Consider the following 141,577-nt stretch of genomic DNA (forward strand, 5'->3'; position numbering starts at 1 on the left):
AATAAAGTAAAATATATATATATATATATATATATATTTATAGAAAACACAAAATTCATTACTTAAAAATAAATAAATAAAACTTGCCCTTTGTTTGTGTGGTAAACAATTATATAAAAAAGAAAATGAAATTCTCTTATGAGAAAACGTTTTGTTACAGATTATTAATCTTAATATATAATTTTATAAATTTTTTTAAAATAAATTATATATTACATTTCATTTCAAAATAATCAAATATTCCCGCGCCATGCGCAGGGTTGTGACTAGTAAGATAATACATAAGAGTAGTGTAGCCACAAAGGAGTTTAACAAAAACAACTACTACACATTTTGACGTAAAACAAATAAAGTGCCAAATCATTTTAGTTAAACATCTAAAAACAAATTGCAAATCATCCAGAAATAATATAAAAATGGTATAGCCACAAAAGAAGTTTAACGTAAACGACTGCTATTCATTTTGACTTAGAAAGCTAATTCCATAATAACAAACTAAACCTCGTTATAGAGCTTTGTTGAATCTTATCTATCTTATGCTGAGTAAAGTATGTTAGCTATTTAAAGCTCATCACCGATCATGATTGCACAAGGTCCTAGAAGAATTTACGAATTGTAAGTGCATTCTATTTTGTAATTTAATACCATAAGTAGAAAAAAAAATTATACTAACTAGTGTATTATCCATATAGAAAAAAGATTTGGCTTACCTCCAATACTTTTTTAACTGGACATCTCTTGTTATTTTAAATATACAATGACAAGTGGTAGTGGATTTTAATTTCCACATTTTATTTAGTTAGTAGATGATGTAACAGTTTCTCATTAAAACAAAAGAAAATTTCAGTTAAAAAAGTACTGAAAGTAAGCCAAACCCATAGAAAAACTCACCGATATTTGTGGTTTTTTAGAATGTACATATTAAGAAGTTTCTATCCTTTACCGAATGAATATGTGCATCAATGGGAATGGAGGAATTCTCATGCTGGCAATTACATAATAAGAAGATATCTTGCTACTCAACAAAAGGGAATTGGAAAGACAAGACATTGTGTTCCAAAAGAAAATAAGAGGGTATAAATATCACAAGGTTCATAGCAAAATAAAAAATTCTAAACAAAAAAGAAATTGCAAAATAAAGAACACAAATACAATATGACATCAACCATTCTTTACAATAATAATAATAATAATAATAACAACATTTGAAAGTATAGCCATAGATCATGACAATCACAAAACATTATTATGAGTTAAGGTTTGTATCATCCATCAATAGGCTCTCTGTGAAACATCCCTAGCTGTTAGTTAAGGGTATTTGACAAAAAAAGTATATATCCTTGAGTGTTCAATGTGACTTATTACAAAGTGTTATCCCTTCCTCAACTATAATCGATTACTCGTGTACTTTTTTTTGTTCATAATAAAACCAATGTTCTCCTTCTTAAATTGCTTAAGACAAATCTTTAACCATCCTAAAAAAATAACTTTCATCTGAAGGAAGGACTAAGAAGTAAGAGCATTAATTAGCACCTTATAAGATGAACTAATTTTCAACATTATAAATTATTGAAAAAGTTGGTAGCATAGTTTCTTGATTGTCTTTGTTTTGTTTTTATATAGATTTTTTTGGGGGGGGGGGGGGGGGTGGGGGTTTTGTGGTGTGGGGGTGGGGCTGGAGTTGTGTTAGGATTTCAAATTGAGTTCCACCTTTAACTCATTGGTATGGGATGAGAAGGATGTCTAATGTCTATAAGGAAATACTTCCCATGCCTATAGGCTACAACTATTGCCGCCCTCAAGTATAGTAAGTATAAGTTGTTGTCTTTGATTTTCCTAATGTTCCTCTTTATTTTTCCTACCGATGTTGGTCTTTTGCTTCTACTTCATACAATTGTGTAATAAAATATACTAACTCATTCTCAACTCACAAGAGATTAAGAGAGGGAAAATAAATGAAATGGAGTTAACAAAACAGTACAACTAAGCATAATTACTTTATTGGGAGTAAAAAAAATTTACACAAATCATGCAAAGGAAAGATAACAAAATGGTTCCAGAAGAGGAGTATAAACAGGTCATTTCAATCTTAATCACCCAAAGCAAGCAATACTTACTAGTGAGTTGCTTTTTCAATTAACATTTGCTTTATAAAAATGTACAAGAAGAATTTTAGCATAAACATATCAAAGTTGATAGAATGAGAAACTTATTAGATGAATAATACAACGAAAACATTTAGTATAAGCGTGAAAGCATGAACTTAAACAATCAACTATCACCATAAAATTGCCAGCAAAGAAAAAGTTGATCACTTCTACGTATACATGGTAGATCAAAAGTGGTAGGAAACATGAACTTAATTTCTTTTAATAAACAAGCTTGCTCAAGTTTGATGGCCAACATTAACCACTTATTTTATGTAAGTAATAAATGATTAATTTAAGAAAATTTGAAATGTGGACAATGAATTTAAGTATAAATGATATGTACTCAACTATCTTAAGCTATTTATCCTAAAGATAAAACCACTTAATTAAGGTAATCCATCAGCAATAAGAATAATCAATAGAATAGTGCAACATCGAATTGTATATATTCATAACTAATGTATGATATGATCAGTGCTAAGTACATGTATAGAACAAAATGAAAATCCATAAAATAAATAAAAGGTAGGAAATGCATATTACGTATTTAATTTCTTCAGTATGTAACTACCCTATTGGCGGCTTTGTCGAGCAAAACTAGACTCTCCACATAAGGATCAACAAACGTATTCTTATTTCCAATAATTCTAAGATCTTTAATCTCTTCACTTTCAGGATCCTGCGAGACGAGTTTTCCTCCATCCAATTTTAATACAACCTCGCCATTCCTGCGAAAACCTATTACCCTTGGTATGTCCTCTGAATCGAAGATATAACTTTGATTGGAAATGGTTAAACTTAAAACTTTAGTCCATGAGGACACAACACCATACTTTTTCATCACCCAGATATGGAGGAAACCATTATAATCCTTTTGAATCAAGGCAATGGAATCCTTATATACGGAAACAAAAGCAGACATCATTCCCGTGTGACCTATAGGTTCTGGTGGCAGTATCTCACGGAAGACCTCATCACCCAAATCAAAGACCAGAATAAAATAAAGAGATTTGTTATCAGTAACCCTAGAAGCAACCCAATGCAGAGCCCCATTGATAAATGCATGTGGCTCATGATGACATAAAGCGCATATGGGAGCCAAACCAACCCTAAGCATTCTCCACTCACCAGTGGAGAGTGAGTAAATTCGAAGATGATGAAGTCTATCCATTAAATTAACTACTATCACCACTTTATAATCATTAGTTCTTGGATCAAATCCAAACCCAATACACGCGTCAGAACTGAAATTGGTTAAAGGAAGATTAACTAACTTTCTAACAGAAGGGTTCCACAGGCATAATCTGCTGGTTCCCTCGGTTAAATTGTTGGAGAGGCAGAGAAGCAGGCCATTACAAGTACCCACCACACGGAATATTGCATCAGGGTCTGGAACAAGGAAAGGGTAATCAAAGCTGGTGTGTTGAGTGAAATCAGGTTCATCATCTTCGTTATGCAATGCGTAGAATTCTTTCTGATTCTCTGAGCAGAGGTTGAAGAAGAGCAAGTTTTTGTTGTGGGAGTAGCGGAGATGGGTGGAAATGAAAGTGGGGTTTTGAATTAGAGACTTCCAGGCTTTTGAGACACACGTACAGATAATTATGGATTTGATAGGTAAGCGAACCAAAATATTGGTAACAATCTCAGAAGGTAACAATTCCCATTGAATTAACTCGTTGTTGTCTGACATTGCCGCTGAGACTGAGAGACTAGAGTTTAGAGAATAATAGGTGATTACGACAAGAAATAAACAAAGACAAAAGCTATCGTGCATGAATTTATCTTTTGGTTGCTTTCATTTCCAGCTACCTGGATGCACTTTGGCTGGTCTCTATTGGTAGATCTTTGCCACTACTAGTGTAGCACGTTGCTTTTACTTTAAGCAAAGAATATAGTTACGTGGATAAGCAGATTAGAATCCAGTGAGTTTACCATCCCTACGGGGTAAACAACAAATACCTATATAAGATATAACTTCGCTAAGCAAGCTTAGGTATAGGGTGAATCGCGAAATACCTAGTTCTATTTGGATTGAGGGGAGTATAGTAGAATTAGCTCAAAATTAATCTATTTAGCCTATTCTACTTTACTCCTCCTCCCTCCCCTCAATGGCAAAGTCAGAATTTTAATTTAGAGAGGCAAGATCAAAAGACAATAATAATAATAACTAAAAATATTAATTAATATTACTAATAAAATTATAAATAATGGTAATTGTTATAAAGAATATATTAAAATTTAAACAACCGTAAAATAAATGAACAATTGTAAAACAACTAATTCATAGTTACTAACAATTAAAATAAGAGATTAATCTATATACACAAATTTTAGACATCTAATTTGATTCTATGTAATAATTTGGGAAAATAAATTTCCACCTTTCATTCTCTATTTTTCTAATTATTTAAATTTTAGATTTATGGTAAAAACTCAGAATTTGAAACTATGAAAAAATAAGCAATAGAAGTGAAAAAAATAATGGATGCTTTACTGCTTTAGTACCATACAAGACATTATATTATTATTATTATTATTATTATGTGTAAAGTTTGAATTCCCAGGTTGTACTTGAGGTTAAAAAAAAAAAAAAAAAAAAAAAACCTTGAATATTGGTCAAAAGTGCACACAGCCTTTAACTTACAAATAAAGGTAATAGTTGGTGGCCATTTATTTCAATGTCAGGCTAATTGATAAAAGTGGGAGTAGTTCTTTCAATAACACCACAAAATTTTTACAATAAATTAAGGAGTTAGCATATTGTAGGTCAAAATAAAATATAATAAATTAATCTAAGATCCATTCCAACTAAAAACACAAGTATTGTAAAAATATTGTGAAATTTTGTTGTATTTCTAGACTTTCTTAGACAAAAAATGTGTTTATTTATTTATTTTTGCATGCTATGGTACAATCTATGTACAGGGAAAATATTTCTTTGTTTTACTATTTTAGTGTCAGAGGGGCAAAGAACTACTCTAATAGAACAATATAATTTTTTTTTTTTAAATGAACTATATAAAAGATTTTTGGGGTGGGGTCAGGGGGCAGGTGCTCCGCCCCCCTTGCCCCCTCTGGTTTCGCCCCTACTCCTCCCTCAATCCAAACAGACCCTTAGCTAGGAGTTGAACCCGAGACTACTAGATTTACAGTTAGATTAGTCATGTTGGGCAAGGCTTGATTACATTTTTCAATTTTTTTAATTCAAGGTTGAGAATAAAAATTGTTTTTTTTTTTTTTAACTCTTACTGTGTTTGCAGACTTAATTTTATTTGCCATGCTTGCATTGCATTGTAATGAAAATGTTCAGTAATATTTTGGGGACAAGGATATGCTGCCCAAGTTTTTTTTTTTTAATAATAAAATGAAAACCTTTAATGGAAAACACACAAAGAAACAGTAGAACAAAAATAAAATACACCAAACTACCTAAGAAAGCAATCTACAAGAGGGGGAAAAAAAGACAAACAGGAGAAAACCAACACTACAAAACAGGAGAAACAATGTAATGATTTGCTCCTATGTTCTGTTGAATCTTTCTTAATTTGCCCAGTGTTAGTTATTTTTGTTAAACTCCTTTTGTGGCTACAAACTTCCACACCCATATAAGTGAGCTCATCAAGTGTGTACCATCACACACCAGTACACCACCTTTGTAAGCTATGAGTTCATTATAAGATTACTTATCCTTCTCACTATGACAATTTGCATTATCTACACCCTAGGGAGGGACTTTGAGATAATTCATTATTGAATCTTTCATGACTTGTTTGTTCCCATCGAACCTAATTCATGGATCTCCGATCACATAGGTTGGGTTACCATCGTAGGTGATTCACATATACTTTTCCTCAATCCCATCCCCTGCAATGGATCATGGACATATTTTCTAGATAGTCCTGTAGGTAGAGGTTTTGCTTCTTTCTTTTTTTTTCTACTGTACAAACTCCAAAAGCCATCACACCATTGTGTTTATTAGTTGTATTATGCCTTAATCACAGGTGCCTTTGTTTCCCTTTGTACAGTTCACTTTTTGTCACCCCTTTTATAAAATAAAGAAATAAGTTAACTTTTCCTTTTTTGAATTTTCATTTCGCTTAGCAAATAAGCTACCACAAAAGCAAAGTACACGAAACTCATATTCATTTTGGCGTACTTCGTTATCGTCTTTACGCTTCAGCTTGGTTGCCTGCTTTTTATATCTTTTTACGTGGATCAAGTTTGCTCATTATGCATCAAAAAAAAATTTTGTTAATTATATGGTTTAATGGTTGAAAAATAGATTTGGGTTCAATCTTCACCTTGTTGGGGAGATAAAAATCTTGGGAAGTTTCCTTGAATAATTAATATAACACATAGAGACACACTTTAACCCAAAAGGCCTAAGCCCAATGGGTATGTGCTCAATTATGTTATATTAACTACTCATTCTTCTCATCTTTATTCAATGTGGGACTTCACTCACACGTGTAACCCAACAATCTCCCCCTCACGTGTGAGTCTGTCTCTCTATGGGTTTCAAGACCTCTTTATGGGCCATGAACAAGTCCTTCTCACTCCCCCTTGCCTAATGGACCTTTCACTTCATCAACGCGTCATCCATAGATCTCTCGTATGTCATCCATGGGAACCACGTGTCAACCCTGCACGCACATCCATGGGAACCCCGCACGTCCATATCCATGGGAACCTCGCATCACACCATTATTTAGCACCATTAGCAATATTCATTTGTTGGGCTTTTTTTCCTTTTTTTTTTTTTCTCCAGGATCTTTGTGTGTGGGCCATCTAGGCTTTCTTTGTCCCCGCTGGGTAGGGACCATAAACACCTCACCACCTTCGCTGCACACCACCATGAGCTCTGATACCACTTGTTGGGGAGATAAAAACCTTGGGAAGTTTCCTTGAATAATTAATATAACACATAGAGACACACTTTAACCCAAAAGGCCTAAGCCCAATGGGTATGTGCTCAATTATGTTATATTAACCACTCATTCTTCTCATCTTTATTCAATGTGGGACTTCACTCACACGTGTAACCCAACAATCTCCCCCTCACGTGTGAGTCTGTCTCTCTATGGGTTTCAAGATTGTTGGGTTACACGTGTGAGAGAAATTCTAATTAACCTAGTAAGGAGCCGCATGAGAGGAAATAGAGAAAAGAGAGGCAGTCAGCTTCTATTCTTATTTTTTCTGTGAGAGAGTGCTAGGATGTAATTGGAATTTCTCTCACACGTGTAACCCAACAATCTTGAAACCCATAGAGAGACAGACTCACACGTGAGGGGGAGATTGTTGGGTTACACATGTGAGTGAAGTCCCACATTGAATAAAGATGAGAAGAATGAGTGGTTAATATAACATAATTGAGCACATACCCATTGGGCTTAAACCTTTTGGGTTAAAGTGTGTCTCTATGTGTTATATTAATTATTCAAGGAAACTTCCCAAAGTTTTTATCTCCCCAACAAGTGGTATCAGAGCTCATGGTGGTGTGCAACGAAGGTGGTGAGGTGTTTATGGTGTGTTTTCTCTATTTGTTTTGTTTCTCACAGGTTGGGATTATTTTGGTTAAATTCCCTACACACCTACACCAAAAATCAATTGATATTTTGATTTGATAATAATGAGCACAATCAATAGAAGTAAACTTCATAGGTTGAAACTATATCAAAAACAAAAAAGGTTTGCTCATTATGCTTTCAAAAATTAGAACATAAAAATTCACTCTTCATGAGACAGCATAATTTGAAAATATAAGTCACTTGCTTTCTTTTTTCCATGATCTCTTGTACTCCTTAGTGTTGTGTTCCTTTATACCACCTTGCATGCCATCATGGACAACTTTTTCTTCCACATGGTCTTTAGCTCTTCGCCTTTCTTAGGAGATGCCCTTTTTTATCATGAGTCTCGTGCTTTTGACAATGGGGGCACTCATGTCCCTTGTTTAACTTGACTCCTGAAGTACTGGAACTCCACCAAGAAGAGCTCATTATCGTTAAGCAAAATTGGATGGATCTTCTCAATTGTGTTATTCGCTTTAATCCACCTCCTCGACAATTGTGTTGGGTTAAATCTCTTATCCTAGGATGATGGCCTTGTTGTCTCCGAATTTTAAAAGAATGCAGCTTTACAACAGAAGAAAGAAGACATGAAATATGGTTGCTTAGCCTTTCTGATTGGATTCAGAAGAGGTTTTGGGTTGAAAAAGAAAATGCATGGAGGTTGAAAGAGTGGCAAATGCCCCCTTCTACTTCTCTGGATTCTGATGTCTCCCCTTTGGATCTCGACACAGATGTATGCAAGAAGAGGATTGGAGTGTTTCATGAGCTTCTTCACTTTACCGCATAATTGAAAAATGAGTGTATGAATGTGAGCAACCTCCATAAGCCTTTGGCCCTGCCCCAGAAGTTTGCTTAAGTGTTTGAATGACAATCTGCTATATTTAGCATCTCTAAGAACGACACTCAAGACAGTTTTTTAAGGGAAGCCTACGACCATCAGAAACTCTTGCAGAGATATATACCCCTTGTAGAAATCAGGGAAATATATGCAAGCCATGTTGGGCAAGGGGTACTGGATAGGAGTAGGGGTTTGTCCAGGAAAAGTGCAGGCGCTGGTCTAGAAAAGGATTAATTAAATTATTTTTATGATGATGAAATCAGTGATAATCAATGTTATATTTGAAGAGGAGTCAAACTGTAATTTGCTTTTTGAATATGATTTAGATGACCCTATAAATGATCCTTGCTGAGTTCTGCCATTACATTTAGTGCCAACGAATTGTAAGGGGATTTTGAAATTATGTAAAGAACCAAGTGACCACACATCTTGTCCAGATACTGTGTAAAATCATCAATGGAATCTCTGAGCAATTTCTTTTTCCCATGTAGCACTTCATTAAAGATAATAATTATCAGTAATCTTATTATTCCAAATCTAATTGAAATCTCTGTAGTCCGTACCAAGTTGGGTGTTATACACATATTATCTGTCTATTCTCTTGATTATCATGATAATTATCATGACCTTTGTTGAGTTTTTGCCAGTACATTTAGTGCCAACGAATTATTAGGAGATTTTGAAATTATGTAAAGCACCAAGTAAGTGACCACATATATTGTCAGTGTATGAAATTGTCAATGCAATCTGTGAGCAATTATCTGCTCCCATGCAGCACCTCGTTAAAGATGATAATTATCATTAATCCTATTATTTGAAATCTAATTGAATTCTGTGTACCATGTTGAGAGTTATATGCATATTCTCTTGAATCTTGACTCTTTTGGGGCAGGGAGGGGGCATATAGAAGATGAATGTCTCGTTTGGTTGTTAAAGTAAAAAAGGATTGCTCTGAAATATTGGATGTTGAGCCACTCATGTCTGACCTGGGATGATTAGAAATAGAAATCTACTCTGAGTATTATTGTTTCACAGAAATCTTGTATGATCCACAGAAGCCATTGGCATGAACTTGACATTGGGAAACTTCTGTTAGAGGACCAGTAGCATAAAGAAAAATCGTCATGTCAAATAATTGTTCACACAAGTTAATCAAAATTTGGAGTTTCAAATCATCTTCATAATCAGCTTGCATATTTTAAGGAATTTTGACATAAGACATTACATTGCAGTATCCAGCAGCATAAATCATAGCAAATACCACTAATTTGCAGACATCTAATCTAAGCATAGCAAAAATACCAGTAATTTTCAGAAATCTAACATATTTTTGGGTAACTAATGAGTCTGGTCATTGTGAAGCACACTGCACCTTGAGTAGAAATCTAGAGGTCCAAATTGGCATCTCCCTCCTCTTATATATTGTAATTTTTGGAGCATGTTATCATTCTAAACTTGATTCTCGTTTGTGTTATTGAATATTACAGTAACATTCTTGGTTTTCTTCTTCCGATGTTGTTGAGCTGATTATTTGTCTGATTATTTGTACTTGGTTTCAAAGATGTTTGTTCACTTTACTACATATTGGAGCATAAATATAGTAAGTTTGGATAGCTGCCCTAATGCGCTCTCTAGCTTTGCTTTCCTCTGTTTCATCTAGTTATTTACTTTTCTGCCTGTCAATTGCTTATTTTTTTTAAAAAAAATATATCTTCTCTTCGTTGTTTTCTGCTCTCTCAGTTAGTGATTCTCAAACCAGTGCTACATACCCAATAAATACACTTTTGAGATTTTTAGCCCCCCATTTTTTTTATGAATGTGTCTCGTATAATCACTCATGATAATAACAACAGCCATTACTTTCACCGAAAAAAAAAAACAACAGCCATTACTTTTTCAACATGGTAAGACTAAAACGTATTGATTGGTAGGAAACAAAGGTCTTTTGAGTGTCCTCTATCAATCAAGATTAGCTATCAGAGGATGCAAAATTGCAGCGAAAGTAACTTTATTTGTGTGCATGTGTCCCCATTTATATATCTACTTTGAAAATAACAAGAATACCGATTAAAATGTGAAGCCTCTAAGCCAATAATTGGCATGCACCTTCTCTCACCTTGCAAGTACTAGGTGGGGGGTCAGGTCCTGGGTTCATGACGAAGGGGGTGCTGGGTGCATGTGTACAATTTCTCCTATTTGTCTTATTCTTATCTACTATGCAGATACTTCACTTGATTGCTTGGGAAGATTAATCATTATTACATAACAGCCCCTACCCCCTTTGCTCTTTTTATCAATGGTTAATAAAGTTCTAAGACATTGCAATGTGATGGTTATTGACGTACCTGAAAGCATGTATGAGATACTTGATACTATCTTTTCAGTCTCTGCTAACCATATAAACACCATAAAGCTTTATATCCCTACTATGCGGGATTGACTTACACCAATCCTATTTCATCGTTCAGCTTTAGACTTTAGTTGAATCATAAGCTCTTCTTTTTTTATAACCGAAATGACCTATGCTTGTTTTGGCTTGCTGTAGTTCCTTCCACTTGAATTGTACAGCTCCTTGGCTACACTTTACCAGAAAATCTCAAAGGCCTTTGTATTTTGTGTTTCCTTTTTCCTTTTGAGTGGTATGTGGTGTTTATTTCATGTATCATGCTAAACAAATTGTGATTCAGAATTTCAGACATTGACACTTGTACTTGTGTTCTTTTTTTCAAAGGATGATCCACAAACACTTTATGCTGAATGGGGCAATATTAAGTCCCATGGTTTCAGATTTTACTTGCATGATTTACAACCATAGGTTATTTGGCACAAATCAGATAATACCATGCTAATCAGTTTGTGATAAGGTGCATCAGAATACCCAAAAAAAAAAGTGATTTTACAATATTAAGATAATGGCCTATCTTTCTAGTTCATCTTAGTTGCTCTCGATTCAGAGAGTTGGTAAAGATGTTGCTAGTCATTTGAACAAAATTTAAACCATATAAAGTCTTGATTATATTTTTATTCCTAAAATATACATAATGTTACACACACTGACAAAAAATATAACTTAAATAGATAGATGAGGGACAATAAAATTTTCAAGAATGGAAATACATCCAAGCCTTTGTCCCTCAATTTTTTTTTTTAGGTCAGTTATAAATCCTTAACAAATTATTTAAGATTTGTCACAAGAACAAAAATAGAACCTTTTAAACTTTGAGTACAAAAGTAGAATATAGATAATATTTCAAAACCAAAAAGCATATTTTTGTCAAAATTATCTATTAACCATGGGTTTAAATCCTCTCCATTCATATTTTTTTTCATAGCTAGAATTAGACAAGTAAATAAATATTTTTTCATATTTTGTCAAAATTTTGTTTTTATTATATTTTGCATTTTTTTAAGATGGATTGTAATCCTTTGTAAATAAATAAAAGGTCTCTCTTAGACTCTTTACTCACTCGCTTTCACCATCATCTCTCTCTCACAACAGCAAAAAAATCCGGCGACTTTAGCACCAACTCATATCTACTTCTATTCTTTGTGTTCTTTCAGTGTTCCTACAAACCAAGGATATTTTTGCAAAATAACACTTGTAAGGACAGGTTTTGGGTCCTAGGTGCAAAAGGTAAAATTGATCTAGACCCAAAGAGCTCAATACAATGAATTTGTAAGGAGTGGACCAGAAAACTTAGTTCTAATGAGTTAGGCAACAATTATAGTGGATCCAAATGACAATAGAGTAAAGACAGACTGGTTTTTCTAAATAAAATCGTCTTCGGCACAATCCAAGGAGATCAGTCCTTATATATATATATATATATATATATATATATCTCTTGAACTTGATTTATAAGCACAGTTCTTGTTGTTACAGTGTTTTACTCTTAATTCTCTAATCTCTTTCCCTCAGGGTCTCCTTTCTTTTTATACTCTCTTCTTATTTCATCTTCACCCTCCATGTGTAGATCAGGTTACTGGTGTTGATCTTTGTCCCATCAGCACCTTCCTAAAGTCTTTGGGAATAGTTGTAAGACTGAAAATTAATACTCAGGTATCACTTCCTCATTAATACGGCCAGAGAGTTAGCTACAGAGTATTAAATGTGGTGGTAGCAGCTTTCTCTTAGATATTTCGTAGTTCTCCTTTATCCTGTACCTTCATGATGTGTATCCTTATCAAGAGAACCTCCTAGAACGCTGCCCTAGATGGCAGACCACACCTTCGAACCTCTGCTTTGCTCAACCGAGGTAATCCTGCTCGGACCACCTTCTTGGACTCTTATGACTAAACCCCATCTCTTCATTCACTAATGCGGACTTCCATAACAGCTTTTACCCGTCTTCGAACTACTAGGCGTCCTCAGACCGGGCCCTCGGCCCAATATATACAACTGGGCCTATCATCCCTACAACACTAATTTTCAAACAATTTTGTTAATTAGCAATGTTTCCAAGCTATTTAGCAAACTAATATCTCGAGTCTCTTCGACTCAAATTCACAAAAGCAACTTAAGCCTAACAGACTCGAATTTCACATTTTGGTAGTGGAAATCGAGTCTCATAAACTCAAGTTCCTTAAAAGAAACCTAGAAAATTATTTGTAAGAACCAAGTACAAGAATTCTGGGCCTTAGATCACTTGGGCTCACAATTTATTTGTAGTGGGTTTAAGGATTTCCTACAATGGGTCGTTCTCGGCAGAGAGACTCAAAGCAACACTCAGTTGATACTCTCTCCTTGACTATTTTCTCTCAATTTTTCTGAACCCCTTCTTCTCCCAACTTTCTTCTATTTATAGCCAAGGTTAGTGGGGAGATCATGATTACAGTCACCGTTAGTGCTATTGAAGGTCCAGTATTATTTGGTTAAAGTGGTTGTTTAGGTGAAAGGGCGGTGCAGCATTTATGATCTTGGAACTTGGCTCCATTTTCACCGATTATGTTCGGCAACTCACGTTCCCGTGCATATCATGACCTTCCCGGATATGACTCATGCGCTCTACCGGGAAAGATTAACCGGTCAACCCCGGGAACTTAATACCCAAAACTTGTTTTTGCTCTAAGGCAGTTTCAAGAAGGGCATAAGGTAACTGGAACTCTCTGCTGGGCCCGCGCCCAAGGCCGATATGGGCTTGGGCCCGGGGCCTTGATGGGTCTGGGCCCAAGGCCAGTATGGGCTTTGGGAGCTCGGTGCCGTACAATAGCCCCCCCTTGATTCATACTCGGTCGCCGAGGAGAATCAAGGAGCTGCCTGGGCCTTTTGACCTCGGGAACCTTCTAGTCTGGGACTTCTGGCTGTCACTTCTCATTAATAGTCATCTCAAAAGACGCACCGTTTCGCGGCGCCAGGCGCAGTCGTCATTATTGCCTGACGGTTCGTGAACCGAAGCGGCGCGCAAATCGGTTACGCTTGGCATTGGTTGGGTCGCTCTAGGCTGTGCCCATTTATTGCTTGATTAAGCGTTTCTTCTTTCCCCATTTCTTCTGGCTCTATAAATAGTCCTTCTCCAAACATCATTCCATTTTTCCTTCGCCTCTGATCTTTAGTGCCTACTCTCTGCCGACCACATTTTTGTGCGCTTGCTTGCTCAGCGTTCTTTTCCTCCTTAGAACCCAAAGTAAGTCTTTCTTCCCCTTCCTGTTCCTTCAGCTTTGTTTCTTTGAGTTCATTCTTGTAGTTTTAGGCTTTATAGATGGGTTATTCTTACCTTCTAGATACCCCGACTGCTTTGGCCACCTTTAGGAGTAAATTTAGTATTCCCAATGACGTGGACGTGGCTTACTGCCATGAGAGTGATATGGAACTCCACCGAGGGCAGGGTACAGCCTTCTTTCCTTTGATGTCCATTTTAGAAGGTGGGGTTAGGTTCCTGGTAGATCCCCTCCTGATAAGCACACTCACCTACTATGGGCTGTGCCCCGACCAGCTTCCCCCCAATTTTTACCGGGTAGTTAGTTATGTCGGCCAGTTAAACCATACCTTTGACTTACAATTAGACCACCATGATATTAACCAAATGTACAGCCTCTGTGGGAGCAAATCCACAAATTATTACTTAAAGACGAGGGATGCTCGGGTACGGCTGATATCGTGCCTACCCGATTCGAACAGGAACTCCGCCGGGGAGTTCGTCAGGGTGCGCGGCAATTGGTTTGCCGGGGAGATCCCTTGCCCCCTCACACGGCGTGAAGTGGGTTCGTACCATCCCCTTCTTATAATTGTTTGAGTAAAAGAAATTTTTTATTGTTAAAAGCTAATGCGTTATCTGTTCTTTTGCAGACGGCAAAGTGTTTGTTCAGGACCTCAGAGCCGTCCACATCAGGGACTTAAACTTCGTCCTCCGTTCCGAGATCTACGTGCATTGGGACGGGCAACTCCGGGCCTCACACCTGATTCTTGGCGTGGAACCGGTTTACTCTACTTGGCAGCCTTTCAAGCAGGCGTTGATAGTTGACAGCCCCCTGCTATCGTACATAGACGTCCGGTACGTGAATTTCTTGCCGCCGAAGCTTACAACCGGGGAAGCGAGGGAATTTGGTCGGCGGTTCACTGCCGCGGATGAACTAATTCCCCTGCGAGACGATTCCGCGGAACAGGTATCTCGGCGCCTTAGAGAGAGAGCTCACAAAGCCATACAACAAGGGGACCAAGCCCAAGAGCAGCCCCATCCCGAGGATCCACCCACCGAGCATCAACAACAAGTGACAGACGCGGCTAACTTGCTAGCTGAAGCGATCCAGCCCGGTGCAAGAATGGTGGCAAGGAGAGTAATGACCCTTGACAGGTTCGTGCCTGGTGCCCGGCCGACCAACCAGCCCCCGCCTACTCAGGGTCGGGGTCCAGTTTCTCAACCTCCTCCCCCCTCGCAGTCCGGACGTGCCCGGAAGAAACAGAAAGTAACCGAGCAACATTCCACGGGCCCGGGGGATGCCGCTGTCCAGACTCCTCCCCGACCAACAGGGGGAATTGTTATCCGCGAGCCGCCAACCGAAGCCGGCACGGGGGGCACGTCCTCCTCCCAAGTGGCTCCAGCGTGGGAGCCAAAGTTTCTTCTAGACGGCAAGCCATTGCCATCGACGGCCTCTATTCGGATGTGGGATAAGGGCGAGGGCAGCCGTATTGCCCAAACCTTGGCCGGTGCTCTCCAACTTCCCGAGGATGTGCACGCCTTTGATGATGGGTCCGAGGAGTCCGTGGGGCGCCGGTTAGAGTGGCACGCCATTGCGGTAATTCTTTTGTCTATTTGCTCCATGTAGATTTCCTTTTGTCACTTTTCTAACCTTCGTGCTTGCTAGGCCGCTCAACTGGCTCACATTGTGGCTGCCCGGGTACGGGAGCTTGATGAGGAAAATGAGCGCGAGAAGGGGGCGCGGGAGTCAGCAGTAAAAACGGCTAAGGAAAAGGCAAAGATTGCTGAGGCTGCCGAGAAGAAGGCTGCTGCCGTGGAGAAGTTCCGAGCATCGGCTGAAAAGAGGTGTGCAGACCTCCTGGCCAGGCAAAATGAGACGGAACTCAAACTAGCCAAAGCCCTCAGCCTCAACACTTCCCATTCCGACGAGATAGCTGATCTCAGGGCAGGCTTGGCGGCCGCGGAGCAAAAGTGGCATGACATAGGCTTTGCCGACGCCGAGAACTCCGCAGAGCCGGTGGTGGCTCGGGCTCGGCATATGGGTTTCGAGGCCGGGTGGTTTGCTGCTCTTCAGGCAATGGGCGTTCCTGAAGACTCGCCGCTGAGAGACCCCGGCCAGATTCCATTTCCGAACCCTGTACCTGCCGTCCAGAACGCCCCGGCTGCTTTTGATGAGGAGGAGATGGCCAGTATGAGGGAGTTGGTCGAGCCAATCGACTCTCATGCCGAGCCCGAGGATATGGAGGCCACAAGCATACCTACCGTGCAGGAGCTTCTTAGTGAGGGCCAGCCTTTTCCTCTGACCGTCCAGCAGGAAGTGCCAACACCGACTCAACCTCCCAGCTGATTTTATTTTTACTTGTTAGCTTATTTTTATTTTGTTTTTATTTGCCTATGTCACCGGGATGTGGTGATTGAACAATTGCTTTAGTTTGTCGGTTTTATTTGCCCATGTCACCGGGATGTGGTGATTGAACAATTGCTTTTACCTGTTTAATTAGTAGTCCATTTTCTGCTTCCGTTCCAATTTGTTGAATGAAATTATCTTTGTTTTGTGTTTTGCTTGAATTATACCAGTGCTATGGCCGCTTAATAGAATGGTACCCCCGAAAACCTGTTGTGCGGCGCTGTGGGAAATTTGAGAGCGCTATTGGACTTAGTTTTTGCAAAAAAGGGTTAGGTTTTTATCAGGATTTGGTTTAACCGAGGATTGTGCTTTCGTCCTTATAGATTTGATTGTAAGGTTCTCACCTGTTCGGCGATATTGATCGAGCCAAGGATCAGTTTTCTTTCCTTAAGATTTACTCGTAAGGTTTTCACCTGCTCGGTGACATTGATCGAGCCGAGGGTCAGGTTTCTGTCCTTAGATTTTATTCGTAAGGTTTTCACCTGCTCGGCGATGTTGATCGAACCGAGGGTTAGGTTTCTGTCCTTAGGATTTATTCGTAAGGTTTTCACCTGCTCGGCGATGTTGATCGAGCCGAGGGTCAGGTTTCTGTCCTTAGGATTTATTCGTAAGGTTTTCACCTGCTCGGCGATGTTGATCGAGCCGAGGGTCAGGTTTCTGTCCTTAGGATTTATTTGTTAGGTTTTCACCTGCTCGGCGATATTGATCAAGCCGAGGGTCAGGTTTCTGTCCTTAGGATTTATTCGTAAGGTTTTCACCTGCTCGGCGATGTTGATCGAGCCGAGGGTCAGGTTTCTGTCCTTAGGATTTATTTGTAAGGTTTTCACCTGCTCAGCGATATTGATCGAGCCGAGGGTCAGGTTTCTGTCCTTAGGATTTATTCGTAAGGTTTTCACCTGCTCGGCGATGTTGATCGAGCCGAGGGTCAGGTTTCTGTCCTTAGGATTTATTCGTAAGGTTTTCACCTGCTCGGCGATGTTGATCGAGCCGAGGGTCAGGTTTCTGTCCTTAGGCTTTATTGGCGATTCTCTTGGTGTGGTTACAGGGTCAAAAAACAGCACAGACAAAAAAAGTTCATCATGCTCTTAATCTTAATAGAATACAAGTTTTGGCTTACATCGATGGTTACGCGTAGAATTTCTTCAGGTTGTTGGCGTTCCATGGTCGGGGGAGCGGCCTCTCGTCCAGGTCCTCCAAGTGGTAGGCCCCTGCACCTGCGACGGCTGTGACTCTGTATGGTCCCTCCCAACTCTGAGCAAGCTTCCCTGCAGCCATGTCCCGCATGTGCCCCACTACCCTTCTTAACACTAATTCCCCGGCACTGAATTCCCTGGTCTTTACATTTCGGTTGTACCTTTGCGCCAGCTTCTGCTGATACTCGGCAAGACGTACGGTCGCGGCCTCCCTGCACTCTTCTAGCCAATCCAAATGCTCCATCATAAGGTCGGCGTTCTGTACGGGGTCAAACCCGGCGACCCGTGCACTGCATAAGCTCACCTCGGTTGGTATCACTGCTTCTGCTCCGTATGCCAGAGAAAATGGGGTTTCCCCCGTGGATCTCCTGGGGGTCGTGCGGTAGGCCCATAAAACACTGGGTAGTTCTTCTGCCCATCTTCCTTTCGCTCCATCCAACCTTCTCTTGAGCCCGTTCAAAATAGTCTTGTTTACTGCTTCAGCTTGGCCGTTGCTCTGGGGGTATGCCGGGGTTGAATACTTGTTCTTGATGCCGAGCTCGCTACAAAAAGTCCGAAAAGCGTTGCTGTCGAATTGTAGCCCGTTGTCTGTCACTAGTGAATTCGGCACCCCAAACCTTGTAAGTATGTTTTTCCACACAAATTTTTTCACGTCAGTATCCCGGATATTGGCCAAGGCTTCAGCTTCAGCCCACTTTGTGAAGTAATCCACAGCCACCAGTACAAAACGGCGGTTCCCCGTTGCTTGGGGGAACGGCCCGAGGATGTCAAGCCCCCATTGTGCAAATGGCCACGGGCTGCTGATAGGATTTAGATGTCTTGCCGGCTGATAGATCATTGGGGCGTGCTTTTGACATTGCTCGCAACTCCGAACGTATTCGGCGGCGTCCTTCTGCATCTGTGGCCACCAAAACCCCTGCGTCATTGCTCTGTGTGCTAAAGATCGTCCCCCAGCATGACCGCCGCATACTCCTTCATGCAGCTCGGTTAGAAGCTCCTTGACTCTTTCAGGATGCAGGCACAAGAGGTAAGGGCCCGCGAAGGACCTTCTGTACAACTTTCGGTCCGAAAACAACCAGTACCTGGGAGCCATTCGTCGAATCTTGTTGGCCTCGGCCTCATCCTCTGGAACTTTATCTTCGGAAAGAAAGTCTATGATCGGGTTCATCCAGCATGATCCGACCACCGCCACCTGCGCGACCTCTACTCCGGCCTGGTCGAGAGCAGTCTTCACACAGATGCTTGGCTCCCTTACAAGTTCAATCGTGATAAGCCTCGGGGTGTCCTCGGTAGCAGATGAGGCTAACGTGGCAAGAGAGTCAGCATGCCTGTTTTGTGACCGGGCTACCTGGGATATCTTCACCGTTCCAAACTGACCGATAATTTGCTTTGCCGTACTTAGATAAGCTTTCATTCGGGGATCCCAAGCCTCGAAGTCCCCAGTGATCTAAAAAACAACCAGCCGAGAGTCCGAGTAGATTTCCACGTCCTTGGCGCCCAGATGCAATACTGCCCTCAGTCCGGCCAGCAGGGCTTCATATTCGGCTTCGTTGTTCGAGGCTTTGAACCCCAATCTGAAGGAGTGTTCCAGTCGCATACCTTCAGGGGTGACTATGACAATACCAGCCCCAGCCCCCATAGCATTTGATGCGCCGTCCACAAATAACCTCCATGGGCGAATCTCCGCACTACAGATTACCTTGCCTTCACTCTTAGGTGTAAATTCTGCGATGAAATCAGCGAGAACCTGCCCTTTCACCGAGCTTCTAGGTCGGTATCTTATGTCAAACGATCCCAACCGAGTCCCCCATTTAGCAATCCGTCCTGTGAAATCGGATCTTTTCAACAGTGATTGCAATGGATACTCGGTGAGGACGAACACTGTGTGTGCCTGGAAGTAGTGTGGTAACTTCCTCGTGGCGTGTACCAAGGCCAAAACCAACTTTTCAAGAGGCAGGTACCTTGTCTCGGCATCGACCAAGGTCTTGCTCACGTAATACACCGGCATTTGCACTCCCCGGTCCCTTAGTAACACAGCACTTACGGCATGATTGGTGACTGCAAAGTACATAAACAGATCCTCCCCAGGCTCCGGGGCCGTCAACCTCGGCGCCTTTGCCAAATATTCCTTTAGTTCTCGAAAAGCTTTATCGCAGCTCTCGTCCCACTGAAACCCCTTCCACTTCTTCAGAAGTTGATAGAATGGCCGGCAGCGATCGGCAAACTTGGAGATGAATCGGTTCAGGGCGGCCAACATCCCGGTGAGCACTTGCACCTTCTTAGGATTGCTCGGTGGTTTGAGGCGATTGACGGCCTCTATTTGGTCGAGGTTAGCCTCTATTCCCCGAGTGGAGATCAGATAACCCAGGAACTTGCCAGCCCCCACTCCGAAAGTGCACTTTTCGGCATTGAGGCGCAGCCTGTGTCGCCGTAGTATCTCGAATACTCCCCGAAGGTCTTCAGTATGCAGCGACTCTTTTCTGCTTTTTACTACCATGTCGTCGATATAAACTTCAACCGTGCACCCAATTTTTTCCCGAAACATCCTTGTCATCATACGCTGGTAGGTGGCCCCGGCATTCTTCAATCCAAACGGCATTACCTCGTAGTGATAGTTTGCGTTCGGGGATATAAATGCTGTCTTCTCTCGGTCCTCGGGCGCCAAGGCAATCTGGTGGTAGCCTTGGAAAGCGTCGAGGAAACTCATTCTCGGGTGCCCGTACGTGGCATCCACTAGCTGATCAATCTTGGGCATCGGGAATGGATCCTTGGGACACGCTCTGTTTAGATCGGTGAAGTCCACGCAAACTCTCCATTTCCCGCTCTTCTTCTTCACTACGACAGTGTTTGCTAGCCATCTCGGGAAGAATATTTCTTTTATGACCCCGGCTTCCTTCAGTCGCTGGACCTCCAGGTTTACTGCATCGACGTGTTCCTTTGATGCTCTTCTCGGCTTCTGCTTTTTCGGGGGAAACGATGGGTCCACATTGAGTTTGTGAACAATGAACTCAGGGTCTACGCCGGGCACTTCATACGGGTTCCACGCGAAAACATCTATGTTCTGTAACAGGAACAACAACATCTCTACCCTTTCCCGGTCATTCATGCTTGTACCTATCTGGAAGTATTTGTCACTATCTGGGAGAATTCTTACCTTCAGCATCTCCTCGGCAACGTCCGCCCCATTTTCCTAGGGTATCTGTAATTGCTATGCAGTCTCTTTCTCGGCGTGCTCAGCTTGGCCGAGCTGTTCCTTTTCCCACTGGACCGCGGCTACGAGGCATTGCTTCGCCACCTGCTGATTCCCCCTTACCTCTACAACTCCGTTCTCAGTAGGAAATTTTACTTTCACGTGAAGGGTGGACGGAACAGCCCCCATGGCGTGAATCCACGGCCTCCCCAGGATTGCGGTGTAAGGTGCGAATGATCGGACTACTATGAACGTAACTACAACTTCCTTGCCCTCCATGTCCACTGGGAGAGAGATTTGCCCCTCGGGAATCACAATTCTCCCGTCAAACGAGACCAATGGCGTGTTATACTTCGCCAAATCCTGGGTTTTTAACCCGAGCCCTTCGAAGAGGTCCGGGTACATGACGTCAGCCCCGCTACCCTGATCAATCATCACCCTCTTCACTAGGAATCCGCCTATCCGGGCTGTCACCACCAAAGCGTCGTCGTGAGGTTGGATGGTTCCTTCGAAATCATCTTCTCCGAACGAGATGTCTAGCCATCCAACTCTCTTTTGCTTCTTGGATGATTCTCCCTCCGCGCAAGCCACTGTCATCACCATCCTTGCCGCTGCTGCCCCTCTCGGTGCGGCATGAATGACGTTGATTACCCCCCGGGGTGGTGGAAGGGGATTCCTTTTCTGTTGGGCGCCCTGCTCGGTCTCCCGGTCAGTGGAATCTGCTACAAACTCTTTCAGGTGCCCTGCCTTCACTAACTGCCCGAGATGATCTTTCAACACCCTACACTGCTCGGTGGTGTGCCCCTTGTCTCTGTGATAAGTGCAGTATAGGCTTTGGTTCCTCCGAGATGGGTCGCCCCCCATTTTGTTCGGCCATCTGAAGAATGGCTCGTTCCTTATCTGTTCCAGTATCTTGTGCACAGGCTCTTTAAACAACACATTAACCCCTTCGATCTGCACCTCTGGTTCCTGCATTCTGAAGTCCCTTTTCGGCTTTGGCGGTAAGATGCTTTGCCGAGATCTCCCCGTAAAAGGGGCTTTCCCCCTGCTTTGCAGCCGGTCATCCTCCAGGCATTTGTACTCCTCTATGCGTCTCATCAGTTGCCTCATATCCTCCGGGGGTCTTCTTGTCAGCGACTCCCGCAGTTCAGAATCCTCGGGGAGCCCCATCCTGAAGGTGCTAGCCGCAATTTTCTCGTTTCCCCCACCAATCTCATTGTAGAGTTCCCAGTATCGGCTGGCATAACTCCAAAGGGTTTCCCCGACCCTCATTTTCATGGAAAGCAACGCGTCGACCGGTTGTTGCACTCGGCTGCATGTTATGAACCTGCTACCGAACTCCTGAATCAGCTCGGCGAAGCTGTGTATAGAACCTTTCCGCAACCCATTGAACCATCTCAGTGCGGTAGAGCCGAGACTAGAGGGGAATACTTTACACATCAATGCATCGTTGTGCGCATGCAACGACATCATGTGGATGTAATGACTGACATGCTCCACGGGGTCTGTCCTCCCCTCATAGGAATTGAATGGTGGACGCGTGAATCTGCTCGGCATGGGCGCCCGTTCAATCTCATCAGAGAATGGAGACCGGGCTGCCATCCGCAAGGCCCTGCTCATAGCGTCCATCGCGGCGTTGTGGTGCCGCCGCTCCTCTGGCGACTCTGACCCTTGGTTATCATATCCATGCGACCGGGAACGGTCCCGTCTACGACGCGTCTCCCGGGAGTGACGACGTGACTCTTGAGAACGTGATCGGTCTCGGTGTTGTTGTGTAACAGATCGGCTGGAACCTTCCTCGCCACGGTTCCTCCTGGGTTGGGGGTTGTGGTTCCTTTCGTGGCGCCGACCCCTTGCTTCCAGCTCCAAGTCCATTACCAATCTGCGCAACCGCTCCAGCTCCCGGTCTCTATCATCATGTTGCCGATGTGCTGAGACGTTTGAAATCGTCCGGTGTGTCTGGGCCGATCCTTCTCCCAATCCGGACCTTTCCTCTCCTCTTGGATGCTCCCTATCCTCCAGCCGCTTCTGCCTTCTCTCCCTCCACGTCGATCCCCGAGAAGATCCTGCGGAATTGCTCGGAACGTGCCCTCCTGAACGCTCCTCAGACATCTTCTTTGCTTGAGTCTCACTCGAACCACAGCTTCGTAGGAGAGCCCCACGGTGGGCGCCAATTGTAAGAACCAAGTACAAGAATTCTGGGCCTTAGATCACTTGGGCTCACAATTTATTTGTAGTGGGTTTAAGGATTTCCTACAATGGGTCGTTCTCGGCAGAGAGACTCAAAGCAACACTCAGTTGATACTCTCTCCTTGACTATTTTCTCTCAATTTTTCTGAACCCCTTCTTCTCCCAACTTTCTTCTATTTATAGCCAAGGTTAGTGGGGAGATCATGATTACAGTCACCGTTAGTGCTATTGAAGGTCCAGTATTATCTGGTTAAAGTGGTTGTTTAGGTGAAAGGGCGGTGCAGCATTTATGATCTTGGAACTTGGCTCCATTTTCACCGATTATGTTCGGCAACTCACGTTCCCGTGCATATCATGACCTTCCCGGATATGACTCATGCGCTCTACCGGGAAAGATTAACCGGTCAACCCCGGGAACTTAATACCCAAAACTTGTTTTTGCTCTAAGGCAGTTTCAAGAAGGGCATAAGGTAACTGGAACTCTCTGCTGGGCCCGCGCCCAAGGCCGATATGGGCTTGGGCCCGGGGCCTAGATAGGTCTGGGCCCAAGGCCAGTATGGGCTTTGGGAGCTCGGTGCCGTACATTATTATATATAAAAAAAATAAAAAATAAAAAATAAAAAAACTTTGACCTATTTCTTTCTTCTTTTCGATTTCTTCTCTTTGGTTTTTTCTCTATATCAAAGCCCAAATTAGGCCTCTAAGGCCGAAGCTCATCACCAAGGTTTCTGTCTTGTTCATATCTCTTGTTCCCCATCGGAGCTCACCTCCAATCAAGATTAATAGCGTTTGTTGGGTTTAGGTTTGCAGGTTCCAATCAGGATGAGGTGGTGGCATGATTGTTGGGTTTGGATTTGCAGGCGGGGCTGTAAATGAACCAAGCCATTCATAAACAGCTTAGGCTTGACTTGATAAAAAGTTCGTTCATGTTTGTTTGTTTATAAATAAGTCAAGTTTAAGCTTTAGTTCTAGGCTAGTTTAATAAACGAGCCAAGCCCAAGTAAAAAATATTGTTCATGAACAAGCTCGTGAACACCAAGGCTTGATACAAAAGTAACAAAACAAGTTGAGTCTAGGCTTATTTATGAGTTTGGAAATAAAATTGATATAAGCTTGACAAGTAAACTCATATCTTTCTAAAACTTTAATTAATTATAAGTTGAGACCACTCATCCAAACCAAATAAGCTAGATAATAAACTTGATATAGGCTTGATAATATACTTATGTTGGATCTCAAGCTCAAAAGTATGGCATCGAGCTTGAGTTTGGGCTTGATATTGAGCTCGAGTTCGACCAAGCCGAGCCAAGCTCAAGCTTAAGCTTTTATACTTTATAACGAGCTCAATCTTGAACATTATTTGTAGGCTCGTATCAAGCTCAAGCCAAGCTTAAACATTCTACTTTTGCTGTCGAGCCGAGCTTGAACATTCACTACTCAACAAAGCTCGGCTCGTTTACAGCCCTATTTGCAGGTTACGATCAGGATGAGGTAGTGGTGCAATTGTTGGGTTTGAGTTTGCAAGCTCCGATCAAGATGAGGTGGTGGCGCGATTGGCTTTATGTATTTTGTTGGGTTTGGTTTTGCTGGTGAGATGTTTGTAAGGACCTGTAAGGAAGGTTTTGATCGGATCGGTATGAAGTGGTGGAGATTTTGCTTGGATCAGATCCAATATGTGAAGAAGATCAGACATGTGAGCAGATTTGCGAGAAAGATCGAACTAGTGATGAAGGTTTTGATGGGGTTGGTTATGTAGGAATTGAAGGTTGAAGAAGGAACTAAGTTGTAAGAAACTCAAATCTCATAAGCTCGAGCTCCTCATAGAACTCGAGGTCTTTTATGCTCAATTTGCTACAATGAACTCAAGTCTAAGAAGCTCAAGATGTTAATTTGCTAAATAGTTTAGAAACATTGTTAACTAACAAAATTGTTTGAAAATGGAGGGTTATTTTGCACCAAAAAAAAAAAAAAAAAAACCCACAACATAAACACTTGTTGGGTACCGTAACTAGCTCAGTTAAATCAGTCCAGTACCGTGAACAAAAACATTTCCTTTTTACTCTCTCAACGGCTTCACCACTCCTTCCTACAGCTCTTTAAACCCTTGTCTCTCTCTTTGGGGAAGCGGCAATGTCAGACAACACAACCACCAACTTAATAATAATTCCATGGGGATCCTTACCCGATGAGATTCTTACCAATATTTTCGTATTCCTACCCATCAAATCCATAATCATCTGTACCTCAGTTTCAAAAGCATGGAAATCACTAATCAAAAACCCAACTTTCATTTCCACCCATCTCCACCACTCCCTCAACAAAAACCAAAACCTCCTCTTCTTTCGCCTCCGCTCACAGAATCAGAAAGAATTTTACGCATTGCATAACGAAGATGATGCTGATTTCACTCAACACGCCAGGTTTGATTTCCATGCTCCTGACCTTTATCCCCATAACAGACACTGCAGAGTGGTGGGTACCTGTAACGGCCTGCTCTTCCTTTCCAGTGTTTTCCACGCTGACAATAGCTTATGTCTTTGGAACCCATGTGTTGGAAAGTTACTGAAACTTCCTTCACCCAATTTCACCGACGCTACGCATGGTAGGTTCCACGCCTCTAATGGGTTTGGATTTGATCCCAAAACTAAAGATTATAAAGTGATCAGGGTTGTAACTTTGCTGGAAAGTCTTGGCCTTGAAAAGAATCGACCCCAGGTTGAGATTTACACACTCTCCACTGGTCAATGGAGAATGCTTAGGACTGATTTGGCTCCCATATGCGCTTTATTTCAGCATGACCCACAGACATTTATCAACGGGGCTCTGCATTGGGTTGCATTTAGAGTTAGAAATAATTACTTTCATAATTTTGTTCTGGTTTTCGATTTGGGTGAGGAGGCTTTCCATGAGATACTCCTGCCAGAATTTCCAGGTCATATGGGTCTGATGCCCGGTTCTGTTTCTGTATATAGGAATTCCATTGCCTTCTTTCGAAAGGATAATGACTTTCTCCATATCTGGGCGATGAAAGAGTATGGTGTTGTGTCCTCGTGGACTAAAGTTTTTAGTTTACCTCTATTTAATCTAGATTTCTTTGGTGCAAGTGATAGCATACAGAGGGCACTAGGTTTTCGAAGGAATGGTGAGGTTATATTAAAATTGGATGGAGGACGCCTCATTTCGCTGGATCTTGAGACTCGAGAGATTAAGGATCTTAGGATTATGGGATATGAGAAAACTATTGTTGATTTTTATGTGGAGAGTCTAGTTTTGCTCGACAAAGCCACCAACAGTGAAGATACATAGTGAGGAAATAGGTAAAATGCATTTCATGCCTCTTCTTTTTTCCTGGTTTTTACTTTTGTTATTTATATATACTTGGCATTGATCATATCATACATTAGATAAGAATATATACTTTTCAATATGACACTTCTATTAATTCTTCTTATGGATGATTGATTACCTTAATTAAGTGGCTTTATCTTTAGGATAAATAGCTTATAAAGGATAATTGAGTACATAGCATGTATACTTAAATTCATTGTCCACATTTCAAATTTTCTTTAAAATTAATAACTTATTACTTATATAAATAAAAAATAAAAAAAGTGGTTAGTGTTGGTTATCAACTTTGAGCAAGCCTGTTTATCAAGAGAATTTCATGTTTCCTGCCACTTTTGATTTACAATATATACATAGAAGTACTCAAATTTTCTTTGCTGGCAATTTTATTGTTACAGGTGATCCCTTTTAACTTCATGTTTTCAAACTCATACTAAATGTTCTTGTTTATTATTCATCTAATAAATTTCTCTTCTGCATTTAAAGAGCAACGTTAATTGAGAAAGCTGTTCACCTGCAAGCACTGCTTGCTTTTGGTGATTAAGAATTGAAATGACCTGTTTATACTCCTGTTCTGGAATCTTTTTTTTTTCTTTCTTTCTTTCTTTCCTTCCTGAGCATGATTTGCATTAATTTTCCCAATAAAGTAGTTATGCTTAGATGTATTTTTTTGTTGACTCCATTTCATTTCTTTTCCCTCTCTTAGTCTCTTGTGAGTTGTGAATGAGTTAGTATTTTCTATTACACAATTGTATGAAGTAGAAGCAAAATACCAAGAAAAAATAGAGGAAAACTAGGCAAATAGAAGACAGCAACTTATAACTACTATATTTGCGGGCAGCAATAGGCTGTAGGAATGGGAAGCATTTCCTTATAGACATTAGACATGCAAGTTACAGGTGGAACTCAACCCGAAATCCTAAAACTAGTCCCAAAAAATAACGACCAAGAAACTAGGCTAACAACTCTTTCATTGATTTATAATGCTGAAACCTATTTCATCTTTTAAGGTGCTAATGTTTTTACTTTATTCTTTAGGTTAAAGAAATTTAAGAAAGAAGATATTGGTGTTAAAGATTTAAGGATGGTTAAAGAGTATCTTTTTGAGAATGGTTAAAGATTTGCCTTAAGCAATTTAAGAAAGAAGATATTGGTGTTATGAATAAAAATAGTACATGAGTGATCAATTATTGTTGAGGAAGGGATAGTACCCTACAAATAAGTAACATTGAACACTCAAGAATATATGCTTTTTCTCAAGTATTACTTAGATCGTGTTGATGGATGATACAAGCCTTAACTCATAATAGTTTTTTGTGGTTGTCTCTGGCTACACTTTCAAATGTTTTGTTTTGGTTGTAAAGAACAAATGAAGTCACTTTCAAGTGTGACTCTTTGTGCACATTTGTTTGTGCTATCACTTCCAATCTTTTTTTTTGATAAGTAAATAAGCTTCATTGATAGAAAAAGAGGACAGTACAAAACAAAAACCAAAGCACATAGGACATGTATTGAGGAAAACGAGAGAACAAACAGAAAATAAAAAGTACAAAAGCTACAACTATCAAGCAAATCAGTCAAGGAAGTAAAAAAGGAAATGCTGGATGCATTTGTCCACCCAAGAAAAGTCTGTAAGAAGGTCATCTTCAGCTCATGAATTGCTCTTTCGGTGCCTTCAAAAATCTGGGCATTCCTCTCCCTCCAAATGCCCCACATCAAACAGTGAGGAACCAAGTTCCAAATAACCCCATTTCTATGTTTTCTGAATTTTCCTGGCCAGCTAGCAGTAAGCTCCACAACATCCTTGGGCATAACCCAAGATACCCCAAAGAGTGTGAGCACCATACTCCCCAACTCTCTGGCTATTGGGCAATGCAAGAGTAGATGATTAATAGTCTCCCCTGCACTTCCAATCTTCATCTTACAGCTTTTTATTAAATAGACTGCTTGATTTTTTTTTTAATTTTATATATATATATATATATATATATATTTAAAAACTCACTATCTCTGTGGAGGCCAAACTTTGCAGTGAGGAGTAAGACTTTCTGTTCACTATGTCATTGTTCTTATTCACACTTTATTCTTTCAATGATAGACTTAGCTGGGACCTCATTTTGGTTGTTCTGGAAAATTTTAATTTTAGTCCTCATTAGATCAATTTGATTTAGCAGTGCATCTGTTTGGTTTCTTATTGGATTCTAATGAATGGATACCCAGTTAAAATACTTTTCCCTCAATGTGGCATAAGGTATCCACTTTCACCTTAATCCCTTGTCTCTGGCCTCATTGGAGGGACAGTTTCAGGGTATTATTAAAGGAGTAAGGATTGCAACTCTAGTTCTCATCTCATGTTTCAGATGATTGCATTATTTTTGTTCAAGGTACTAATGATATGCAAGATAGTGTTTTGAAAATTTTGAAGTTTTATTGTGGCCTTTCTGGACAGATTGTAATTTTGACAAATCTGAGGGGTTTTTCAGTCCTAACACTCCTGAACAGGATATAAACCCCGTTAGCTCTTCTTAAGGTAAAAAAAGAGGATGGACCTAGTAAGTATTTGGGTCTAACTTAGATATGGATCAGAAAAAGACAGCTTTTTAGAACCGTAGTTGAAAAGATATCTCAAAAACCACAATGATGTAGAGAAATGGATCCTCTGAATAAGGCTTTGGTAGCAAAGCAATTCTGGGGAGTTATTTCTATTTTAAATTGTTTTTTGTCAAGGTTAAGCCTTCTAACTCTTAGGGTTGGAAAGGTATACTTTCTTGTTAGCTGAACCTAATGGCGAGATCATGGGTTGCCAATGACCTCTAGCTCAACCGACACTTCCTCCCCTTAAAACTATTAGATGGATTGGAGGGCGAGTTTATAGTTAAGACTCATCGGGTGCCTATGTAATTAACCAATAAAATAAATAAATAAATGGTGTATTGGGGATGGTACTTTATTTTGACTGAATCATCCTTGGTTTAAGATGAAGGACAAGGTAGATTGTGAGATAAGAGTTTCTGTGCAAACTGTTGCAGGTCTAATTGATCGTGACAGATTTTGTCTTAAGTATCCTCTCATTAGGAAACTTTTAAGTACCACATTTTTCAGTGGAAAATAATTAATAATCTTTTCCTATGAAGTCTGAACTAAGTAGAAGAAAAGTTGTATTTTCTGATTCACATGTGATGTGTGGTAAATATGAGGAAACTGTGGAACCTTTGTTTTTCTCCTGTCCAAATATGGTTTGCTTCAATGTGTGGTATTAGAATGAATTCTTAGCAAACCCAATCAGAAAGGTTGTGATTAGTATGATGGTTTTATGTTCTCTCTGAAAATAAATTTTATAACGCAGCTATTGTGGCTGTGATAGTGGGTGTTTTATGGTTTATATATGGTTTTTAGGGGCAAAGGTTTTTTTTTTTTTGAATTCTGGACGGTTTAAGTTCAACCTAAAGTCATGGTAGAGTTTAGCTGAAAGTGAATGCTTAACTGCATGGAAGTACTAGAATTTTGATGATGAATTTCAGAGTTCAATAAAATGCAGTGATTAGTGAAAGAGATTTTTACAATTTTGGTAACTATGTAGGATGGCATGTAGTTTTGTTTTCTGGCAGGTGTCTATTCTAATAGGAAAAAGTTTGGTGAATGTGCTTTAGAGTGCAGGGACAGATCAGGGAATAAGCGGATTATGGATTGCTACAGCAGAACTCTGTCATCTAAAAGTGAGGCAACTTTCATTTCACTTAGAGAACTGATGAAGGAAATCTAGAGAAAGGGACTTCATAATGCCATTGTGGTGATGCAGAATAAAAACTTCTTGCAAAAGCTCCTTGAAGATGATTGCATAAACTGGAGATTGGGACATGTTTTCGAAGTTATAGCGGTATTAAGGAGTGAGTTTGGTAATGTACTTAATTATGTAGATAGAGAATATTGGAATGGGTTTTTAAATTAGTTTATTGCTGTTTCTGATTATATTAATATAACCTGGGAGGGGCATAGTTTGCTGGTGATGTTTATGTTGTTCTTGGACTTTGTATTTGTGCTTTACTTGTATCCAAAAGTAAATAAACTACTTTTTGTATGAACTTTATGCATAAAAATATTGTTGTTAGCTTACTCTTCATTTTCAATAATGCCAAGAGCCCAGGTGGTTTTCTGTTGATATTTATTTTTGTGTTATATTCTTGATCCTAAAGGAGATTCAAGGGTAAAAGATTGTGTGTTTTTCATGTGCTACACAACAGTCTCATTGGGCAATTCTATGTTTTTAGGCCTACATGAGTTGGCCTTTTGCCCAATCTCCAAATCTCTAAAGGATTAGGATTGGGATTGAAGCTCACTGCAATACAAAACGGGCTCGAAACCCAAAATCCATTACCGCACAAGGTAGGCATGAGAGCCCAAATTTCCTTACTACACAGAATGGACTTAACAGCCCAAAAGGTTATTACTTCACGTATTGAGCCCAAGAGCCCACATTCTTTCATCTCATGGGTCTGGCTTGAAGCCTATGATGCTCTTCCTCAAAACCCAAGGCCCTAATCTACACTAAGCAAACTGGTAGGCAAAAATCTTACTAAAAAAATCAAATGGGCCATTTAGGCCTTTAGGGTTGAAAAGCCCTTCACTGATTTAAGAAGAGGCCCAAAGAGACCCAAGTCCGTTGAATAAAAAAGGTGAAAAGATAAAGTAGAAAGGGTAGGGCCAGCTAGAAGCAAATGAGATAAAGTGATAAACCCTTCCGAGAAAGAATAACAATTTGTAAGAACATTCACGTTAGCCTCTCTAAAAAAGGTTGAGAGGTAGAATTTAGAAATTGAATTCCAAAAGAAGTAACGAACCTTCGTATTGGCTTCCTTACTCATTTCCTAAAATAATTTACACATCCCTAAAATAACAATTTGTTACAGCATTTTTAACATATTGAAGTAAGTATTGTACATTTCTAAAACATTTATTTTATTCCTTTTTTTAAAAGTGGGAGAAATAACAAAAAGTAATTTTAAAAATCTAATATTTTAATAAAAAATGGAAATGTGAGTGTTTTAAAAAGGAGTTGGCTAAAATAAATAAAGTCAATTCTTATAATAAAATAAGAAGAAATTTTAGGAATGTCAACATATAAATGCTCTGGCAAATTCAAAATTCCACTTCCTCGTAGAACTCAAGTTCTTTATGCTCAATTTGTTCTAATGAACTTGAATTTAAGAAATTTGAAATGTTAGTTTGCTAAATAATTTAGGTACGTTGTTAATTAACGAAATTGTTGGAAAACGAGAGTATTCAAATAAATAAATAAAATCCCACTAACCAGACATAAACACTTGTTGGGTACCATAACTAGCTCAGTTAAATCAGTCCAGTACCGTGTAACAAAAACACTTCCTCTTTACTCTCTCAACCTTGACCCCCCCTCTGTGCGATCATGGCCGTTCTTCCCTAAAACGGCTTCGCCACTCCTTCCTACAGCTCTTTAAACCCTTGTCTCTCTCTTTGGGGAAGCGGCAATGTCAGACAACACAACCACCAACTTAATAATAATTCCATGGGAATCCTTACCTGATGAGATTCTTACCAATATTTTCGTTTTCCTACCCATCAAATCCATAATCATCTGTACCTCAGTTTCAAAAGCATGGAAATCACTAATCAAAAACCCAACTTTCATTTCCACCCATCTCCACCACTCCCTCAACAAAAACCAAAACCTCCTCTTCATCAGCCTCCGCTCAGAGAATCAGAAAGAATTTTACGCATTGCATAACGAAGATGATGCTGATTTGACCCAACACGCCAGGTTTGATTACCCTTTCCATGCTCCTGATCCCCATAACAAAAAATGCATAGTGGTGGGTTCTTGTAACGGCCTGCTTTTCCTTTCCAATTTTTTCCGCGCTGCCCCTAACAATGGCTTCTATCTTTGGAACCCGTGTGTTGGAAAGTTACTGAAACTTCCTTCACCCAATGTCACCTACGCTACGCATGGTGCGTTCCGCGGCTCTAGTGGGTTTGGATTTGATCCCAAAACTAAAGATTATAAAGTGGTCAGCGTTGTGACTTTGCTGGAAAATTTTGACCTCGGAAAGACTCGACCCCAGGTTGAGATTTACACACTGTCCACTGGTCAATGGAGAATGCTTAGGACTGGTTTGGCTCCCATATGCGTTTTACTTCGGAGTGGCCCACAGACATTTATCAACGGGGCTCTGCATTGGGTTGCATTTAGAGTTAGTGATAATAACCTTCATAATTTTGTTCTGGTTTTCGATTTGGGTGAGGAGGATTTCCATGAGATACTCCTGCCAGAATTTCCAGGTCATGTGGGTCTGAATCGTCTGATGTCCGGTTCTGTTTCTGTATATAGGAATTCCATTGCCTTCTTTCGACAGGATAATGACTTTCTCCATATGTGGGCGATGAAAGAGTATGGTGTTGTGTCCTCGTGGACTAAAGTTTTTAGATTACCTCTATCTAATCTAGATTTCTTTGGTGCAAGTGATAGCATACAGAGGGCACTAGGTTTTCGAAGGAATGGTGAGGTTATATTAAAATTGGATGGAGGACGCCTCATTTCGCTGGATCTTGAGACTGGAGAGTTTAAGGATCTAAGGATTATGGGATATAAGAAAACTATTGTTGACTATCATGTGGAGAGTCTAGTTTTGCTCGACAAAGCCGCCAACAGTGAAGATACATACTGAGGAAATAGGTAAAATGCATTTCATGCTTCTTCTTTTTTGTTGGTTTTTACTTTTGTTATTTATATATACTTGGCATTGATCATATCATACATTAGATAAGAATATATACTTTTCAATATGACACTTCTATTAATTCTTCTTATTGACGATTGATTACCTTAATTAAGTGGCTTTATCTTTAGGATAAATAGCTTATAAAGGATAATTGAGTACATAGCATGTATACTTAAAATTCATTGTCCACATTTCAAATTTTCTTTAAAATTAATCGTTATTACTTATATAAAAATTTTAAAAAAAAATATTTAAAAAAGTGGTTAGTGTCGGTTATTAACTTTGAGCAAGCTTGTTTATCAAGAGAATTTCATGTTTCCTGCCACTCTTGATTTACAATGTATACATGGAAGTGCTCAATTTTTCTTTGCTGGCAATTTTATGGTGACAGGTGATCCCTTTTTACTTCATGTTTTCAAACTCATACTAAATGTTCTTGTTTATTATTCATCTAATAAGTTTCTTATTCAGTCTAGTTTGATCTGTTTATGCTAAAAATTTTCTTCTGCATTTATAGAGCAACGTTAATTGAGAAAGCAGTTCACCAGCAAGCATTGCTTGCTTTTGGTGATTAAGAATTGAAATGACCCCCATCAATAAAAAATAAAAAAAAATAAAAAGAAATGACCTGTTTATACTCCTCTTCTGGAATCCTTTTTTTTTTTTTTTTTTTTTAAATCTTTCCCTCCTTAGCATGATTTGCATTAATTTTTTTTAGTTCCAATAAAGTAGTTATGCTTAGATTTTTTTTTTTTTTTTTTTTTTGTTGACTACATTTCATTTATTTTCCCTCTTAATCTCTTGTAAGTTGTGAATGAGTTAGTATTTTCAATTACACAATTGTATGAAGTAGAAGCAAAAGTCCAACATCGGTGGAAAAAATAAAAAGGAAAACTAGGTAAATAGAAGACAGCAACTTATAACTACTATACTTGTGGGTAGGAATGGGAAGCATTTCCTTATAGACATTAGACGTGCAAGTTAAAGGTGGAACTCAACCCAAAATCCTAAAACTAGTCCCAAAAAATAACGACCAAGAAACTAAGCTATCAACTCTTTCATTGATTTATAATGCTGAAAACAATTTCATTTATAAGGTGCTAATGTTTTTACTTAATTCTTTAGGTCAAAGAAATTTAAGAAAGAGGATATTGGTGTTAAAGATTTGAGGATGGTTAAAGAGTATCTTTTTGAGAAGGGTTAAAGATTTGCCTTAAGCAATTTAAGAAAGAAGATATTGGTGTTATGAATAAAAACAGTACATGAGTGATCAATTATTGTTGAGGAAGGGATAGTACCCTACAAATAAGTAACATTGAACGCTCAAGGATGTATACTTTTTCTCAAATACTAACAGCTAGTGATGTATTACTGTGAGCAGGTTGATGGATGATACAAGCCTTAACTCATAATAGTTTTTTGTCATTGTCTTTGGCTACACTTTCAAATGTTTTGTTTTGGTTGTAAAGAACAACTGACGTCAATTTCAAGTGTGACTCTTTGTGCACATTTGTTTGTGCTATCGCTTCCAATCTTTTTTTTTTTAATTACTAAATAAGCTTCATTGATAGAAAAAGAGGACAGTACAAAACAAAAACCAAAGCACATAGGACGTGTATTAAGGAAAATGAGAGAACAAATAGAAACTAAAAAGTACAAAGGCCACAGCTATCAAGCAAATCAGTCAAGGAAGTAAAAAAGGAAACGCTGGATGCATTTGTCCACCCAAGAAAAGTCTGTAAGAAGGTCATCTTCAGCTCATGAATTGCTCTTTCGGTGCCTTCAAAAATCTGAGCATTGCTTTCCCTCCAAATGCCCCACATCAAACAATGAGGAACCAAGTTCCAAATAACCCCATTTCTATGTTTTCTGAATTTTCCTGGCCAGCCAGCAGTAAGCTCCACAACATCCTTGGGCATAACCCAAGATACCCCAAAGAGTGTGAACACCATACTCCCCAACACTCTGGCTATCGGGCAATGCAAGAGTAGATGATTAATAGTCTCCCCTGCACTTCCAATCTTCATCTTACAGCTTTTTATTAAATAGACTGCTTGATTTTTTTTTAAATTATATATATATATATATATATATTTTAAATCACTCTCTCTGTGGAGGCCAAACTTTGCAGTGAGGAGTAAGACTTTCTGTTCAATATGTCATTGTTCTTCTTCACACATATTCTTTCAATGATAGACTTAGCTGGGACCTTATTTTGGTTGTGCTGGAAAATTTTAATTTTAGTCCTCATTAGATCAATTTGATTTAGCAGTGCATCTGTTCGGTTTCTTATCGAATTCTAATGAATGGTTACCCAGGTAAAATTCTTTTCCCTCAATGTGGCATAAGGTATCAACTTTCACCTTAATCCCTTGTCTCTGGCCTTAATGGAGGGACAGTTTCAGGGTATTATTAAAGGAGTAAGGATTGCAACTCTAGTTCTCATCTCATGTTTACAGATGATAGTATTATTTTTGCTCAAGGTACTAATGATATGCAAGATAGTGTTTTGAAAATTTTGAAGTGTTATTGTGACCTTTCTGGACAAATTGTAATTTTGACAAATTTGAGGTGTTTTTCAGTCCTAACACTCCTGGACAGGATATAAACCCCATTAGCTCTTCTTAAGGTTAAAAAAAAGATGATGGACCTAGTAAGTATTTGGGTCTAACTTAGATATGGATCAGAAAAAGACAGAGCTTCTTAGAACTGTAGTTGAAAAGATATCTCAAAGACCACAGTGATGGAAGGAAAATTTGTGGTCTCAGGTAGGTAGATTAACTTTAATCAAAACTGTTTTGAGTTTATTGCCTGTTTACCCTTTTTCAAACTTTAAAGTGCATCATGCAATTTGTAAAGATATTGATAGAAGGATTTGGATTTTTTTCCTGAGGTCATAATGAAGGGATCAGGAAAATTATTTATTAAACTGGAATTTTAGCTTTTCATCTAAGAAAGATTGTGTTTTTGTGGGGGGGGGGGGGGGGGGGGGGGGGGGGGGGGTTGTGGTTAGGGTGTTAGAAAGTAGAGAAATGGATCCTCTGAATAAGGCTTTGGTAGCAAAGCAATTCTGGGGAGTTATTTCTATTTTAAATTGTTTGTTGTCTAAGGTGTTGCCAAGGTTAAGCCTTCTAACTCTTTGGGTTGGAAAGGTATACTTTCTTGTTGGCCGAACCTAATGGCGAGATCGTGGGTTGCCAATGATCTCTAGCTCAACTGACACTTCCTCCCCTTAAAACTGTTAGATAGATTGGAGGGCAAGTTTATGGGTAAGACTTATCGGGTACCTATGTAATTAACCAATAAAATAAATAAATAAATAAATGGTGTATTGGGGATGGTACTTCATTTTGACTGAATCATCCTTGGTTTATGATGAAGGACAAGGTAGATTGTGAGATGAGAGTTTTTGTGCAAACTGTTACAGGTCTAATTGATCGTGACAGATTTTGTCTTAAGTATCCTCTCATTAGGAAACTTTTAAGTGCCACATTTTTCTGTGGAAAATAATTAATAATCTTTTCCTCTGAAGTCTGAACTAAGTAGAAGAAAAGTTGTATTTTCTGTTGTGTGTGATGTGTGGTAAATATGAGGAAACTGTGGAACCTTTGTTTTTCTCTTGTCCAAATTTGGTTTGCTTCAGTGTGTGGTATTAGAATGGATTCTTAGCAAACCCAATCAGAAAGGTTGAGATTAGTATGATGGTTGTATGTTCTCTCTGAAAATAAATTTTATAATGCAGCTATTGTGGCTGTGATAGTGGGTGTTTTATGGTTTATATATGGCTTAGGGGCAAAGTTTTTTTTTTTTTTGAATTCTGGATGGTTTAAGTTCAACCTAAAGTCATGGTAGAGTTTAGCTAAAAGTGAATGCTTAACTGCGTGGAAGTACTAGAATTTTGATGATGAATTGCAGAGTTCAATAAAAAGCAATGATTAGTGAAAGAGATTTTTACAATTTTGGTCACTGTGTAGGATGGCAAGTAGTTTTGTTTTCTGGCAGGTGTCTAATAGGAAAAAGTTTGGTGAATGTGCTTTTGAGTGCAGGGATAGATCAGGGAATAAGCAAATTATGGATTGCTAACTATTTCACGTAAAAGTGAAGCAACTTTCATTTCACTTAGAGAATCGATGATGGCAATCTAGAGAAAGGGACTTCGTAGTGCCATTGTGGTGATGCAGAATAAAAACTTCTTGCAAAAGCTCCTTGAAGATGGTTGCATAAACTGGAGATTGGAACCTGTTTTCAAAGTTATAAGGTTATTAAGGAGTGAGGTTGGGAATGTACTTAATTATGTAGATAGAGAATATTGGAATGGGTTGTTGAATTAGTTTAATGCTGTTTCAGACCATATTAACATAACCTAGTAGGGGCATAGTTTGCTGGTGATGTTTATGTTCTCAGACTTTGTATTTGTGCTTTACTTGTATCCAAAAATAAATAAATTACTTTTCTAATATACTTCTTTATGCATAAAAATAGTGTTTTGTTACCTTACTCTTCATTCTTCAATAATGCCAAGAGCCCAGGTGTTATTCTGTTGATATTTATTTTTGTATTATATTCTTAATCCTAAAGGAGATTCAAGAGTAAAAGATTGTGTGTTTTTCATGTGCTACACAACAGTCTCATTGGGCAATTCTGTGTTATTAGGCCTACATGAGTCGGCCTTTTGCCCAATCTCCAAATCTCTAAAGGATTGGGCCTGAAGCTCACTGCAATACAAAATGGGCTTGAAACCCAAAATCCTTTACAGTAACGTTTGGATACAGCTTATCAGCTGCACATCCAGCGTTTCATGTTGTTTTCTTCTTCTTCTTCTTCTTCCTTTTTTTTTTTTTTTTTCTTTTTTTTTTTTAAAAAAAGCATTTCAGCTTTTCTTGTGGATCCCGTGTACTGTTCACGAGACCCACAAACCTCTTTTTTCATCAAAACTTTCATTAAACATAGATCCTACAGTACTATTCACACATTTAAAAATTATTTTGCTACAGTGTTTTCTGTTTTCTGTTTTTAGCAAAATAAGTGATATCCAAATAAATCCTACAGCACAACGTGGGCATGAGAGCCCAAATTTCCTTACCACACTGAATGGACTTTACAGCCCAAAAATTTATTGCTTCACGCATTGAGCCCAAGAGCCCACATTCTTTCATCTTATGGGTCGGGCTTGAAGCCCATGATGCTCTTCCTCAAAACCCAAGGCCCTAATCTACACCAAGCAAACCCTGGTAGGCAAAAATCTTACTAAAAAAAAATCAAATGGGCCATTTAGGCCTTTAGGGTTGAAAAGCCCTTCACTGATTTAGGAAGAGGCCCAAAATCCGTTGAATAAAAAAAGGAAAAAGATAAAGTAGAGAGGGCAGGGCCAGCTTGAAGCTAATGAGTTAAAAGTGGTAAACCATTCCGAGAAAGAATAACAATTTGTAAAAACATTTATAAGACCATTCACATTAGCCTCCCTAAAAATGGTTAAGAGATAGAATTTTGGAAATGGATTCCAAAAGAAGTAACAAACCTTTAGATTGGCTTCCTTACTCATTTCCTAAAATAATTTACACATCCCTAAAATAACAATTTGTTACAGCATATTTTACATATTGAAGGAAGTATTGAACATTTCCGAAACATTTATTTTATTCCTTTTTGTGTTTTAAAAAGGGGGAGAAATAACAAAAAGTAATTTAAAAAATATAATATTTTAATAGAAAAATGAAATGTGAGTGTTTTAAAAAGGAGTTAGCTAAAATAGAAAAAGTCAATTATTATCCTAAAATAAGAAGAAATTTTTCTTCTAGGAACGCCAACATATAAATGCTTTAACGAATTCAAAATTCCACTTTTCCTCGTAGAACTTGAGTTCTTTTATGCTCGATTTGTTACAGTGAACTCAAGTCTAAGAAACTCAAGATATTAGTTTGCTAAATAATTTAGGAACGCTGTTAACTAAGGAAATTGTTTGAAAATGGGTGTTATTTTGCCCCAAAAAAAAAAAAAAAATCCCACAAAACAGACATAAACACTTGTTGGGTACCATAACAAGCTCAATTAAATCAGTCGAGTACCGTGTAAAAGCAATCATAGCAATGAAGCTAAATGGTTATATAGCTATTTTAGTTTCATCAAAACACAAAAAATGCTCTGCCTCAATTAGGGGTGTCCAGGAGACCCGGTGACCCGCTCAACCTGGCCAACCCACCCGAGTTCGACCCGCCACCACCCAATCCGACGATTCCGACGGTCGGACGCGGGTTCCGAACTGTCAAACCCAACCCCCGACGGGTCGGTTGGTGGTTTTGCATTTCAAAACTTGTGAAACTCAACCCGAACCGATACCTTTAACGTTTCTGGCGAAATATTGCGCAACCCAAACCAATCTCCGATACCTTTAAACGTTTTCGGTGAAATATTAAGCAACCCAGACCAAATCTCCAATACCTTTAACGTTTCCGGCGAAATATTCAGCATACTAGATCAAATACGGCGAGATCTCGACATTATCCAACGAAATTTAGGCCAAATCTCGTCGGATTTGGCCAAATTTCGACCAAATCTCACTGGATCCAGCCAAAATCGGCCTCGGCGATGAAACCCGAAACCGACCCGATACAACCCGAAACCGACAAGACCCGAACTGAAAAATCCGGCTAGTCGTCTGGGTCGGTTTCGGGTCATATTTTAATCCACCTGATTAAGTCGGGTAGGTTCCAAGTTGGGCACAAATCCGACCCGGCCCGACCCGTGGACACCCCTAGCCTCAATGTATGTAAAGCTGAAAAAATTTAGCTTTAAGCTTCCGTACGAAGCTACTTTTGGCTTCGTATGAAAGGTAAAACTAAAACTTTAAAATATTTTTTCAATTCCTACACATATTAAAATAATACTTCTTTAATTATTTTTTTATTCTTTATTTCTTTTCTCTTTTTGGCCGTCGCTATCTCTCTCTCTCTCTCTCCTCAAATCAGCTCTCAAGCTCAAACGCTCATCGGCCTCATTTTTTTGTCTTTTCTCGTTTCTGCCATTTCTCCGAAGCCTACCATCTCCAAAGCTCAGCCGTTGACCCATCTCCACAAAGCAAAAACTCTCACTGACCGGCCCACTCACTAACCCAACTTTGTTCACTTCTCACCGCCTGATCCACTCTTTGCCGAAGCCTTCCACTCTCCGTTCACTCCTTTCTGTGGGAATTTTTCTGATTTCGAATTGTTGGGTTTGTGATCGTAGCTCTATTGGTTTTATTTTTGTGGTTGTGGGTTGATTTTCTTGGGTAGTTGTGGGTTGATTTTGTTGGTTGTGGTGGCGGTAGAGTAGACTGTGGGCAGGGTGGTGGTGTTGGGATGTATTATTTTATTGTAATTGATATATTATTTTATTGTGATGTTTACATTATTTTATTGTATTAAAAGCTAAAATAGATCCACTGCTGCTAGATGTTTTGTAAAGTGAGTAAATAAAATAAATAAAGTAGTTTTTTGTGGTGCTAAATAGCTAAAAAAATTGAGACCAACTCCCCTCCCATTAAAAAGCCTCCCATTATCTCTCGTTTTTACACTAATGAGAAACACATGGCTAATAAAAAACCTAAGGGTCAAAAGGAAGCCACATCGAAACATGATTTTTCTTGCTTCTTCTCAAACCCAAATCCTTCTCCACAGTCCTTGCTAAACCTGGAAATCACCGCCCATTCAACAACACCCTTGGCAACAGACGGCAAGAATCCATCAAAATGGTGTCGAAGCTATCAAATTGGCCACCGAATGATACCGAGAAACTAAGGAAAATGTAATCTAATTCCAGCATTTTCCTTGGTTTAGTTTTTAAAAAATTGAGATTTAAAAGAAAAAAATTAGGTAGATGAATTTTACAAAACATGGCTACTCCTATTCGATGCTCCATCTGGGTTTTAAGTAAACATATAATAAAAATAAAAATAAAAAATACCCCAAATAAAAATTAATTTCCATTTTAGGATAAAAGCTTCAAGATTTCAATTTTTCAATCTTTTCTTACCCTTTCTCAAAAGACTAGACAGTGCAAAGTGTGGAATTTGGAATAGAAACAAAGAATTAAAATTACCAAGTGAACTTTCTAATGAGATTAAGATCCGTGAGATAAAAGAGGGTTTTTTTTTATAAATAAAAAAATTAAACAAAAAAAAAAAAACTTTAATGTTAGAATTAGAACTTTTAGCCGGAACTTGTGTACTTTTAATTCATGAGCTTCGTACCTAAAGCAATTTTTCCAAGTGAGAAAATCCTAGCGACTTCGATAGATAATGATGAGAAAATCCCTCAATTCTAGATCTAGATTTTCTTATAACATCTAGTTCTAATACCAAAGTTTCAAATGTTTTAGCAGAAGATCTAGTATTGTGATTCAGCGGTTTGTTACAGAATAAACGATGGTGTATGGGTGACTGACAGCGCCATCAGCACTTCTCATACTTTGGTGGTGTCTCCGACACCTTTCTTATGGCTCCTTGCCGTCCATGGCCAAGGGTGGTGGTGTATGTGTGGTGGATTTGGCAGAGAGGCTGCTGAAGGGTTTGGGTTTGGACCGTTTAGTAAAGAGAGAGAAATTATATTTTGAGTTGGTTTGATTTGGACCTTCTGATATTTTATTAGCCACGTGTTCCACATCAGTGTAAAAAAGGGAGATAATGGGAGGCTTTTTAACGGGAGGGGAGCTATGGATGCTCTGACAAAAACATCCTCTTTAGTCTTTACCCTCTCAATCTTGACACGCTCTCTGCGATCAATATCATGGCTGTTCTTCCCTAAAACGGCTTCGCCACTCCTTCCTACAGCTCTTTAAACCCTTGTCTCTCTCTCTCTTTGGGGAAGCGGCAATGTCAAACAACAAAACCAGCAACAAAATAATTCCATGGGGATCCTTACCCGATGAGATTCTTACCAATATTTTCGTTTTCCTACCCATCAAATCAATAATCATCTGTACCTCAGTTTCAAAAGCATGGAAATCACTAATCAAAAGCCCAACTTTCATTTCCACCCATCTCCACCACTCCCTCAAGAAAAACCAAAACCTCCTCTTCATCGGCCCCTGCTCAGAGAATCAGAAAGACTTTTGCGCATTGCATAACGAAGATGATGCTTATTTCACTCAACACGCCAGGTTTGATTACCCTTATAACAGAAAATACTGTGTGGTGGGTACTTGTAACGGCCTGCTCCTCCTTTCCGATGTTGGTAACAATAGCTTCTGTCTTTGGAACCCGTGTGTTGGAAAGTTACTGAAACTTCCTTCACCCAATGTCACCTACGCTACGCATGGTAAGTTCCACGCCTCTATTGGGTTTGGATTTGATCCCAAAACTAAAGATTATAAAGTGATCAGGGTTGTGACTTTGCTGGAAAGTCTTGGCCTTGAAAAGACTCGAACCCAGGTTGAGATTTACACACTCTCCACTGGTCAATGGAGAATGCTTAGGACTGATTTGGCTCCCATATGCGGTTTATATTGGACTGACCCACAGACATTTATCAACGGGGCTCTGCATTGGGTTGCATTTAGAGTTTGTGATAATAACCTTCATAATTTTGTTCTGGTTTTCGATTTGGGTGACGAGGTTTTCCATGAGATACTCCTGCCAGAATTTCCACGTCTGATGTACGATTCTGTTTCTGTATATAGGAATTCCATTGCCTTGTTTGAAAGGGATAATGACTTTCTCCATATCTGGGCGATGAAAGAGTATGGTGTTGTGTCCTCGTGGACTAAAGTTTTAAGTTTACCTAGTTCTAGTCAAGGTTTCTTAGGTTCAAGGGATGATATACGGAGGGCACTAGGTTTTCGAAGGAATGGTGAGGTTATATTAAAATTGGATGGAGGACGCCTCATTTCGCTGGATCTTGAGACTCGAGAGATTAAGGATCTTAGGATTATTGGATATGAGAAAGCTATTGTTGATTATTATGTGGAGAGTCTAGTTTTACTCGACAAAGCTGCCAACAGTGCAGATACATACTGAGGAAATAGGTAAAATGCATTTCATGCTTCTTCTTTTTTCCCTGGTTTTTACTTTTGTTCTTTATATATACTTGGCATTGATCATATAATACATTAGATAAGAATATATACTATTCAATATGACACTTCTATTAATTCTTCTTATTGATGATTGATTACCTTAATTAAGTGGCTTTATCTTTTAGGATAAATAGCTTATAAAGGATAATTGAGTACATAGCATGTATACTTAAATTCATTGTCCACATTTCAAATTTTCTTTAAAATTAATCATTTATTACTTATGTATAAAAAAATAAAAAATAAAATTGGTTAGTGTTGGTTATCAACTTTGAGCAAGCTTGTTTATCAAGAGAATTTCATGTTTCCTGCCACTTTTGATTTACAATGTATACATAGAAGTGCTCAAATTTTCTTTGCTGGCAATTTTATTGTGACAGGTGATCCCTTTTAGCTTCATGTTTTCAAACTCATACTAAATGTTCTTGTTAATTATTCATCTAGTAAGTTTCTTATCTGGTCAAGTTTGATCTGTTTATGCTAAAAATTTTCTTCTGCATTTACAGAGCAACGTTAATTGAGCAAGCAGTTCACCAGCAAACATTGCTTGCTTTTGGTGATTAAGAATTGAATTGACCTGTTTATACTCCTCTTTTGAAATCTTTTTTTTTTTTTTTTTTTTCCCTTCCTGAGCATGATTTGCATTAATTTTCCCAATAAAGTAGTTATGCTTTAGATGTATTTTTTTGTTGACTCCATTTCATTTCTTTTCCCTCTCTTAATCTCTTGTAAGTTGTGAATGAGTTAGTATTTTCTACTTCACAATTGTATGAAGTAGAAGCAAAATACCAACATCAGTGGAAAAAATAAAGAGGAAAACTAGGCAAATAGAAGACAGCAACTTATAACTACTATACTTGCGGGCAGCAATAGGCTGTAGGAATGGGAAGCATTTCCTTATAGACATTAAACATGCAAGTTAAAGGTGGAACTCCACCCGAAATCCTAAAACTAGTCCCAAAAAATAATGACCAAGAAACTAAACTAACAACTCTTTCATTGATTTATAATGCTGAAAACTATTTCATCTTTTAAGGTGCTAATGTTTTTACTTTATTATTTAGGCTAAAGAAATTTAAGAAAGAAGATATTGGTGTTATGAATAAAAACAGTACATGAGTGATCAATTATGGATAGTACCCTACAAATAAGTAACATTGAACACTCAAGGATATATAATTTTTCTCAAATACCATTAACTAACAGCTAGGGATGTATTACTTTCTGGGAAGCACGGACGCAGCGCTAGAGGAGCTGCACCCGCATCCGATGGGGCAACACGCGAGGGACGCCGCTGCCCGCGCATCGGTGCCGTGTCGGGCTGCATCCTGCCACGTGTTTCTTTTTTTTTTCCACGACTCGCACTGATGCGGCTCAGACTCGGGCCGATTCACGCTGAATCGGGCTGATTCGCGCTGACTCAAGCCGTATCGGCCATATTGGGCGAAACTGCTGAAATGGCCGATTCAGGCCGAAATTCAAAAAAAAAAAGGTGCAAAACACACCGTTTGAACTTAATAACAAACCCTAAAGGGCTCTCACGCATTCTCACTTCATCCAAACACCAAACTTTAGCTCTCTCACTCCGTCACTCGTCTCTTTGTGCTCTCTGCGGTGTGCTCACTTTGGCTTTTCTTTGCCTTCACTCTCTGCCTCACTGTCTCTGCACTCCGTCTCCCCTGTGAGACACTCAACCACTCAGTCGCTTCATTCAAACTTCAGCTCTCTCTCACGCATTCTCAACTCAGGTAATGTATTGATATAAAGCTTTCAATCTTAGTTTGATTTGTGATTTGTGAATCTGTGAATCTGTGATTTGTGAATCTTAGTTTTCTTTTCTTTGCCTTCACTCTCTGTTCTAATTTCCGAACATCATGGAATGTTTTAGTTTCAATCTTGTGGGTTGTATTTAATTTATGAACATCATGTTTTAGTTATTATCTACTATTGCTCTTAAATTTGGTATATGTTTATATAATGTGAAAAAGTATGCTTAGCAATATATTAAAAATATAAATAAAAATATTTTTAATAATTTTTTAATCGCCGAGTCCCGCCGCATCCACACCCACCCTTTTTAAAAATTGCCGAGTCTCGCACCCGCACCCGAGTCCCGAAACGCACCCGTGCTTCATAGATTACTGTGAGCATGTTGATGGATGATACAAGCCTTAACTCATAAGAGTTTTTTGTCGTTGTCTTTGGCTACACTTTCAAATGTTTTGTTTTGGTTGTAAAGAACAACTGAAGTCAATTTCAAGTGTGACTCTTTGTGCACATTTGTTTGTGCTATCACTTCCCATCTTTTTTTTTGATAAGTAAATAAGCTTCATTGATAGAAAAAGAGAACAGTACAAAACAAAAACCAAAGCACATAGGACGTGTTTTGAGGAAAACGAGAGAACAAACAGAAACTAAAAAGTACAAAAGCTACAACTATCAAGCAAATCAGTCAAGGAAGTAAAAAAGGAAATGCTGGATGCATTTGTCCATCCAAGAAAAGTCTGTAAGAAGGTCATCTTCAGCTCATGATTGCTCTTTCGGTGCCTTCAAAAATCTGGGCATTCCTCTCCCTCCAAATGCCCCACATCAAACAGTGAGGAACCAAGTTCCAAATAACCCCATTTCTATGTTTTCTGAATTTTCCTGGCCAGCTAGCAGTAAGCTCCACAACATCCTTGGGCATAACCCAAGATACCTCAAAGAGTGTGAAAACCATGCTCCCCAACTCTCTGGCTATCAGGCAATGCAAGAGTAGATGATTAATAGTCTCCCCTGCACTTCCGATCTTCCTCTTAGAGCTTTTTATTAAATAGACTGCTTGTTTTATTTAATTATAATTTTTTTTTTTTAAACTCACTCTCTCTGTGGAGGCCAAACTTTGCAGTGAGGAGTAAGACTTTCTGTTCACTATGTCATTGTTCTTATTCACACATATTCTTTCAATGATAGACTTAGCTGGGACTTCATTTTGGTTGTGCTGGAAATTTATAATTTTAGTCCTCATTAGATCAATTTGATTTAGCAGTGCATCTGTTCGGTTTCTTATCAGATTCTAATGAATGGTTACCCAGGTAAAATTCTTTTCCCTCAATGTGGCATAAGGTATCCACTTTCACCTTAATACCTTGTCTCTGGCATTATTGGAGGGACAGTTTCAGGGTATTATTAAAGGAGTAAGGATTGCAACTCTAGTTCTCATCTCATGTTCGTAGATGATTGCATTATTTTTGTTCAAGGTACTAATGATATGCAAGATGGCGTTTTGAAAATTTTGAAGTGTTATTGTGACCTTTTTGGACAAAATGTAATTTTGACAAATCTGAGGTGTTTTTCAGTCCTAACACTCCTGAATAGGATATAAACCCCGTTAGCTCTTCTTAAGGTAAAAAAAGATGATGGACCTAGTAAATATTTGGGTCTAACTTAGATATGGATCAGAAAAAGACAGCTTTTTAGAACTGTAGTTGAAAAGATATCTCAAAAACCACAGTGATGGAAGGAAGATTTGTGGTCTCAGGCAGATAGATTAACTTTAATCAAAACTGTTTTGAGTTCATTGCCTGTTTACCCTTTTTCAAACTTTAAAGTGCATCATGCAATTTGTAAAGATATTGATAGAAGGATTTGGAATTTCTTTTCTGAAGTCATAATGAAGGGATCAGGAAAATTATTTATTAAACTGGAATTTTAGCTTTTCATCTAAGAAAGATTGGGGGTTTTTTTTTTTTTTTTGGGGGGGGGGGGGGGGGGGTGTTGTTGGAGGGGGAATGGATCCTCTGAATAAGGCTTTGGTAGCAAAGCAATTCTGGGGAGTTATTTCTATTTTAAATTGTTTGTTGTCTAAGGTGTTGTCAAGGTTAAGCCTTCTAACTCTTAGGGTTGGAAAGGTATACTTTCTTGTTGGCTGAATCTAATGGCGAGATCGTGGGTTGCCAATGATCTTTAGCTCAACTGACACTTCCTTCCCTTAAAACTGTTAGATGGATTGGAGGGCGAGTTTATAGGTAAGACTCATCTGGTACCTGTGTAATTAACCAATAACATAAATAAATAAATGGTGTATTGGGGATGGTTCTTCATTTTGACTGAATCATCCTTGGTTTATGATGAAGGACAAGGTAGATTGTGAGATGAGAGTTTCTGTGCAAACTGTTGCAGGTCTAATTAATCATGACAGATTTTTTCTTAAGTATTCTCTCATTAGGAAACTTTTGAGTGCCACATTTTCAGTGGAATATAATTAATAATCTTTTCCTGTGAAGTTTGAACTAAGTAGAAGAAAAGTTGTATTTTCTGATTCATGTGTGATCTGTGGTAAATATGAGGAAACTGTGGAACCTTTGTTTTTCTCGTCCAAATTTGGTTTGCTTCAGTGTGTGGTATTAGAATGGATTCTTAGCAAACCCAATCAGAAAGGTTGTGATTAGTATGATGGTTGTATGTTCTCTCTGAAAATAAATCTTATAATGCAACTATTGTGGCTGTGATAGTGGGTGTTTTATGGTTTATATATGGTTTTTAGGGGTTAAGTTTTTTTTTTTTTTTTTTTTTTTTTTAATTCTGGAAGGTTTAAGTTCAACCTAAAGTCATGGTAGAGTTTAGCTGAAAGTAAATGCTTAACTGCATGGAAGTACTAGAATTTTGATGATGAATTGCAGAGTTCAATAAAAAGCAGTGATTAGTGAAAGAGATTTTTACAATTTTGGTCACTGTGTAGGATGGCAAGTAGTTTTGTTTTCTGGCAGGGGTCTATTCTAACAGGAAAAAGTTTGGTGAATGTGCTTTTGAGTGCAGGGACAGATCAGGGAATAAGCGGATTATGGATTGCTACAGCAGAATTGTGTCATCTAAAAGTGAAGCAACTTTCATTTCAGTTAGAGAACCGATGATGGCAATCTAGAGAAAGGGACTTCATAGTGCCATTGTGCTGATGCAGAATAAAAACTTCTTGCAAAAGCTCCTTGACGATGATTGCATAAACTGGAGATTGGAACCTGTTTGCAAAGTCATAAGGGTATTAAGGAGTGAGCTTGGTAATGTACTTAATTATGTAGATAGAGAATATTGGAATGGGTTGTTGAATTAGTTTAATGTTGTTTCAGATTATATTAATATAACCTGGGAGGGGCATAGTTTGCTGGTGATGTTTATGTTGTTCTCAGACTTTGTATTTGTGCTTTACTTGTATCCAAAAATAAATAAATTACTTTTCTAATGAACTTCTTTATGCATAAAAATAGTGTTGTTACCTTACTCTTCAATAATGCCAAGAGCCCAGGTGCTTTTCTGTTGATATTTATTTTTGTGTTATATTCTTAATCTTAAATGAGATTCAAGGGTAAAAGATAGTGTGTTTTTCATGTGCCACACAACAGCCTCCTTGGGCTTGAAGCTCACTGCAATTTAAAACGGGCTCGAAACCCAAAATCCATTACAGCACAAGGTAGGCACGAGAGCCCAAATTTCCTTACCACACAGAATGGACTTAACGGCCCAAAAATCTATTACTTCATGTTTTTAGCCCAAGAGCCCACATTCTTTCATCTCATGGGTTGGGCTTGAAGCCCATGATGCTCTCCCTCAAAACCCAAGGCCCTAATCTACACCAAGCAAACCTTGGTAGGCAAAAATCTTGGCGATTTTGGCCCATTAGCATTTATTTTTAAAATATTTAGGCCCGAAACACTGTTTGGAAAATATATAGCAATATACCACTTTTTTAGGTACTCGAGCTTGGCAAGCTCGAGTACCATGTTTTTTTAATACACTATCGCCCCGTATTCAAGGAACCCTATAGTGGCGTTTTTAATCCCTATAGTGACGTTTTCGGGCCAAAAAACGCCACTATAGGGCCCCTTAACCTGTTATGGGGACTTATAAAAAAATTTTGCAGGAAAACGCCGCTATAGGGACCAAAAACGTCACTATAGGATTTAAAAACGCCACTATAGGGCCCCTTGAACCTGTTATGGGGACTTATAAAAAAATTTTGCAGGAAAACGCCGCTATAGGGCCCGAAAACGTCACTATAGGGCTTAAAAACGCCACTATAGGGCCCCTTGAACCTGTTATGGGGACTTATAAAAAAAATTTTGCCGGAAAACGCCGCTATAGGGCCCGAAAACGTCACTATAGGGCTTAAAAACGCCACTATAGGGCCCCTTGAATATGGGGCGATAGTGGATTAAAAAAAACATGGTACTCGAGCTTGCCAAGCTCGAGTACCTAAAAAAGTGGTATGTTGCTATATATTTCCCAAACAGTGTTTCGAGCCTAAATATTTTAAAAATCAATGCTAATGGGCCAAAATCGCCCAAAAATCTTACTAAAAAAAATCAAATGGGCCATTTAGTCCTTTAGGGTTGAAAAGCCCTTCACTTATTTAAGAAGAGGCCCAAAGAGGCCCAAAATCCGTTGAATAAAAAAAAGGAAAAAGATAAAGTAGAGAAGGCAGGGCAACTAGAAGCTAATGAGTTAAAAGTGATAAATCATTATGAGAAAGAATAACAATTTGTAAGAACATTTATATGACCATTCACATTTGCCTCCCTAAAAATGGTTAAGAGATAGAATTTAGCAAATGAATTCCAAAAGAAATAACGAACCTTCATATTGGCTTCCTTACTCATTTCCTGAAATAATTTACACATCCCTAAAATAACAATTTGTTACAGTATTTTTTACATATTGAATGAAGTATTGAACATTTCCAAAACATTTATTTTATTCCTTTTTGTGTTTTAAAAAGGGGGAGAAATAACAAAAAGTAATTTAAAAAATCTAATATTTTAATAGAAAAAGGAAATGTAAGTGTTTTAAAAAGGAGTTAGCTAAAATAGAAAAAAGTCAATTCTTATCCTAAAATAAGAAGAAATTTTAGGAATGCCAACTTATAAATGCTTTAACGGATTCAAAATTCCACTTTTCCTCGTAGAACTCGAATTCTTTTATGCTCGATTTGTTACAGTGAACTCGAGTCTAAGAAACTCAAGATGTTGGTTTGCTAAATAATTTAGGAACGTTGTTAACTAACGAATTGTTTGAAAATGGCTGTTATTTTGCCAAAAAACAAAAATCCCACAAACCAGACATAAACACTTGTTGTGTACCATAACAAGCTTAGTTAAATTAGTCGAATACCATGTAAGAGCATTCATCGCAATGAAGCTAAATAGCTATTTTAGATTCACCAAAACACAAAAAAATGCTCTGCATCAATGTATGTAAAGCTAAAAAATTTTAGCTTCAAGCTTCTGTACGAAACTACTTTTGGCTTTGTATGGAAGGTAAAGCTAAAACTTTAAGATATTTTTTTAATTCCTACACATATTAAAATAATACTTCTTTACATATTTATTTTTTTTTTAATTTCTTTTTGAATGCTCGAAAATGTGTGAAAACACAAGAGCTGTTTAGACCCCCAAATTAAAAAAAACGGCTAGATTGCTTTTACTCTAATTTATCTAAGTGTAGAACAAGAGTAAATGAGGTGCAATAAACCGATAACTACTCTAGTGCATAAACATGAATAACAAACAATAAATATAAATCACAAGAGTAAGAGAAGAGATAATGCAAACACAAGATAACACGTCGATGTGTTATCGAAGAGGAAACCGAAGAACTCAGCGAAAAACCTCTTCGCCGCCCTCCAAGCGGTAATCGATCCACTAGATAATCAGTTGGGATACATAGGTTAGCAAGAAACCCTCCAAACCTAATCTAACCGATGTACCTAAGCCTTCCAAGCTCCTACTCCAATAAGGCTTCTCAGAACCGTGTCTTGTCTAGCTCTCCAGATCCCGCAATACGCCCGATTGCATCCGTCAAGCCTCACCGGCTTCTTTTGGCAATTCCCTAAAACTTCCCAAGCTCCAAAATACTCTCTACACTCTGAAAAGGTGTTGGTTGTGTTTGGGTACAAATCTCCTCTCAAGATATGACAATGGGAGAGGGATGGAGAAGAGGCTACAATGATTTCTCACTACGGATGAGTAGCTCTCTCTCAAAAAGATGGGTGTGTGTGTTGTAGAAAACCTATCTAGAGTTTTTCTCTCTGAATGGTCTCCTCTACATTTGTGGGTAATGAGGGTATATATAGTATAGGTAAAGGGTAAGAAAGTCACACATAAAAATCTTCCAAGCAGAATGTTTCGTGACTACCTCGCGGGAAGGCTTTACCCACGAGACACTTGCAAAAACGACGGCTTGGCATGACTCTTCAGCTTCTAGCATGTGCTTCTCACATGGCTATTTCGCGGGTTAGCTTTTCACGAGCTTCTCACGAAATCCACTGATTTTTCATTTTAGCTTGAGTTTTCACCAACTTAATACTAAACCCAATACAATAAAATCCCACAAAATACAAGGAACAACATTAAAGCAATTACAACACTTTTTATCATGGAATAAAGTCAACATAAAATATAGTTGTAAATCACAACTTTACACTTTTCTCTCTCTGCCCATCGCTCTCATTCTCTCTCTCTCTCTCTCCTCAAATCAGCTCTCAAGCTCAGACTCTCGCTGGCCTTTCCCTCATTTTTTTGCCTTTTCTTGTTTCTGCCATTTCTCCGAAGCTCACCATCTTCGAAGCTCCACCGCTAACCCATCTCCACAAAGCAAAAACTCTCACCGACCGCCCACTCATTGACCCAACTCCGTTCACTGCTCACCGGCCGATCCATTCTCTACCGAAGCCTTCCACTCTCCGTTCACTCCTTTCTGCGGGAATTTTTTTGGGTTCATGGAATATTTCTGGTTTCAAATTGTTGTGTTTGTGATCGTAGCTTTGTGGGTTTTATTGTTGTGGTTGTGGGTTGATTTTCTTAGGTAGTTGTGGGCTGATTTTGGTGGTTGTGGTGGCGGTAGGAGTAGACTATGGGCAGGGTGGTGGTGATGGTGGTGGGCTATATAAAGTGGTGGTGGCGATGATGGGATGTATTATCTTATTATAGTAGACATATTATTTTATTGTGATGTTTATATTATTTTATTATGCTAAAAGCTAAAATAAATCCACTGTTGTTGAATGTTTTGTAAAATAAGTAGATAAAATAGATAAAGTAGCTTTTTGTAGTACTAAATAGCTAAAAAAATTGGGACTAGCTCCCCTCTCGTTAAAAAGCCTCCCATTATCTCCCGTTTTTACACTGATGAGAAACATGTGGCTAATAAAAAATCTAAGGGTTAAAAGGAAGCCACATCAAAACATAAATTTTCTCTCTTCTTCTCAAACCCAAATCCTTCATAGTCCTTGCTAAACCTGGAAATCTCTGCCCATTCAACAACACCCTTAGCAGCAGATGGCAAGAATCCATCAGAATGGTGTCGAAGATGTCAAGTTGGCCACCGATTGATACCGAGAAACTGAGGAAAATGTAATCTAATTCCAGCATTTCCTTGGTTTAGTTTTTAAAATTTGAGATTTAAAAGAAAAAAATTAGGTAGATGAATTTTACAAAACATGGCTATTCCTATTCGATGCTCCATCTGGGTTTTAAGTAAACATATGAAAAAAAAAAAAAACAAAAACTACCCAGATAAAAATTAGGGATAATTACAATTAACCCACCTGTGGTATGGCCCATTTTCACTTTATTTACCCGTGATTTAAAACTTTATACTTTGCCCACCTGAGGCTACTTCTGTTAAGGCTCTGTTACCCACATTTGACTTTTCCATTAGAAAACAACTTTTACAACCAAAATATAACATAACACAAATCAAAAAGTTAGGGTTTGAATTTTTTTGAAAGAACTTGGATTATGGGGTTTTGTGTCTCTATACAAGGACAAAGACAGCAACGCATGTTTCAAGAGTTGAGTTCAAGGGTTTGGTTCTATTTAATGATCTATTTCTTTAACAATTAACATTAATCTTTCTCGTAAAATATTTAGCATCGAAAGAAAACAAAATCATGCAATAAAATTATAATTAATAAAGATATCCTTTGAAGTTAGCACTGTACTAGTTGAAAGCAAAAAAAATTACTAAATTTATTTCTCTGTTGTGAAATAAATTCTAAATTTCTTTCCCCCCCCCCCCCCCAAACACCTTAATGCCCAAACCAAAATAAAAAAAAGAGGTATGAACACTCTTCACTCTTCAAACAAAGTAGTGGGAGCAACAGAGAAGGTAAGGCCAAAGCCATGGCAGTCGACCAGATCTCTCAGGTCGTTTAGTCCTTTTTTTGTTTTGTGCACCGTGTGATGGCAGCAGCAAGCAGCGAGCAATGGCTCAAACAAAGAAGGCTCAAACAGCAGCAACGACCTAACACCAATGGCCAAACAACGGCGACCCAAACAACAACAACCCAACACCAACGGCCAATTGGACCACTGCGTGATGGCAACAGCGAGCAACAACTCAAACAGAGAAGGCTCAAGATATATGGCTCTGGGGTTTGGGCGAAGAAATCTATTGCTAATCCACCTTTCTCTCTCTTCAATCTTATCCAAGGAACCCATGGCCAAAGCTAGAACTTGCACCGCCGCAATATTCGTTTGTCATTGCTCTATTCACCACCACCATTGACGACCATGGTTCTTTCTCCGGCCTTTGTTGGAACTTATTTGAAACCCTTTGATTCTCTCCTGCTACTTTCAATCTGAGAATGAGATTAGGTTTTATGTTGGGTTTGGTTTTGGGGGTTTGTTAATGGTGGGTTTGGGTGAATTTTCCAGAGGGTTTTCTTGTGTTGGATTGTGAATTAAGTTTTGGTTTGATAAAGGAGTTTGATTGAAAGATTGCGATATAAAAAATCTGAAATGGGTTGTGGGAAGAAAGGATGAGTGAGACAGAGAGAAAAATCAGAGATTGAGAGAGAGATACGAGTGAGATAGAGAAATGATGAACCAAATGTGTTGGCCTGTCCATTTGATCTTGTTTTGATACACATCTTTTTTCTCTACAAAACCCCCTCTTTGATCTTGTTTGTTTGAATTTTTTCTGTTATTTTTTGTTTTTAGCGTTGGTTTGGATCCACGTTCACGTTCACGTTCACGTTTCCTTGTGTTTGTGCGTTTTCAGCCTTTTTTTTTTTTAAGACTAGCGCCTGGTGCACTATTCATGGTACATGGACAGTGCACCAAGGCATATGACCAGTAAAAAAAAAGAGTGAACAATAATTTTTCACCAATTTAAAAATTATTTTGCTACAGTGTTTTCAGTTTTCAGCAAAATAAGTTGTATCCAAACAGACCCTTAGAGGAGAGAGACATAAAAGTGAAGATAAAATACATTTTTACCCCTGATTTTAATAGAGGTGAGTAACGGATGGGTAACGGATTAAAGTTTAGGCGGGTAAAGTGTAAAGTTTTAAATTACGGATAGACAAAGTGAAAATGGGCCATACCATAGTTGGTTTTACTATATTTATCCCTAAAAATTAACTTCCATTTTAGGATAAAAGCTTCAAGGTTTCAATTTTTCAATCTTTTCTTACACTTTCTCAAAAGACTAGACAGTGCAAAGTGTGGAATTTGGAATGGAAACAAAGAATTAAAATTACCAAGTGAACTTTCTAATGAGATGAAGATTTGTGAGATAAAAGAGGGTTTTAAAAAAAAATAAAAAAATTTCGATGTTAGAACTTTTAGCTGAAACTTGTGTACTTTTAATTCATGAGCTTCGTACCTGAAGCAATTTTTCCAAGTGAGAAAATCCTAACGACTTCGATAGATAATGATGAGAAAATCCCTCAATTCTAGATCTAGATTTTCTTATAACATCTAGTTCTAATATCAAAGTTTCAAATGTTTTAGCAAAAGATCTAGTATTGTGATTCAACGATTTGTTACAAAATACATTAGTGTATGGGTGACTGACAGTGCCATCAGCACCTCTCATACTTTGGTGGTGTCTCCGACACCTTTCTTATGGCTCCTTGCCGTCCATGGCCAAGGGTGGTGGTGTATGTGTGGTGGGTTTGGTGGGGAGGCTGTTGAAGGGTTTGGGTTTGGACCGTTTGGTAAAGAGAGAGAAATTATATTTTGAGTTGGTTTGATTTGGACCTTCTGATATTTTATTAGCCACGTGTTCCACATCAGTGTAAAAAGGCATTAGTGTAAAAAGGGAAGATAATGGGAGGCTTTTTAACGGGAGGGGAGCTGTGGATGCTCTAACAAAAACACTTCCTCTTTACTCTCTCAACCTTGACACCCTCTCTGCGATCAATATCATGGCTGTTCTTCCCTAAAACGGTTTCGCCACTCCTTACTACAGTGTTTTCAATTTTTAGCAAAATAAGTGGTATCCAAACAAATCCTACAACACAAGGTAGGCATGAGAGCCCAAATTTCCTTACCACACAGAATGGACTTTACAGCCCAAAAATATATTGCTTCACACATTGAGCCCAAGAGCCCACATTCTTTCATCTCATGGGTCGGGCTTAAAGCCCATGATGCTCTTCCTCAAAACCCAATGCCCTAATCTACACCAGGCAAACCCTGGTAGGCAAAAATCTTACTAAAAAAAATCAAATGGGCCATTTAGGCCTTTAGGGTTGAAAAGCCCTTCACTGATTTAAAAAGAGGCCTAAAATCCATTGAATAAAAAAAGGAAAAAGATAAAGTAGAGAGGGCAGGGCCAGCTTGAAGCTAATGAGTTAAAAGTGGTAAACCATTTCGAGAAAGAATAGCAATTTGTAAGAACATTTATAAGACCATTCACATTAGCCTACCTAAAAATGGTTAAGAGATAGAATTTAGGAAATGAATTCCAAAAGAAGTAACAAACCTTCTATAATGGGCCTTTTGTGGTTAAAGTGGGCTGGGCTGCCTCCTGCGGTACTAGGCCCAAGTATTCTGAGTAAGGGAGTTGAGACCGGTCCAACTGCAACTCAATTTGGTCCGGCTTGTGTGCAAACTATGCCTCGTCTGCCAGGAGCACGCTTACGGCAGGCAGAATTGTTTCAGACAGATTGCGGTAGGTAGATATGATAATAACAAGATAAAATATAAAGTATTTTGACATTTTTATTAAGGTAAACAGATAATCCCTACTTAAGAAAAAGATAATCACAGTTTAACCACAATTATTTTATAAGAAAAGTAAGGGAAACAGGGGGTAGTATATGAGTTGATTGAGAGAGGAAATAAATCATATCAAGTCTGACCTGTAGGACCAAAACCAAAGAGGGAAGAACACATCTTCTCAAAGTGAATAATCTCTCAAGGAGATCCTGCCGTGGAAATTAATCACTTTGAGAGAAGTGAACCTAAATGGTTGGTACCCAAGAACACTCTTTGTTTCCGACAGAGAGCAAGATTTTGAGAGGGAGAGAGGGAATCAACCTATTGGTGCATGCCTGCCGTTCTAACTCTCTATTTTTTCTTTCCTTCTTTTCTAATATTCCCCTTTCTTATCTTTTTTCTTTCTACTTCTTTTTCTTAATACTTTTTTTTCTATTTCCCGGTTTTCAAGTTTCCAATACTGTGGTGCTTCTCCCCCCTCTTTCCTGCACATGGCAAGGGCCTCTTTATAGTGTCTGCCGTGATCGGATTTTACTATTTTAGCCCTTAACCACCTTTGTCTGGTATGGGTGTACCTGCCAACTACCACTAGTCCGTCTGTGTGCCACTCCCCATCGCCAGACAAAAGAAAGCTATTTTGTTTGTTTGTCTGCCATGGCACCCTTTCCTGCTACAGTGTGGGTGTCTTCTCTCTCCCTATCCCTCATGGCATGCACCTAGTGGTTCCAACTCAGCTTTACCCCTTTGGGTGGTATGTCATCCCAACAGGACACTTCCCCTAAAAGAGCCCTAGTAGAAACCTTAAAATAGGTTTTCCCCTCCCCACCGCCAAACCATGCCCTCTTACCTCTAACCCATAACCTCACCGTGTCCTGTATTGGCTGGGTACAAGCTGGTGAGGTCTGGGCCTTGCGCGTGCCTCTCTTCCATGTATGTCCAAAATCTACCTGCTACTCATGCGTCTGCCGTGGTTGGCCTGCACAGTCTGCCGTTCGTTCTTAACCATTTTCTGGTTTCCCTTTCCTTTTATGGCTTGCCCTATTCGGGATTGGGCCTTGCTTGACGGTGGGCTTTACTTTTTCTTCAGCCCACCTTTTTTCCTACTACCATCTCCTATCATACCATTCTATCATTCCTACTGTGAAGTTGTTTTGCCTCAATCTCACTGGGCCTCTTTGGGCCTGCCGTTTATTCTTCTCCTGATGGCCCAGCAAGGTCATTGGTTCTTTTGTTACATCACTGGCGAGCTCTTGTGTCCCATTTGTTTTCCCTTGGGCATCTTGGGCCCGTTTGCTTCCCTTGGGCTTCCTCGGCCCTTTTCTTAAATTTGAATTACCGTGGGTTTTTACTGAATTCTTTGGGCTTCCCTGGCCTAATTACATTATTCATCATCCTTTGGGTTTATGGGCTTGCCATCAATCCCTTACTTTTTTTGTTTTCATTACTTTGGAACTGCCATGGCCCATTCTCACTTTTCCACATCATATACTGCCCATGGTTTGCTTTTTCTCTCTTTCTAGGCTCCTTTAAGCCCATTTACCTCCTCAAGACCCATTTGTTCATCTCATGGGCCTGTGATCCATTATTATTGCCGCTTGGGCTTAATGGATTTTCTATCTATTTGCCAACTCTTTTCTGTCCGTGTTGCTGGGCCTCTCCCTTCCACTTGGGCTTCCGAAATGGCCATCAACACCTTCAGATTGGCTTCCTTACTCATTTCCTAAAATAATTTACACATCCCTAAAATAACAACTTGTTACAACATTTTTTACATATTGAAGGAAGTATTGAACATTTCCGAAACATTTATTTTATTCCTTTTTGTGTTTTAAAAAGGGGGAGAAATAACAAAAAGTAATTTTAAAAATCTAATATTTTAATAGAAAAATGAAATGTGAGTGTTTTAAAAAGGAGTTAGCTAAAATAGAAAAAGTCAATTATTATCCTAAAATAAGAAGAAATTTTAGGAACGCCAACATATAAATGCTTTAACGGATTCAAAATTCCACTTTTCCTCATAGAACTTGAGTTCTTTTACGCTCGATTTGTTACAGTGAACTCGAGTCTAAGAAACTTGAGATGTTAGTTTGCTAAATAATTTAGGAATGTTGTTAACTAACAAAATTGTTTGAAAATGGGTGTTATTTTGCCCCCAAAAAAAAATCCCACAAACCAAACATAAACACTTGTTGGGTACCATAACAAGCTCAGTTAAATCAGTCCAGTACCGTGTAGGAGCATTCATAGCAATGAAGCTAAATAGTTATATAGCTATTTTAGTTTCACCAAAACACAAAAAATGCTCTGCCTCAATGTATGTAAAGCTAAAAAATTTTGGCTTCAAGCTTCCATACGAAGCTACTTTTGGCTTCGTACGGAAGGTAAAACTAAAACTTTAAAATATTTTTTTAATTCTTACACATATTAAAATAATACTTTTTTACTTATTTTTTTATTCTTTATTTCTTTTCTCTTTTTGCCCGTCGCTCTCTCTCTCTCTCTCTCTCAAGCTCCGACTCTCGCCGGCCTCATTTTTTTGCCTTTTCTCGTTTCTGCCATTTCTCTAAAGCTTACCATCTCCGAAGCTCCGCCATTGACCCATCTCCACAAAGCAAAAACTCTCACTGACCGACCCACTTGCTGACCAATTCTGTTCACTCCTCACCGCCTGATCCACTCTCTGCCGAAGCCTTCCACTCTTCGTTCACTCTTTTCTGCGGGAATTTTTCTAAGTTCATGGAATTTTTCTGGTTTCGAATTGTTGGGTTTGTGATCGTAGCTCTGTGGGTTTTATTTTTGTGGTTGTGGATTGATTTTCTTGGGTAGTTGTGGGCTGATTTTGGTGGTTGTGGTGGCGGTAGGAGTAGACCGTGGGCAGGGTGGTGGTGGTGGGCTGTATGAAGTGGTGGTGGCGATGGTGGAATGTATTATTTTATTGTAGTAGATATATTATTTTATTGTGATGTTTACATTATTTTATTGTGTTAAAAGCTAAAATAGATCCACTGCTGCTAGATGTTTTGTAAAGTAAGTAAATAAAATAAATAAAGTAGTTTTTTGTGGTGCTAAATAGTTTAAAAAAATTGAAACCAACTCCCCTCCCGTTAAAAAGTCTCCCATTATCTCTCGTTTTTACACTAATGAGAAACACATGGCTAATAAAAAACCTAAGGGTCAAAAGGAAGCCACATCAAAACATGATTTTTCTCTCTTCTTCTCAAACCCAAATCCTTCTCCACAGTCCTTGCTAAACCTGGATATCACCACCCATTCAACAACATCCTTGGCAACAAACGGCGAGAATCCATCAGAATGGTGTCGAAGCTGTCAAATTGGCCACCGATTGATACCGAGAAACTGAGGAAAATGTAATCTAATTCCAGCATTTTCCTTGGTTTAGTTTTTAAAATTTGAGATTTAAAAGAAAAAAATTAGGTAGATGAATTTTACAAAACATGGCTATTCCTATTCGATGCTTCATCTGGGTTTTAAGTAAACATATAATAAAAATAATAATAAAAAATACCCCAGATAAAAATTAACTTCCATTTTAAGATAAAAGCTTCAAGATTTCAATTTTTCAATCTTTTCTTACACTTTCTCAAAAGACTAGACAGTGCAAAGTGTGGAATTTGGAATAGAAACAAAGAATTAAAATTACCAAGTGTAGGGGCCTTTTTTGCGTATTATGTGTTGAGCTGGGCTGCCTCCTGCGGTAATGGGCCCGAATGTTTCTGAGTAAAGGAGTTGAGACCGGTCCAACTGTAACTTAACTTGGGTCGGTTTGTGCACAAACTATGCCTCGTCTGCCAGGAGTAGGCTTACGGCAAGTAGAACCGTTTCAGATGAGTTACGGCAGGCAAATATAATAATAATAACAAAAAAACAGAGTACTTTAACTATTTAAATAAAATGGCCAAATAATCCCTACTTATAAAACATGATTACAGTCGTGATAATGTCATTTACAGAGAAAGTAAAGGAGAAAGAAAATAATATGAACTAATCAAGAATGGGCATAGAGTCAAATTTTAAGTTTGGTCCGCCGAAGCAAAACCAAAGAGGGGAGAACGCCTCTTCTCAACGCAAATAATCTCCCAGGAAAAGATCCTGCCATGGGGATTAATGGTTTTGAGGGAGTCGAACCTGAATGGTTAATGCCCAAAAGGAATCCTTGCTATGTTTTGGAAGAGAGCAAGATTTGAAGGGGGAGAGAGGGAAATCGACCTACTGGTGCATACCCATTATATTATCTCTCCTTTTTTTCCTTAATTTTCTCTCTTCTTTCCTCTGTTTTCTCTCTTCTCCTTTTTCCTTTCTTTTTCTTGTTTTCTTTTACTCTGTTTCTTTTTACTCCGTGAATACACTCTGTTTTCTTTTTACTCCGTGAATACACTCTGTTTTCTATCTTCCCTTCAGGGCACAGCAAGGGTCCTTTTATAGTGCCTGCCGTGGCCAATTTTTTACCACTTTGCCCCTTAACCGCCTTTGTCTGATCTGGGCGTACTTGCCGACCACCAAGTCTGTGTGACACTCACCCTTGCTAGACAAAGGCAAGTTTGTTTCATTCGTCAATTCACCATAGCACTTTTACCTGCCACGGTATAAATGTTTTCTCTCTCTTTCCCTCAAGGCATGCACCTAACAGTTCCCCCCTCAACCTTGCCTCTTTTGGGTGGTCTGTCATCCCAGCAGGACGTACCTCCCAAAAGGGCTTGGGTGGAAGCCACAAAATAGGTCTTTTCCCCTCTCCCCACCACCAAACCATACCCCCTTTACCTCTTACCTCTGGCCCATGGCCCCACCATGTCCCATATTAGCTGGGTACAGGTTGGTGGTGCCTGGGCCTTGCGCGTGCTTTCCTTTCAGATATGTCCAAAAATTTGCCTGCTACTCATGCGTTTGCCGTGATCTGGAAGCTCGCCGTCCGTGTTTTTTGACCTCTTATGTGGGCTTTTCTTTGCTTTCCCGCTCCATTCAAGAGCTGGATTTTGTCTGATGATGGGTCTTACATTTCTTTGGCCCACTCTTGGTTTTCTTTATTTCTTGCAATGTTGTATTATTATTCCTGCTGTAATAACTTAATCCTGCTGGGCCTCTTTTGAGCCAGCTGTTTATTCCTTCTCTTAGTGGCTAGTCATGGCCACTGTTTTGCTTTTACTTATGGGCTCCTATGTCCCTTTGGACTTTCCTTTAGGCATCCACGGCCCGTTTTTTTTCTTTGGGCTTCCTCGGCCCATTTGCTAATTCCACACTCCCATGGGCTTCTTACTAACTTCATTGGACTTTCCTGGCCCAATAACCTTATTCTCATCCTTGGGGTTCATGGGCCTGCCATAAACCCCTTACTCTCTTAGTTTGCGTTGCCTTGGGCCTGCGGCGACCCTTTCTCGCTTTTCTTTCTCATACACTGCCCATGGGATGCTATTTCTCTCTTTTCGAGCTTCTTTGAACCCACTTGCTTCTTCAAGACCCATTTGTTTATTTCTTGGGCCTGTGATCTATTATTCCTGCCGCTTGGGCCTAATGGTTTTTTGCTATCTATTTTGTCAATTCCTTGTTGCCCTTATTATTGGGCTTTCTTTCTGTCTGCCTGGGCTCTCACAAATGGCCCTCAACACTAAGTGAACTTTTTAATGAGATTAAGATCCGTGAGATAAAAGAGGGTTTTTTTATAAATAAAAAAAATAAAAAAATAAAAAACTTTGATGTTAGAATTAGAACTTTTAGCGGAAACTTGTGTACTTTTAATTCATGAGCTTCAAACCTGAAGCAATTTTTCCAAGTGAGAAAATCCTAGTGACTTCGATAGATAATGATGAGAAAATCCCTCAATTCTAGATCTAGATTTTCTTATAACATCTAGTTCTAATATCAAAGTTTCAAATGTTTTAGCAGAAAATCTAGTATTGTGATTCAGCGGTTTGTTACAAAATAAACGTTGGTGTATGGGTGACTGACAGCGCCATCAGCACTTCTCATACTTTGGTGTTGTCTCCGACACCTTTCTTATGGCTCCTTGCCGTCCATGGCCAAGGGTGGTGGTGTATATGTGGTGGGTTTGGCAGGGAGGCTGCTGAAGGGTTTGGGTTTGGACCGTTTGGTAAAGAGAGAAATTATATTTTGAGTTGGTTTGATTTGGACCTTCCGATATTTTATTAGCCACGTGTTCCACATCAGTGTAAAAAGGGGATATAATGGGAGGCTTTTTAACGGAAGGGGAGCTGTGGATGCTCTGACAAAAACACTTCCTCTTTACTCTATCAATATCATGGCTGTTCGTCCCTAAAACGGCTTCGCCTACAGCTCTTTAAACCCTTGTCTCTCTCTCTCTTTGGGGAAGCGGCAATGTCAGACAACAAAACCACCAACAAAATAATTCCATGGGGATCCTTAACCGATGAGATTCTTACCAATATTTTCGTTTTCCTACCCATCAAATCAATAATCATCTGTACCACAGTTTCAAAAGCATGGAAATCACTAATCAAAAGCCCAACTTTCATTTCCACCCATCTCTACCACTCCCTCAACAAAACCAAAACCTCCTCTTCATCAGCCTCTGCTCAGAGAATCAGAAAGAATTTTACGCATTGCATAACGAAGATAATGCTTATTTCACTCAACACGCCAAGTTTGATTACCCTTATAACAGAAAATACAGTGTGGTGGGTACTTGTCACGGCCTGCTCCTCCTTTCCGATGTTAGTAACAATAGCTTCTGTCTTTGGAACCCGTGTGTTGGAAAGTTACTGAAACTTCCTTCACCCAATATCACCTACGCTACGCATGGTGCGTTCCGCGGCTCTAGTGGGTTTGGATTTAGCAGAAAAAGTTGTATTCAAACGAATCCTACAACACAAGGTAGGCATGAGAGCCCAAATTTCCTTACCACACAGATTGGACTTTACAGCCCAAAAATATATTGCTTCACGCATTGGGCCCAAGAGCCCACATTCTTTCATCTCATGGGTCGGGCTTGAAGCCCATGATGCTCTTCCTCAAAACCCTAGGCCCTAATCTACACCAGGCAAACCCTAGTAGGCAAAAATCTTACTAAAAAAAATCAAATGGGCCATTTAGGCCTTTAGGGTTGAAACAGCCTTCACTGATTTAAGAAGAGGTCCAAAATCCTTTGAATAAAGAAAGGAAAAAGATAAAGTAGAGAGGGCAGGGCCAGCTTGAAGCTAATGAGTTAAAAGTGGTAAACCATTCCGAGAAAGAATAACAATTTGTAAGAACATTTATAAGACCATTCACATTAGCCTCCCTAAAAATGGTTAAGAGATAGAATTTAGGAAATGGATTCCAAAAGAAGTAACGAACCTTCAGATTGGCTTCCTTACTCATTTCCTAAAATAATTTACACGTCCCTAAAATAACAATTTGTTACAGCATTTTTTACATAATGAAGGAAGTATTGAACATTTCCGAAACATTTATTTTATTCCTTTTTGTGTTTTAAAAAGGGGGAGAAATAACAAAAAGTAATTTTAAAAATCTAATATTTTAATAGAAAAATGAAATGTAAGTGTTTTAAAAAGGAGTTAGCTAAAATAGAAAAAGTCAATTATTATCCTAAAATAAGAAGAAATTTTAGGAACGCCAACATATAAATGCTTTAACGGATTCAAAATTCCACTTTTCCTCATAGAACTTGAGTTCTTTTATGCTCGATTTGTTACAGTGAACTCGAGTTTAAGAAACTCGAGATGTTAGTTTGCTAAATAATTTAGGAACGTTTTTAACTAACAGAATTGTTTGAAAATGGGTGTTATTTTGCCCCCAAAAAAAAATCCCACAAACCAAACATAAACACTTGTTGGGTACCATAACAAGCTCAGTTAAATCAGTCAAGTACTGTGTAAGAGCATTCATAGCAATGAAGCTAAATAGTTATATAGCTATTTTAGTTTCACCAAAACACAAAAAATGCTTTGCCTCAATGTATGTAAAGTTAAAAAAATTTAGCTTCTAGCTTCCGTATGAAGCTACTTTTGGCTTCATACGAAAGGTAAAACTAAAACTTTAAAATATTTTTTTAATTCCTATACATATTAAAATAATACTTCTTTACTTATTTTTTTTTATTCTTTATTTCTTTTCTCTTTCTGCTCGTCGCTATCATTCTCTCTCTCTCCTCAAATCAGCTCTCAAGCTCAAACTCTTGTCGGCCTCGTTTTTTTGCCTTTTCTCGTTTTTGCCATTTCTCCAAAGCTTACCATCTTCGAAGCTCCACCGTTGACCCATCTCCACAAAGCAAAAACTCTCACCGGTCGACCCATTCGCTAACCCAACTCTGTTCACTCCTCACCGCCTGATCCACTCTTTGTCGAAGCCTTCCACTCTCCGTTCACTCCTTTCTGTGGGAATTTTTCTGGGTTCATGGAATTTTTTTTGGTTTTGGATTGTTGGGTTTGTGATTGTAGCTCTGTTGGTTTTATTTTTGTGGTTATGGGTTGATTTTCTTGGGTAGTTATGGGCTGATTTTGGTGGTTGTGGTGGCGGTGGTGGTGGTGGGCTGTATGAAGTGGTGGTGGTGGTGGCGGTGGTGGGATGTATTATTTTATTGTGATGTTTACATTATTTTATTGTGTTAAAAGCTAAAATAGATCCACTGCTGCTAGATATTTTGTAAAGTGAGCAACATATTTTGTAAAGTGAGTAGATAAAATAAATAAAGTAGTTTTTTGTAGTGCAAAATAGCTGAAAAAATTGAGACCAACTCCCCTCCCGTTAAAAGGCCTCCCATTATCTCCCGTTTTTACACTGATGAGAAACACATGGCTAATAAAAAACCTAAGGGTCAAAAGGAAGCCACATCAAAACATGATTTTTCTCTCTTCTTCTCAAACCCAAATCCTTCTCCATAGTCCTTGCTAAACCTAGAAATCACCGCCCATTCAACAACACCCTTGGCAACAGACGGCGAGAATCCATCAAAATGGTGTCGAAGCTGTCAAATTAGCCACCGATTGATACTGAGAAACTGAGGAAAATGTAATCTAATTTCAACATTTTCCTTGGTTTAGTTTTTAAAATTTGAGATTTAAAAGAAAAAAATTAGGTAGATGAATTTTACAAAACATGGCTATTCCTATTCGATGCTCCATCTGGGTTTTAAGTAAACATATAATAAAAAAAAAAAAAAACCCCAGATAAAAATTAACTTCCATTTTAGGATAAAAGCTTCAAGATTTCAATTTTTCAATTTTTTCTTACACTTTCTCAAAAGACTAGACCGTGCAAAGTGTGGAATTTGGAATAGAAACAAAGAATTAAAATTACCAAGTGAACTTTCTAATGAGATTAAGATCCGTGAGATAAAAGAGGGTTTTTTTGATAAATAAAAATAAATAAATAAATAAATAAAACTTTGATGTTAGAATTAGAACTTTTAGCCGAAACTTGTGTACTTTTAATTCATGAGCTTCGTACCTGAAGCAATTTTCCCAAGTGAGAAATCCTAGCGACTTCAATGGATAATGATGAGAAAATCCCTCAATTCTACATCTATATTTTCTTATAACATCTAGTTCTAATATCAAAGTTTCAAATGTTTTAGCAAAAGATCTAATATTGTGATTCAGCGGTTTGTTATAGAATAAACGATGGTGTATAGGTGACTGACAACGCCATCAGCACTTCTCATACTTTGGTGGTGTCTCCGACACCTTTCTTATGGCTCCTTGCCGTCCATGGCCAAGGGTGGTGGTGTATGTGTGGTGGATTTGGCAGAGAGGCTGCTGAAGGGTTTGGGTTTGGACCGTTTAGTAAAGAGAGAGAAATTATATTTTGAGTTGGTTTGATTTGGACCTTCTGATATTTTATTAGCCACGTGTTCCACATCAGTGTAAAAAAGGGAGATAATGGGAGGCTTTTTAACGGGAGGGGAGCTATGGATGCTCTGACAAAAACATCCTCTTTAGTCTTTACCCTCTCAATCTTGACACGCTCTCTGCGATCAATATCATGGCTGTTCTTCCCTAAAACGGCTTCGCCACTCCTTCCTACAGCTCTTTAAACCCTTGTCTCTCTCTCTCTTTGGGGAAGCGGCAATGTCAAACAACAAAACCAGCAACAAAATAATTCCATGGGGATCCTTACCCGATGAGATTCTTACCAATATTTTCGTTTTCCTACCCATCAAATCAATAATCATCTGTACCTCAGTTTCAAAAGCATGGAAATCACTAATCAAAAGCCCAACTTTCATTTCCACCCATCTCCACCACTCCCTCAAGAAAAACCAAAACCTCCTCTTCATCGGCCCCCTCTTCATCGGCCTCTACACAGAGAATCAGAAAGAATTTTGCGCATTGCATAACGAAGATGATGCTTATTTCACTCAACACGCCAGGTTTGATTACCCTTATAACAGAAAATACTGTGTGGTGGGTACTTGTAACGGCCTGCTCCTCCTTTCCGATGTTGGTAACAATAGCTTCTGTCTTTGGAACCCGTGTGTTGGAAAGTTACTGAAACTTCCTTCACCCAATGTCACCTACGCTACGCATGGTAAGTTCCACGCCTCTATTGGGTTTGGATTTGATCCCAAAACTAAAGATTATAAAGTGATCAGGGTTGTGACTTTGCTGGAAAGTCTTGGCCTTGAAAAGACTCGAACCCAGGTTGAGATTTACACACTCTCCACTGGTCAATGGAGAATGTTTAGGACTGATTTGGCTCCCATATGCGGTGTATATTGGACTGACCCACAGATATTTATCAACGGGGCTCTGCATTGGGTTGCATTTAGAGTTTGTGATAATAACCTTCATAATTTTGTTCTGGTTTTCGATTTGGGTGACGAGGTTTTCCATGAGATACTCCTGCCAGAATTTCCACGTCTGATGTACGATTCTGTTTCTGTATATAGGAATTCCATTGCCTTGTTTGAAAAGGATAATGGCTTTCTCCATATCTGGGCGATGAAAGAGTATGGTGTTGTGTCCTCGTGGACTAAAGTTTTAAGTTTACCTAGTTCTAGTCAAGGTTTCTTTGGTTCAAGGGATGATATACCGAGGGCACTAGGTTTTCGAAGGAATGGTGAGGTTATATTAAAAGTGGATGGAGGACGCCTCATTTCGCTGGATCTTGAGACTCGAGAGATTAAGGATCTTAGGATTATTGGATGTAAGAAAACTATTGTTGATTATTATGTGGAGAGTCTAGTTTTGCTCGACAAAGCTGCCAACAGTGAAGATACATACTGAGGAAATAGGTAAAATGCATTTCATGCTTCTTCTTTTTCCCTGGTTTTTACTTTTGTTCTTTATATATACTTGCCATTCATCATATCATACATTAGATAAGAATATATACTTTTCGATATGACGCTTCTATTAATTCTTCTTATTGATGATTGATTACCTTAATTAAGTGGCTTTATCTCTAGGATAAATAGCTTATAAAGGATAATTGAGTACATAGCATGTATACTTAAAATTCATTGTCCACATTTCAAATTTCTTTAAAATTAATCATTTATTACTTATATAAAATAAAATAAAAAAGTGGTTAGTGTTGGTTATCAACTTTGAGCAAGCCTGTTTATCAAGAGAATTTCATGTTTCCTGCCACTTTTGATTTACAATATATACATAGAAGTGCTCAAATTTTCTTTGCTGGAAATTTTATGGTGACAGTTGATACCTTTTTACTTCATGTTTTCAAACTCATACTCTTGTTTATTATTCATCTAATAAATTTCTCTTCTGCTTTTAAAGAGCAACGTTAATTGAGAAAGCAGTTCACCTGCAAGCACTGCTTGCTTTTGGTGATTAAGAATTGAAATGACCTGATTATACTCCTGTTCTGGAATCTTTCTCTTTTTTCTTTCTTTCTTTCTTTCCTTCCTGAGCATGATTTGCGTTAATTTTCCCAATAAAGTAGTTATGCTTAGATGTATTTTTTTTGTAGACTCCATTTCATTTCTTTTCCCTCTCTTAATCTCTTGTAAGTTGTGAATGAGTTAGTATTTTCTACTTCACAATTGTATGAATTAGAAGCAAAATACCAGCATCGGTAGAAAAAATAAAGAGGAAAACTAGGCATATAGAAGACAGCAACTTATAACTACTATACTTGTGGGCAGCAATAGGCTGTAGGAATGGGAAGCATTTCCTTATAGACATTAGACATGCAAGTTAAAGGTGGAACTCAACCTGAAATCCTAAAACTAGTCCCAAAAAATAATGACCAAGAAACTAAGCTAACAACTCTTTCATTGATTTATAATGCTGAAAACTATTTCTTCTTTTAAGGTGCTAATGTTTTTACTTTATTCTTTAGGTTAAAGAAATTTAGGAAAGAAGATATTGGTGTTAAAGATTTAAGGATGGTTAAAGAGTATCTTTTTGAAAATGGTTAAAGATTTGCCTTAAGCAATTTAAGAAAGAAGATATTGGTGTTATGAATAAAAACAGTACATGAGTGATCAATTATTGTTGAGGAAGGGATAGTACCCTACAAATAAGTAACATTGAACACTCAACGATATATACTTTTTCTCAAATACCATTAACTAACATCTAGGGATGTATTACTGTGAGCATGTTGATGGATGATACAAGCCTTAACTCATAATAGTTTTTTTGTGGTTGTCTTTGTCTACACTTTCAAATGTTTTGTTTTGGTTGTAATGAACAACTGAAGTCAATTTCAAGTGTGACTCTTTGTGCACATTTGTTTGTGCTATCACTTCCAATCTTATTTTTGATAAGTAAATAAGCTTCATTGATAGAAAAAGAGGACAGTACAAAACAAAAACCAAAGCACATAGGACGTGTATTGAGGAAAATGAGAGAACAAATAGAAACTAAAAAGTACAAAAGCTACAACTATCAAGCAAATCAGTCAAGGAAGTAAAAAAGGAAACGCTGGATGCATTTGTCCACCCAAGAAAAGTCTGTAAGGTCATCTTTAGCTCATGAATTGCTCTTTCACTGCCTTCAAATATCTGGGCATTGCTCTCCCCCAAAATGCCCCACATCAAACAGTGAGGAACCAAGTTCCAAATAATCCCATTTCTATGTTTTCTGAATTTTCCTGGCCAGCTAGCAAGTAAGCTCCACAACATCCTTGGGCATAACCCAAGATAGCCCAATGAGTGTGAACACCATACTCCCCAACACTCTGGCTATTTGGTAATGCAAGAGTATATGATTAATAGTCTCCCCTGCACTTCCAATCTTCACCTTACAGCTTTTTATTAAATAGACTGCTTGATTTTTTTTAAAATTTTATATATATATATATATATATATATATATATTTAAAAATCACTCTCTCTGTGGAGGCCAAACTTTGCAGTGAGGTGTAAGATTTTCTGTTCACTATGTCATTGTTCTTATTCACACATATTCTTTCAATGATAGACTTAGCTGGGACCTCATTTTGGTTGTGCTGGAAGATTTTAATTTTAGTCCTCATTAGATCAATTTGATTTAGCAATGCATCTTTTCGGTTTCTTATCGGATTCTAATGAATGGTTACCCAGGTAAAATTCTTTTCCCTCAATGTGGCATATGGTATCCACTTTCACCTTAATCCCTTGTCTCTGGCCTTAATGGAGGGACAGTTTCAGGGTATTATTGAAGGAGTAAGGATTGCAACTCTAGTTCTCATCTCATGTTTGCAGATGATAGCATTATTTTTGTTCAAGGTACTAATGATATGCAAGATAGCGTTTTGAAAATTTTGAAGTGTTATTGTGACCTTTTTGGACAAAATGTAATTTTGACAAATCTGAGGTGTTTTTTAGTTCTAACACTCCTGAACAAGATATAAACCCCGTTAGCTCTTCTTAGGGTAAAAAAAGATGATGGACCTAGTAAGTATTTGGGTCTAACTTAGATATGGATCCGAAAAAGACAGAGCTTTTTAGAACTGTAGTTGAAAAGATATCTCAAAAACTTAACTTTGTGGTCTTAGGCAGGTAGATTAACTTTAATCAAAACTGTTTTGAGTTCATTGCCTGTTTACCCTTTTTCAAACTTTAAAGTGCATCAGGCAATTTGTAAAGATATTGATAGAAGGATTTGGAATTTTTTTTCTGAGGTCATAATGAAGGGATCAGGAAAATTATTTATTGAACTGGAATTTTAGCTTTTCATCTAAGAAAGATTTTTTTTTTGGTGGTGGGGGGGGTATTAGAATGTAGAGAAATGGATCCTCTGAATAAGGCTTTGGTAGCAAAGCAATTCTGGGGAGTTATTTCTATTTTAAATTGTTTGTTGTCTAAGGTGTTGTCAAGGTTAAGCCTTCTAACTCTTAGGGTTGGAAAGGTATACTTTCTTGTTGGCTGAACCTAATGGCGAGATCGTGGGTTGCCAATGATCTCTAGCTCACTGACACTTTCTTCGCTTAAAACTGTTAGATAGATTGGAGGGCGAGTTTATAGGTAAGACTCATTGGGTACCTTTGTAATTAACCAATAAAATAAATAAATAAATGGTGTATTGGGGATGATACTTCATTTTGACTGAATCCTTGGTTTATGGTGAAGGACAAGGTAGATTGTGAGATGAGAGTTTCTGTGCAAACTGTTGCAGGTCTAATTGATCGTGACCGATTTTTTCTTAAGTATCCTCTCATTAGGAAACTTTTAAGTGCCACATTTTTCTGTGGAAAATAATTAATAATCTTTTCCTGTTAAGTCTGAACTAAGTAGAAGAAAAGTTGTATTTTCTGATTCACGTGTGATGTGTGGTAAATATGAGGAAACTGTGGAACCTTTGTTTTTCTCTTGTCCAAATTTGTTTTGCTTCAGTGTGTGGTATTAGAATGGATTCTTAGCAAACCCAATCAGAAAGGTTGTGATTAGTATGATGGTTGTATGTTCTCTCCGAAAATAAATTTTATAATGCAACTATTGTGGCTGTGATAGTGGGTGTTTTATGGTTTATATACGGTTTTTAGGGGCTTTTTTTTTTTTTTTTTTTTTTTTTTTTTTTGAATTCTGGTAGTTTTAAGTTCAACCTAAAGTTATGGTAGAGTTTTGCTGAAAGTGAATGCTTAACTGCATGGAAGTACTAGAATTTTGATGATGATTGCAGAGTTCAATAAAAAGCAGTGATTAGTGAAAGTGATTTTTACAATTTTGGTCACAGTAGGATGGCAAGTAGTTTTGTTTTCTGGCAGGGTCTATTTTAACTGGAAAAAGTTTGGTGAATGTGCTTTTGAGTGCAGGGACAGATCAGGGAATAAGCGGATTATGGATTGCTACAACAAAACTGTGTCATCTAAAAGTGAAGCAACTTTCATTTCACTTAGAGAACCGATGATGGCAATCTAGAGAAAGGGACTCCATAGTGCCATTGTGCTGATGCAGAATAAAAACTTCTTGCAAAAGCTCCTTGAAGATGATTGCATAAACTGGAGATTGGAACCTGTTTTCAAAGTCATAAGGGTTTTAAGGAGTGAGTTTGGTAATGTACTTAATTATGTAGATAGAGAATATTGGAATGGGTTGTTGAATTAGTTTAATGTTGTTTCAGATTATATTAATATAACCTGGGAGGGGCATAGTTTGCTGGTGATGTTTATGTTGTTCTGAGACTTTGTACTTGTGCTCTACTTGTATCCAAAAATATATTAATTACTTTTCTAATGAACTTTATGCATAAAAATATTGTTGTTACCTTACTATTCATTCTTCAATAATGCCGAGAGCCCAGGTGCTTTTCTGTTGATATTTATTTTTGTATTATATTCTTAATCTTAAAGGAGATTCAAGGGTCAGTCAAAAAAAAAAAAATGGAGATTCAAGGGTTAAAGATAGTGTGTTTTTCATGTGCTACACAACAGTCTCATTGGGCAATTCCATGTTTTGAGGCCTACATAAGTTGGCCTTTTGCCCAATCTCCAAATCTCTAAAGGGTTGGGCCTGAAGCTCACTGCAATACAAAACTGGCTCGAAACCCAAAATCTATTACAGCACAAGGTAGGCATGAGAGCCCAAATTTCCTTACCACACAGAATGGACTTAACAGCCCAAAAATCTATTACTTCACGTTTTGAGCCCAAGAGCCCACATTCTTTCATCTCATTGGTTGGGCTTGAAGCCCACGATGCTCTTCCTCCAAAACCCAGGGCCCTAATCTACACCAAGCAAACCCTGGTAGGCAAAAATCTTTCTAAAAAAAAAATCAAATGGGCCATTTAGGCCTTTTGGGTTGAAAAGCCCTTCACTGATTTAAGAAGGGGCCCAAAGAGACCCATGTTCGTTGAATAAAAAAGCAGAAATGATAAAGTAGAATAGGTAGGGCCAGCTAGAAGCTAATGAAATAAGGTGATAAACCATTCTGAGAAAGATTAACCATTTGTAAGAACATTCACAAGATAGAATTTAGGAAATGAACTCCAAAAGAAGTAACAAACCTTTATATTAACTTCCTTACTCATTCCCTAAAATAATTTACACATTCCTAAAATAACAATTTGTTACAACATTTTTATATATTGAAGGAAGTATTGTTGATTTCCCAAACATTTATTTTATTCCTTTTTCTGTGTTTTAAAAAGTGGGAGAAATAACAAAAAGTAATTTAAAAAATCTAAGGGTATGTTTGGTAACTGTTTTTTCCTCTTATTTTCTATTTTCAAAAACAATTTTCTATTTTTGAGACTAAAAAACTTGTTTGACAACCCAAAATAGACAGAAAACAAAAACTGTTCTTAAAACTCAATTTGTGTAGGAAACTGAAAATATGCAAAAAACTGTTTTCAATTTCTAATTTTCAAAAGTCAATGAAAACACGCATTTAATTTAATAAATCTGTCTCATTTAATGACTTAGCATTATAGTTCAAATCATTGTAACAACATATTCTATTTTTTTCTTCAAAAAACTATCTTTTTAATTACAACTAACTAAACATGTTTTTTGTAAGGACCCGAACTTAGATTCCTAGCCCAGCACATAGATGGACTATGGCCCAAGAGGCCCACAACAATGAATTTGTAGAGGAATGGGTTAAAACATTGGACTTTAGTTAATCAAACAGCATTATAGATAGACTTGATGACAAAAAGGTAAACATGGACTATTATGAAATGAAGAAAGAACGTCCTCGACAGAATCCGAGGAGAATAGTTCTAATATCTTGTTCTAAGAAAATGTTACAAATTTGATTGTGGATTGCTGCAATATTTTTTCTTTCTAATTTCCGATCCCCCTCATTGTTCTTTTTCCTCTTCTTTTATACTCTCTTCTCCCTTTACCTCAACCGTCCACCTGTATGCTAGATGGTTAGGGTTGATATTTGTTCCATCAGTTCTTCTCATAAGTCTTCAAGTAGTAGCTGTAAGGCTGAAATTCACTGTTCAGACATCACTTCTACATTAATGCGCCCAGGAGGTTAGCTGCAATGCATTTAATGCAGAGGCAGCAGCTTTCTCCCTAGATATTTTGGGGTTCATCCTTATCTCATATCTCTGCATTGCTCATCCACCTCAAACGAATTTCAAGGATTGCCATTTTTGCTGTAAATCCATTTCCTAGGACCTCGGCCAAGCTCAGCTGAGGAAGTTTTCGTCCTCGGCACACTTTTCAGGAGCGTGTTTTGGGCAAACAAAAAGGTGTCTTCATAAGCAAAGGAGGAACAAAATGGGCGTGGAGCTAATCTGTAGTCATCAAAATCCTCCTTTCTTCCCAAGGAGACAGAAAGGGGAATCTTGAAGGGCTATTGTAGGGTCCTTGGGCCCAAAAGTGCATTATTTATTCATATGTTGGGCCATAGGCCCAAGCCAAGGACAAAGATCCACCCGAGGATGAGATGTCTTCGTCAGAGGAAATTACACTGATGAAGAAATAATGGGGTTTTAGTCCTAAAGGCTCTGGAAAGTGTGCCGAGGACGAAAACTTCCTCAGCCGAGCTTGGCCGAGGTCTTGGGAAATGGATTTACAACAAAAATGACAATCCCTGAAATTCGTTTGAGGTGGACGAGCAATGCAGAGATATGAGATAAGGATGAACCCCAAAATATCTGGGGAGAAAGTTGTTGCCTCCGCATTAAATGCACTGCAGCTAATCCCCTAGCCGCATTAATGTAGACGTGATGCCTGAACAGTGTATTTCAGCCTTACAACTACTACTTGAAGACTTATGAAAAGGACTAATGGGACAAGTATCAACCCTAACCATCTAGCATACAGGTGGACAGTTGAGGTAAAGGGAGAAGAGAGTATAAAAGAAGAGGAAAAAGAACAATGAGGGGTATCGGAAATTAGAAAGAAAAAATATTGTAGCAATCCACAATCAAATTTGTAACATTTTCTTAGAACAAGATATTAGAACTATTGTCCTCGGATTCTGCCGAGGACATTCTTTCTTCATTTCATAATAGTCCATGTTTACCTTTTTGTCATCAAGCTTATCTATAACGCTGTTTGATTAACTAAAGCCCAGTGTTTTAACCCATTCCTCTAAAAATTCATTATTGTAGGCCTCTTGGGCCATAGTCCGTCCACGTGTTAGGCTAGGAATCTAAGTTTAGGTCCTTACATTTTTTATTTCAAAAATACAAGAAAATTGTTTTTTCTTTATATTCTCAAAAACAAGTTTTTGAAAATATAAAACAAAAATTGTTACCAAATATAACCTAATATTTTAATAGAAAAATGAGATGTGAGTGTTTTAAAAAGTAGTTAGCTAAAATAGAAAAAGTCAATTCTTGTCCTAAAATAGGAAAAAGTTTTAGGAACGCCAACATATAAATGCTCTAACAAAATCAAGATTCCACTTTTCCAACTAAAAATCTTACTACCAGCTCAAGGTAAAAGATGACAACCCCTATCTTACTTTTAGCACATTGGGAAAGTAAAAGAAGCTCTCCTTACTAATTTTAGCCATAGCTTAAAAATAATGAGAAGCCATTGCTTAAACTCTAGGAAAAATCTAAAGATTCACATTTCTTCTCATTTGAATAAGACTTCGCTACAAAATCAATGATTCATAATCATAACTATGTGAATCTTAAAAAGGGGAAACATGAGAATTCATGGTTTGGATGGCCAAAAAGTATGTTCAATAGAGTTCTAACAATTCAAAATTAATTGATCACATGAACTTGGCACATCTTCTCCAACCTTATGGACCTTTGACAAGCTAATGTGTAACAAGTTACATTTGGTCAGCATCCCAATACTTGATAGGACTTAAGATGATGAGACTCCTTTTGATCTTTGCATAAAGCTTAATCAAACATTAAATCCACTCAAGATGCAGACTAAACATCCATGCTCTAGCTATCTAGATCACTCGCCTCATTTAGGAAATGAGATCAGAAGGCTTAAGGAAGACCATCTTACTATTCTTAGTAAAGAACTAATAAAGTTGTCAAAACCCCTTATCTACAAATGATTCTCATTGATTATCAACCAAAAAAAAAAAACAAAAAGATTCTCATTCACTCTACTTCACTCCTCATCTTTTACAAAGTACATCAACCTGAAACAAAATCATGATTTTTAATCTCAATTCTTCTCATAACACTCCAAAAATATTCAATACTCCTTCCAAAAAAAAACCACACCACACCAATAACACCATATGAACCAAACATAAAGTCATATACCAGACCAATATCACCAACTATCAAAATGCCAAAGGTATATAAACAACTCCACCTTCGAAAACCTCACACATTCTCCCATAGCTTTCACCTAACCGATACTACCCAAAAGCCTATTAAACTCAATCCCCGACTCCCAAAATCATGCAAATCCCTATCATTAATGTTCATAACATGGCAATTGGAGTACCAAAAGCAGTGATAGGATCTATGTATTGATGTTTGCAGATGTTGATATTGCCTCATCTAACCTTAACCATTACCAATGATTGTAGGACCTCATAGTTGAAGGAACCAACTTAAAACAAGTTATTCCTATTCCTAGATGTCTAGCAAATCAAAGTGGGCTTTTTAAGGAGTTGCCTTGAATTAAATGGACCAAGTGCTACACTCAAAATTGCCCACATGCAAGTAAACCAAAGCACCATCACCGACCAAAGCCCATGCCCATGCTTGTCGTTGTCTAACTTCTTTTTTTTTTTTTTTTTTTTGGTAAACGACGTTGTTTAACTATCAAAGCAAGCAATCATGATGTCTCCCTAGACCCCACAAATCCAGAGAGTTAACGGCTTGTTGCAAGTTGAAACCCCAATCACTCTTTGTTTTTTTTTTTTTTAAATAATTCAAAAATTACCTTTTATAAAAATTGTCATGCTAACAGATGTCTTTATTGTTAATAAATTATAATAGAAAATTTTTGATACTATTTTTATAAGAAATATAAAAAGTTGTCAACAATATTTATTATTTTAATATTTTCCTTATAAAAATGGGACAGAAAGGATTTGAATTATGGTTTTCATTTTCCAAAAAAATAGTGAAAGAAAAGAGAAGGAAGAAGAATAAAAATTAAAAAAAAAAAAAAGACTAGTGATTATTGCCCATTGTGTGTACTACACGCGCAACAGGAATTATCTAATATATATATATATATATATATTGGTTAAATATCTAATATATATATATATATATTTATTTATTTATTTATTTGTATACACGGTTTTGAGCTTTCTTGTCATTTTACCATATCAGTCACAAAAAAATTATAATAAAAAGACAACATTGAAGATGATGTCAAATGTTAACCACCATAAAAGTTACTAGCCTAAAGAGACTTGAGAGAGAGAAAAAGAAGAAGAGATTAAAATAAAAAATAAAGACATGAGATTAGTATAACATTATGGAAACAAAAATACACAAACTAACAAAATAATAATTTCAACAATATCAAAAGAAACAAACCTTTCTAAAATTAGAGGTGTTGATAAAGTAAACAAAAAGTTGATGCAATCCAAAAGCAAAGAAATTGAAAAAGAGACGTGTGAGATATATTTATATAGAGATGGTATGTACCAATTTTTAGGAAAAAAAATACTTGTGTGAGATTTTGTGTGTGAAAATGTTGTGAACATGACACTGCTCTCTCTCTCTCTCTCAATAGAAATATTGCGTACTAATTTTTAGGAATAAACATGTTAAACGTAGTTATTAGTAGTTTAAAATAATTTCTAACCGTTTATAAAATTAGAAAAATAAAACATTTTTAAAGTAGTTAACCAAAATTATTGGAGCTAAAAACATTCAAGTAGAGGAAAAAAAAAAACCATTAATTTCAATATTAAAAAGGGGAGAAACTCCTCTAAAAAAAAGAGAAATCATTAAGTCCACCGAAGGGAAAGACTGCTGAAGTGGTCCTCCTTAGTCCTCCAACTAATAAAATGTTATTACTTATGCAATGTGACATCGCCTAGTATTTTTTATTTTTTTTCTTTCTTATGCTGATTAGGAAGTTAACTCACAAATTTGCATAGGTGGTATCATTTCATCGATTAGGAGGACTATTTTTAGTCTGTTTGGTTGTTGAACCTAATAATTTCTCCTAAAAATTGGAGGAAATAAAAGAGGCTAAAATTTAGAATTTTGAAAATAAGTTGTTTATAATCTAAGAAAAAGAGACCAGAAAAAAACTATTTGAAACTATCTAAAAAAAATTGTTTTATTTTTAAATTTGAATTTAAAAAACGTAGAATTTTTCAAATTTATCTAATATATTTTAAAATTAATAACTTTACATATCTAACCTTAATAAAAGTATAAATCAAAAGAGCTAAAGCTCTTTAAATAGTTATAGATATAAAATATGGATATGAATATGGAAAGTATATAGAAGTATAGATACATAGATATATATAGAAAAAATAAAAGAAAATTTTCTATACACCTAATATATTATGGTTCATCAGTTCATCTCGAGTAGGAACAGATCCCATTTGTGATAACCACAAGATCCCATTTGTGACAACCAATTCACATGCGAAATCTACGTTTATAATGTTGAAGGGCATCGTACCTGGAGTTTTGTACTTAGTGAATTTGAGAATTTCACCACTGGCTCTAAATTTTTTTAATTTATCTTTACTAGGTACTAGGAGAAAAAGCACGGTTCTAAATGGAACTACCTGCGGAAAATCGGAGACATTTCCACTGTTTCCTCAACCTCCTCACCTCCCAACAATAATTCTTTAACATTTGCCTACACACTCTCACACCCAAAAACACCCCCATCAAAATCGATCACATTCAAAAAAAACATTATAAAAAACAAAAACAAAAACAAAAACAAACGAAAATACCCATTTTCCATTGTAGCTCAAATGCAAAGCTTCTCATCAAATCCAGACACCCTTTGAGCCAAAACCTCGTAAAATGTCTTCCAAAAAGCAAGTTATTCTCGTATGTTCCCTCATCCTTCTATGGTACTCATCCAACATTGGTGTCCTTCTCCTCAACAAGTTCTTGCTCTCTACCTATGGCTTCAGGTTCCCAATCTTCCTCACAATGTGTCACATGTCAGCCTGTGCTATCCTCAGCTATATCTCCATTGTGTTCTTCAAGTTTGTCCCACTCCAGACCCTCAAATCTCGTAACCAGTTCCTAAAGATTGCAACTTTAAGCCTTGTCTTTTGTGGGTCGGTTGTTGGTGGCAATATCTCTCTTAGGTACCTTGCTGTGTCGTTTAACCAGGCTGTCGGTGCAACCACGCCATTTTTCACAGCGGTTTTTGCCTACATTATGACCCTTAAGAGAGAATCTTGGGTTACCTATGCTGCTCTTGTGCCTGTTGTTACAGGTGTTGTGATTGCCAGTGGGGTATGTTTCTTTTTTTGGTTAATTGGATCAATTTTTTTTTTAAATCACAATTTATGACATTGATTTAATTTGCATGTTTTTGATTGGTTCTATGTTTAATTGTTGCTAATTTATTAGTTTATTGTTTTTGGAGGTAAGACATTATATACCCATTTGGGTTTTTTTGTTAATTTAATTTGACAGTTAAGGTTTTGTTTTTGCCTTAAATGTGAATCCAGATCTGGTAATTCTGTTACATGTGTTAGTTATTGATTGTTATGCACTTTCCATGATCTATAATTAGTTCAAATTATAAGCTTTTTTTTTTTTTTTAATGCAATGGGTGAAGATCTCACAAGTTCTAAGGGATAATTAAATATTTAAAATTCTGGATCAAAAGCTGAAAATGGATAACTGAGTAGAATAACTGATTTTGGATTGTGTGCAAGAACATTGTCATGGGTTGCATGGTATGAGGTGAGTTATAATGTAATATATCTAGCTCAAAACATAAAAATTCATGGTAATGCGTTGGTGCCAAAGCTAGTGTTTGACGAATGTATTGGCTGGCACGCCTGAGACAACTAAAAAAGTGTTAGGTTTCAGTAAAATATCACAACATCTATCAGGGTAATGTTAAGTTATTTAGTGTTAAAGTTGAAATAACATTCCTTTACATGAGATTTATCATTTATTATAATAAAATTTACTACATAATATATATATATATATATATTTAAAAGTTAAAGTAGAAAGATCTTTTGATGTCATAGTTGGTGTATAAGTAGTTGCTGGATCATTTTTACGTAACTTTTAGTAATCATATGAAAAATGTTACTTGATTAAAATTCAAGAATGGACACGTCTGCTTCTCTGTGTCTGTTGGAATGTTTATTATCTCTTTCACCTTTTCCAACCATTTCCTTTTTCCTTCTTCTTATGTACTTCAATATTGTTTTAGTGAAGTTATAAGATTCTTTGTTTGTGGCAGGGGGAGCCAGGTTTCCATTTGTTTGGATTCATTGTGTGCATAAGTGCAACAGCTGCAAGGGCCTTTAAGTCTGTTCTTCAGGGTATCCTACTTTCATCTGATGGGTAAATGCTTCATATCATCTTATCATTTATTTCTTTTTCATCTTTCAGTTTAGATTCATATCTAAAATTTATTGGGTAACTATTATCTACCATTTCAGATCACTGAGGATAGAATATTTTTTCCCTCTTCTTATCTTTATTCAACTCAGTTGAATCAGAATCATTGATTCCCTCTGTTGTCCCTTTCTTATTCATTCTTTACTTTTTAATGCATGCCGTGTGATTTCTCTCTATGGATATCATGCACTACTATGGAAGAACACACATTTGTAGTTGTTTTAAATGGAAGGATTAGAGAAATCCACATAAGACAAAGCAGTTTTGCCGTATGACTTTTAATTTCCCTTTCTAGCTAATTAGAATCTCCATCACCATCCAAGGCATCATGCAATGCACCACAAGTAATGATAGTGCTGGACCACAACTCCCTCAATGTGACATTTCCTTGGCGTTTAAATGATAAGTTTTCATATTTTCTTTCTGCTAGTCTTTACAAATTGCCAATCTCCTGGTATTCAAGTATAACAAATATTTCTTTGAAAGAGCCATTTTCATTACCATACTTGAGAGTAATACCATGTACTTCTCTATGACGTCAATTGTGTCCAGAGTTGAATATAAATTTTTGGCTAAAGTACATGTTTGGTCCCTTAAAAATTACCCAAATTTCAGTTTGTCTTTAAAACCTATTTCATGTCAAGTCAGATCATATGTTTTTCAAATGAGTTAATTTAGTCTCATGGGACTACGGGATTGCATCATGTGATGAAAAGATTTAACATGTACAGAATACATATAGTCAGCCTTTCTTGAAAATATGAGGGAATTAATGTTACATGTGAGGTGCACGGACAAAATGGGAGGGAAAATTAGGGGAGAAGCTAAAGCCTTTTTTATCACAAAATAAGATGAATAAATTGACACAAAACATTTTTGAGTAACCAAACTGCGTAAGTTTTCATGGAACAAATAATACATTAGCCTAAAATTTTCATTCTGGATGTAAATGATACTTCTTTGATACTCTACAAAGTCCTGTACACATATCTGCCATGAGGATGCAATGAAATTTAGTTAATTGAATAGACTACTTCACTCATATTGAGGCAGCTTGGAATAAGTTAATCAAGGTTGATGTGGGCTGGTTTGAGATTATGAAGGCTTGTGGTTTAGGTTTTGGAATTTAATAGAAGCTCTTCCTACAATAACTAAGTAATCTGCTCTGTGTGAAGCAGCAAAATACATTTAATATTGTATTTCTTTATTCTTCTTCTGCTCTTTTGTTAGAATATACTTATTTCCTCTTATCAGAGTAGGGCTGGATGGGTTTCAATGCTTATATAACTCGAATGGTGTCTCTAAACTCTAAGCCCATTGTAAATTTGGGATAGTTCTGGTTTTACAAATCCTTACTCTCCCTGGTCCATTCCTATTCACAATTTACAATATATGCTGTTCATTGGAAATAAGGAAGAAGAATGCCAAATCCCTGGAGTTTTTCACTTCTTTAGGCTATGAAAAATAGTTTCTTTCCTCTGCAAGATACATTTATTCTCTAAGACCAAGGTGTTTGTCATTTCTTTTATCCACTGCCTAATTTGATTGACAAGAAGAAATACTGCTCAGAATAGTGGGAAAGAATCCCCTCCTATTCATTCCTCTAATTTCCTCCTATTTTAATCCAGATGTACAACATGTGGCATTTAAAATCCAGTGTTCTTTAAAAACCCACGTAAACCACAGAAAAACAAATACATGTCACGTGTCTCACATCTAGCCAAAGATTGGAGGGAATTGGAGGATTTAAATGGGAGGTGATCTTATCCCCAAAATAGTGAAATCTTTAAATCACTTAAGGTTGTATTGGTTGTACCAATCTTTTTCTCAACCCCAAAAGAGCATTTTTACTTGTTTAATGTCCACTAAATCCATGACATGTTTTGATCTTACAGGGAAAAATTGAACTCAATGAATTTGCTACTATACATGTCACCAATTGCAGTTCTGGTTTTATTGCCTGCAACGCTTGTAATGGAGCCCAATGTCATAGAAGTTACCGTATCACTTGGAAAAGAACATAAATACATGTGGCTGCTGCTTGCTCTTAATTCAACAATGGCCTATGCAGCTAACTTGTCAAACTTCTTGGTGACAAAACATACAAGTGCATTAACACTTCAGGTTTGACTTACGTACTTTTTCCTTTTCTTTTCTTCCTAGTTCTTTTGAAAGATACCCGCCAGATTTATTTGTTTGCAGCAAATCAATATTATAATCTTTCTTTGGGCTTCTCATCATAAATCTAATTAAATTCATACATGAATGATTTACTTCAATTTACTGGCAGTACACTACCGTCTAGTTTCTGTCAACCATGTGGAGTAGAAGCAATTATATGAATATATATATATATATATATATGGTATACCAAACCAATATATTATAATAAACCATGTTAGTAATGTAAAGTGCTCCTAAAACGTGTTTTTTTTTTTTTGGTTCCACTCCAAGTTATGGCTACAATAGCCTGATGGTAGTTTATTACTGCTCTTAAAAGTTAAATCATACTTTCATCTGCTTGTTCTTCACTTGTTTGATAAGAGGCTTTCAACCTTGAGCATCTGCAAAACCCTGTATTTGATTGAGGATTTCAAAGAAAAGCAGACTTCGGAGAAGCAATTCAACCCTAATATTTAAATCCGAATACCTTTTTATCAAATAAAATCTAATCATGCTAACATGTGTTGGTGTTTTCCACTGCTCTTGAATTCTCAACCTTTTCTCTGCTCCTCCCTCGGTTATGTTCTGCAGGTATTAGGAAATGCAAAAGGTGCTGTTGCTGTTGTAATCTCAATACTCTTGTTCAGAAATCCTGTTACAGTTATGGGCATTGGTGGGTACTCAATAACCGTTTGTGGAGTGATCGCTTATGGAGAAGCCAAGAGGAGGTTTAAATGAATGTTCCTCTACATTTGGTAATTTTTCCTTTCTATGACCTGTTCTTTGAAGAGTCTAGTGAAATCATGTGGGCGTAGATATAGAGAGAGAGAGAGAGAGAGCGATTTTGTGTGTTGTAGTATTAATCTATTATTTTTTGAAGCAGTATTAATCCATTTTTATGTACACAAACATACGTTCTTTGGTATTATATTTTTGGTATTGCTTTAGTTTGATTTATTCGGAAATGACAAATCATTGTTGCCTTTGCCATTTTTATCTCTTCTCTCCAAATTCTGATGAATTCTTGCAGGTGGCTGCAGTGGTAGGTTCATCTAATCTGAAAGAAATACTGAACAAAATGATATCAACATCCAGATGAACCAACTTCGATTCCTTTAATGTTATTTCTAGTTAACCTTTTAATGCCTTAAGTTATCACCAAGGCCTGTCTGCCGTTTGAGTTTTTTTTTTTTTTTTTTTTTTTTGGGTTTGGGATAAAGAGTACATTCAACAAATAAATAAATAAAATGTGTAAATGCACTTTTGGTCCCTACATTTTGGGCCATTTCTCGATTTGGTTCCTAAACTGATTTTGCTCCTAAGTTAGTCCTTAATTTTTTAAAATTGTTTTTAAAATGGTCTCTGTCGTCAACCTGGTTACAGAAAATGCTGAAGTGGCAAATGAATTTCACTATTTGCTGACATGGCTAATAAAATAATATTAAAAAATATCCCGTTAGGATCCATGTCAGCGTTTTAATGGCAAGTCAACATTTTAATTAATAAAAGAAATTAAAAAATTAAACTAAAAATAATTCAAAATCAAAAACAAAAAAGAAAAAAAATTTTCAAATCCTCTCTTTCTCTGTGTTTATGGCTGTATCTTTCTTCTTTTCGTTTCCTTTTTTTTTTTTTTTCAAATCCTTTCTTTCTTTGTCTCTTGGTGCGTATTTGTGTTTATATCTTTCTTTGTTCAAGCTTTCAGTCCCTCTCTCTCTCTTAATCTTTGACATTTTCTCTCTCTCTAAACCTGACTCTCTAATCTCTGGGTTTTTCCAATTTTCCGTGGGGTGGTCGGTAATGGAGGTGGAGATTGGTGGTCGGGTTGGAGATTGGTTTGGTTGGGGTGGTCGGGGTGGAGATCGGTAATCCATGGGCCTTGGTTTATGAGTTTGGTTGGAGATGGAGATGGAGATGGCTGGGTTTGGTTGGAGAGGCTAGGTTTTTCTGGGTTTTAGTGGGCGTGGGCTGTGGCCATTGAGAAGGAAACAGTGACGACAGTTGATCACGCTGTTGGTTGTGGGTCTTAAGTGGCACTTCTAAAGAGATGAAAGCCATGAAATGGGTGAGCCCAAACCGAGCTCGTTGAAATCGAGTCACAAAAGCCATCATTGTTGGCCTTGCAATTCAGTGACTCGGTGTGACCTTTCAGATCTGGCCATTGACGAAGTGGATGACCGAAGCAAAGATTTTGAGGTCTGGGTTTGTTGATGACTGAAATAAGGAGTTGCTTATGGTTTCTGGGTTGTTCATCTCAGTGGGTTTGTTGCTTGATCTCTCTATATGTTTATTTTTGGGTTGTAAATTTGCAGGTTTGATGTAATTTTTCTGGGCTTGTTGTTTGATATTGATTTATGGGTTCGATGTTCACTTCATTTTTTGGATTTCATGTAAATTTATGGGTTTGATGTTCATCTCAATTTATGGGTTTAAGCTGATGAGGTTAACCAAAAACAAAAGCAAAAAGAATTAAAATGATTATGAATTTTTATTTTTTAAGAAATGATTTTAGTTTAAATTAGATTTTAGGTTTTTTTTTTTTTTTTCTTAGCTGGCTTTTTTTATTAATTTAAATGCTGATGTGGCATTTAAAAATGTTAAATATATATATATATATATATATTTTTTTTTTTTTATTAGCCACATTAGCAAACAATGAAATCCATTTGCCACTTTAGAATTTTCCATAACTGGGTTGACGGCAGGGACCATTTTAAAAAATCAAGGACTAACTTAGAAGCAAAATCAGTTTAGGGACTAAATCGAGAAATGACCTAAAATATAGGGACCAAAAGTGCATTTACGCCATAAAAAAAAAAAATACAAAATTTTGGGACACAATTAAAGTTTACAGCAATGTACTCAACTGCCTTTAGAAACAAGTACACAGTTTGAGAATTTTATCAAGTCCAAAAATTTATGATTTTTCAATTTCAGTTAGATTAATAAATTTTTTTACCTGTTTAAATTTTACGTAGTTTTTATATTGGAGTTTGTGGTCAAGCGAATGTTTTCTACTTAAATCTTCACAAAATGGATTGTAAGCTACTAAGCTGCCAGACTCCGGGTGTGGACATCAGAGCACCCCTTGGCTTTCCGGGACATGAAAAAACAATAGCATCAAGCTCTGTTGGTCTCCACAGTGAGAAATCAGTTTCTGAAGGTCAAATGAAATAGAAATGCTTCGCTGCAAAACATTCATATGCTTCTATCAGAAAATGAACAAACAATCCAATTGAAAATGTAAGCAACAAGCATAATCATATTGAAAGTGTCAAATAATGCTCATTCCCCAACATCAGGATTCAGAAGGGATGAGGGTAAAGGTTATGTAGGAAGAGGAGATTGATGAAGTTTTGAGAGTGAAACTAGTCCCAAGAGATTCATTCAACTAACGATTTAATGCAATTTTTTCTCTGAATAAATGCTTATGCATTCGAGTGCATTCAAATCCATATCCTCACCGCCACCCTATATCAATGAAAGGTGGAAGCACCATTTGACGTCGAGGCCATTGGTAATGGTTACAAACTTTTAGTATAAAGCTAATGATGTAGGTAAAAAATTTTAGAATGAGAAAATGTTAAAACTACTACCAGTTTACAACAAGAAGTTCTACAAATTAACATGATAATAAATATGATTAGTGTCCAACAAAACATAATAAATGGAAATTTAGTTGCTTTTTTGTTGTGTTTTAAAACATTAACAAATCTGTTTGTAAAAGCTATAAATAAAATTTATAAAAGCTATAGTATCTCTCAAAAACAACATGCAATGTCACCTCATATAATCAGACCTTCCTCTCAATGAAAAGAGGGTCAATATAGAGGCTAAAAGGTACTTTATGGTAACCTAAAGTATAATTTCACCATTTTTTAACAACTTTTCTCTGCATGAGAAGAAAAAATTCATGATTGTTGGTTTCAATTAACTCAACTGATAAAGTCTATTGTCATCAAATAAGAGATCTGGAATTCAATCTCCATTTACACTAAAACCAATTAGTGTCTTAACTTGATGATAAAAAACAATTATCATGGAGCAGACATCATAAGTTTGAAATACTATCATTTCTATTAAAAAATATTCACGACCTACAGAAAAACAGGTCACCAAACATCTTTCTAACCCTCCTCTTTCTTTCTTTTTTTGTTTTTTTTTGGGGGGGGGGGGGGGGGGGGGGGTGGTGGTGTTAACTCAGTGCAGCCACTACAAAAGCAAATTCACGGCCTATACAAAGTCATTCTACAAGCACAACATCAAGTTAGTCTACCTCTGTGGAGTTGCTTCAGAAAAAGGAAAAAAATAAATGCCTCCTCCCCATCTCAAGCCAGGTTATCATCAGAGGGGAGCGCATCATAACCATCATGGTGATTAGTTGTACTTGTGGTTTTCTCAACTGGGATGCATTTTAGGATAACAGCAACCAGCAAGCTAACTGATCCAAGTAATACGCTGAGTAACCATAGTTGCCAGCTCAGTGGTACAGTGCTTGCAAAATCACCCAGAAACTCGACTATGATTACTTGGAAAACCACTGTGCCAACCATGACTCCTAGGAATATCCTGCTGTTAAGCATGCCACGGAATACATTTATCTTCTCTATGTCCCGGCTGTTTATCTCGTTAAACACCTGAAGAAAGGCAAAACCCAAAGGAGAAACAATGCTCATTAACACAACAATCGTATGTTTGGTTACTTTTCCATAGTAGTACCAAGGATAAATACATTGGACACTTATTTCACTAGAAACTATTAGAAACTTTTTTTAACAGAATCATTACAAGCAGTTTAGGAGCAGAGACAATATCCAAATCAGAAATACACTAACATGTTTAAGATTCACTTTTTATAAAATAAATAAGTAAATCAGGAAAAATTATACTAGAAGCTTTGCCTTTGGGTAATTCCATTTCACAAGATGATAGCATTGGTATATAAGTCAATGACTAGAGCACGAGTATCCATATATTTCTATCACAATATTTATGAACAATGTTAGGCACATTTGAAAAGGCTAACCGTGTTATAAAGTTGTAGGTCTAAGATCATCAGTTCATCATTTTAACTAGTTGGAATACAATAGAAGACACAGAAATCTGTGCATTCGTACATACTTCCCAACCAGTAAAAAAGAATTCACTCAAAAATAATTGAGATAGTTAATAATGACATGATGAAATCAGAACATTATTCAAGCACAGTACGCCCTGACTGGTACCACATACCTGACAAAACACAAAAGAGTTGAATATCAAAGTGTTGAGAACATCAGTTGCATCTGAGCCACTAAGGTTTAGTAGCCGCTTTCCATCAAAATAGAGAACTGCAAGGACAGCTAGTTGATATATACTATGACCAATAATATTCCTCCACATAGCCTTCGTGATGAAGCTCACACCCCTACCAACTGGGGGCCTTTTCATTAGCCCCTCATTTGGAGGTTCTGTAGCCAGTGCCAATGCACCAAGAGTGTCCATAATCATGTTGACCCAAAGCAACTGCACGGCCGTTAAGGGAGCAGATCCTGAAAGTGATGTGGAAAATTCTCATAATTCTGTTGCTGCCTAAAATAAATATAACGGTATCTCATGGGGGGAAAAGACAAAATAAAATAAAACACCAACTTCATAATTCAGTGTACCAGAGATGCATGCAGTAGCAAAATTGAGCGCCAGAGCAACAACATTGACTGTTAGCTGGAATTGCACAAATTTTTGAATGTTTATATATACTGCACGTCCCCATTTGGCCACATTTACAATAGTTGTAAAGTTGTCATCCAAAATAATGACATCAGCATTTTCTTTTGCAACCTGAAGAAAATATCCATGAAAAAGGAAAATTAAGTTTTATTTAAAAAAAAAAGAATAAAATCAAACTACAGTATGAAGTAGCACAACAAATGGCACTGCTGATACAAGTCCAGAAGTATATAAGCCCATGCAAGATCAAATTGATACTGAATGACAGATTATGTGATATATTGAGAAAAAGGAAAAAGAAAAGTCAAGTTGATAATATTTTGAGATGATGGAGAGCTATTTTTACGGATTTTCAGGTGAGCTATCTCAGTTTCGGTATGGGAAGACAAGGGCAGGGCTATCTTAGTCAAAGTGTGAAATCGGTAAGGTTATTTTAGTTATTTAGGAACTAAAGGGGAAATTTGTCTTTTTTACTTCTGAGGATAACATGCAAGTCACATGACCGTTAACTTTAACCTTTATTTGGATGGTAGGGTGCATAAATTTGTTATAATTGAGGTATTGATTGCAAGTTTTCAAAGTTTGGGGTGCAATGTATAGATACCCACATAATTGAGGGTGCTTTTCAGCAATTAACCCTAAATACAACTCCATACCCCAACAAGATTGAACCCATTACTTAACCTTTGACCTGTAGTAAGAGAGAGAGAGCCGCAGGAGGAGACGGGGGGGGGGGGGGGGGGGGGGGGTTGTATTTGATCCAAGAACAAGGACTGTATATCCGTTTCTACTTTTCTACAAAATAGATACTGGTTGGTTTCTTAAAAGCTGCAACATAAAAGGCGAATGTGAAAAATAAAGCAGAACATTATAAAGGTGCATGCTATTCCAAAGAAGAAGTTTGAGATTTTCCGATCGCGAAGAGATTTCATATAGGTAAATTTTTTAGAATAGGATACTAGGTTAGAAATGTGATGCTGGTTAATAAGATGGCTGATCAAGATTCTCACTAATAGAGACTGTTGAGAAAAATGATTTTTAAGCATAGTTATTAAAAATGTGGTTTGCAGTATGATTAGTAAGACCAAAAGCAGTAAAAAATTGAAAATAAAATTTTGAAACTCATACATGAAAATCCAAATAGGATCAAACCCTGCTTACTACATAACTAGTTCATATTTTCTTCTATCAACTGGTGAAGAAAATGGACACGGCTTGTGTCCAGTGGAACTTTCCACTGGACACAAGCCAAACCCGAAGAAAATAATCCATGTATGACAACGTGGAACACACACACATGCTTTATGTTTCTTTGTTTCATATGTGAAAGCATGATAGGGGAAGACAAAACTGAGACAAGAAGCCTAACTGGCTAAGCCAGTCCAAATCATCGATATCACACATGGGAAGGAAAAAGAAACTTAGGAAAAAAAAAAAAAAAAAAAGAGGAGGAGAAGAAAATAGGGTCACAAACCTCTGTTCCTGCTATGCCCATAGCAAGTCCAATGTCTGCTTCATGCAAAGCAGGAGCATCATTGGTCCCATCGCCAGTAACTGCAACAACCTCACTAAACATCTTCCTCAAATGGGTCACCAAGGTATGCTTGTCCGACGGTGAAGACCGAGCCATTACCTGTATCCATTATAAGCAATTAAAATATGCAAGCATCTTCCAACACGGATAGTTGAAGTTCAAAACTTTCCAAAGGAAAAATTTAAGAACCTGGATTTTTGGTATAATGTTCTTCATCTGCTCTGAGGACATACTACGAAATTCTGATCCTTCTATGGCCACTCCTTCCGCCGTGAGGATACCACATTCTCCAGCAATGGCCTTAGCAGTATATATATTGTCACCAGTGACCATACGGACAGTAATTCCAGCAGCTAGACAAGTTAAAACTGCATCCTTGACCCCAGGGCGCACAGGATCCTTGATTCCAACAACTGCTATCAATGTATAGCCACTATCAGGGATGCTTTTCTCAATGGAAGTGTCATCAATATCTTTAAAAGCCAAGCAAAGAGTTCTCAGAGCTCCAGATGCAAAGCCATTTATAACATCTGTGATGTCCTTTTCCTGTTCTTCAGAAAGATTAACAGACTCTCCATTGCAATCAACAATTTTGTTGCACATTCTTAATATAATTTCAGATGCACCTTTGCAAAATGCACGTACCCCTCCATTGGGAAGAGCTACAAGCACAGACATCTTCTTCCTAACTGAATTAAAAGGCTCAACCTTAAGAATCTTGAATTCTCTACGCTGAGCATCAAAATCACCACCCAAAAGCAAGCCAAATTCTAACAATGCAGATTCTGTTGGCGTTCCCAAAATGGTATTCTTTCCACTATCATCCTTAACCACTTCAGACCCAGTATTTTGAAATATAGCCTGCAGTAGGATGCCTAAAACTCTTCCAGATATTTCTGATTTCAACAAATCACTTGCATTACCTTTTATATCTATAGATTTTTCAGATATCCATACTTTGACCACTGCCATATGGTTTGTGGTCAATGTCCCTGTCTTATCTGTGCATATGCAACCAGCAGAACCCATTGTCTCACATGCAGAGAGATGCCTCACAAGCGCCCTTTCTTCCATTAATTTCTTCATAGCAAAAGCAAGGCTCAAAGTCACTGCTAATGGTAATCCTTCTGGGACAGCAACGACAATAATGGTTACTGCAGTAGCAAAGTAGTTCAGAATTGTCAGTGCATCACTTGATGACCAATCTGTGAACTCATTGTTAAGAGCTTTTTCCACCAGATATCTCCCTAGCAATATCAAAAATGTCAGCACAGCAAAAGTCAAGCCAATTTTACCAATGATTGTAGCCACACCATTTAGCTTTACCTGCAGTGGGGTCTCATCTTCTCCTCCCTCATTCAGAGTTTCCATCAACTTTCCCCATTCAGTTCTCATACCAACTGTTGTCACCAACATCTTTCCTGAACCATCTTGCACTTTAGTTCCTGAAAGAAGAAAAGGTTTCTCCTCATATACATTCACTGGCTCGCTCTCACCTGACAAGCTCGATTCATCAATCAACAAACTGTATCCTGATATATAAATCCCATCTGCTGGAACTTGATCACCAATTGACAAGTGGACAATATCTCCAACAACCAAATCATATATAGAAACTTTTTGTCTCTTCCCATCTCTAGTTACCTGAATAAAAATCTTTTTCTTCTCACTATCTAAATCCTTGAACTCCAAGGACTGCTTGTAGTCACTGATAGCTGTAACCATGACCACCAGGACTATACTAAGAATGATACCCAAACCATCGTATAAGCCTTTAGGCCACCCTTCGGTGGGAATTCCTACACCTATAGAAACAACGGCACAGACCATAAGGATGATTAGTGTTAAGTCATGTAATGATTCCCACACGAACATCAAAAAAGTTCTGGAAGGTTTCTCCGTAAAACTGTTGAATCCATAAATCTTTTGCCTAGTAGGTAAGTCCTTTGTGCTGACACCTTCGTTCAGTGAGACACAGATTTTCCTTGCAATCCCCTCAACTCCACGATGGATTCCCAAGCCCTTAATATCATGGCCACGAACAATTGATGCAAGCTCATCTGGGTGAATACTAAAACCTGCTTCTCTATCCTCATCCGGTAACTTGTATTCAGGTCGACCAGCAGCTGCAGAACATAAAATGATAATACAAAGTGTGAATGAAAGAGATCTAACATTGAAAAAGAGGTTTTTGTTAAAGTAGACACTAGAATTTCATACCCTCAAATAGCAATGCTGCTTTATGAACGTAAATAGCAACTCGTATATTTTCCTGGGGAAAACAAAAAATGGGGATAATAGAGTCAAATAAGTCATGACAGAAAGAATCACTTAGTCTTAGCCTCTTAGGGAACTTCACAACCAAATGTCATCAGCGACATTCAATGTGATTTTTTTTTTATAGGTAAAAGAAAGGGGTGGGAGGTCACCGTTCATAGTGATATTTCATGCAATTCAAGTTACATAGTCATTATACATCCAAGGTATCAGAAATCCTTATACATTTGTATGCTCATCATATTTTGAGAAGAGATCAAAGGCCATGAATTAATCTTTAGAACATTAAGATGAGCTCTTTTGTGGGAAACAACATCTCTTTGCCTATTAAAATCAACCAGCAAGAAAGCATTTGTCAATTCTTGTCGAGTAGGAATTCTCTACGCCCTTCCCCAAATTTCCATCTAGTAAAAAATTAGCTCAAGACTATATTATATAATCCAAATGGTCTAGGAGACTCGAATTAATTCTCCATAACCTCACTAGCAGAATAACACGTGAGATGATCCACATGAATTCTGAGAAATGCTTCAGCGTCAGACCATGCAGAATACCAAAACTGCATTAGTATTAACTAGAAAGTATTTTTTTTCACTTTTTTTTTTTGTTTATAGTTTGTCAATAAAAGGAATTGGAGTAACACTGACAAGAATGCTAATTCAGATAAAAGAATTGCGGGAAAACAATAATTTTCTCAATTCTCTGGTGCTTCTATCTGTTGCAGATGGTGGGGGTAAAACAATGGAATTAAAAATTGAAAGGCTTAGAGGATTGCATTGACTCAAAGAGCTTGCTAATGGGTTGCAAGCAAATCTGTCTCCAAGATACAACCAAGCCAAAATTCTTCAAGTAGAAAACTTATAGAATTCTGTGAATTTCTCTCTAAAGGTGTAAAATCTGTTTTTTTTTTTTTTAACCTGAGTATGGAAGCCATATCAATGAATAATCACTTTGGTTGATACAAGTCCTTAAAAACATGTCTAGGCTGTAAGCCTGTAATTAGCCAGTGGAAACTGAAAAAGTCTCATTTCCCTTGCTTTTCTGCAGAAAGAACACATTCTGTAACTATCTTGCTGGAGCAAGACTGACCTTGCTCGAGTGAGCACTCACCTGAGCTCGCTTGTACCCACACATTCCCACCTATCCTCGCTAAAGTGGGCTCATTGAAGTGCCAATACACACAATGTATCTATTGATTCGATCCATTTGGTGCTCATTGAAGTGCCAAATTGCCAATACACAATTTATTTTTCAATTTGTCCATTTGATTTCCTGATCACATTCAGGTTGCACTGTAGGCTTGCTCGAGCGATCCACCAAATTCTTGCTTTTCAATTTTGTTTTCTTCGTCATTCTTTTACTTTCAAACTAAGATGACTCGTATATATTACAATCTAAACTTTTTTTTTTTTTTGGTAAACCTACACTTCTTTAAACTTATATATACAATAAAATTTGTTCAAAACATTAGGTCCAATGATACTTGTTTACTAGACAGAAAGGCAAAACTGATGCAGTTAAGAACATGAATGAGTTTCTATAAAGTTGCCTGGTATACATCTGAATACTTCAAAAAATAGCACCAATGGCTTTTACTTAGATTTCTTTTTTCAATTCCTATTAATAATATCGTATTCAAATCTTAAAGAAAAATCATGGAACTTGATTTCCTACATGTGGTCCTACATGTCCCTGAGTTCTCTGTCAGCTGGCCTGAAGCCACAATTCAATCGATGAGTAGGAACCACATTTAAAAAATTTGAAAAGTCTTCCATAATTAGTGGTATATATATATATTTATATAATTATAAACCTGACATTTCATCATGGATGCGAATAACAGTAGTATTGGAATAATAAAGTTATTAAGCTGTATTATGTGAAAAGAAACCTTAAGCTGAATTTCTTTTTTTTTTTTTGGTAAGTTACTTCAAGACGCAAGTTAAAGTGTATTTAAGGTCTGGATACCGTTTATTGCAAAAACCTAAAAATACTGTAATAAAATAATTTTTAATGTATGAATAATGTTGTGGGACCTAGTTTTAAAGTTATTTTTACTAAAATAAAATTACTTGCGGGTCCCTGAACAACGCACGAGATCCACTAAAAAAATGCTAGAAACAGCTGAAAAATCATTTTAACTTTATCCAATGCATTCACTTAGGTGGGGGTTGGATACACGACTAGCGTTGACGTTTTGAGTTTTGTGTTTTCCCTTCTTTTTTTTTTTGGGCACACGTTTAAGCAGATAGTGTGGCTACTGTTCATGAACAGTAGCTGCACTATTTGACTTTTCAATCATTTTCAGCACGAAACCCACAAATCTCACTTTTCAACAACTTTTTTATTAAAAATGAGCCCTACGGTACTATTGACACATTTAAAAATTATTTTGCTATAATATTTTCAGTTTTCAGTTTTTTATTTTCTATTTCAACAAAATAAGTTCTATCCAAACGGACTTTTAATATTATAAAAAAAATTATTCTTTTACCTTTTAGAAAAATAATAACTAATATGAAGAAAAAAAAAAAAGTGAAACAAACCAACATTCAGGGGCGGAGTAAACTTTTGAAACTTTAGAAGATAAAATCAAAATTATCCTAAATTTTAAGTATAATTTGCAATTTAATAAAAAATTTATAATATTTTTCACACCTAATAATATTATATGTTATATAGTTGGTGTATGATAAACGATAACCTTTATGAAAGGGCTGTAACGGTGACAACTAATTCCCTTAACATGTTAGTTTAAAAGAAAAAAAAAGAAAGAAATAAAGAATTTTATTTTTTATTCTATTTTGAAAACATAGCAATTTATTTCGCTTACAAAAGAAAGCAACAGGGACAGGGTAACAGAATTCAATATCACGCGTTGTCATGACGTAGTATTATTAAAGACAGCCGTGTACGAACCGCGTTCAAGTCAATATCGTATTACCACCATTCATAAGAATAATAAGTGGTTAGTGGCTTACCACTCGATAGGGTAACTTCAGAAAACGACAACTACTACAGCACTACTCAATACTAATTTAAATTATAGAGGGACTTGCCATAATAAGAGATAAAGAGCAGAATTTAAAAAAACAAAGAACCAAGCATCGGATATAGGGTCCGTTTGGATTGAGCTTATTTTTGCTGAAACTGAAAACTGAAACTGAAAACACTGTAGCAAAATAATTTTTAAATGTGTAAATAATATCGTGGGACCCATTTTTAATGAAAAAGTTGATGAAAAGTGGAATTTGTGGGTCCGTGAACAGTGCACGAATGCACTGTTCAGAGTGGACTTGGTCAAATAGTGCGGCTGGGAGAAAAAAAAAAAAAAAAAAAAAAAAAAAAAACTGGAAAACGCAGCCACAAATTCAGCAACTTTCAGTGCAATCCAAACGCACTCATAGTGTGCCAACTTGCGAAAGTGACACGTACTGTGAATAAAAAAGTGTGAGCGTAGCAAACACTTCGTGAGGATGAGAGCCTTCGAAGAGCAAATGGGATTTAGGAAATATATAAAAATACGCACTCTATGACCATTTCTTTTCTTTTTAATATAAACTATAGTCCCATTTTAGCATTATTCTCTACTCCACAAACCACAATGTCTACATTGACAATTATTTATTAAAACGAAACTTCGAGGAAGTTATCTCTTTTGCTATCATTGAAAGATGTGGTCAAAAAGTCGTTTTAATTTGTCCTACTGTACAATCCAGAGCCTACGGCCTGGAGTGGCTTTTTTTCTTTTTTTGATAGGTTACGGCCTAGAGTGGCTTGGAGTTATATGCACCACAGAAACCCCATCAAGGATTTTTATTATTTTTTTTCAGAAAGGAAACCCTACTAACACTGATCAACGAGTACACAAAATTTTTCCCAAATCTCTTTTTCTCTTTTTCGGCTGAGATACCATATGGTAAAGATCATTATCGAACCTTTTTACATCTAACAGTCGTGAAGATTTTGGTACAACTAACATTACTCATTTCAAAAACTGGGTTTGGGGTTTGGGTTTTGGATTGGAGCGTGAGGCACATTTTGTTTTGCACATGAATCACTGGTCTATTTCATTATCACTATATCAACAACGGGTCTTGCCACGCCATCTGGGCCTATCAAAATGGGTCCAATCATATGTGATGACCCTTTTTATCAAATGTAAATACACTTCAGCAAAGAGAAATTATTCTTCCTATCCCCCCACAAAGCGTGTGTGCCCTATCATGAATTCCAAACGGGTCCACACCCTCTGTGAAAGAAGCGTAAAGAGTGAATAAATTCTCATTTACAGAAACACTATATGAAATATCAAACTAACAAGTAAGGCTTTTGGTAATCCAAATCCCAATATTATAAATTTAAAATAAGAGTAACATGCATGGTTTTAAAAACTGGATTAGACCCAGAGTTAGACCCTAATTTAGTCCGATAAAATTGAAAACTGGACCATTTTCCAATTTTTTAATTAGTCCGATTTTTAAAACCATAGTAATAAGTGAACTGATAGTAGTTTTATATAGATACACATAATCACAATTGCAAAGAAAACCGGATCAAAGTTCAAACCCCAACCCCAAAAGAATGTGAGAACTGGTCCCATGTCGAATACGTTAACGGATGAGATATCGGAAAGCGTAATCTAAGCTGCAAATACGACTTGTGACCAAATTAGTATTTGCATTTGTCCATTTGCCTATGCTTCTTTCCCAGCTTTTTCAGTTCATAATATAATACAATATGTTAATGTTTTTGTATTTTTGTTTAATTTATTTTTTAAGTTTTTTTTTTTTTTTTTTGATAAGGTTTTTTAAGTTGAATACATCAATAAAAATGAATTCTCACAAGCCAATTAGAGAAAGAAAATAAATAAATAAATTTATTCTGTTACAATTTTTTTATATAGCTTTAAAAAATGGGCGTCTTCTTCACTTTCAATTTCAAAACAGAAAAATAATTTTTTTTTCTTTAATTTAGTATATTGTTGATACTGAAATAGTCAATTTGTAAATCAGTACCGAATTTTGTTGCGCTAGGGTTTTCACTTTCTTAAGCGACAAAATTAGATATTACCGGAATTCAAAATTTTTTATTCTGTTTCTTTTCTTTTTTCCTATTTTCTTTCTCATCTTATCTAATTTTCGTAGCAAATCTGTTTGTTTACCTAGAAAATAGAGAAAAATAAAGGACGTCAAATTCTGGGCCACACAGTAGAGTAGCGTTAGAGTAGAGTACTCTACACCAATCGACATTCATTTATTACCTTCCGTTACGTCATCTCCTTATCTTTTCTCAGCGGTCAAACAAGTCATTAAATGAAAACCAAACCAAACATCAAATCCCTAGCTCTAGCCTCGCAAAACAATCCCATTTTCAAATTTGAATCTAAAACAAAACAAGCACAGTGAATCAAATCTTTCAGTAAACAACACAGTTTTGAGAGTAATTTTTTTGCATTTTTTTTTTTAGAAACAACAAACAGAGCCTAAACGCTCATAGCAAGTCTGTTTGCCTCACGAGAAAATGGAGGAAAATAAAGGAAATCAAATTCCAGGCCAGACAGACACAGTAGCGTTAGAGTACTACAGAGTATGACAGGTCATATTCATTCGTTTTAGCATCCCATCCGTAACCGTAACGTCCATTTTCCCAAACTTTTTCTAAGCGGCCAAACAAGTCACAAATGAAAACCAAAAATGAAATTCCTAGCCTCACGTTAACAAATTAAAATCTAACAGAACAAGCACAGTGAATCAAATCTCGTTATCTTTAAAAAAAAAACGGATTCTCAGTGCAATTTAAATGTGATTTAGAGTTAGTTAGAGTTCGTTGAGAAGTAGAAAACAGTTTTTTTTTTTTTTTTTTTTTTTTTGCATTTTATCGATTAAACTAAAATCAAAGCGATGATTGAGAAGAAGAAAAAGAAGGAACAGAAAGAAGACCTGGATTTTGCGACGTTTTAAAACGGCCGCAGAGCGTTTGGCTAAATCGGCGACGTGGCGGAACCGGCGGCGGGGGTTTTTGACGATGGACACGGCGGATCTCCACCGTTGCAAAGCCTCTTCCGAGCGGTTCTTGGGGTCGAGTTCGAAGTCCTTGAGAAGTTTTTGCTCCATTTTTGTGGAGATGAATATTCGGCGACTTTCTCTAGAGAAAGAAGGAAGTTTCTACTGAATTTTGACACAGTGAAAAGGACAGAAGATAGTGGCGAGAAGCGGGTTGAGTGGGGTGAGAGACTGAGAGAGAGTTGATGGTATTTGGGCTATTCGAGAGAATTTTCTGAAATACAGAGCATTCTGTACCGGCAGAATGTTGTGGAAACCGGCCCCATACAGAGAGAGAGAGAGGGAGGGAGAGAGAGAGACAAGGAGAGAAGAAGAAATGAACCAAAAAACCAATTACATATGCTGATGTGCAATTATGAATAGAAGTTAAAATATATAGAGAGAGAATGGGGTTTTTTTTTATCATGTATTTTTACTTTTTAGACATGAGAGTTTAAGGGGGTGTTTGGTGAGTATATCTAAATAACAATTTTTAGTTTTTAAATAATATTACACGTATTTTTATATTTTATTTTTTGTCCACACGTATTTTTACAAAAAATTTTAAATAATAATTTTCAGTTTTTAAACACATGTACCAAACGGATCCTAAAACTCTATTTGAATTCGCGCATGTTTTGGACATCTACATTTCAGGCTTTTTTTTTTTTTTTTTTTTTTTTTTAAACCAGTGCATATTGATCATGAACAGTAATTTTAGGCCAATGAACAGTGTTTTTTTGAAGCTGGCCAATGAACAGTGTTAAACAGTAATAAACAGGAAAAAAAATTTATTGTTTTTAGTTTTCAGTTTTCAGTAAAATAAACTGTATCCAAACGCACACTAAAGTAAAAAAAAAAAAATTTGAAAACAAATAACTATAAAGTCATAATAGTAGTGGTCTCAAATAATAATGGAAAAAACCTCTCATGCGCTAGGTTTACGAGACTTGCCTCTCAAAGGTAGGTGGGCCTCACCTCCCACAAGTTGGGCTCCACACGTGTAGGGTTTACCTACGTATGAGAGGCAGGTCTCATGCGTCTAGCACATGAGATACTATCTCATAATAATGATATTGACAATAAATTGTGAAAAAAAAAAGTTGTAAAATTTATTGAACAAGCAGCCAAATAAGATAACAAAAATGTAGGGTCCATCATTTGTCTAGATTTTAAATCAAGAAAACTGTTATTTGTGAACAATTGTTTAAGCTTTACACAGTAAGGTTAGGTTTAAGTCTAGTGTCCAGTAGTACTGAATCCGTTGATATAGTGATATGTGTTCATTTTTTGACACATGTCACCATCTAATTAGGTCTAGTACACTGGATGCACTGAACCTAAACCAAGTCCTACACAGTAAATACAATCTCTCTCTCTCTCTCTCTCTCTCTCTCTCTCTCTCTCTCTCTCTCTCTCTCTCTCTCTCTCTCTCTCTCTCTTGTGAGCAAAGATGCCATGACCGGATAGAATCGACTACCATGGGATCAAGAGCAATGATGATTTATCCAGTTGATTAGGTGTTCTTGAGTTCCACAACTCGAAGCCATAGGAACCACTATGAGAAGAACCACCACGGCTAAGACACCATCTCTCATATTTGGATTTTTTTTTTTGGGTTGATTTTTGTTCTCTATATTGAAATAATATCATTTCCATATATATATATATATATATATAAATGTGGTTTCAAATACTATTGTAGTGGTAATGCCATGATTTATGGTGCTGGCTAAATTTTTATTTTTATTTTTTAAATTAATCAAGAATTCTTGTGTTAATAATTTCTTTCTTTCTTAAAAACCACGATTTTTTTTCCTTCAACTTTTGATTTTTTTTTTTTTTTTAGAAGAAAACTTTTGAACCTTGTCTGTGTGAATAAAAAATATATGTTTCAATTATGTTTCCATATATAATATATGATCCCAAACAAAATTTCATGGTTTTCACACTGTGGGGCCCAATAATTTATGGCCCTGGCCCATTTTTACATTGGGGCCCAAGGCCCGAGCCGAGAAGGGATATAGCCGAGGACGTATAATAAAAGTCCAAGTAATCTTGAGACATAGCCAAGGATGATTTTGTCCTCGGCATTCCCAAGGTCCTCCTGAAAGAAAGGGAAAGAACAGTATAGGAACAGTTTTGAGAAAAGCCTAAAATATCTATGTTGATAGAGAAAGGACCGCTGGACAGTATGGCAACCAAGGACAAAGGGAAAGCTGCCATTACTGCCATTGAATACTCTGCACCTGACAGAACCATGCTCTTCAACTTTTACAACCACCCCCAACCACTTTGAGTATGGGCTGATGGGACAAATATCAGTTTTGGAAAGTCGAACCTACACGTGGACGTTGGATAAGGAATACAAGTTAATATAAAAGGGGAAGCAAGCAATTCGGGAAAGAGGCTGGGAAAAAAGGCAAAAAACCAGAGCCTCCCAGATCGCATCAAGGAGAATGACTTCTCGAGCGAACACGACTACTTTTGTATGAACACCACGACTAACCACCATTCGGTGACCAAGACCTAGCCTTTCAAACCCACGCTCTACAAATTATATTGTGTGGGCCCTCAACATACGAATCCAATACTGTTTTGGGACCGTCACGAATTGAGTCCTTACACACACCAAATAAATTTATACTATTTGTTGCACTTTTTTCCAATTTATTGAAAATTAACTATATAAATATATAAATAAATATATATATACTTAAAATAAGTAGCATTTTGGGTTGATTCCTATTAAATATCAAATTACGATATTCAATTATGCGTGGCAATGGATATATATTTGTTAAGAAATAACAAATATCCAGTTATGACTTATGAGATTCAGTGTATACTTATAAAAAAATGCACTTATTAATAATTTATTAGTTTGTGGTTTTCACTCATAAATTAAATGTGATTATATATGTTTTTAGATTTTTGCCCAATTTAATTAATTTATTTATTTTTAAAAAGATATATATGTAGTTTAATTTGTGTCCTTAAGGCACTCTATAATAAAACTATACCTAAAATTTGTATGCATAAGGTTGTAAATGAGTTGAGTTTATTTGATTATTAAAAGCTTAGGTTTATTTATTTTATCCTACAACAAATTTATAAATTTTTACTACAAATAGTTGATTATATTATCATTAAACTACAAATGATAATTTGATATTATATAGATTTATTTACAAACTTATATAATCCAATTTGAAGTCTATGTAAGTATATTTTTAGACATGTATACAATAAAATTATAATATTATATGTTATATATAGTTAAATCTAGTCTCATATTTATGAGTTTGTTCGCAAATGTTTCTTAAAAAAAATGTTTTTAAAGTATAAAGAGGGAGTATGCAATCCACACTTCTTTAAAAATTAAAATTAATTAAGGAAAATGTTAACCAATGCCCAAATTAAGAGCTATTTTTAAAAACATTTTATTGAGAGGATGATAAAATAATAAATATTATTTTTAGAACTCATTTCCCTCTTCCTTGTGTCTGTTTATGTGTTTGTTTCTCAAAAAAATATATATATATTGACAGCTTTTTATATTTCTCATAAGTGTTTGGCTTACCTTCAATACTTTTTTAACTGGAATCTCCTTTTGTTTTAATAAAAAACTGTCACATTATCCACTAACTAAATAAAATGTGGAGATTAAAATTCACTACCACTTGTTATTGTATATTTAAAATAAAAGGATATGTTCAGTTAAAAAAGTATTGAAAGTAAGCCAAACCCTTCTGATGAAAGTAGTATCAAAATTTTTCAATTATGATTTATTAATAACTGTCTTAAGAACATCCGTTAACATGATTTATTAATTAGTAAGCGAGAATTAGATTAGATTTAATGTTCACCTAGATGAGGGGTAGACTAAGACCGTAAAGAATGTACAACCGTACAACATCATAAGAGCACTAACATTACCGGTGTAAACACCCTCCAGTTGCTATTTTACATCCTAATTCCATAAAAAAACCTGCTTCATCCCAATTGCTAGACCCAAAATTTTTTCCCACCTAGCTACATTGAGGTTGCATATTTGCAACCTCACTGTTCACAGGTTGTATAAAAAAATATTATCATTTTATTAATCCCTTTTTCTATCTCCTCTGACTTTCCTTCACTTCATTATTCTTTTTTTCCCTTCTCTTGCTCTCTCCCACTCCTCTCCGTCCATCTTTGTGTCTTCTCTCTCTATTTCTCTATTCTTTTTTCCCCTTCTCGGTCTCCCTCTCCGAATCGGTGATTGCTGCTTCAGTGGTGGCGTTTCAATGGTGGTGTTTTGGTGGTGGAGTTGAATCGGTGGCTGGGTTTGGTGGTGGCAGATCGGCCTTTGGGCTTTGGGTGGCGGGGCTTGGTTTGGTGGTGGCAGATTGGCGTGGCTCGCGTGTTTCGTGGTTTTTGGGTCATTCTGGGTTTTGAAGATCGGTCTTGGGTCGTGGTATTTGATTGGCGATGGTGGCTCGTGATTTGGTTTTGGGTTTGGCAGTGGCAATGGGTGTGGATCTCGGTGGTTGTTTGTGGGTCTATGAGTATGGAAATTTTGTTTAAATTTTTGGGTTTGTGATGTGTTAATGCTGTAGTGATGGTGGCTGCTGATTTGTGGGTTGTTGTGGTTCGGCGGTACTGGTTGGTGGTGTTGTTGTTGTTGTTGTTTTTTTTTTTTTTCTATGGTTTTCAGTGGTAGTGGTGGTGATGGCTTTGGTGGGTTGGTGGTGGTGGGGGTGATTGTTGGCTGTGGGTTTGATGGAGAGAGAAGTGTGAAGTGCGTATTACTATATTATTATTATTTTTTTTTTTTATCGGACTATATTATTATTTAATTGTTGATTTATATTATTTTAATGGGTTAAATTTAAAAATAAAAATTGAGGTGTAAGGTGAGTTATGAAATGAATTGGTAAAATAAAATAGATAAAATGATATTTAAAGATGTAAAATTGATATTATTTTACAACCTCGAACTAATCTTCTAAGTACGGTGCCAATTTGGTGCATGTGCAACGTAAAAAGTTACTATTAGTGTTCTAGTTACCAATTGTTGTGTAACACGTTCAGGAGACAATTGTTTTTTTTTTTTTTTGAGACAATTCAGGAGACAATTGTTGATCATTAAATAATTACAGTGATTCGAGTAAGGTCTAATCAATTGAAAACACACTTAAGGTGGGAGATTGAGTTTATCTTTAAAGATTCTCTCTATTTTGGGGGAAAATACATATTTTAAGAAGAATAAAAATTTAAAAGAGAGTACAAGCGATTGAGATCATGTGCATTGTGCTGCATTACCTAGGCCATTACACCATGTGCAATTGCTTTAGAATAAGAATTAAAAAAAAAAAAACTTTTAATTCCAACCATTAAATAAAATAAAATTTTAGAAAAGAAAGAAATAAAATGTTGTGGACTGTTTATTTGCGTATAATATGTGATCAAATATAATGAATGCTTCTCCATTCATTACCAAAAATGGAGCAATGGGTATTTAACTATCCATTTGGCAGCTGGAGCATGTGATGGTGGGTAACTGAGAGAGAGACAGCGATGGGGGCTTTGAGAGAGAGAGAGAGATTTTTGTTTTGAAAATTGAAATACCGTGAGAGGGAGAGAGGGATTTTGTTGTGGGTTTATTATTTGGTTTGCCATTTGTGATAGAGAGAGAGCATGAGAAAAGGTAGAGACGTTGGAGTTAAGTGAGGTTTTTTTTTTTGAGAAACCTTGGAGTTAAGTGAGTTAATGGAAGTTTCATTTAAAATAAGCCTAAACATGTGTCAATACCTTAGATTGACATGTGACATGTGTCAATCCTTGCCCTTTAATTATTATCATTAACTGAGATTGAAAGTAAAAAAATAAATAAATAAAGAAAAGGTTAAAAAGTTAAAAGTTAAAAAGTGAAGTGGCCAAAAAATTTGTGAGGGGAAGGGGTTAATTGCACTCAATGGGATCTTGATCCCTTTAACTATAATTTTGTTTGTTACAACTTTTTTTGCTATAATTTTGTTTGTTTATAACTTTCACATCGTCTTGCAATTTTTTTTTCATTACTTACAATCTGTCACGTTAGAATTGTGACAAAATTTTGAGAAAAAAAATGTTCTGATCTTAGACTTTTGGTCGGAAAATTGTGCAAATAGACGCCATAAGTTGAAACTCAAAAAAAAAAAAAAAAAAAAAAAAAAAAAAAAAGTAACTCCTGAATGATTTCCTCCCACACTGAAATTTCTGATTCCTAATAAAACACCGGCCCATAATAATTCTACACATGTTTAGATATGGGATATTCAAAGAAAAAATGCTTCCTGTTTTCAATTCTCTTTCTGCATATGGCACAATTAGCATCAACAATTACCCCTCATTTCAAAGGTATTTCCTTTGTCAACAATCTGTTCTGAATTGCTAGCCAACCAATAAAAGCATGTTAAGGAATTGCACCATGGAATCAAATCAGTTGTCACTATATGATCTTAGATTTCCATTCTAAAATATGGTTTAGCAAGCTTCTTTTTTTTTTTTTTTTTTGGAAAACATTTATGTGGTTTCCAAAAATATGAAAATAGCATATTAAAATTTAAAATCAAGCTTTGTATTTTACAATATTTGCTAACTTAAACAAATTTAAAACTTATTTTGTGGTTTGTCAAACGCCTCATTTATTTATTCTTTGTTTTCAAATGATAAAAATTATTGACAAAACTCACGGATAATAGAGAAATACGGGGTAATTATTAGGTATTTCTGGAGTACCATAAATGTATACTCTTTCTTCTCACATAACTGTGGGTCCCATTAATTAAATTTATGGAGTGACCTACAATTCATGTGAAGGAAAATTATTAGATACTCACGAAATATTATAAATGCATAGTCCCTCCTCTCACATGAATGGTGGGTCTCACCATTAATTTAATTAGTAGGACTCACCATTCATATGAGAGGCGGGAGTATGCATTTATGCTACTCCGAGAGTATACAATAATTTCCCTCATATAAGAGGGGAGAGTACGCATTTATGGTACTCCTGGAGTATTCAATAATTTTATAATAATACGTATTCTAAGATTTATTCCAAGTTTCCAACATTCATTGCCTTCTAACGGGTAATTATTATTTTTAGAATACTAAGTATTTTAATATACACAAACAATTATGATTGTCTTGTAATGAGCATGTAATTGGCATACACGCGCTGCTAAAAAAAAGTGCATGCCATTTTTCTTTCTTTTACTAAAGTTTGATAGAAAAAAAAATAGTACCTTATAGATCACTTTTTAAATTTTACAAAATGCTTTACACCGAACAAATAACCTATTATACTATTTGTTTTTGGCACAATATTATGGTTTATCAAACACTTGTTTTGATGGGTTCCAGTTAGTTCAATAGGTAAATTCTATATAATAATTTTTTTTTTCGTTATACTTTATTAACCTATCTATTTAATGATATCATTGTGGATTTGTAGAAGAGGGAGACAAAGGGCGCAAATTTGAGATATGGGACATAAGAGGTGTTTGGATGGAAAGAAGATGCAAAAACAAATAAGATTTTGAGGGTATTTGAGAGGAGATAGAGAGTAAATTAATTAAGTATTATAAGAGGATTAACATCAGCGTCATTGGTTTTTTAAGCTATTTTGACATTAAAAACTCAACTTTTGTTACTTTAGTTAATGTATTATTATAGACGACTACATCAACCTCAATATTCTATCACTACTCTATTTAAATATTAGTTTTTCTCACTCCTATAATATATATATATATATATATTTCTCAATCATGCTTCCTCATGTGTCAACATTTTCTTAGATCACAACACAATAATCAAACCCAAATTACAAGTTCACAACACCAACAATCCAACCCATACAATACCTCATACAAATTATTTGAAGATCACAACATCAATAACCAAACCAAACACATAAAACACAAAGCACCTAACTACAAATCAAAAATAGACCCAATTCAAAAAAAAATAAAAATAAAAAAAAACAACAACAACAACTACTCAGACCCAAATGCGACCCAACTAGATCACAACTCAAATACATATCAACCCAATGACGAAGATGACAGAAACCCACCATGAAATCGCCCAACCACCAACGAATCGATGTCGCACAACCACTACCAAATCAATCCACACCCCATCCATCATCAAATTGACCAACCCAGCCAAATCAATCAACCCAATTTTGCTGGCAATTGAGTATAAGAGAGAAAGAGAGAATAAAAAAAAATGGTTTAACTAGCTACCGTAGCCTCACCCGAAGTATCTACCAACAGTTCAAAAACTAGTTTGGCTTTGTGTTTAGGGATAATCGGTAAAGTTTGGATTAGTAGACTCTTTGTTGAGCCTGCTGCAAGTGCTTTAAATACTCAATTATTTTGATACAATAATGATATGGTTAAAGTTTTTGTTTTTAAACCACCGCACACCTTGATGTAGTAGTCACTTCACAAGTGTAAGTGCTTGTAGGGTGTGAGGATAAAGGCCGGAGTTTAAGTCTCCAAGAGGGAGCTTCACACACATATACACTTAGATTATGCTAAAGTAAAAATTCTATCTTGTATAAAAAAAAAAAAAAAAGTTTTTGTTTTTAAGAAGAAAATTCAAATTACTCCAAAAAAAAAGAATGAAAATTAAACATTAAAAAATGATGATGAAAAAATAAGGATGTATATTAAGAATTTCAATGAAAAGTTTACAAAAATAGGCTGTATATGTTAAGTGGTTTTCGAATAGTCTGTTTGTGTTAGAATCACATTCCTTCTTCCTTGTGTGTTTGTGTTTGTTTCTATATATATATATACACACACACTAGTTGAAGAGCATGGTTTTGATAGACTTATAGAATGAACATTATGTTATTAACAAACAATAGCTAAATGAATTAAAAACGTTAATGTTAGAGGGTGTAATTGTTTATTTAGCCTGAATCTTAGTATGTCTTTAGCATTAGAGAGCATAATTTATAATATCACATGGCATAGTTGAGTATTCTACGGAAAAAAAAAAAAAGGAAAAGCAAAAGAAGATCAGGAAGAGGAAGAATGGATTACTCACATTATTATAGCCATTTTTTTTATGAGACATTATTTTAGCCATTAATAGAGTAGGATCTGGAAATAAGGGATGAATTCTTTAATTTTTGTAAGCAATTGCATCCAGAAGACCTTGAAATATTCACTATGGAGATTGGAGAACATATCGAAACTCTTAAAAATATAAAAGATAATTAGTAGAAATAAAGAGAGGAAAATAATGGAAAATTGAAGGGTAAATCATAGCAATTTACCAAGAACTATTGAATAGTGAATACTGTCCATTCAGATGATAACTATTCATAATCATATGCAACTGAATGAATTTTAAACTCTATGGGATTTGATAAATTATTGGAGGAAAAATCATCTAACTCTCACGTCGTTATTTAGTAGCGGTACACTTATCTTTAGGCCAAAGGCTTAAGAGGCATGAGTCGGAGGCGTCTCTCCCCAATGTGGGATTGAGCAAATTCATGCGGGTGAGATGTAGGTCAATCCTTGCCCATCCTAAAGTGAACAATACCTGATTGGGGGCGAGACGAAAGTCCTCCCACAATTATATTTATTGAAAATACATCTCACTACAAATTATAAAATTTGCTAAACTTTATTCTCAATTTCTATTAAATTAAATATCAATTGAATTTTGAACAAGTTTTAATTTATTTGTAACTTGTCTAAAATCTAAATAACATAACTATCACCCAATGGTGTGATTTAATGGTAAAAAGTCCTTATAACTCATTATACTTGCGAGTTTAGGAGTTATGAATTTGAGTAGTGGCAAACTCCACTATTGTCCTGTCCTGACAGTCCCAATGTTAGTTATGAATTTGAGTAATAACAAGCTCTATTATTGATCAGGCGATTCCGCATCATGCAAAACAAGGTTTGAGTGGGTAAAGGCAATGACCACACATGTGAGTTTCCTTTTTTTAGTTACCAAAAAAAAACAACAACAACAACATAAGTATGCTTTAGCTTTTTATGAAAACATGTATATCATTTCCGTATAGTGTGAAAATAGCTATTAAAAACCTCACTTATAAATGCATATTCTAAGGTTTTTATTCTAATAAATTTTCATTAAGCCACAAATGAAAAAATAAATAAAAATTGAGTTCGTGCTTTCATATAAATATAATACTTATATTTTATTATGGTTGATACATATGATTAAAAAATTGTTGGAGATAATCAACTCAGTCATCTTCTACCTATCACTTCTCCATCAAATCTCATAGATATTTCCTGTTATAAAAGTTAAAGTGTTAAACAATTTATGCAAGAAAATAAAAAAGTTATGAGCTCAAGGAAAAAAAGAGGAGGTAAAAACACTTACGTTCACGCAATTTTATTATTTATTTTTTCCCTGTAAAAAATCCAAAAATCAATTTTCTTCTGGTTCTGAATTCTCACAATCATTACATGTTTTGGACATATTTCAATTTCACTAATTTCTTTCCAACTATTTCTTTCTATCTTTTAGTTTTTTGGATACCGCTTATTTTGTTGAAATTGAAAATTTATTGCTGAAAGTACAGTAGATAAAGGTAAAAATTAATTGAAATAGTACAGAGAGATCTATGAATAGTATCAAAAAGTATAATAGGACTCATGAATATTAGCAAAAATAAGCTAAATAGTGAAATAATTTTTATTTTTCATCAACACCCAAACACACAAGCGTGCGTTTGCCCGGGATGAATGTGCATTTTGCCTTTTTTTGGCTGGTCCCATGGCACTGTTCATGGACCAGCCAACCCCCAACAAACGCAACAACAATGTTTTATGGGTCTCATAACACTATTTATATCTTTAAAAATTATTTTGTCATAGTGTTTTCAGTAATAAGTTTTCAGTTTTCAATAAATATGTAGCATCCAAACACACCCGTAGCTTTTAAAGTTTAAACGGACAAAAGTCTTGTCTTCCTTGTCCAATTGAAAAGAAAATGTGAGAGAATAGATATGGAGAAAAATGGGTTTCATTTGTAAAAATTTTCTTTCATTCATTTTTAAATAATATATATTTTTAAAGATTTCACATGTAAACCTTACATTCCATTTGTTTAGATGTAAAAATATTATTCGGAAATTATAACTTTTTTCACTATGTTTGGTTGCGATCCCAATGAGTCTGAAAATATTTATTTTTCTTAATTTGCTCACAAGAAAATCATTAATCTTTATTGTAATTATATAAACAAAAAGGCACATTCATAAAAACAGACCCCAAATAATAAAACATTTTTTAAAAGATCATTTAGGAGCATAAAATCACGAAATGAAAAATTATTAGATATTCATAAAATAAGTACAATGTGGTATTACGCCCCAATAAAAATAAATCATTTAATATAAGTTGTGGGGCCAAAGAATTTGTGGTCCCGGCCCACTTCCCAGTAGGGCCCAGGGCCCGTGCCGAGGAGAGTAGTTGCTAAGGACAAGTAATGAAAGACCAAATAGCCTAGAGATGCAGCCGAGGATAACCATGTTCTCGGCATTCTGAGGCTTAAAAGGGAAGAACGACATGTCATCAAAGGCAGCCTCCAAAGCACTCCCAGAAGAAAAGGTGAGTAGAATGGGACTCGCATGGGGATACGGAGTGAGAGTGGTTCAAGGAAAAGACGTCACCTCCGCATTGAATGCGTCAACAAACATCCAAGCCATATTGATGGGAAAGGACTCCTGAACAGTGTGGTTTCGATTATTGCAACTAATAGAAAGTGAGTGGAGGCGACTGATGAGACAGGTACTCGAGTAGGTACCTGCCTGATCAACAGATGGAGGGTCAGGATCAACCGAGAAGGGCTATATAATGTAAAGGTTTATGCGCCAAAAAAGGGGGGGCTTGAAACCAGGGTACCCAGAAAAGGAAAAGGAAGAATAAGAACATTAAACTTCATGGACAAGATCCACGGACAATCTTAGCTCACCTCTATGCATCCACCATGAATACCATGACCACCCACCGTACAGTGACCAAGGTTTAACCTTTCAAGCCCACGCCTTACAAATTATATTGTTTAGGCCCTTAACGTGCAAACCCAATATCATTTTGGAGTCGTTACAAATTAAGTCCTTACAATTGGTGCCGTCTGTGGGAAAGGTTTGTGCGTTAGCACAGGCGGTGGTTCGAGCTCCCGTCAAAGGGCCTGCGAAAGCCCCTCCATTACTTCCAACAACCTATTGTTGTTGTCCTAATATAAAGTTCCACTAGGGGCTATGCTTCGAAACACCAGTGGCACAGGTAGTTCTAGAGGCTTCCATCGTCAAGTCAACGCCCCACACCTTGGTCGAGGGCTAATCCTCGAAACTAGTTAAAGAAAAATCTAAGTTTTGGACAGAACCAAGGTATTGCATGGTCCTCGGACTCAAACCTATGGGGAAACCAACTACTTAAAAAAAAATCTAAGTTTTGGACAGAACCAAGGTATTGCATGGTCCTCGGACTCAAACTTATGGGGAAACCAACTACTTAAAGAAAATCTAAGTTTTGAACAGAACTAAGGTATTGCATGGTCCTCAGACTCAAACATACGGGAAAACCAACTACTTAAAAAAAAATCTAAGTTTTTGATAGAACCAAAGTATTGCATGGTCCTCGGACTCAAACCTATGGGGAAACCAACTACTTAAAGTCTAAGTTTTTGACAGAACCAAGGTATTGCATGGTCCTCGGACTCAAATCTATGGGAAAACCAACTACTTAAAGAAAATTCCAAGTTTTGGACAGAACCAAGGTATAGCATGGTCCTCGGACTCAAACCTATGAGAAAACCAACTACTTAAAGGAAATCTAAGTACCAAGCTCGGCCTAACAGCACACTCGGCACCTCGGATGATACCTTTGGCTCCCCAGAAATACGTCTAGATACAAGTTCGACGTCCCATGGGCATGGGTAAGTTGGAATTCCGGGATGTAATCCCAAATAAATCATATGCACAGACATTCATACATGCTAAAATAACTAGTTCAAAAACCATGAAGTTCGCAACAACAGTAAATATCGGCAAGGATAACCAACATGTAATTTAAAGGAAAAATGAGGAAAAGAATTTCATATATGTGGTCAAGGAGTTCAACTACAAGCAAACTCTAAAGTCTTCAAAACAAAAAGGAAACTAGTTAATAGTTAAACTAAAAACAAATGCAAAAGTCGGCCTGGGCTTTTACTTCTTCGATTTTGTTTGGGCCACATCCTAGGAAGGCTAAGCGAGATTAGCCTTGGAGCCCTGGGAAACATCCCCTTCTTGGGAAGGCTTGGCAGGATCAGCCTCGGTGCCTTGGGGGACATCAGTAAGGGGAATGGCCTGAAGGGGCTGAACAAAGATGGCTGGCTTCTCGACACAGGAGATCTGGGCACTGACTGTAGACGGGGCGACCTCCTGAGGCATCTCTGGATTCAGACCTCCAGGTGTTTCTGTCGCAGCATGAGGCTCTCCTCCTTCAGTTGACTCGCCAGGAGTGACGATGATTTGAGCAGCTTCTGACTGAGCAGCCTCAGCCTCTTGTGGAGCGCTCATAGCCTCGGAGTTGGTGGAGGCGGTCTCACGGATGGCTGGAGGATAAAATACGCTCTCCACCTTCCACAAGTCAAACAAAGCTTCCACTCCAGCTCGTTTCAGGGCCTCTTCCCAAACTTGGGAGCAGTATAGCCTGCATACTCCTGGGATTTGAGCTTTAAGGAAGGCCTGGGTTTCAGCCACCCCCGCCTCATAACCCTCCTCCTCGGCCTTGTCCTTAGTGGTTTCGGCCTCAGTTCTGGCAAACTCAGCCTCCTGCTTGGCCCTTACGGCTTCATCCCTGGCAAATTCCGCCATGCCCTTAGCATTGTCTGCCATGATCAGTTTCTTCTTCAAATCATTGATCTGCTCCTTAGCTATCTGCAATTGCTTCTCGACAGCGAGTAGGCGCTTTGTCTATTCCTCGGCCTGTTTTTGGGCACCAGTCAAACCTGCCACGACACTATCCCTGTCTCGGGCAGCCTCTTTTAAGTCCTCTCGGGCTTTCGCGAGGTCAGCCTCGGAAGCTTTGAGGGTCCGCGCAGCATTTATACGTTTGCTGCGCTCAACCTCGGCGGTCTTACTCTGCCCCTTAACTTCTTCCTCCATCCTATAGGTAGCCTGGATAGCCTGCCAATTGAAATGAACACATTATGAACGAGAATCTAGGAGTAAGAATCGATGGAGTTATAAGTTTTAAGAATCTTACCATACCCAGGTATCTTTTCGCGTTGAGGAAAACCTCCTGCATCCTCATATTCTTCAACTCCTCCATATCAGTAGGAAGCAGCATGGTCCTACAAAGGTTGAGAGCATGGCCTGCAGACCTAAGGAAGGAAGAAAATGACCATATTGCTATCAATGGAGTTCTTATGTGTAACCTAAATTAGGTAAAACTCACCTACATGTGTAACCTGGACGACAAATTAGGTATTCACTATTAATAGCTTTGATGTTTACATCAAGAAAAAATCTACTATTAAAAAAAAACCATTAAATCCTAGCCATATGTTCAACTAAGAAAAAACATAAGACATGGTTTGTGTCTAATGTCTAAGTGCATTGGACACGTTACGATACAGACATGTATCCACATCTTTACATGTTTAGTGCTACTAATGGACTAGATACAATCCCAACCCAAAAACATAAACTTAATTAGTTGCAAGTCTAAAGACTATCATAATCTTTGTGCATGTCAGCTCTTGATTGATCAATGAGAATTGAGCCATTGAGGCATGTAGAATTGTAGAGATTATTAGCTAGTGCTACTACAAAGGTTGCAGTAGATGTCATTTTCTCCGCAATGAGGTTGGGAAATTACGAATTGTTTTGAAATTGCGATTTGTTGTTAATAACTTAGAAATAGTTATTTTAGGCTTTACTAATAAATAAACCTTATTCAAACCCAGCATGAATGGCATTCTATAAAGTATAAACAATAGCATACATGCTTCATTTAAAAATTTTCGCCTTGACTGACTCTGTGAAGAAAATCTGGATCATTTGCTCTAAAAAGTTTATTGAGGCAACCAATAAGACCATGTTCAAAAGCTAGATTTGTGAATACCGATTAAATTTATATATTTTGTTCTTTCTTGGTTTTTGTTTTTTCATTTTTCGCCCCCTACAACTACGACCATATGTAAATAAACAATGAACTCGAGGTGACTTTTTTGGGTAAAACTACTAAACAAACCATGAGATCTTATAAACTAAAAAAAATAAGGACCTCAACAAAAATAAATGGTCCTCTCTGGAAATTTTGGTTTGATTATCATTAATATTATATACTTGCCAGAATCTCAAGGAAGCAAGATAAGTAATTATTCCTATATAACACTTATTCTATGATGTCTCTGCATTTACCTATTCAAAGAAGCAGGACAACACATTGTGGTCCTGCATTAAAGAAGTTAAAATGTGTAACGTGAAACGCTCCCCAACGCATCCCAATTTTATGCATGATTCATGAACCTTTCTTTTTTTGGATTTGATAATGTCATTGAAGAAAGGAAAGAAGAGGGGTCATGTGCCTGAAGCTATTACAGGAAAGAGAGAGAGAGAAGAAAATTATGATGAAGCCCATGCAGCATTGTTATGGGCAACCGAATTTATATATATATATATATATATATATATTACAATTGTTGATATGGCAAAGTCATGATAAAATATCACTTCTCATGGCAGCGTATTATTGAAATCACTTTTATTAACATCTTGCATGCCAACTTGTATAATGGTTAACAAAAAGATCAGGAGAAATTTGCCATTTTTAGACTTATTGGACAAAACTTCCCTCATGGCGATGAGAAGGTATCTAATGCATTTTTCCTTTCACAATATATTGATTCTACACAACATTAAAGTTCATACACTATAAATGAATGCATACATTCAAAAAATAAGATAATTATTGTGTATGACAGAGTCTCAAAAGTGTAAGTTGTTTGATGGAAAACTCTCCACATTTGTTAGGGGTCCGCATATTAGCACTTAACATGCTAATTTATCATAAGAAAAATATTGGAAATTTTTTTTGTTTTTACACTTACTAGACAAAACTATCCTCATGATGATGAGAATGTATCTAATGCATCTTTCCTTTTACAGTATATTGATTCTACACAATAGTAAAAGTTCACATACTCTAAAAGAGAATGTATACATTCAATGCATAAGATAATTATTGGTGTATGATAAAGCCTCAAAAGTGTAAGTTGCTTAATTTAATGGAAAACTCTACACATTTGTTAGGGGCCCGCATTTTAGTATCTAACATGCTAACTTATCATAAGAAAAAAGATTATGAAATATTTTGTGTTTTTACACTTATCGGACACCTTTAACAATGTATTGAATCTACACAGCAGTAAAATTCACTAACTATAAAACAGAATGCATACATTCAAGACAAATATGCAACAGAGTATCAAAAGTGAAAGTTGATTTGATGGAAAACTCCCCACATTTGTTAGGGGTCCACACTCCACATACACATATCATGAGCCACTCTTCGTTGTTGTGGTGTGACTGGAATCGAAATATGAGAACACTTTTGCCTAATGGCCCTTCCATTGAATTGTGACCCTTCCACTAAAAGGTCTGAATTATGAAACCTAAGAAACATTTGGGGGAAAGTTTCCACTTGGGATTGGTTTAAAACTACGGATATCTGGGATCCAAGGATCTCCCATGCGTTTGTCGAAATATGAATGATGGTTGGCCATATGTATAGTGCCCACTAACAATAATGTTGGGTACTTTCACAATCCTTCTTTTTTACTTTCTAAACGTTATAGTCACCTGTTTGTATTGCGGCTATTAATAATTAATACTTTACTTCTTCATATGTCTAAGAAATGAAAGAAGTGAAAGCAAACTGCTCATAGAGTTTATAAAAAAAAATTTATATACATCTTCCTCTTGCTAAAAAGAGGATCACTACATTGAGTCTGAAAGGTACTTTGCAGTAATTATAGTTTCACTCCACTAATCTTTTGTAAGAAGTTTTCTTTGTAACAAAAAAAAAAAAAAAAAAAAAAAGGAAAATTATTGAATATTCAGGAAGTATCATAAATGCGTATTCCATCCCCCTCCACATGAATTGTGAGTCATACCATATAAATTTAATTAGTAAGACCTGTTATTATTCTAAAGAAGAGAATATATATTTATGGTACTTTAAGAGTATTCTATAATTACTCAAAAAAATACATGACCTACAGAAAAACAGGTCACCAAACTTCTTTCTAATTCTACCCCTGTTCTTTTCTTTTCTACCACAACGAGCCATTCTATAAGTTAGCACAAAAATTATTTACGAAAGTCAGTTTACCTCTAGAGTTGCTTCAGAAAAAGGGAAAAAAAAAATTAAAAGCCTTCTCTTTTCCCTTCTCAAGCCAGGTTATCACCATAAACATCATGGTGTTTAGCTGCATCTCTCAACTGGGATGCATTTTAGGATGACAGCAACCAGCAAGCTAACTGATCCAAGTAACACGCTGACTAACCATAATTGCCAGCTCAGTGGCACCGTGCTTGCAAAATTGCCTAGAAACTCGACCATGATTGCTTGGAAAGCCACTGTGCCAACCATGACACCTAGGAATATCCAGTTATCAAACATGCCACGGAATATGTTTATCTTCTCTATTTCCCGGCTGTTCATATTATTAAACACCTGAGAAAAAAAATCCCGAAGGAGAAACAATGCTCATTACGACTTTCCAAAGTCTTTAACCATGCCTTCTATTATAATTTTTAATCCCCCAAAAAATAAATTGCATTTTGGTTACTTTTCCATAGTTGTACTATGTGATAAATACATATTGGACATTTTAGTTCACTACAGGCAGTTGAGGAGCATAGACAATATCGAAATCAGAGTTACACTAACATATTGCACTAAGATTCACTAATATCGAAATCAGAGTTTCATTTTATTTCACTTTTTTTTTTTAATAATTAGTCCAAAAAAAAAAAGAAAAAGAGATTCACTTTTTATAAATAATAAAAATAAAAGTAAATCAGGAAAAAAATTATATTAGAAGCTTTGGGTAATAATACCATTTCACAAGATGATAAAAATCAACGAGTACAGTTACCAATACCATATGTTATTAGCTTATCGGTGCAGTCACATATAGGAACTTCAGCAAGAAAGGTTCCATTAATGGTTTTACAGGCTAGTTTGACCTCCAGTTTGGTTCAGTTTTGATAACCATATATTTTCAACTCAAGTTGATAAAATCTTAATCCCAATTAATTGGTTCAGCTAAACTTGAACCTGAAATATGAGTAAGTTAATTGGTAGTCAGATTCAATCCATAACCCATGTCAAGTTTGGTTGCATATGGATAGTTATCCCACATATTACTAGTTTGAAAATTTCACAAACAGCTCTAGGATCTAACAGAAGAGAATCACACTACACAATGTTTGACACATATGAAAAGGCAAACTGTGTTATAAAGATACAGGCCTAAGATCTTCGATTCATCATTTTAATTAGTTGGAATACAACAGAAGACACTGAAATCTGTATGTTTATACATACATCCCAACCTGTAAAAAAAAGTAAAAATTTAATTACCATTTTGGTCCCTCGCATTTATCTTATGTGTCAAAATGGCTCATAATGTTTCAAATATGTTAGTTTAGTCCCTAAACCTTTGGTATTGTGTCAAAATAGTCTCTATCATTAAGGAGTATAGAAAAAACCGACGTGACTAATGGTGACATAGAAATGTTATTTTTATCCTCTGCCTGATACACAGCATCTTGAAGCTTGTCAAGCCATGCACCCAGAAATAAAAATTAATCACATTTCTTATTAGGCAAAAAGCAAAAAGAATTGAGCTTGCTCTGACTCTGAGTCTATCCATTCTCAGAACTGGCACCACCAATGTTATATGTTGATTCACTCAAAACTTGCTGTTTTTCTTCTCTGCTCCAGATCCTTAGTTGCATACTAAGATAGTTAATCAGATATATTATTATTTGAGTTATTCTTTTCTCTTTTCTCCTAATAGGAAATGTCAATAGTTTTTTTTTTTTTTTTTTTTTTGGTGGCTCAACAAGATTCAAGATGATGTGTATCATGCAGAGGATCTCATGTATGAGATTTGCACTAAAGCTCTGCCATGAGACTTTAGGCCTCTTTGGATTGAAGGGAAATGGAGGGGGAGTGAAGGGGAGTAAAGTAAAGTTTGCTAAAACTAGACTAATTTTGGGCCAATTTCACTCTACTCTCCCTTGCTCTCCCTTAATCCAAACGGATCATTAGGGATTTCAATCCCAACGGCATTGGGTTTGTTACTTTAGTTTTTCTTTTTTTTTAAAAATAACTTAATTATTAAGGCCATGTAGAAACCTATGACATAAAAATATTACTTCAAATAACTGTTAAATCTTGTCAGTTTTTTCATCTACCATATATTGAATATACTATATTGACACAATACCATAAGGTTAGGGACTAATATGACACATTTGAAACGTAAAGTAGGGTAAATGTTAGACACCAAAATGATAATTAAACCCAAAAAAGGAATTAACTCAACATTAATAGAGAAGGTTAATAATGACAGTAAGAAATCAGAACATTCTTCAAGAACGGGACTTGTACCACATACCTGGCAAAATACAAACGAGTTGAATATCAGTGTGTTGAGAACATCACTTGCATCTGAACCACTAAGGTTTAGCAGCCGCTTCCCATCAACATTGAGAATTGCAAGGACAGCAAGTTGAAATACACTATGACCAATAATATTCCTCCACATGGCCTTTGTGATGAAGCTCACACCCCTACGAACTGGGGGCTTTTTCATAAGCTCATCATTTGGAGGTTCTGTAGCCAGTGCAAGCGCACCAACAGCGTCCATAAAGTTGACCCAAAGCAACTGCACAGCCGTTAGGGGGGTAGATCCTGAAAGTTATGTGGAAAACTCTCATTATTCTGTTATTGCTCAAAATAAAATATAAAACCATAACTTCATAATCCAGCATACCAGAAATGCATGCAGAAGCAAAATGGAGCACCAGAGCAACAACAATGACAGTTAGCTGGAATTGCAAGAATTTTTGATTGTTTATATAAACTGCACGTCCCCATCTGACCACATTCACAATAGTCATAAAGTTTTCATCCAATATAATGACATCAGCACTATCTTTTGCAACCTGAACAACATATCCATGAAAAAGGATCATTAAAGAATAAATTAACCCCAAAAAAATAAAAAAACGAAACTGAAGTAGGTCGCTCAACATATAGCAATGATACAAGTCCAAAAGTATATAAGCCCATGCAAAATCAAAACGATACTGAATGACAAAGATTATGTGATGTATTGGGGAAAAAGAAAAACAAGTCAAGATGATAAGAACTTTACTATGACAGAATAGAGATTTGATATTATGATCTTGTATCTAAAAGATAACACAGACACAGACTATTGATATCAATTATGTGGAGCCAGATCTACTCTGTTTCTTATGCCAGGAATTTGAGGTATTTCTGGTATTTGCCCAGGCATAGGCTACTATAGTAATGTCACACATGTACGTAGCTCTAGTTATAGTGGAATACGATGCTATATTGCTATATATACCTATGACTACTATAACATCTTTTGTAGTCCTTATATAAAAAATGTAGCAACCCTGTGAATGCAACCTTATTTTTGGTGAACCGTATAAATCTGGAATTCATGTGTGCGCCTTGAACTCTTCTTCTGTTTCTATCTTTGTTATTCGCATCTTACAGATTTGGGTTGGTCTTCAAGTGTCCTAACATGAGTGAGGATTAGAGAATAAAAACACGATATGATTCCAAGCTTGTGAAACCCAATAGAAAAAAGAATGAAGGGAAGGGGAACTATGGATGTGTGTCTTAAAATTGGGGTCTTGATTGCAATTTTTAAAATTTGAGATGCAATGTGCAAATACCCAGTACTTTAGGGTGGTTTTCGGCAATTAACCCTAAATACAACACTATATCCCAACAGGATTGAATCTGTGGCTTAACCTTTTGAAGCTACTTAGAACGAGGGGGGAGGGGGTGGATTGCATTTGATCCAAGAACCATTAGCCTATATATCTATTTCTAATTTGTCCAACATAGATGCCAAAGGCCTTGTAGCTGAATTGGCACCTCTCCATGCACAAAGTGCTTGGGGGTTTAGGGGGAGAAAGTGTTCGAACTGCAGGATTAGCAGTATATTGTAATTATTTCTCAAAAAAAAAATTTGTCCAACATAGATAATAAGTTGATTTCTCAAAAGCTGCAACATAAAAGGTGAAGTGAAACATAAAGCAGAACATAATAAAGGTGAGCTAACCCAAGGAAGAGGTTTCATACTGGAGCAATATACAGATAATTCTTGCTGAATTGGATATTTGGTCAGAAATTAGATGCTGGTTAATAATTTGGCTGATCAAGATTCTCAATCATAGGGACTGTTGAGTAAAATGATTTTAAGCATGTTTATTAAAAAGTATATTGCAGTGAGATAAGCAAGACAGTAAGCAATAAACGTTTGAGACCACATAGTTGAAAAGAAAGTTTAGAAACCTATACATAAAATTCCAAATAGGATCAAACACTGATTACCACAAAACTAGTTCATATTTTCTTCTATCAAATGGTAGAAGAAAATGATCCATGAATGACAATGTGGAATAGACGCACACACATGCTTCATGTTGCTTCATTTCATATGAGAAAGTGTGATAGGGGAACAAAAAACTGAGACAAGAATCCTACCTGGCTAAGCCAGTCCAAATCGTCAATATCACACAAGGGAAGGAAAAAGAAATATAAGTACATAAAATTGAAACTTTGAAAGCAAAGTCACAAACCTGTGTTCCTGCAATGTCCATAGCAAGTCCAATGCCTGACTCATGAAAAGCAGGACCATCATTGGTCCCATCACCAGTAGCTGCTGCAACAACCTCACCAAACGTCTTCCTCAAATGGGTCACCAAGGTATGCTTGTCTGATGGCAAAGACCGAGCCATTACCTGAATCCATTATACACAATTACAAAAATGAATGCAGCATCTTCCAACATAGATAGATGAAGGTCAAAACATTCCAAAGCAAAAATTTAAGAACCTTAATTCTTGGGATGATGTCCTTCATCTGCTCTGGGGACATGCTACGGAATTCTGGTCCTTCTATGGCCACTCCATCCTCTGTGAGGATACCGCATTCTCTAGCAATGGCCTTAGCAGTATGTATATTGTCCCCAGTGACCATACAAACAGTTATTCCAGCAGCTAAACAAGTTAGAACTGCATCCTTGACACCAGGGCGCACAGGATCCTTGATTCCAACAACTGCAATCAATGTATAGCCACTATCAGGGATGCTGTTCTCGATGGAAGTGTCAGAAACATCTTTAAAAGCCAAGCAAAGAGTTCTCAGAGCTCTAGATGCAAAGCCATTTATAACATCTGTGATCTTCTTTACCTGTTCTTCAGGAAGAAAAACAGGCTCTCCATTGCAATCAACAATTTTGTCACACATTCTTAATATAATTTCAGATTCACCTTTGCAATATGCACGTACCCTTCCATCAGGAAGAACTGCAAGCACAGACATCGTCTTTCTAACTGAATTAAAAGGCTTAACCTTACGAATCTTGAGCTCTCTATGCTGGGCATCAAAATCATCACCCAAAAGCAAGCCAAATTTTAACAATGCTGATTCTGTTGGTGTTCCCAAAATGGAGTTCTTTCCATTATCAGTGTTAACAACTTCGGAGCCAGTATTTTGAAATATAGCCTGCAATAGGATACCTAAAACTCTTTCAGATATTTCTGATTTCAACACCTCACTTGCATTACCTTTTACATCTATAGATTTTTCAGATATCCATACTTTGTCCACTACCATATCATTTGTGGTCAATGTCCCCGTCTTATCCGTGCATATGCAACTAGCAGAGCCCATTGTCTCACACACAGAGAGATGCCTCACAAGTGCCCCTTCTTCCTTTAATTTCCTCGTTGCAAAATCAAGGCTAAAAGTTACTGCTAATGGAAATGCTTCAGGGATTGCAACGTCCAAAATGCTTACTGCAGTAGCAAAGCAAATCACAATTGTCAGTGCGTCACCTGACGACCACTCTGTGAACTCATAATTAAGAGCTTTTACAACCAGATATCTCACTATAAGTACCAAAAATGTCAGCACAGAAAAAGCCAGGCCAATTTTTTCGATAATTGAAGCAACACTGTATAGCTTTACCTGCAGTGGGGTCTTGTCTTTTCTTCTCTCATTTAGAGTTTCCGTCAATTTTCCCCATTTGGTTCTCATACCAACTGTTGTTACCAACATCTTTCCTAAACCATCTTGCACTTTACTTCCTGAAAAAAGAAAGGGGTTCTCCTCATTTACATTTGCTGGCTCGTTCTCACCTGACAAGCTTGATTTATCAATCAACAAACTGTATCCTGATATATAAATCCCATCTGCTGGAACTTGATCACCAATTGACAAGTGAACAATATCTCCAACAACCAAATCATATATAGAAACTTTTTCTCTCTTCCCATCCCTAGTTACCTGGATAAAAATCTTTTTCTTCTCCCTATCTAAATCCATGAACTGCAAGGATTGCTTGTACTCGCAGATGGCTGTAACCATGATTACTAGGAACATACCAACAAAGCCACCCAAACCATCATATATGCCTTTAGGCCACCCTTCAGTGGGAATTCCTAAACCTATAGAAACCATGGCACTGAGCACAGGAATGATTGGTGAAAAGTCCTGTAATGATTTCCACACAAGCATCAAAAAATTTTTGGAAGGTTTCTCTGTAAAACAGTTGAATCCATAATTCTTTTGCCTAGTAGGTAAATCCTTAGTGTTGACACCTCCATTCAATGAGACATGGATTTTCCTCGCAATCCCCTCAACTCCACCATGGATTTTCAAGCTCTCAATATCTTGGTCATCAACAATTGATGCAAGTTCATCTGGGCGAATGCCAAAACTTGCTTCTGTATCCTCTTCTGGTAACTTGTATTCAGGTTGACCACCAGCTGCAGAACAACATAAAATGATCGATCAAAGCATGAATGAAAGAGCTCTAACAATGAAAAAGAGGCTTTTGTTAAAAATAGAAACTAGAATTTCATACCAGCAATGAACTGCAATGCTTCTTTTTGACAGTGAAGAGCAGCTTGTATCGTTTCCTGGGGAAAACAGAAAATGGGGTTGATTGAATTTCAAAAGTCATGACAGAAAGAGTCACTTGGTCTTAGGAACTGCAATGCTTCTTTTTGACAGTGACCTTCATAGTGATATGTAATGCAATTCAAATTATAAACTTTTGAATACCTTTCGGACCCATTTTGGTTTGTCCATTGGAACAGAACATAATAAATATCAAATATGAGTGAAGTAATAAAAAAAAAAAAAGGGCTCAGGAAAAATATAATGATTCGTTTACATACTGGCCGAAATCACCATACCAGACGGGTTTTAGTGAAATGGAGCAAAATGGGCCGGAATTTAGAATGAAATGGAATAGAAGGGCGATTCATACCAGTTAACTATTTTGAATGGAAAATTCCGGCCTGGAATGGAACGGCCGGAATTCATAACTATTTCAAATAACTGCACATCGTCCTCATACATCACAAGCTATCATAAATCCTCATACGTTTGTTTGTTCAGCATATTTTGAGAAGATCAAAAGCTTAAATTTATCTCAAGAACTTTAAGATGAGCTCTTCTTTTGTGGGTAAAAAAATGAAACCCCCTAACAACAGAACAAGCACAATTCATCATATCTTACAAAAAAGTAATTTAGTGCAATTTAAATCTACGATTTCTGCAAAACAGTTTTAACGGTACTTTTTTTCTTTTTTCTTTTTTCTTTTTTTTTTTTTGCATTGTGCTTTTATGAACAACAAACAGAGCACTAAACTAAAATATAAGCAAAGCTAAGAAAGAACAAAATGAGAACCTGGACGTTGCGGCTTTTTTTCTCGGCCTCAGAGCGTTTGGCGAGATCGGAGACGAAGCGGAAACGGCGGCGGGGATTTGTGACGATGGAGACGGCGTATCTCCATCTTCGCAAAGCCTCCTCCGACGAGTTCTTGTGCTCCACTTCTAATTCCTTCCGTAACAACTCCATTTTTGTATCGGTATGTTGTATTCAACAATTCTCTCTCTCTCTCTCTCTCTCTCAAAAACTATAAAAGAGCAAAGAGAATGTTTGATCTGCAGAATTTGACGCAAACACAGTCTGCATTTGCTAGCAGAAGCGGGAGCTTGGGAATTTGTGTCTATTTATATCTGAAGTCTAAGCTATAGTGAGTGTCTAAAGTATATCATCCTACGCCGTTACAAGTGCTTCAGAACAAAAAAAACGCGTCAACTAGCTTTGGAATTTGTGTCTATTTATTTTCAGTATACTTCCGCTGAAAGGACAGTCGGATAAAAGTAAAAACTTAACTAAAATAGTAATCATGAATAAGAAAAAAATTCAAATAGGTGTATAAATAGTTGTATAAATAAGTTAAATAATAAAATTAATTGACTTTTTAATTTAGAGTCAAACACAAACAAAATTTTACCAATTAAGTAAAAAGACACTTAAGTAAACGATTTTCTTCCTTTCCAAGTGAAAAAGACACTTATTTCCTTTAGCAACAGTTTATCTAGTTTTTTATTGTAAATTTTTTATCTTGAAAAAATTGGAAAAAAATACGAAAAAGTGAAAAAAAAAAAAAAAAAGTCTTTAAAAAGTTAAAAACTAAACTTATAAGCTAATGTCAAATAAATACTATAGATTCTCTCAGTTTCCAAGTAAAATATATTGTTCCCTCTAACATTTATCAATTTTTTAAAATTATGTGACGATCCTAAATTTGCTTCACTTTATGGGATCCTAATCCTGAATTAACCAATTAATCTTGCTAGAATCTAGTGAGCATTCATTTATGGTTAATTGCTTTATTGTTTATCCATATTAAATATTGTGTTTGAAATTGATTATAATTAATGGGCCTTGATGCAATTTTTATGAAAGATAGAAAAAAAAACTATAAAAACATTAATTTTTTTATATAAAAAAAATGTCTAAACTTGTGCACTAACAAATACCCTTAGGGTATTTGTTGACCTTCCTATAAGTAATTACCCTGTTAACATTTTAATTGATTGGTTAAATTAAAATTGGTAGTTAATCCGTGGTGGGGTCTGATTGCATTTTTCATCTACTTATATAAAATCAACGTAGTACCAACTACCAATCACATCTTCTTCTTTTTTTGGATGGGAAACTACCAATCACATCTAATCCCACGTTAGTTTGGAAGAAGTTACGAAATTTTGTTTGCATCTGGCAATTTTTTTAATTATTTATTTTTTGTAAAAAGGTTTTAAAAAAAATTGTTTTTATTTTAAAGAAATAAATAGAGCAAATAAATCAATATCACATGCCAACATGACGAAGTATAGGTTCGTATGGTTAAAAGACAAGCCGTGTACTCTCATCAAAAAAAAAAAAAAAAAAAAGACAAGCCGTGTACGAACCGTGTGCCATTCACAATCATTGTTTTTTTATGGGTAATAGATAGAAACATAATCATTGTTTAAAAGCAGTGTAGTCATTATACTCGATAAGGTTACTTCACAAAACGACAGCTAACTGCTTGTAAAACATTTTAATAGTACTAATCTATATATATATATATATATATAAAACCGAAGTCTTTGCTGGCACCACAATTTTTCACGCCAACACAATATATAAAAAATAAAAAATAAATAAAAATTATAACTCCTCAAAACCCTAGCAACCTTACCCCTCTCTCAAGTTAAGAAATATAAAGCCACGACTTCTGCAAACTCTCTCTTTCTCCAGACGTAGGAAGCCCAAAAACATTCAAGATCTACAAAACCCTAGCAACCTTACCCCTCTCTCAAGTTAAGAAATATAAAGCCACAGTTTCTGCAAACTCTCTCTCTCCAAACGTAGGAAGCCTTAAAGCATTCAAGATCTACAATGCACGGTATAGATTTTAGCTTATAAAGTTCAGCTTTTGTAAGGTTAGTTTTGTTTATATATTAATTAATACATAATACTTTGTTCACCATTGAATACTCATATAATCAATTTCTAATTCAGTGTTCAAGAATTAAACCAAAATTCTAACTGCGCTATCATAAAATATTATTATTAGTATGAATTTTATAGAGTTGCGGTGTTCAAGAATTAAACCAAAATTCTTTTAAATTATCTATAATATTTTGTCCTCTAAAAATTTTATCTCTTTGATTTTAGTATATTGTGTTTCTTAAGCTATAGAGACATTTTCTTTGGTTTCTGCAAACTCTCTCTCTCTCCAGATATAGGAAGCCCTAAACGCACGGTATAGCATTCAAGATCTACAACTCACGGTATAGATTTTAGCTTATAAAACTCAGTTTTTGTAAGGTTAGTTTGTTTATATATTTAGTCCTTATGTTTAGGTTTAGGTTTAGGTTTTAAAAGATTCATATATTACTACTATGTGGCTGAATTTCCCGTGACATCAGTTTTATGTTTTTTTATTTTTTATTTTTTTTAATTTGTTTTATGTAAGATTAGTTTGTTTACATCAGTTCTTTATCTCAAAGATAAGGTTTTTATTTCTACCGCAAGAACTATTTAGGTATGTATCCCTTGCAAGCACACATGAACTTAAATTGTCTTTTAATATATGCATGCTTTATTATTTTCTAATAGTTTTCCTGTGCATCGCACGGGTTAACGACTAGTTTATATATATGGGCTTGCTAAAACAAGGCTCACAGAGCTGAATCATCAATAATAATAATAATAGTTGTGAGTGCCCGAAGACTGAGGATGAAGTTGAAAAGTTACAGTTTTAGTGTGGGGATGCCACGAGCGACAGGCTTGAGGAGGGTCATCTGAAGAGAGGAAGGGATGAGTCATAAGACTTTGAGGTGTTCTAGGTTGAAAGAAAGATATAAAGAGAGAGAATCTGTGATCATAGAGAAAGTTTATAATTTGGAGTAGCTTGTTGCCTCCGCATTAAATGGTGGGCAATAGCTTTATCAGTTGTATTGATGAGGAAGTGATCTGAACAGTGCAAATTACAGCTAAACAGATTCATTTTGCCACCTTCTTCAGATACAGAAAGAGACAAGTGTCATGATAGGACGTATGTTAGACAAAGATGGGTGGTTGAGAGATAAGAGAAGGAAAAGTATATAAGAAAAAGAGGGTTTACAGAGAGAGGGGGCCAGACACAAGTATCAAGAGATAGAAAAGAAACGAGGAGACCACTAAGAGAAAAGAGAGTGAACAGTAACGGTTCTTATGTAAATGTGGCCTCCTCGGGCCAACTGGTATTAAGAAGGTGGTTCATCAATTTAAACAAGTCTGCATTTTCTTCCTTATTTTTCCCCTCGAGTGAAACCCCCCTTTAGTTGTTTGTTTCCCTCTCTTACAAATTCATTGTTTTGGGCCACGGTTGGACTGATCCAGCCACTATTCTAAGTGGGCTTGGGCGGCTAGTTTTTCTAGTCCTTACAATAATAATAATAATAATAATAATAATAAATAGAGACCAAGAGAAAGTTAAGATTTTTAAATACTAAAGTCTCTCACGTAATGACAGCTGGTATATCCAATATCTTATAAAACTGCCAAGTTCCTTACCGATTCCACCAAAAAAAAAAAAAAAAAAGCTAGCTGCCAAGTAATAATTTCTACAAATCTAAACCAACATTCGGCTCAATATTAAAATTGTGAGATGAAGACACGATTTAAAATTGTATCTTCAACTCACAATTTCAATTGTTTACACATATGTGAACGTATATACTGATATGCAATAATCTCTATTCTTATTGAAATTGAAATGCAATTCAAAGAGAATCACTCATTGCCATTATTTGTGAATGTTTAAATTGTTTGATTTACTTTTATATTTATTGAAAAGTTATTGTATCTTCTCCAACTTTTGAATGTCCTTTTTGTTGTCAAAGACTCAAAATTGTAAAGAGTTATAGCCTTATAGGCCATAAGTGATCATTGGGTTTCTGCAAGAGTTATGAATCAATTTGAAAGCATAAATCTCTTTCTTCTTTTCTAATGAGATCTCTTCTTTATATATATAAAAGCATAAAACTCACGTGTGAGAGCGTGAGGTGTTGCTATGTGATGCATGTTAAGAGAATTTTGTCATTCAGCCTTCCACCTCATCATCTTCTAATTACCACCATGTGTCACTCTTTCACCTACTACTTAATTAAAACTTAAAATGAATTTATCCATTTAATCTTCCCCCTAATTCAACCTTCCAGCTAAACATAGATTTTAATGACTTATATAATTTTTTTTATTTGTATTCAACAATATATAATTTTATTTCCTTAAAAATTAAAATTAATAAAAGTACGACATGTAAATGCTAAGTCAACAAGACAATGGAGTGGAACATTGAAGGGAGAATAATTAGAGAAAGCTCATAAGGCTTGCATGCAAAAAGAGGCATATGATCATATACAAGAAAATGGTGGTCAAGAAAATGTGTTCTAAGTTTTAACTTCTATATCCATGGAATCATCAATGAAATCAGGATTTGAAATCAGGATTTAACTTTAGAGGAGGCAAAATTTACAGCTAACATACTTTATATCTCCATACACCCATGAATATGCATATATTTAAACACATTATAAAACAAAATGTATTGTCAAATACTATATTAAAGTAGCAAAAGTAAGTTTTGGCGTGGGAAAATAATTTTTTTTTTAAAACACTTGATATTGATGCTCTTAGGGAAAGTGCTTATTGACCCTGCAACTTTTCTCGAGTTCTAGCAATATTGTCTACTATACAATATTCACATTGAATATTTTTTTGCTGAGAATTTTAAAAAAAAAAATTCATATTTTATTATTGACATTATTATAAAACGAAAGTTCATAGAAGTTTCTCTACTGCTGTTAGTCTTGCAGTACCGTCCAAAAACCTATGGCGTGTAGTGGCTTGGACCTTGGAGTTATTCACATAAACCCATCATGCTTTTATTATTATTAGAGAAATTATTCGTAGAAGATTTGCATCAGCTTGGACAAAACTTTTAACCTATTTTTTCTATTTTACCCAATTATTTTTCAAAAACACTCATATTAAACAGTACATTTATTAAAATATTATTTATTTACCAATTTTTTATTACTCTTGATGATTCCTTGATTATCAGTGGGTTGATAAGACTTGAACGTTGATCTTCGGGCTATCTCCTGTAATACCAAAGACACAGAATCAGAGGGGACCGGTGAGGACCGGCCAAAAATCCTCCGATGATCAAGTTAGTTACTTTGAACTCTCTGTAACGAAGAAGTGTTCTCTTAGAAGTAAGAAAAATGTCTGAATACCTTTTTCCTTCATCGAAGAAGTCTTATATAGTGTGTGTGGAACGGTTATCTGTTTGGTAACCGTTCCCAATGTCGAGGAGTCCGGAGAATTGGGAGTAACCGCTGTGAAAGTTACCTAGGTCGGACGGGCCGATGAACTCGTCCATCCATAGTGAGGATGGACGAGACCTTCATGAGGAGCTCGTCCACTTTTAGTCCATCCATAGTAAAGATGGACGAGACCTCCAGGATGATCTCATCCACTTTTAGCGAAAGACGGACGAGATCATCTTGGAAGGCTTGTCGTTCATAAATGACGAGTAGATCTTGAGGTATTAAGCTCGTCCATATACGGACGAGGGTCGCTGGTACGCTCGCCATTTTCTCCGCCTATTGTTGCTTCTGTCGTTGGACGAGACATATGGACGAGTTATGGACTTGGGATTATTTGTGACATCATCAGTTGCCCCCTCGTCCATGTGAGTCGTCCAAAAGGGAACGTTCTTGGACACAATTGGTTAATAATTACTGTACCACGTGTCCTTTTTTTATTAGAGACTGATTCCGTCGATTTATTTTTCCGAGGAAGATGCCACGTGTTGCTTCTGTATTGGTTGGGTCGTTTCGATTACCCAGGTCAGCATCCTATAAATAGTGGAATGCCTCCCTTGACCCTCCTCATTCCAGAAATTTTCTTCCTTGACATCCATCGTCTAGAGCCTCGTCTAGGAGTTCTCTGCGTCTAGAGTCTTCTTCCGTCTAGAGCCAGGTACTCTTCTTTTTCTCGTCTTTAGGTTTAAATTTCTTGTTAGGGATGTCTGTCGCTTCCTCGTCTACAGATAGCCTTAATAAGGTTATAGACGAGTATTGTGATGATACTAGTGATAGGTCCAGCTCTAGCAGTGCTAGTGATGAGAGTGGAGGAAGCACGGACGAGAACTACTCTTCTGGGGCCCCTGGGCTCCCTATTGAAGTCGTCCAAGAACAGCTTAGGAGAGCTTCTGGCTCTCAAGCTGGTTCTCCGTCCAATCCTACGGACGAGGTAGAGACCGTCTTTAGTTGCGTTGTAGGCGTCCATTCTAAGACGGACGAACAAAGGTTAGGTAGCCTTAGGTCCTGGTATCAAATCCCAGACGAGTTTAACCCTAGGCTACCCGTCCGTGGAGAGTGGTGTTGTGAGCCCCGTTTTGGAATAGGCGTCTATGAATCTTATTTCTTAGGTGGCCTTAGGTTTCCTTTAAATGCCTTCGCTAGGGAGTTACTAGTCAAGTTAGGTTTAGGTGTTTATCAATTCAATCCCAATGCATGGAGGTTAATTATCTCCATGCAAATTTTGTGGAGGGAAGTTTTTGGTGGGGACCGTCCTCTTACAGTGGACGAGTTCCTTTATTATTATAAACCTTCTGCCATAAGTCAATCTGAAGGTTTTTATCAGTTTACTGCTAGAGGGAATGATTGTAGGTTGATCAAGTCCCTAGCTTCGTCTGATAGGAAGTGGAAGACGGAGTTCATTTTTCTTTCAGGCTTCTGGGCAGGGAACCCTGTGGACGTTGGCAGGGATCCCTTTCCCCCTTACACTGGGGACTTAGGGAACCTTCGTCCAGAAGGTACGTCCCTTCCCCTTGTCTATTTTTATTCTTACTCCTATTTGGTACATTTACAATTTCTAACCTTTATTTGTTCATTGCGTTGTAGCTGCCAAACGTCCGTCCTTGAGCAAATTTCACCGTGACCGCGTCCACAGGGCTCGTCTACACGCAGATAGGAGCTTCCATTCTCTTGTCACGCTTAGACGTCTAGCCAAGTGGGGTTTAGGTCCCGAGCCTTCAGACGAAGCTATAGCTCACGAGGTTACTGTGCGAAAAAGTAAGTTTTTAGCTAAACTTCCTTTCCCTTTTCTTTTTTGTATACATTTCTTAACTTGTTCATCCCGTCTTAGGAATGTCAACCATGAAAGAGAACAAAGGGAAGGAAATTGCTGGAAAAGGGAAGCGTCCTGAGGGTGTAGCCCAGGATCGTCCTGAGGGTCAGACACGTCCAACGGCTGGGGACAAAAGAAAATTCTTGCCAAAGAGTATTGACCTGGAAGGGCTCCCCAGTCGTAGAGACAAAAGGGTTAAGCAGGGCTCGTCCAAGGTGGTTAAGTCAAAACCTCCTCAGACTCAGCCTGCCGTCCAGATAGTCGACGTGGACTCGTCCACTCCAGTTGAATCCACTCCGTCCAAGACTCCGCCCAGAACTCCTTTAGCCAAGTTTACTACGCCTGGCTCGTCCCAGCCTTCTACGAACATTATTGAGAGCGAAGATCTGGCTTGGGAACATTTCCAGATAGCCGTCAAGGACGAGGATATAAACATGTGCTACAACATGGGCTTGAAGGAATTTGAACATTCAGGCGTCCATGACCTCTTCAAGGTATGCCAGTATCCCTCGTCCTGGTTCAGTTATTAAATTTTCCTCATCTAATCATTCTATGTTGTTCTGTCTATTCACAGGCCATGTCGAAGTTTATAGCAGCGTCTAGACAGGCAACGGAGCTGGACAAAACGAGAGTCTTGTTGGAGACAAGGATTCAGGAGGTGAACGCTGACTGTAAGAAATGGGCTGGGTTTGCTGAAAAAGCTAAGGACGAGGTCAAAGAGCGTAACAAGTTGATTGAGGAGCTAAGGACGGATGCATTGGAGAAGGAGACGCTCATTGATCACTTACAACAGATGAACAATGAGTTGAATGCTCGTCTTTCCAAGACAAGAGAGGACGATGTGGCTGAGTTCAAGTCGTCCAAAGAGTATACAGACACTTTGGATCGCAATTATGCAGCTGGTTTTGAAGATTTCAGAATGGACGCTGTTGAAAACTTTCCTGAAGTTGACTTCAGCACAATCAAGCTTAACCTTGCTGCTGCCACAAGCTCTCTCCTCCAGACTGGCTCTGATGACGTCAACGTGGAAGACGACGCCAGTACTCAGCCTCCTCAGGACGAGCCTGCTGTGAATGCTCCCCCTTCTTAGGACGAGACTTTAACCTTTGAAACTTTGCTTTTTCTTTCTTTTTGTAACTTTTGTGTTTGGTCCTTTGTTTTTGGACCTTCTTTATGTAACAAGAATACATTATACTCGTCCATGGTTTTAGGACGGGTTTTTTAAGTATACTATTTCTGCTTTTCAAACTAATCAAGGGTTTTTGGACGTAGGATGTCCACCCTTTGAATGAAGTTTTATTTTTTTTTGCATGGATAAATGATTTCATTTTCTTTGCATGGACGAGTGATTTCATTTTCTTTGCATGGACGGATGCTGCTAAGCTATTTTACTCCTAGCTCGTCCATGTCGAGAATACATATTTTTCATGTAGTCTAACTCGTCTTAGCAGGTAGTATTTTTAATTAGCTTGATTCGTCTTAAGACTTGCAAACTAATTTTACATACCATCTACTTATTTTGCCAACTTTTTGTCTCGTCCAGAATTTGGATTGTTTCAGTTGGCTTTACTTCGTCCATGAGTTGGACGAGTATGGATGTGGTTTCTTTTATTCAAGAAAATTTAGACGTTACATCTCTGCGTCCAGAGATTTTGTTCGTCTTGGATCTTTCAACCCTCTTGAGGACTGATTTGGACGACAATATCATGGAGAATTCACACAACATTTTGTACATAACATAAATATTGTTTACAGACAAGGCACATGCACACTGATGCCTTTTTATTTAATAAATACATACTTCATGACTTCGTCCATAACCACAACACAACTATAAAAAGTAAATCATAGTTTCAAACTTCACACACAAACAATACCAAACATAGTAGTATCAAACAGCATCACTCATAGTAGTACGCTAGTAGACAGATAAGACCTAAGTCTCGTCCATAGGTTCACTCTTACTGGTAGTACCTCCTCAGGTGCTCCACATTCCAAGGATGTTCCAACTTTCTCCCGTCCAGAGCCTCCAGGTAGTAGGATCCTTGCCTTTTACAGTGGATTACTCTATAGGGTCCTTCCCAGTTTGGGCCCAACTTCCCATGTGCTGGGTTCTTGGTTGACAAAGAGACCTTTCTCAGGACGAGATCTCCTATATTGAAACGCCTAGGCTTCACCATCGCATCATACTGCCTAGCCATGAGGTTCTTATACTTTGCTGCCCTGTATTCTGCGTTTGCCCTTACCTCGTCTATTAGATCGAGGTTCAGACGAAGCTGGTCCTCATTATCCTTGTCTTGATACGTCATCACCCTGTGATTAGCCATATGCACTTCTGCAGGTATGACTGCATCGCTTCCATAGGCTAACTTGAAAGGGGTCTCCCCTGTAGGGGTCCTCACAGTGGTCCTGTATGCCCATAAAACTCCTGGTAATTCATCTGGCCATATTCCCTTTGCCCCCTCAAGCCGAGTCTTGATGATTTTCAACAAGGATCGGTTTGCTACTTTAGCCTGGCCGTTGGCTTGGGGGTGTGCAGGCGAGGAGTAATGGTTCTGAATTCCAAAGTGTAAGCAAAAGTCCTTGAAGAGTGCATTGTCAAATTGCCGTCCGTTGTCAGACACCAATATCTTCGGCACTCCAAATCTGCAGACAATGTTCTTCCACATGAAGTTCTTAACATTCTGTTGTGTGATATTTGCCAACGGTTCTGCCTCCACCCATTTGGTGAAATAATCGATGCCCACAACTAAAAACTTCATCTGCCTTACTCCCAAAGGGAAGGGACCCAAAATGTCCAATCCCCATTGTGCGAAGGGCCACGGTGCTACCATTGGGGTGAGGTATTCCGATGGTTGCCTGGGGACATTGCTAAATCGCTGGCACTGGTCGCAGACTTTAACGTATGCTTTTGCATCAGCTTGCATGTTCGGCCAGTAATATCCTGCACGGACGACCTTGTGGACAAGTGATCTGGCTCCTGAGTGATTGCCACATGCCCCTTCGTGAACTTCTCTCAGCACGTAGTTCGCTTCGTCCGGAGCTAGGCACCTAAGGTAAGGTTGAGAAAAACCTCTCTTGTATAGCACTTCATTCATAAGGACGTATCTAGCTGATCTCACCCCCATCTTTCTGGCCTCGTCCTTTTCTTCTAGTAGTCGTCCGTCTTTCAAATATGATATAATGGGAGTCATCCAATTTTCTCTGTTATCCACCTGCTGTACTTCCTGGGCATCTATACTCGGCATATACTGAACTTTATCTGACTTCTCTAATGATTCATCTGCTGAGGCCTCTTTTGCTATAGTATCAGCTTCCACGTTCTCCTCCCTGGGGATTTGAACGAAGTCAGCTTTTTCAAACCTTTTCACAAGGCGCATCACCCTACCAAGGTATTTCTTCATTCGTCCTTCCTTCGCTTCATACATCCCATTCACTTGCCCCATGATCAGTTGGGAATCTCCCATGACACATATGGACTTGGCTTCCACGGACTTCGCCAATTCTAGCCGTTTGAGGAGGGCTTCATATTCGACTTCATTGTTTGTCGCTTGGTACTGTAGACGGACTTTATGTTTCAGTTTGTCTCCCTCTGGGGACTGCAGGACCACACCAATTCCTCCTGCATGCCGTGTAGACGAACCATCCACGTGGACGATCCATCTCTTGCTGTCCTCTGCCTCATTATGACTTGGGGTAAACTCTGCAATAAAATCTACTAGGGCTTGAGCTTTTATGGCATGCCTTGGTTGATATCTGATATCGAACTCACTTAGCTCCACAGCCCACTGGATTAATCGCCCTGCAGCTTCCAGTCTATTCATTGCTTTTTTGAGAGGATGATCTGTCATAACATTAATGACATGTGCTTGGAAATAATGCCTCAGCTTCCTTGAAGCTGTGATTAGTGCGAAGGCCAACTTCTCCATTTGTGGATATCGTCCTTCCGCTCCTTTCAATGCCTTGCTTGTATAATACACAGGTCTTTGGACTTTATCTTCCTCTCTTATCAATGCTGAGCTCACAGCATATGGGGTTACCGCTAGGTACAAATATAGTTCCTCTCCTTCCACTGATGGACTTAGCAGCGGTGCCCTGGTAAGGTATACCTTCAAATCTTCGAAAGCTCTCTGACACTCGTCGGTCCATTCGAATGCTTTTTTGAGAACCTTAAAAAATGGCAAACATTTATCAGTAGCTTTAGAGACAAACCTGTTAAGCGCAGCGACTCGTCCAGTGAGGGATTGGATTTCCTTGGTATTTTGCGGTGGCTTCATGTCCAGTATTGCTTGAATTTTATCTGGATTTGCTTCAATTCCCCTGTGGGATACCATAAAGCCAAGGAATTTCCCTGATGATACTCCAAAAGCACATTTGCTAGGATTCAGCTTCATGTGATACCGCCTCAATGTCTCAAATGTCTCCTGCAGGTCGTCTAGATGTCTTCCTTCGTCCTGACTTTTCACCAGCATGTCATCTACATAGACTTCCACATTCCGCCCAATCTGCGGACGGAACATGTGGTTGACCAACCTCTGATATGTCGCCCCTGCATTCTTTAAACCAAACGGCATCACCTTATAGCAGAATAAGCCTTGACTGGTGACAAAAGATGTCTTCTCTTGATCAGCCTCGTCCATTCTTATCTGATTGTATCCTGAAAAGGCATCCATGAAGCTAAGCAATTTGTGGCCTGCAGTTGAGTCTACTAACTGGTCAATGCGCGGTAACGGATAGCTGTCCTTGGGGCAAGCCTTGTTCAGATCAGTGAAGTCAACGCACATTCTCCACTTTCCATTCGCTTTTTTGACCATTACTACATTGGCCAACCAATCCGGGTAGTACACTTCCCGAATGAACTTTGCTACCATCAGCTTTTGGACCTCGTCCTTGATTGCACTATCTCTTTCAGGGGCAAACACCCTCTTCTTTTGCCGCACAGGCTTGGAGGAAGGACATACATTCAAACGGTGGGTAATGACACTAGGGTCTATACCCGGCATATCATCGTGACTCCACGCAAACACGTCGATGTTGTTCTTCAAAAATTGGACGAGGTCCGTCTTAATCTTCTCTTCTAAATCTGCTCCAACCCTGGTACACCTCTCAGGGTTATCTTCATCCAAGGGAATATCTTCCAATGCTTCAGTAGGTTCTGCTACAACCCTCTTTTCTTCAATGTTCATTGCTTGAACTTGTTCATCCATGGCCAGCATGGCCAAGTAACACTCTCTTGCTGCCAGTTGGTCACCTTGTACCTGTCCTACCCCGTGTTTTGTTGGAAACTTGACTGATAAGTGGTAAGTAGAGGTAACAGCTTTCCAACTATTCAAAGTTGGCCTCCCAATGATGGCATTGTAAGAGGATGGACAGTCTACCACAAGGAAGTTCACATCCTTGGTAATCTGTCGTGGATATGCCCCCACTACCACGGATAAGGAAATGGTACCCACTGGTTGCACCTTCATCCCACCAAAGCCTACTAGGGGGGAGTTCACTGGACGGAGCTGGTCTCGTCCTAATCTCATCTGCTGAAAAGCTGGATAATATAAAATGTCTGCTGAGCTTCCATTGTCCACAAGCACTCTTCTGGTTGTGTAGTTTGCAATTAATAAGGAGATGACGAGGGCATCATCATGAGGGTGATGAATTCTGTCAGCGTCCTCGTCCGTGAAAGTAATTGCCCGCTCGCCCGTAGATCTTGCTATTGGTGATCGTCCAGAAAGCTAGACGCTTTGTACTACCTTCAAGTAAGTTTTCTTGGACTTGGACGACTGGCCAGTTGTACTTCCCCCAATGATGACTCTTATCTCCCCGAGTGGTGGTCGCGATGAATCTTCCATCTTTCCCTTCTGTTTCTCGTCCCTCTGGTCTCGTCCAAGGAAACCCCTCAGCTTCCCTTGCCTTATGAGATTTTCAATTTGTTACTTCAAGTCAAAGCACTCGTCCGTGTCATGACCATGATCCCTATGGAAACGACAGTACTTGTTCCTGTTGCGCTTGTTGGGATCACCCTTCATTTTCTCCGGCCACTTCAGGGAAGGATCATCCTTGATTTGCATAAGGACTTGCTCAAGTGGGGCGTTTAAAGGGGTATACTGCTGGTTCCGTACTGGAGGGCCTGGTTTCTTACTTTCTCGATCTCTCATTTCCTCCATCCGTCCCTTCTTTGGACGAGTACCCTGCTCGTGCTGACGACTGGGATTTGCGTCCATTCTCTCGGACCTCTTCCTCTTCTTAGCAATGATTGCATCTTCTGCATTCATAAAATTTTGAGCTGAATGGACGAGTTCGGCCATGGACTGGGGCTCTTTTTCGTAGAGCTTGTGTATAAACAGATCTGAATTCACCCCGTTGTGGAAGGCTGCCAGTAGAAGCTTATCATCTGCTTCGTCCACACTGAGAGTTTCTCTGTTAAAACGGGTGATAAATGACCGAAGGCTCTCGTTCTCTCCCTGCTCTATCGTCAACAAACTGGACGAGGAACGCTTGTGCCTTTGTCCTCCAATGAAATTGTTAACAAATAACTTGCTCAACTCTTCAAAAGAACTCACCGAATTTGGAGGTATTTTGCTAAACCAAACTCGCGCCGAACCCTTAAGGGTGGTTGGGAAGGCCCTACACATTATCTCATCAGGCACTCCTTGAAGATGCATGGTGGTCTTGAAAGTGGCTATGTGATCAAACGGGTCACGTGTTCCATCATATGAATCCAGAGAAGGCAACTTGAACTTTGATGGTAGTGGGTGACCGTTGATGGAAGCAGTAAAGGGAGAATCAGTCCTGTGAACCAAGTCTTCTATCGGATTCGCTCTTTTCATATTCTCCTTCATCTCCTCCATAACTCTCTTCATTTGGTCCATTTCTTCCTTCAAGTATGGTACCGTTCGCGAAGTGGTGCCTCTAAACTGACTTCCGACTTCGGTATTCTCTCTTCCACCATGACCATCTGTTTGTCTTCCTTCACGTTCTTCTTGTGTTTGCCTCCTCATATTAATCTCCATTCGTAATTCTTGGTTTTGGCGAGTCAACTCCGCCATAGCGTCTGCCATAGATTGTGCATGTTGGGCAGATGACTGCATGACCGGCGCAGACTGGCGATCGCGAAGCGGGTTGCTGCTTCCCTGATGGCCTGGGCTAGTAGCCCTTGATCTAGTCCGAACCATCAACCCTTTGTCACGGAGAAGCAAACTGTAAAACAATCGTTTTCCCACAGACGGCGCCAACTGATGATTCCTTGATTATCAGTGGGTTGATAAGACTTGAACGTTGATCTTCGGGCTATCTCCTGTAATACCAAAGACACAGAATCAGAGGGGACCGGTGAGGACCGGCCAAAAATCCTCCGATGATCAAGTTAGTTACTTTGAACTCTCTGTAACGAAGAAGTGTTCTCTTAGAAGTAAGAAAAATGTCTGAATACCTTTTTCCTTCATCGAAGAAGTCTTATATAGTGTGTGTGGAACGGTTATCTGTTTGGTAACCGTTCCCAATGTCGAGGAGTCCGGAGAATTGGGAGTAACCGCTGTGGAAGTTACCTAGGTCGGACGGGTCGATGAACTCGTCCATCCATAGTGAGGATGGACGAGACCTTCATGAGGAGCTCGTCCACTTTTAGTCCATCCATAGTAAAGATGGACGAGACCTCCAGGATGATCTCGTCCACTTTTAGCGAAAGACGGACGAGATCATCTTGGAAGGCTTGTCGTTCATAAATGACGAGTAGATCTTGAGGTATTAAGCTCGTCCATATACGGACGAGGGTCGCTGGTACGCTCGCCATTTTCTCCGCCTATTGTTGCTTCTGTCGTTGGACGAGACATATGGACGAGTTATGGACTTGGGATTATTTGTGACATCATCAACTCTCTCAAATCATCTCTCTCTCTTTGTATATATGAGTAAATAAGTAGTATTAAAAAATATATTTGCATTGTGAATAGTACCTGTGGGGGGTAAAATCTGCCAGCTGATGTTGGGCCGTAGTTCATGTACCAAGCCCAGCCACGATAAGAAGAAAAGGCATGGGCGTAGGATGTCCCATCCCAACCATGATGGGCCGGGCCTGCTTAGGGGCGTCCGAGGAGGAGTACCTCCTCGGACTCGCCAAGTAAGTGTCCAATTCGCACTCCATACCTGGCGAAAGGTCACCCAATACGAAGGAACAGTGCGTGACGTTCAGGAAGGGGGGCAACCACAACTGCCGCATTAAATGCCAAGAAACTACTTTTCCAGCCGCATTAATGTGGAAGGGACAGGAACGCAGAATCATCTTGGCCAGTGCAACTCACAGAAAAGAGGAAGGATAACCTATGGGACAGGCACTCAAGTGGAGGGTCAGATGGTTGACAAGTGTAGGGTCATGATCTTAGGAAGGATGCTATATAAGAGAAGGAGATCCCCATGGAAAGGGGATCGCAAGCAGAAAGAAGAAAAAGATAGAGAAAGAGAAAAGAGATAGAAGTAGAAGAAACAGCCCTAGGGACCGTTACTCCAAAGGTTTGAAGGAATATCCTTACGTCCAACTGGTTGCATGGCTTGGTCGTAACTACGTTTCCTCTGTCAAAGACCTAGTTCTGTAACCTACTCTCTACAAATTCATTGTTGAGGGACTTTTGGGCCAAAACCACCCGCCTGTTGGGCCTGAGCCCCAAAATCGTGCCCCTACAATTGGCGCCGTCTGTGGGGAGAACTTGTGTCTCGACAAGTGAAACAGCAAGGGATGGAAGGATCAGGTCCGCGCCAAACCGGACGTGCAGAATCTCAACGACAGGACAACTTTGTAAACCTTGAACGAGCAAAGGACCAAGATAATCAACGAGAGGGCAGTGTGAACACCTCTCACACGAGTAGAAGTCGCTCGAAAGGGAAAGATCATGCGTCCCACCAGCACAACGAGCGGAAGGCTCTACAGCAAGAGATTGAGGATTTGAAGAAAAGGCTGCGTCGAGCCCAGCAAAAACGTCCTTCGCCCATTTCGGATACTAGCAGTGGTGAGGATGATGAATACAGACGAAGGACGAGGACCCCTCCGAGCGAGACGTTCTCCTATGAGGAAGAGCGGCCTCACAAACGCGGCCGCAAAAGCCCACCTTACCAAGGCTTGGTCAATGACGCCATGAGCAAGGCCCTGGATCGAATCTCCCAGTCGCCATTTACCCGTAGAATAGAGCGGGCGGTGCTCCCTCGGCGATTTAATCAGCCAACGTTTACCCTGTACAATGGTCGAACTGACCCAGTGGAGCACGTGAGCCAGTTCAACCAAAGGATGGCCGTCCACTCCAAGGACGAGGCGTTAATGTGCAAAGTGTTTCCATCCAGCCTGGGGCCCCTGGCCATGAGATGGTTTGATGCCCTCCCACCAAACTCCATAGACTCCTTTAAACAGTTGACGCAGGCTTTTGGCTCCCGCTTCATCACCAGCACTAGAGTCCCTCGGCCCCTCGATTCCCTTTTATCCCTGTCCATGCGAGAAGGAGAAACGCTGAAGGCCTACTCGGACAGATATTGGGAGATGCACAACGAGGTAGAAGGAAATCACGATGACGTCGCCATCAGTGCCTTTAAAAGGGGCTTGCCGACGGAGCATGGCTTAAGAAAGTCTCTTACAGGGAAGCCAGCTACCAGCGTGCGGCAACTCATGGACAGGATAGACAAGTATAAAAGGGTCGAAGAGGACCAGCAAACCGGGAAGGGAAAGGCGAAGTTTGTCCCCCAGGAGAGAAAGGACTTCAGGTCGGACCGTTTCAGTAGCAGTAATAAGCAGAGAAGAGATTATACGGAACAATCGGGATCTACAGGGGCTCAGGTAGTCCACGCTGTGTTCCGAGAGCCGTTACACGAGATCATGGAGAAAATAAAGCACGAACCCTTTTTCCAATGGCCGAATAGGATGGCAGGCGACCCCTCAAGACGCAATCAGAATCTATATTGTGCGTATCACCAAGAGCCTGGTCACGTTACTGACGAATGCAGGAACCTGAAAAACTATTTGGATCGGCTTGTCCGAGAAGGAAAGCTAAGGCATCTGTTGCAACGCCCTGAGCAATCAAATGTCGATACCAGGCAAAGCGCCTTGAGGCCACCCATCGGCACGATAAATGTCATTCTTGCCGCACCTGGGAGAACCGGTTCCGGCCCGTTCAGAGTAATGTCAGTGGGTAGGTTCCCGACAGAGCCAGGCGAAAGGGGATCCAAGAGTACTAGAGGGAGGGCACTGCCATTAATTGGGTTCACGGAGGAGGACAAGGAAGGAACTATTCAGCCCCATGACGATGCCCTAGTCGTGACGTTCAGAATAGGAGGTTATGACGTGAAGAGGGTGTTAGTTGATCAGGGTAGCGCCGTGGAGGTGATGTACCCAGACTTGTATAAGGGGCTGAATTTAAAGCAGGAGGACCTGTCGCCATACGATGCTCCCCTGCTTAGCTTTGAGGGAAAAATCGTCATCCCGAAGGGCATGATTAGATTGCCTGTGCAAACAGACATAGAAGTAGTGGAAGTGGACTTCATCGTGGTGGACGCATACTCACCCTACACAACTATTGTGGCACGGCCATGGCTTCATACGCTAGGGGCTGTGTCGTCTACCCTGCACCAGAAAGTGAAATATCCGTCAGAGGGCCGAATCAAAGAGATAGTGGGGGATCAAGGAATGGCCAGGCGATGCATGGTATCGGCAATTGCTCGACAATTAAGCAACGGGCCCTCCACTTCAACCGGGAATACCTTATAGCAATCAAGAACCCCGGTCCTAGCCACAGGTGATGAGGGACCGGCCATGGAGGTGAGCTGTGAAGAGCTGGAGAAAGTGCTCGTCGGATCAGACCCCGAGAGATTTTTCCAGATTGGCTCGGAGCTACCAACACAGGAGAAGTCGGCGCTAATTAATTTTCTGCGCCGAAATGAGGACGTATTCGCTTGGGATCCTTATGAAGCCCCTGGGGTTGACTCAGACCTAATACGCCACCACCTTAACGTTAATCCGGCTATTACCCCAAAGAAGCAGCCCCCTCGGCGCCCGTCAAGGGAGCATGCAGACGCTGTGAGGGAAGAAGTGGCAAAATTGAAAAGAGCTGGGGCTATCAAGGAAGTGTTCTACCCCGAATGGTTGGCGAACACAGTCGTGGTGAAGAAGAAGAGTGGGAAATGGCGAGTCTGTGTGGATTTCACGGACTTAAACAAGGCCTGCCCGAAGGATCCTTTCCCAATGCCGCGGATAGACCGACTGGTCGACGCAACTGTCGGGCATCCCCGAATGAGTTTCTTGGACGCTTTCCAGGGCTACCAT

General features: G+C 37.7%; 5 protein-coding genes and 2 pseudogenes across 17 annotated transcripts; 3 read left to right on the plus strand and 4 right to left on the minus strand.

Moving 5' to 3' along the window:
* Window positions 1–2,640: 2,640 nt before the first annotated feature.
* Window positions 2,641–3,881, minus strand: LOC126690933 (putative F-box protein At3g16210). Its single transcript, XM_050386037.1, has one exon. It carries the CDS (start codon window positions 3,838–3,840, stop codon window positions 2,707–2,709), a length of 1,134 nt encoding a protein of 377 aa, XP_050241994.1. The 5' UTR covers window positions 3,841–3,881; the 3' UTR covers window positions 2,641–2,706.
* A 4,228-nt stretch (window positions 3,882–8,109) lies between these two features.
* LOC126691514 (uncharacterized) lies at window positions 8,110–9,019 on the plus strand (annotated as a pseudogene).
* Window positions 9,020–25,202: 16,183 nt separating this feature from the next.
* LOC126693699 (F-box protein CPR1-like) lies at window positions 25,203–71,946 on the plus strand. Of its 10 annotated transcripts, none has more exons than XM_050389829.1 (3): window positions 25,203–26,244; window positions 32,979–33,222; window positions 71,491–71,946. In XM_050389829.1, the coding sequence occupies exons 1-2, from the start codon at window positions 25,302–25,304 to the stop codon at window positions 33,212–33,214; spliced, it is 1,179 nt and encodes a 392-aa protein (XP_050245786.1). In that variant the 5' UTR covers window positions 25,203–25,301; the 3' UTR covers window positions 33,215–33,222; window positions 71,491–71,946. The 10 variants fall into 10 exon arrangements, with proteins under 10 accessions (XP_050245786.1, XP_050245793.1, XP_050245787.1 ...); XM_050389836.1 differs by lacking the exons at window positions 32,979–33,222; window positions 71,491–71,946 and adding exons at window positions 42,315–43,267; window positions 48,116–48,540 and having other exon boundaries at window positions 25,203–25,502; XM_050389835.1 differs by lacking the exons at window positions 25,203–26,244; window positions 32,979–33,222; window positions 71,491–71,946 and adding exons at window positions 31,866–32,072; window positions 42,166–43,267; window positions 48,116–48,540.
* A 6,195-nt stretch (window positions 71,947–78,141) lies between these two features.
* LOC126693702 (UDP-URONIC ACID TRANSPORTER 1) lies at window positions 78,142–84,690 on the plus strand. 3 transcript variants are annotated; one of them, XM_050389841.1, is made up of 5 exons: window positions 78,142–79,026; window positions 79,997–80,100; window positions 82,053–82,281; window positions 82,912–83,075; window positions 83,351–84,690. In XM_050389841.1, the coding sequence occupies exons 1-4, from the start codon at window positions 78,583–78,585 to the stop codon at window positions 83,056–83,058; spliced, it is 924 nt and encodes a 307-aa protein (XP_050245798.1). In that variant the 5' UTR covers window positions 78,142–78,582; the 3' UTR covers window positions 83,059–83,075; window positions 83,351–84,690. The 3 variants fall into 3 exon arrangements, with proteins under 3 accessions (XP_050245798.1, XP_050245799.1, XP_050245797.1); XM_050389842.1 differs by having other exon boundaries at window positions 83,361–84,690; XM_050389840.1 differs by lacking the exon at window positions 83,351–84,690 and having other exon boundaries at window positions 78,144–79,026; window positions 82,912–83,310.
* Window positions 84,691–85,090: 400 nt separating this feature from the next.
* Window positions 85,091–98,232, minus strand: LOC126693701 (calcium-transporting ATPase 4, plasma membrane-type-like). Of its 2 annotated transcripts, XR_007645469.1 has the most exons (8): window positions 97,783–98,232; window positions 91,784–91,835; window positions 89,753–91,689; window positions 89,504–89,662; window positions 87,969–88,140; window positions 87,553–87,851; window positions 86,597–86,957; window positions 85,091–85,507 (listed from the first exon to the last, which is right to left on the minus strand). XR_007645469.1 is itself a non-coding variant. In XM_050389838.1 (7 exons), exons 1-7 carry the CDS (start codon window positions 97,954–97,956, stop codon window positions 86,649–86,651), a joined length of 3,102 nt encoding a protein of 1,033 aa, XP_050245795.1. In that variant the 5' UTR covers window positions 97,957–98,232; the 3' UTR covers window positions 86,503–86,648. The 2 variants fall into 2 exon arrangements, 1 of the variants encoding a protein (XP_050245795.1); XM_050389838.1 differs by lacking the exon at window positions 85,091–85,507 and having other exon boundaries at window positions 86,503–86,957.
* A 16,178-nt stretch (window positions 98,233–114,410) lies between these two features.
* LOC126693703 (putative calcium-transporting ATPase 11, plasma membrane-type) lies at window positions 114,411–123,308 on the minus strand (annotated as a pseudogene).
* An 8,810-nt stretch (window positions 123,309–132,118) lies between these two features.
* LOC126691515 (uncharacterized) lies at window positions 132,119–135,494 on the minus strand. Its single transcript, XM_050386548.1, has 5 exons — window positions 135,284–135,494; window positions 134,754–134,836; window positions 132,895–134,456; window positions 132,534–132,696; window positions 132,119–132,145 (listed from the first exon to the last, which is right to left on the minus strand). Exons 1-5 carry the CDS (start codon window positions 135,492–135,494, stop codon window positions 132,119–132,121), a joined length of 2,046 nt encoding a protein of 681 aa, XP_050242505.1.
* Window positions 135,495–141,577: the final 6,083 nt, after the last annotated feature.

The sequence above is a fragment of the Quercus robur genome, chromosome 7 (genome assembly GCF_932294415.1).
Source record: "Quercus robur chromosome 7, dhQueRobu3.1, whole genome shotgun sequence".
NCBI lineage: Eukaryota > Viridiplantae > Streptophyta > Magnoliopsida > Fagales > Fagaceae > Quercus > Quercus robur.

Coding starts and splice junctions, on each gene's coding strand:
- LOC126690933 (XM_050386037.1), bottom strand. CDS start 3,840: ATGTCAGACAACAACGAGTTAATTCAATGGGAATTGTTACCTTCTGAG.
- LOC126691515 (XM_050386548.1), bottom strand. CDS start 135,494: ATGGATGAACAAGTTCAAGCAATGAACATTGAAGAAAAGAGGGTTGTA. Junction 134,837..135,283: donor GAGTCACGATGATATGCCGG/GTATAGACCCTA, acceptor TAAAGAATGCAG/GGGCGACATATCAGAGGTTG. Junction 132,697..132,894: donor TTGGTGTCTGACAACGGACG/GCAATTTGACAA, acceptor ATGGGCATACAG/GACCACTGTGAGGACCCCTA.
- LOC126693702 (XM_050389841.1), top strand. CDS start 78,583: ATGTCTTCCAAAAAGCAAGTTATTCTCGTATGTTCCCTCATCCTTCTA. Junction 80,101..82,052: donor ATCCTACTTTCATCTGATGG/GTAAATGCTTCA, acceptor TTGATCTTACAG/GGAAAAATTGAACTCAATGA. Junction 82,282..82,911: donor CAAGTGCATTAACACTTCAG/GTTTGACTTACG, acceptor TATGTTCTGCAG/GTATTAGGAAATGCAAAAGG.
- LOC126693699 (XM_050389828.1), top strand. CDS start 32,021: ATGTCAGACAACACAACCACCAACTTAATAATAATTCCATGGGAATCC.
- LOC126693701 (XM_050389838.1), bottom strand. CDS start 97,956: ATGGAGCAAAAACTTCTCAAGGACTTCGAACTCGACCCCAAGAACCGC. Junction 91,690..91,783: donor AGCAGCATTGCTATTTGAGG/GTATGAAATTCT, acceptor TATGTTCTGCAG/CTGCTGGTCGACCTGAATAC. Junction 86,958..87,552: donor ACTCTTTTGTGTTTTGTCAG/GTATGTGGTACC, acceptor GCCTTTCTTCAG/GTGTTTAACGAGATAAACAG.